This window comes from Haemaphysalis longicornis, unplaced genomic scaffold, assembly GCF_048455015.1.
Source record: "Haemaphysalis longicornis isolate Haplotype H1 unplaced genomic scaffold, Haemaphysalis longicornis Haplotype H1 scaffold_7, whole genome shotgun sequence".
Taxonomy (NCBI): Eukaryota; Metazoa; Arthropoda; class Arachnida; order Ixodida; family Ixodidae; genus Haemaphysalis; species Haemaphysalis longicornis.
In genome coordinates this window covers 42,924,671-43,026,773 of record NW_027526422.1, presented here as the reverse complement: position 1 = coordinate 43,026,773, position 102,103 = coordinate 42,924,671, and the positions used below count along the sequence as shown (strand labels likewise).

General features: G+C 48.2%; 2 protein-coding genes across 3 annotated transcripts in view; both read left to right on the top strand.

The window, feature by feature from the left end:
• The first annotated feature begins 9,088 nt into the window (after nt 1-9,088).
• Nucleotides 9,089-76,935, top strand: LOC144145381 (monocarboxylate transporter 3-like). Of its 2 annotated transcripts, XM_077676966.1 has the most exons (6): nt 9,089-9,226; nt 12,664-12,790; nt 64,430-64,692; nt 70,939-71,082; nt 73,808-74,773; nt 76,358-76,935. In XM_077676966.1, the coding sequence occupies exons 2-6, from the start codon at nt 12,666-12,668 to the stop codon at nt 76,519-76,521; spliced, it is 1,662 nt and encodes a 553-aa protein (XP_077533092.1). In that variant the 5' UTR covers nt 9,089-9,226; nt 12,664-12,665; the 3' UTR covers nt 76,522-76,935. The 2 variants fall into 2 exon arrangements, with proteins under 2 accessions (XP_077533092.1, XP_077533093.1); XM_077676967.1 differs by lacking the exons at nt 9,089-9,226; nt 12,664-12,790 and adding an exon at nt 12,457-12,641.
• A 17,920-nt stretch (nt 76,936-94,855) lies between these two features.
• The window catches only part of LOC144145377 (monocarboxylate transporter 7-like), a 21,503-nt gene continuing 14,255 nt past the window's right edge, over nt 94,856-102,103 (top strand). Inside the window, exon 1 of the mRNA XM_077676964.1 lies at nt 94,856-95,098. The gene's annotated coding sequence lies outside the window, so the exon portion shown is untranslated. The remainder of the gene's footprint in view (nt 95,099-102,103) is intronic.

The following is a 102,103-nucleotide window of genomic DNA, read 5'->3' as shown; positions in this document are numbered from 1 at the left end:
CATTTGCCATCGCAACCCAGCAAAAACTAGCGTCTTTAAAATGAGACATGCACGTATTTTTTAAATAAATAAAACGCAGAAATATCACTTACGTATTGATTTTATGCCTCAGATATGCTTGATGTTTTGTTTTTGCTCAACAATGTTCACAAGGATGAACACACCCACCAGATATAGATTTCTGGAAATGGCTTTGGCTATATAAACATTGCATTCAGCAATTTCTTTGGCAACTCTGGTCGGGTCGCTGAATCGAGGGACAGACAGACAGTCCAAAATATCTGCGTTGAATTATCCCAAGAAAGACTATCGCCTATAAAAACTGGTATACAATGTTGATGATAAGGTACCCATGGGCATTAAGTCCTTTCCTGAGTTTACTGCAGCCCGGTGCATTGCAGGTACGTCAGCAGCTGGCTCTGGCCGCTCGTGGCTACCGTTTAGTTCTTCCCCAGGGATGTGACTATAGGGACCTCCAGTTGCGTAGTCTAAAGGTCCTGCTGTGTAACGCGCTTGGGGCGTGGCATGTTTGATAGTACACGACAATTAGGAGATATTCACTCGCCTCCAATGTCGCGTCTCAGGTTGGTTCATGTGCACCTAGAAGTGTCAAAAGTGACAGAGACGGGCATATAACAAAGTAGCCACCTATCCCAGTTGGCAAGAACTGAAACATCCTTTAAGGTAGACAGAATTCATATTTCTGGCACATGTAGGTCATGCGCGATGGAAGCCGATAAAACATTTTCGTTACCAGTTTCTCCATAGCTGTTCTAAGCCGCAAAAAGTATATGCGGCCTAGCGCGTAGAGCTTGTACGTGCTGAAACAGTAATGTCGAGACAAAAGTTATATTTCGGGAAAGATGCTCGGAACTGAAGTGCCGACCTGTGGCGCTATCCCACTCTTGTCCTGCCTCGATGTGCTGAAGGTGATGGCAACCCGCAGGGCTGAAGTTCTGTAGGCATGAATATTATGGCTGAGTCTGAGTGCTGCGAAATGAAGGTGAGAGGTGACAGAGGAACCTCCCACCCGACTGTAAATGATGTCGATGGCGCAGACTCATCTCAGTTCTGATGAGTGGACTATATGTTTGTGACCGAATAATTGAAGGGCGAAATATTTTAGCGCTTACGCTGTAACATAATCATCGCACGTAATGTCTTGAACAGAATCCCGAGTGCAATTTTGAATCTTCTGTCTCTAGGAAACCGGGATGGGTCGTCAGTTTCTAACGAACGTCAACGTCCGTTTTGAACGAAATGAGGAGCAGTAGCATCTTTATCTCGCTCCGAAGTTCATGAGAGACAGCAGATCCGCAAACAATTCAGGAGCACTTCATTGTTTCTCTTGTGGAGCACTAGCATCATCACCATCATTACCAGCCTATCTACGCCCACTGCGGGGCAAAGGCCTCTCCCATCAATCTCCAATTATCCCGGTCCTGTGGTAACTGATACCAAACTTCTTGATCTCTGAACTGCTATCAGTCCTGTACTAACTGCTACCAAACTTCTTGATCTCGTCTGCCCATCTAACTTTCTGCCGCCCCCTGCCACACTTGCCTTCTCTAGGGATCCACTCTGTTACCCTAGCGCGATCGCTCTAATCATGAGGGACAGTGATGAGTGATCGTGCGAAGCCATGCTGTTGCTCAAGAGGGACATATACCCTTGAGTTGAAGGCACAGCGGATTCGGGAGGAATGTGTGGTTATGGATACACCCATATTTCCTCATTATATTTTGTTATTACAAATTATTACGTCAAATGTGGAATCTTGAATTAAGTTGTTTACAGAATCAAAATTACGAGGACACCCGTGCACTCCTTATCACGTAGTGAATGGCAAGACATAACGTCCAATTTCCGAATTCTTTTCCCGTTCCGTCCTTTTATTTTCTCGCGTTCGCGCTGCTTGCGCGGCATCTATTGGAACAGTGCCGTACCCGTACGAGCGCAGGTTTAAGTGGATGCCGCATGATGACGCCACCGTACTACGCCATGAAAAAAGCAAACGGACTTATTGCTAAAACTTTATTTGTTGCCCGTTTTATTAGGTTTCCTGGTGATCGAACAACGTTAGTTCAGAGCAGCAAAAACAAAGAACGAAAAGAAACAAAGCCAGCCACCAGAGAAATTTTCTGGAAAGACGTGAGTGCAGGAAATAACAGATAGTGCGTTAAACGAATTTTTTTTTTTCGGCGGCTCATTTCTGCACTTCAAACGGCGTATATGCGTTTCCTAGTCAGCACAGTCAAGCGACGCATGGCGCCATCTGGGGGCGTGTTTGAAGCTATGTCCACGTGCATGTTGCCCCCAATTTAATCGCTCAGGACCACTTAGTCTCGTAGTGTATTAGTTACACTCCTGCGAAGCGAACATCCTAACTCGGGTTCAAATACCGTTACCGCTTTTTTTTTCATGTTTCATTTTTTTCAAAAGGGTTTGTCATATTTGAATATTAAAATTTGTTACCACGGAAATAATCTACTTATCACATCTTTATGCATTATAAATGGGATTTGGGGTATTTTAGTTGCCTTTTGGTCAGCTTCAGCTACTGCTTCTTGTACGTTATTGCGGGTTTTCCCCTTTTAGGTCGGTTTCGGCTATTTCTGTTGAATATTTTTCTACACCGTGGTTTTCAACCATTGCAGGTCCGTTTTGGCTGTTATTTATTTCAGCTCGGGTGGTTTTGTATGCTTTATGTACGTTTATGCTGTGCTATAACCCCCATAGGAAAGCTCAGGCGGCGGCTGGCTGTAGTGAGTAGGAAATGCATATACGCTTTTTTTGGACCACCTGTCTTCTGAATCTCGCAACGCGAGAGCTTGCCAAATAGATAATTGTAGCTTTCGCCTTGAAGTTAAGTGTATTTTCTCGAGATAAACCTTTTAAGGTGTCGAAATGAACGCAGTCGGTGAGCGAATGATGGGGCTTCCTAAGGGGGTTACCATACGGCGTGTAAAAAAAATGTGTTGTCCCGCATAACGCGACTCTTCCTCGCGGACAGGGCTCTGCTAGTTGCCGCCAGGATGGGGCCTGCAGCCATCTTGCCCCATAACCCTGTTGCGGCAAATAGAGTCTCTCTCTCTCTCTCTCTCTCTCTCTCTCTCTCTCTCTCTCTCTCTCTCTCTCTCTCTCTCTCTCTCTCTCTCTCTCTCTCTCTCTCTCTCTCTTTCTCTCTCTCTCTCTCTCTCTCTCTCTCTAACCACAAAAAGCGCTAGTTTGCAGACAGGTAGGTGAACAGTAAAAAGCTGCTTCGAATATTTCACGAATTGCCTCTGCTCCTCAAATAAATGCGATGCGTGTTTACAACAGTAGAAATATATGTCGTTTATTGCGCGTGAATATTTCATCATTACTAATGCTGAGTACAGAAAAGTGGCTTTTCCGCAAGGCGCCTCGAATATTTTAGAACTTTACAGCATAACCCGTGTTTTTTTTTTTTTAATTTAGCTTTTTTGCACCAGTGCGCACAGGGCTAATACGTGTAAACCTCGCTCTAAACAGGTAGAGGCTAGCCGTGGCGTTATCGCTGCTGAAGAGGCGCTGCCTGTGTGCAGAATATACGACGAAAAAAGAACTATTTCTATTGGCAGTGACACGAGTTAGTAACAAAGCATTAACTTTTTTCTCGCCATTTTCGGAGGAAGATATCCGGTCATACCTATGAAGCCCCGGGGAACGGCTAGATGGTAATTCACGATGTGTACAGTGCTTGCTTCTTGTCTTTTTCTCAGTTCTTGTCTTTTTTTGCGCTATACGCATGGATCATGCCAGCAACTAACCTTCCCAGTAACATTATTTCTGGGGACTTGAGGAACTGCGACCAATCTAGAATACCCGCTATTTCCGAAACGTGTTACGAAACTCCTGTTCCTTCATTATAATATCGGAAAAGTCCTTAACCGTATCCCACAGAACCCACAGACAGACCCTACCCACACACAGGGAATGCATTTTTAGACATTGATGCAAAATCAGCGAAGACATCCCGATGCTTGGTTCAGTTCATAGTCAGTTTGCGTGATTAATAGTTTCCTCTGAGACAAACTTGAAATCCCTATATATCTGCTTCTAAACGATGACATCTACGTCCGACAATGCAATTCCAAGGTTCCCGTTACACTCCTTAAACAAAATATCCCCTTTGTACAAAGGCAGCTTAACGTTGGTACAAGCAAAAGCCAAAACCACAAAGCATTCACGTCTAACGACTTGCCTTCACGTTTATCCTGTTGATCTAACAATCATAAATAAAAATATACACCAAAAAAGAAGTAATATCTGAAAGGGGATTTCGAGCTTCCGTTAATGCCTTCGAGAAGGAACTCCAAGTATCGGCGACGAAACCAGTAGGCCGTTGGGCACAGGATTAAATGAAAAGAGTAAATTTATATAGCTACTACGCAATAGCCTGGGAGTCGTGACTGCGTTGTCGAAACTGGGAATTTGGAGCGTTTTATGCCGCTAGTCTTGACTCGTTATTTGAACGCCAGCAAAGACAGGTCAATGCTCTAGGTATACCCATAGAACTGTTCATGCTTAAGTCAGTGTTCGGTCTCCAACTGCACTTTGTGGCTGCAACGGAGTCGAAACGTCCTCACCGTGTACTTCAATATGCTACAACTGCAAAACCTTTTATTTGCTTAAACATTTCTATATGAACTACCCGAGCTCAACAATTTTTAGAATCTGTTTTCCGTGCGTTTATATGATATGCTATAAACTTCTGTTCCTAGTCTGCTATGTCAACCGTAAGGGGCAAACGCATCGTCAAGCTGCGGCTTTGCAGCTTTTCCTGTTTGTCGTTGCATGTCTATGTATGAAATTCTCAATAAAAAGAAGTTGAAGGCGATAGTCAAAGTTAAAGCCCATCTGTAACGCTTGGCGTGGCTCACATTCGCCTCATACGAAAATGATGTTATTAAAGGTGCCAGCCTTCATACTTGATATACTTTCATGCATGTGCTAGGGATATAGCGCATCTAATTCACACATGGCCCATGGGGTCTTATGCAACTATTTTCTTAAAGGCCCGAAAGCCTCTGTATTTTGGTATCAGACAGCTATGACGACTGAAAAGGTGCCTGTATAGCAATGCTTGCGGTTATAATGGTGGAGCCACCTTTAAGAGCTCGGTGTTTAAGAGCGGTTTAATTCAACAATTTCCTTTCGGGACTTCGTGCAATCCCTTCCTCAGTGTTTTAGTTTTATAATGCCTGCTGTAATAAACGTTTTTTTTTTTTTTTTTTTGCTTAGAGAGTTCATTTCTGAATTTCGTTTGGGATGCACATTGTTTTAGAGTGTTTTTTTTTTTTTTTTGCTCCTTCCCTGCCTCTTCCTCGTCCTCTTCGTCCGCCTGCGCGCACAACTAGTGTGTAACCATGCCATAGCTTTTAAAACGTTCGCAGTGGTTCCGTAAAGAGTGCTTCGTTGCGGACAAATGTCACTCCGGGCCTAGATTTTTAGTTGCATTGGTAAAACGACCTCTCCCCACTGAAAATGTTCGTGCATTGAATAAAAGCCTCTAGGGGCGTCTTGCTCTGTGTGCCAATTTCGTTTACACGCAACTTTAAACAGCCTTCTCAGTAACTTCCGGATGTGTCATTTTTATGAATTGAATGGAACTTATCGTTACGCAGCGTAGATACAGCATGTTTAGGAAACCGGCGTAAGAAAAGCTGAACGCCAGCTTGACTGGTCCTGGTTTCCCGGCGCGACAGGCGACGCTATACAAGAAAGGCAGGAACATCAGCCGAGAAGTACACGTGACCTCTGTAATGTACGCTCTGAGAAGTCCCCTTGGGGCGTCCTCACCACAATGCTCCAGAATGACCAATCGGAGTGACCTAGTGTGCAAATTCGCGAATGACGTGGTGAAGCATGCAATTTTGAGTAGCAAATGGCCTTTCCGCTGGGACATTGCGCGCAATGCAGGACGCATTGCACGCCTGGCGTGTTGTCCTAGCGTACACGCATTTCTTGAAGACGGTAGTGTTTTTCGAGCCACATGAACCCAAAAAGTTGGACTGTATACAGGGTGGTGCGGCAATAATTGGAACACTTGAAAAAATTTCTTGAGGGAACCGCCTCCCGGTTCGCGCTCAAACTTCACACGAAGGTCGCATTTTGTGGTCTATTTTGTTTGAGACCGGGAACAATGAGGATACTTACTTATTTATTCTGAAAATCTGAAAAAAAAAATCTATTTTCGGCTATGGGAAAACGGCGGCCGATTATTACCGGTGAGCCCATTACCTTCATGGGCGAGCTAGCGCAAGTTGATCCTGGAACGGCGGCGTCACCTGGGGTATGCAGAGCGAAACGCACGTTTGGGATTCACAGTAGGAAGGAGCCAAATGGGGTAACAGACGATCAGAAAATCTCTTTCGTCCCTAGTTTACGATTACCACAAATACTTTCATAACAGCTGATACCGATCATAATAAAATATTCCCACGGTTCATCTTGGCAATAAACGTTGGATTTGTTTCCTCACCTGCTTTCAGGTTTTATGATCATCTGCTGGCTCGTTTGGGTCCTTCCTGTCGTGAATCCCAAATGTGCGTTTCGTCTGCGTACCCCAGGTGGCGCCGTCGTTCCAAGGTCAACTTGCACTGGCTCGCCCATGGAGGAAATGGGCTCGCCGTCAAAATCGGCCGCCGTTCTGCCATAGGCGGAGATAGTTTTTTTTTTAATTTTGAGAATGAACAGGTAAGTACCGTCGTTGTTCCCGGTGTCAAACAAAATAGATCACAAAATGCGACATACGTGTGAAGTTAGAGCACGAACAGAGCGACGGTTCGTTTAGGAAAACTTTTAAAGGGTTCCAATTTTCGTCGCACCAGCCTGTATCTGTCTGTCTCTCGATCCAGTCTTCCGGCCAAAAGATAAAAGAATACTGGAACGAGGGGTTCATATAGGAAAACTTCTCTGAGACAATAAACCCGGAAACATACTTCTCTCTTGTCAACATTGTTGGGCAAAAAGAAAATACTAGACATCTGTGAGGCAAAACATCGATACATTACTGGTATTCGCTGTGTTCTTTTAATTGAAAAGACATGTGTATTTGATATTTGCCACAGCAAATACAAAATACGCGTTGAAAACGATATTTTGCGCCTTCAAACACAAAAAGAGCTCGTGAGACTCGTGGCGGTGTTTCAACTTCGAGAGTAAGGAAAGGTTCCTGTAGATCGCTCAAGCCTTGGAACGCGGGAAAATCGAATTGACTTTAGCAAAACTCCCTGTGATTATCGTGAGAGGAGCGAAACGGAAGGGTACGAACTTGAGAGGTGGACGGGGTAGAGAAGAGGTACATTTACGGGGCAGGGGCGCCGCAGAAGACTATCGTCTTTCGGCGACGTTTGCAGGGAAGTGAGCTAATACACGGCCAATTTTGTTGGTTAAATCATACGATGGGTTTTTCATTTTACAAATTGGCACGCTAAGCCACTTCATTGGTCACTCTGGCGCTTTGTGATCAAGATGCCTTACGGGGAGTTCTTAGAGTGCCTGCAATAACACTGCAGTACCAAAACAGGAAGAAGCAATAAATACATTTCGCTAGACAAAACATCAAAGAACACAAACAAGAAAAAAGGATAAGACTTTCCGTATGAAATAACTGCTTGTATGCTCTTAAAGATGGTAGCATTTATTGTAAATCATTTAATTAATTCGGCCCTCCAAATCGCAACACTTGCCCTCTCTGCAGAGCGTCCGGATTTTTTTTAATTGCGAAGCATCTCATGCTCGGGCCTGTGTCCCTCCCTCCCTCGTCGTTGTCGTTGTCCGCCATCCGCACTCTACTGCGTATGCGCGTCTCTTCAGCCCCGTCAACGTTTGGGCTGACGTCAGCGCAGTCCACTATAAAAAGAAATAGTTAGGCGGCGCCCGGTTTCGATCCCACGACTCTCTGGCCGCAACAGGAGGTACGTGGCGCTCTTCCCAAGACGGGATCATGTGCTACGAACGCTTTTTTTTTCTTTATTGCACATGTGCTACGAACGCGCCTTACGTCCTTCACTCATTCAAACTACGCCAAGAAGCTACTGATACAACGAAGGCACGCGAAGTTGAACGTCAACGGAAACAACGAACTGAAAACGAATGGGAACTTCAGTCGACCCCATGGCTGCTTCGCATACTACTCAGGGTTCCCCTACGGGAAGATGGTGTAATTTTTTTTTTTAAATTTTCAGGATTACGCGCAGAATAAGCTACAGGAGAAATTTCACAGCAGCTGAATCACTGAAGGAACTGTATTTTAAGGCGAAAGCCTTTTATCCCCATGCTTCGCGCACGTGCGTTGTGAGGTACAGAAAATCAATGGTACAAAAAAGTTGATCTTGTAATCACTGAGAGCGTGAGCCGAGAGCTCGAAGCGTGGGATCACGCCGCGGGGAAGGGGAAAAAACAGCAGTGCGGGAGGAGGGCCGCAGAGTGCACTCTGGGAAAGGGCGAAACAGTGCGCGCCAAGAAAGGGAAACCGCACCGTCAAAGAAGAGCAGGCCGCTTCCGCACGGGCGTAGTGCAATACGAGCCGCCTTGAGAGTCGAGGGTACCGAAAAGTACCTTCCGAAGGGTTCGCGTACCAAAGGGTACCGAAGGGTACGGTACCGAAGTTGCCGAAGGCGAACGAACAAAACGAGCTTGGCAGAGCCATCTGTTCAGTGGGCTGCGAAAATAATGACGGGTGCGGCCGGAAAGTTCAGCACAAAGTTCAGCAGATCAACAGAAAGTAGAACTAGGCTTTCGCCTATGTATTCTGAGTTGGTTCCAAGCCCGCTCGTAATTTTTATCACTCCTTGTTTAACACAGCGGGAAAGTTTATTTCTGAAGATAGAATCCAAGATATATGACGTTATGTTTTCTTTTAAGTTCTCGTGTCTGAAGAGGATACGCCTCCTGATTGACAAGGCCCACTTTCTGCGTGCATAACGAAGTGCGCACTTGTTTGTCACCCGTTTTTAATCGCAGGGGCCTTGGTACTTATCGGCCGCCACGGCCAAAGGCGCCTATCTGAACTGCTGACCTCCCCCTGCTCTGTAGGTGTGACGTTTTTTACTTCGGGTTGTTTCGAGCGCCGCGCCGTATCTACCGGAGCAGTGAGCTTTGGAGCCAGCTAGCACGCTCTTCCCGGTGCGTTCTTCTCACATCGCGTGGTCCCGCCGCATTGGATAAACGGCCAGCGGTACAGGAGACGCCAAATCAGGTATTGTGCACAGACGCTCGGAAGACATATGAGGATCTTCAGGCGATTTTGAACTTTTCTAGAATCAGAATGTGCATTCGTGTTCTGGACGAGGTTTACAACTATACAGCCAAGCTGTATAGCCATCCTCTGGCGCTGGTCGATGTCTGTCCGTCGACGCGTCAGCGACGCGAAAAAAAAAAAAAAGTCTCGTGTTTTTCGAGAATGCTTTGTAGCTCTTGACCTAATGCAGGTATCTAGACAACAAAAATGTACTGAAATTGGCCGCTAATTCTACTCTATCATTAGGCCAATCTTCATTTACTTGTCCTAGATAATTAGTCCAAAGTAAAGTTGTAAACGTTACAGAATGCCCTCGCGCCTGCTGTCGCTACATGGTCATCTACTGATGGCTTTAGATTACAAAAAAAAAAAAGAAAATGGCTGTAACTGTTGTTGTATCGAAATTATCCAGAAACCAATTACGCGAGAATTAGCCGACTCTCAGAGTACGCGAGACGACTCTCACAGTACGCCGGGTTTCATGCACTTTTTTCTAATTACGTAGCTCGCAGTCCAGCTGTAAATATCGTGGAATTCCCGTTTGCTTTCTAGTAGCTACACATGGGCTTCTAGGGGAGGGAAAAGGACAGCCTCATCATGTTTGTCCCCTAGAATAAAACTCTAGTCCTTCCAAGTTTGCTTCATCTAATTAACTAGGAAGTAGGCCGAATCGCAACTTACAAACGAACGTGTTTTGTTTCGTGTTCTTCAAAGAGCGGAAGGGCTGATGATTTTTTTTTCACGAGTGATGCCCCTGATGACAACGGATTCAACGGACTACACAAGGAGACGCCGATGCACTCACTTTTTGTTGGTGTTATACTGCTAGATCGGGTCGTACGTTAGTGCGTCGTCGCAGTGAGTGGTAAATTTCGGGAAAAAAAAGCGATACGCCATGGAGAGAGAAAACAAGTTTTGTTCATTAGAAAGACTGTTTTGTCCTGGTAACAAGGGTTTATTCCAAATTTAGAACAAGCAGAGATATTTAAATAAAGAACGCGCTTAAAACAGTTGTGACTTCCCAGCTACTTTCCGGCGATTTGTCTATGACGTCACAGAATATTGTTTGTGCGAGTGGCGGCCGCCGGCCAAAGCCACCCCCGCAGACATGACTGAACGGTTGTAGTCGGGCTCCTAGTTCCGTTTGATCGCATGAACGTTTTAAAGACCAGATTCTTTCAGGGGCTAGTTAAAGCCGAAAATTTGGTCTGTCTGTCTGTCTGTCTGTCTGTCTGTCTGTCTGTCTGTCTGTCTGTCTGCCTGCCTGTCTGCGTCTTTGTCTGTCTGTCTGTCTGTCTGTCTCTATCTTTGTCTGTCTGTCTGTCTCTGTCTTTCTCTGTCTGTCTGCCTGTCTGTCTGTCTGTCTGTCTGTCTGTCTTTGTCTGTCTCTGTCTTTGTCTGTCTGTCTGTATGTCTGTCTGTCTGTCTCTGTCTTTGTCTGTCTGTCTGTCTGTCTGTCTGTCTGCCTGCCTGCTTGTCGTTCCTCGATTTAGCATTTCGGTTAAAAGTTAAAAGCGTACTTGAACGAGAGGTTTATATCGGCAAAAGTTTTCCAGACTACTGAATCTGGAAAGATACCAAACACTTGTCAACATTGTTCACGAAAAAGAAAACTAAGGCTCATTTAGAGCAAAAAAATCTATACACAAGTGGTATTTGCAGTGTTCTTTTATTAGAAAGAAATGTCCGCTTAATTTTCGCGATAGGAAATTAAAAAGTATGCGTCGAAAATAAAGTTCCGACCCGAAATGCAAGAAGCGCTTGCGTCCATGGCTCGTGCCCCGTGTCACGTGGCGGCATTTCAAGAAGTCCCACTGTAACGAAATGTTCCAGTAGATGCCGCCAGCCGTGGTACGCGGGAAAATTGGATGTAGTGCAGCGAACCTCCTCCGTTTTTATCGTGGGAGGCGCTGTCGGCAGAAGACTATCGTCTTTCGACGTCATTTTAGGCGAAATGAGCATACACGCGGCCATTTGTTACTGCTGGCCCATAATAGTTCACTCTTACCCCTATTACGCTAATGGGGCGGGAAATTAAAAAAAAATTAAACTGTTCTTTTGTATTTGCGGTTAAAGATCGCTCTTTCGGGATGCTGGAATGGAGCGTAGTGAGTTACATAAGACTAGTTTTTTTTCTTTTTTTTTTCAGGTTGAACAAAATTGTATTTTCTCGTCATCGCCCCTTGAATGGTGTGACTCCAACCGAGATTACCTGCACCATTGGGGATAAGCAGAGCATTTTTTTTGCCGCAATTATACCTTCTATTACACATCTCAGTTTTCGCATCATTTCATTTATGAGCAGTGGGGTGAATTCCAATGCAAGGGTGCACTCAATAATGGACGCAGAAATGTTTGCCCGCAACGATAAACAGGGTGCTGCTTTGTTTTATTGACAAAACTTCATATTTCCGTATGTTGTTTCTCGAGCGGCGTATGCAAAGGTCTGATATAATTCGGTTTGTTCCCCAATGTTTGCCATGCATAGGAATGTACAGGGGAACTATACAGGGGAATACGCGGAATTGCCGCTCAAAAAGACCTGCAACTTGCGGTGTTTTTTAAAGAAATCTTGGGAGCAAAATTATGTCTCGTTAAAGAAAACCCCTCGTAAATGCAATGTTTCTCTGGTTTCTTCATGCTTTTCTTAGGCAGTTTTTTTTTCATATAGGAACTCAGAATAGTACTGTTGCGACGACCAAATCTATCTCGTCAAAGAAAAATGTGCTGTCCGTAAAACAAAGTAGACAGGGAACGTTGACATAGACTAGGAGAGCCATGGCAAGCGATCATACCGCTAATAAACAGTTAATGGCAGAAATAACTCGGCAATTCATCGATGAGAATGGTAATGCACTGCGATTTGTTGCAGCTGAGACCATGAAGAAGAAAAATGTTTTCTACGTTAAGATACTGTGGGACCAATAGGAAATAAATGAAATGAAATGCTGTTTCAGCAAAAAGGGCAGCATGGATACTAAACGCCGGGGAAAGAATGTCTACTCTAAAGCACTAACACGCCCAAGAGGGATGCGCTGGCACAGATCCTGCATGCATTTACTCCACGTGGTAAACCTCGAAGTTTTTCCGTTCAAAGCACTTTTAAAACTTGGCGAGGTGCCCTGTAATCGGCTCCTGAAGAACCGGTTCCCCTCATTGATGCTCCAGCCGCTACTGCGGCTGCTGCCTTTGCGACCTTTAGTCGCTACTGGCGTCTGTTACATTCAATACTGCTCTACCGAACCTCTTCAGTTTTCGTTTGCCCTGCATCGTGCCAAACAACTCTCGCGCGACCCGGGGGAGTTGTCATTGAAACGGTGTACGCGGTTCTAACCAACGGGGCTGGCGCTCTTGCTCTGCAGCGAATGAGACGGTACGTACCTTTCTTTTCCCAGGCATGGCTGCTACAGCGCCTCGCTACAAGTGGACACTGTTAAAACCGGTGTTCGACGAAAGCGATGCTGATCAGGGTCATCCCTGCACGCCGGATCCGGCGGCGGGAAAGTGGCGCTCCCTTACCAGGTACTTGTCTTGGAACGCGTGCATGGCTCCCTTAAAAATTTGTGTGTATGTACCGGCAATATTGTTCTGATGGCAATGGGGACAGTCATCATCATCATCAGCCTATCTGCGCCCACTGCGGGGCAAAGGCTACTCCCATCGATCTCCAATTATCCCGATAATGTGTTAACTGCGACCAGTTTATTCCCGCAAACTTCTTGATCTCAACTGCCCATCTAACTTCCTGCCACCCCCTGCCACGCTTGCCTTCTCTAGGGAACGGTTATCTTGTCTTCGCATTGCATGCCCTGTCCACGCCCATTTATTCTTCTTAATTTCTACTAATATGTCCTTAACACGCATTTGTTCTCTGACCCCCTCCGCTCTCTTCCTGTCCCTTAATGTTACACCTTTAGAATTGTAAAGGCTAATGTTACAGCTATAGAGTTCTAAAGGACACAGTACAGAATTCCAAAGGCTAATGGAGACCTCTTTCTGGATATCCTTCCCCTTTACGTGACGTGGGCAATTCTACAGGAGGGGAAATGTGGGGAAACATTTAATGATAACGAGAAGTCACAGCGACCTTAGCTTGCTACTCCGTATATACATGAGACGGACGAAATTGAGCGAAAAATTTGAAGGAACAAAAATGCTTACACACACTAACAAACGCGGATAATCATGCAAAATCTCAGAGCCGCAGGAACACGCACAGAGCACACACACGACTAAAGTCAAGGTAAACGCTCACAGAATTCTTTGTTCAGGCCAGAGTCACGGAGAAAAGACGCCAACGCCCTTGTAGGCCCTGTCACCACGGTAGTATAAGTACGATGAACGGATGACGACGCTAAGTTTCGGGCGTGCCCAAACCAAGCAGTCCCAAACTTCCCTTCATAGTACGTTAGCCGTGGATATATAGAGAAGCAACGTCTGCAACATTATTGAGAACAGAAGGCCCTTTATTAGGAAAAAAATAAAACAGTTTTGCCGCCGTGTACAATACTTGGTGATGATTGATTGTATAAGGTTTAATGCGCCGACGCAACGGAGGTTGCGTCGGGGCATTAGTGTGCATTAGGCACGCCGTAGTGGAGGTCTCCATATTAATTTTGACCACCTAGGGATCTTTAACGTGCGGCGAAATCTCGGGCACACGGGCGCTTCTGCTTTTCGCCTCCATCAGAAAAGTGGCCGCCACAGCCACGAATCGAACCAGTGTCCTCCTTCTCGGCAGCACAACGTTGACAGTACTCTACCTCCGTCTGCGTTGAGTGCCGTCAAAGTAAAAAAAGGAACAGGAAACCAGAAAAACAAATAATTAGGGCCTGATCGTGGCGAACGGTGAAGGATGGCCATAAGACCTTTTTTTAAAAGCGGGTAACAGAATTTGCAAATTCTGAATATGTAATTCCGAAGTTACGAATTCAGAATTAACAAATTCTGTACAAATACTCGTCCGGAATTACGCTACTATCACATAGATAATAGAACGTATAAGAACTCGGCACAGCTTAGGTGGTCAAGTCCATGGTCCAGAATAACCTTTGCTCCAAGCACTCGAAGTCCCGAGAAAATGGTGATATCAGAGTCATGTAGGCCGCACATTGGAATAAAATGCGTTCCACTGTTCCTACAGAATAACTATTGTCTCAGTCGGGTTTTTTGTGAGTCCGAAGAGGCACGAGCTGGGAAAAGTGCATCCCCCGTGCGCGAGCTACTCTATGCATGAACTATCAGAAACCTTGCAATAAAGGCTATAAGACCTTTTCGTCTTACCGTCTGCTAAAAATCAGGTTTACAGTTCGGTTCATTTTAGCGGTCAACTTGACCACGTTTGGGCCGTAAGCCGCTCTTTGAGCTCACCCGGCTGTCTAAGTGAGTCTCTTCATGAAGAAAAAATCAAGGCCATTTCGCCCTGCGACGGTAGATGACCAGCGGAACTGTCTAGCACCTGAAGAGAGAGAGGATGCAACACGCATCCGTTTATCGTACAGAGCCGCGGCACAGCATCACGCAATAAATAATTCCTCACGTCCTGCACACATTGAATGTCACCATGCCTGTCTTTTCAGGAAAGGTACTCAGCCCATTTGGCGTTCACGTTTCGCGACATCTCGAACGTTACCAATCGCCATTAAATTGCACTCCAGTCTGTAGCACACCGCACAACTGAATCCGACATGTCTGTCCAGAAACTCCTCCTGAAATTTCGGGTACGCGCCCCTGTGCTCGGCAAGCTTGCTGGCGTAGTACCTGCGTCGCTTCGCCACAACCCCTGCTTCGAAGCACAGCTCTTCAATGAATGCAGTTGCGAAACTTCGTTTCAAAAAATAGCCCACACCTGAACCCCCCCCCCCCCCCCATTCTTTGAATCGTGCGAACGGGGGCGTCACCGCGGCCGCGCGCACTATCTAAAAAGCAGTAATTATTCAAACTTACAATTTTACGTTTAACTTTATATTTACGGTGCGTAATTTTTTATTATTGCACTTTTCTAAGTTATTCATTGCTTCCTTAAGTGCGGTATTTTGCAGTGGTAGTTTCTGCGTCTGCGCAACTGCCTCCACCGATTGGAGCTTTTGCGGGCACTCTGGCACAACAAACGTCCTACCTGAAGTACTAAATTTGCAGTTATCGCTCGGCCTACATCCCACTATCTGCCAAAATTAATCCAGTACTTTATGAGCTTGGTCAGTTACAGAAGGATGGCTGTTACAGAGAGATAAAATTTCATTATGTATAGTAAGGCTACCATAGTTTGTCCCGGGTCTATGTCCAAAAAAGTAGTTCGCACGTAAATTATATACAGAAATCCCTCGTTAACTCGAAGTACTAAAATCCGCTAAAAATCGTCAAATATACGGAGTTTCGAGTTAAAGGGGGCTAATAGATGCTGCTTATGGGAGGAACGGCGAAAAATGTTTCGACTTAACCGATATTTCGAGTTATCCGAGGTACTTCCTCCCGTCAAAGAAGAGTGCAAAGTTAGAGAGCGCAAATGAGAGCGCGTAGTAATTCTAATTTGGATATAAAAGAATTGCTAAAAAGAAACTATAAACCTCAGCACAGGGTACTGTTTTAGAACCTGACAGGTGGAGTTTTATGTTTGAGATATCAGGCATAGAAATCGTAAACTTCCAAGATACTGGAGTGGATATGAGCCAGCTTTATTACCTAATACCATCACTAAATGGCAATACACACGGTGTGAATTAATTATTGAAAAATTCAATACTGACAATATTCAATTCATAGCTTTCCCCTTGCTACGCCAGGAGTAGCCCAGGCCCGTAGCCAGAGGCCCCCCCCCCCCCACCGCCCCCTGAAATTTTAATGAGGAGAGGGGGGTGTTGTTCAGCAGCAGGGCTTTCGGCACCCCTCTGCTGCAAGAAATTTGTCTACAGCAGATGAGCATGTGCAAAACTGAGCATATCTTTCCGTGCCCGTGTCCTACGCCGCGTAAACAACCCGGGGCATCCGAAAAGAGCACAGGAAGCCGCACGCGACAGTCGGCGCCCGATAAACACAGTAGGGCGGCTGCGCTACCGACTTTGCCGCCACTGCGGCTGTTCCGCCCGGACCACCCACACCATTAATTTCACCCCCAAACATGCCCTGTCTGGGGCGCCCTCGACGAACACTTCACTCTCTGTGCGAGGGTGCAGCAGACCCCTTCCCTCCCAACCATCTGGCAACAGGCGCTGCGCGACCCGGAGGTTTGATGACCGGAGGCATCAAGCCAGGTCTAGGTGATGCCGTGAAAGCCGTCTTCGCCGTCCTGGGGTCGACCACCCAAGCCTGCTGTCGACCGAGTGCCCCCTCCCCTCACCCGCCTCATGGACGAGGAACATCCCGTCGTCTACACAATGACGCGTCGATGACCCGTGCCGCTGCTGCTGGACATAATCCGCTTTCGGCGGCACTCTCGGCCACCCAAGCGCCCCGGAAACGTTCCGAAGAGGTGGTGACGAAGGCTTCACGAGGCGCCCCAGGGTCATTTCAGATAAGATTGAACAAAGCATGGCTGGTCGACCTCTTCAATTCGCTTGAAATTTTTTTACCTCATTCCCGCATGTATGTAATGTGCGGATTCACAAATATTTTCGGCGGAAAAAATTTTGGCCGACTGAAAAAAAATTTGGAACCCACCCGCGTGGACCCCGGCCGCTACCTGCCCATGCGCCGCGGCCACATTTAGCGACGTCTAGCAAAAAATATACTAATTTGGCGGGAATGGTAATTTTTATGCTTAATCGACGCCTGGTGTACATTTCGCGCCCAAAATATCGTTGGCTAGAAGAACATATATTTTTTGTAATAAATTTCCAAATCTTGTTCAGAGCGCATTTTGTTGTGTACTTTGCGGGCCAGTATTATCGTAAGTAATGGAGCTGGAGCGTTAAAATTTGAGTTATGGCGGCTCCTGGCAAGCACAAATGAAGGCCCTAAATATCATGTCTGTGCACACTACGGTTAAAAAGTAAATGGCGCAGAATTGTGAAAAAAAAAACTAAAACACTCCGAGTTCAGAGGCTTATTAAAAAAAAAACACTTCTTCGATTTTGCTGAAATTCTCCCCAGATGTTAACCTGTGAATGTACTTCAATGATCATTAAAAACATGTTGCATCATTTTGTTCCTGACGCGCCTACAGCGCGAGAAAAAAGCCTGGTCGGCCAGGTCTTCACAAGATCCTGAGACACGAAACAGCGAGAGCAACTTCCAGTGAATGTGCAGACGTTTGATAATTTTTTTGTACCAAAGGCAAACTGTTACTTCTTGATAGTATTACAGAGAATTCAGAAGCAAAACTGAAAATTTTATGTGAATTTTGGAACGAAAAAAAAAAACAATCTGCGCACCGCTAAACGTGTACTCTTCGAAGAAAAAACAGAGGAACTCCAGATTCACGCGCATTTAAAAAAAAAACCTTCTTCGAGTTTTATGAAGCTTTCCACGGATATTTTCCTCCTACTTTAATTGCGTGAGCCATCAAAAAAACTCGCATCATTTTGATCACTGAAAAGCAAAAGAGCCTTGTCAAGCATGCTCGTCACAAGGAGCTGAGACATAAAACGACGATTGTGACTTTCTGCAGATTTCCCTTATTTATTTTGTAGAAAGGGCAGAATATCTTCTGAGATAAGGAGAATAGAATAGCCAAGAAACATTAACGAAGCCAACGCTTGAAATGACAGCGTTCCATCGGCACCCCATTAATACCGTGCAGCTACTAGCTGTTTATTTACACGTTGCTTGCTGCATCAATGTTCACAGTTTCCTCAGAGGGGCACAAACAGTCCGCGCTGCACATAGTTTGCATATATCTGCTTCTGATGACTTCCTTAAACGCCACACGTGCCAGGACTGTATGCCGGGAAAGGCACGCACTGTTCGCCATACTTCCTTTTTTGTTTCGCGATGGCTGGAAACTTCGTTCCCCTCGAGGTATATGAAGTGAACGGCCTTGATCTTCTCAGACAACACAGTTACCATGTCTTTTGCCGTCTGAATCGCATTTCTTAGTGGTTCTCTTAGGTTGTAAAGTGTCGCCTGGTGTTTGACGATTCCCCCAACTCCGTCGCAGGCATTCTTTACGTGCCCTGTTGCGGAGAATATCCATTGCGTTTCATGAAGCTGGTGAAACGCAATGAAACTCATGAAGCTGGTACCTGTTTTTAAAGGGACTGGCAGCTCCGTCACTCACATAAGTCACCTTGGAGTACAGTGGCAGATTGTCGTCTACCCACAGCTTGATTTTTGCTAAAGCCAAGCAGGCATGCGCAGAGTCATGGCAGACGTCATCGCTTGCAACCACAAAACTATGACAAAAGAGACTGAGTAACAAGCTAAATATATACACAAAGAATAATAAAATCAGAATACTTAAAAGGAATAATAAAAAGTGATGAAATGAAGATTAAAATGCGACCGTAGTCAAATAGTGGGGAGGTAGCGCAAGGCACTCTGCCAATGTGACAGAACTGAAAACTTGTAACCGTTCGGACGCATGCAGCCCCTTTTCTTCCAGTCCCCTCTTTCGCTCTTTCTGTCAGCCAAGTCCCCACCGCCGCATACGGTTTAAAAAGCCCAAAAAACACTCGACTCAAACAAAAAAATGAAGATCCCACATGTGTCGTCCCGGACCCCACCGGGCTCAAGGGCGTTTGCCTTCCTGTTTGGTCGCTAATTCGGTAATTGAACCAGTGTGTCCGGAGGAGGACCGAAGAGGGGCGTGCTACCTGGAGACGTTACCCGCGCCGGGGTCGTGTGTGGCCGATGTCCGTTTTTAATACTTGCCATGTGTGCTGCCGACCGGACGGGCTTCCGTTGAACCTTTGATTTCACGCGAACGAAAGTTACGACCAGGCGAGTTAAAAAACAAGACTGCGTGCACCTTGTCAAATAGGTGATCTTATGAACCAAATACAGCGCATCACGGCAGCAGTGCGCACAAAAAAAGAGCGTTGATAATGTAAGACAAAGAGTGACCGCGGTTGGGGAAATCTAGAGGAAGCTATAAAAATAGACCCGAAAACCTTCAAATTGCGCGTTTTACCACCATACATTGCAGCGGTTTCGCCACCGCACGACTGTATCCGCGCTGTGCTTAAAATGACGCACGATATTTCTAGGGCTCACACAAGTACGTTTAGAGGGGAATATCTGTGGAATGCTTCATAAAACTCGAAGAAGCGTTTTTTTTTTTAAATAAGCGTGAATCTGGAGTTCCTCCGTTTTTTCTTCGAAGAGTACACGTTTCACCAGCTTCATTAAACGCAATGGATATTCTCCGCAACAGGGCACGTAAAGAATGCCTGCGACGGAGTTGGGGGAATCGTCAAACACCAGGCGACACTTTACAACCTAAGAGAACCACTAAGAAATGCGATTCAGACGGCAAAAGACATGGTAACTGTGTTGTCTGAGAAGATCAAGGCCGTTCACTTCATATACCTCGAGGGGAACGAAGTTCCCAGCCATCGCGAAACAAAAAAGGAAGTATGGCGAACAGTGCGTGCCTTTCCCGGCATACAGTCCTGGCACGTGTGGCGTTTAAGGAAGTCATCAGAAGCAGATATATGCAAACTATGTGCAGCGCGGACTGTTTGTGCCCCTCTGAGGAAACTGTGAACATTGATGCAGCAAGCAACGTGTAAATAAACACCTAGTAGCTGCACGGTATTAATGGGGTGCCGATGGAACGCTGTCATTTCAAGCGTTGACTTCGTTAATGTTTCTTGGCTATTCTATTCTCCTTATCTAAGAAGATATTCTGCCCTTTCTACAAAATAAATAAGGGAAATCTGCAGAAAGTCACAATCGTCGTTTTATGTCTCAGCTCCTTGTGACGAGCATGCTTGACAAGGCTCTTTTGCTTTTCAGTGATCAAAATGATGCGAGTTTTTTTAATGGCTCACGCAATTAAAGTAGGAGGAAAATATCCGTGGAAAGCTTCATAAAACTGGAAGAAGGGTTTTTTTTAAATGCGCGTGAATCTGGAGTTCCTCCGTTTTTTCTTCGAAGAGTACACGTTTAGCGGTGCGCAGATTGTTTTTTTTTCGTTCCAAAATTCACATAAAATTTTCAGTTTTGCTTCTGAATTCTCTGTAATACTATCAATAAGTAACAGTTTGCCTTTGGTACAAAAAAAATATCAAACGTCTGCACATTCACTGGAAGTTGCTCTCACTGTTTCGTGTCTCAGGATCTTGTGAAGACCTGGCCGACCAGGCTTTTTTCTCGCACTGTAGGCGCGTCAGGAACAAAATGATGCAACATGTTTTAATGATCATTGAAGTACATTCACAGGTTAACATCTGGGGAGAATTTCAGCAAAATCGAAGAAGTGTTTTTTTTTTTAATAAGCCTCCGAGGAGTGTTTTAGTTTTTTCTTCACAATTGTGCGCCATTTACTTTTTAACCGTAGTGTGCACAGACAAGATATTTACGGCCCTTATTTGTGCTTGCCAGGAGCAGCCCTCACTCAAATTTTAACGCTCTAGCTCCATTAGTTACGATAATACTGGCCCGCAAAGTACACAACAAAACGCGCTCTGAGCAAGATTTGGAAATTTATTACAAAAAATATATGTTCTTCTAGCCAACGATATTTTGGGCGCGAAATGTACACCAGGCGTCGATTAAGCATAAAAATTACCATTCCCGCCAAATTAGTATATTTTTTGCTAGACGTCGCTAAATGTGGCCGCGGCGCATGGGCAGGTAGCGGCCGGGGTCCACGCGGGTGGGTTCCAAATTTTTTTTCAGTCGGCCAAAATTTTTTCCGCCTAAAATATTTGTGAATCCGCACATTACATACATGCGGGAATGAGGTAAAAAAATTTCAAGCGAATTGAAGAGGTCGACCAGCCATGCTTTGTTCGATCTTATCTGAAATGACCCCCCGACTTTTGGCGGCAGGCTTGACGTTCCTGTCTGCTTCTTTGGGGCCGTGCCGCGCATCGTTCTCCTGCACTTTGCGGTGTGGCTGATGACTCTGGAAAGGCCGTTGTTCAACGAGCTGCCAACGCCAGAATACCAGAAGGGATCCCAGATGTCCTCCCGACGCTTCAACATCGGTGGTCCGAAGGGCTTCGACCTTAGACAGATTGCCTCACCGGAGTCAACCCGACCTTCACATGTGCGAGAGGGAAACGTGCCCTCTCTGTGTGAGAGTGTGGGCAAGAGTATGAGCGCCATGGATTTTTGTGATGGGTGCGTTCTTGATAACAACAGGAGAAAGTGGGCGAAACTACGGCACTGCCTGTTCACGCTGGTGAAGAATGTAAATGCTTTTACATAAAGTTTTCTTTCTCCCTCAACTTGGTCCTCATGAGTGCTCCGGCACGACACCAACCGCGGTCCACTTCGTCCATGCTACCCCGGTTCGCAACAGTGACCACCCAGGCCCTGACAATCGTGGCGGCCTTCTGGCCCGCCCTCCCCCTTCCCCTGATCCCTGAGCTTAAACTCTCTCTCTCTCTCTCTCTCTCTCTCTCTCTCTCTCTCTCTCTCTCTCTCTCTCTCTCTCTCTCTCTCTCTATCTCTATCTCTCTCTCTCTCTCTCTATCTCTCTCTCTCTCTCTCTATCTCTCTCTCTCTCTCTCACTCTCTCTCTCTCTCTCTCTCTCTCTCTCTCTCTGCCCCCCCACCAAGCAAAATAGGTGACACGGTGCGACACAGGGCGCCACCGGCTCAAATTCAGTGGCGAGGTCTTTTGCAGTGGAGGCCAAGACGCACCGCCGTTCAGCCCGTGTTTGGGCCGGAATATACCGCGTGTTTGCCCTCTTGTGTGTGGTGTTCTCTGCGTTCGTCATTATGAGCACAAAAAAGAAGTGGCAAGGTTCAACACTGATGAAGAAGAAGAAAAAAAAGAACGGAAAGGCCGGGAGGTCAACCAGGTGTAGAGCCCGGTTTGCTACCCTGCACTGGGGGAATGGGGTTCAGGGAATAAAAAGGGGGGGAGAAGAGGAAGAGATAGGAGTGGGAAAGCGCGCCCTCTAGTCCCGTTTCGGGCACTGTAGTCTTTCAAGCAAGTTCGTTTCACTCAGGAAACGTAAAAGGGCTTTCGTCGCCTTCTGCGAGGTCGATGGTGAAGACCGATGACTTAAAATAGTTTCCACCGTAAATGGTCGATTGTCCAATCGGCTCAGCGCGGTGGCAAGCACGCTCCTCTCCGACGAGTATTCGGGGCAGCGACACAGCACATGTTCTATAGTCTCTTCCGCCCCGCAGGCGTCACAGTGTGCGCTGCTGGCCATCCCGATGAGGAAGGAGTCTACTTCCGCTTTCAAGAACCGATGCCGCCAGGACGCTTCGCTCCCTTGCACGCAAGATTACCATGCAGCAATGGAATACACCGGACTTTTCGAATCCCCGACTGTATATTCAGGATCCCCTTCTTCGGTGCCGTATTCCGTATGGGCTGTCTCGACCCAGGGCGATGTTCAAGAGTCTTCAACTCGTGCTACCGAATTACACCGCCGAGAGCAGCTTTGAGTCGTTACAACGGGCAGTAGAATTCTACATGGCGGACATGGAACCGAAAAATATCAGAGTGATCAAGGCCGAGTGGGAGATATGGAAGCAGAAGTGGCAAGCAACACCTCCAGAAGAGCTGCCAAGGTATGCGACCGAGGCCATGAAGCAGTGCAACACCAGCCTGTTTCCAAATATCAGCACTCTCCTCAGGATACGTGCTACACTTCCTGTCAAAGCTTTTCGACGTTGAAGCGCCTTAAAACCTACCTTCGCAACAGCTCTGTTGAGGGACGGTTGAATGGGTTGGCTTTGATGTCGCTCTACAGGGAGTCCGTTGACGTGAGCAATGTAATTGCAACGTTTACGATGAAGGCACGGAGACATGTTTTAGGCTCGCGATCTGAAGGCGCCAGTGTGGAGGATCACCCCATAGCGTTCAAAGCCAGACGTCGGGTGAAGCTCTTGAGCGTGCTTCAATAAAAGGAAATCTATCGCCGTCCGTCCAGTACACTCCGGAGTGTAGAGGCGGTACATCTTTGTCGACCCCAGACTTATTAACGACTCTTACCAGCACTGTTGCACCTCATTAACTCGCGATGATACATGACCCCACCATGCCCATCATGCCCTGCAAGAGGCGTGTCACCCGTTTCCTTAAATTAGGGTGCACTGTCAGAAGATATGAGGAGTCGACTCAAAAGAGCCAACAAACGCCACGGAATCCACAGGGCACAGGTGACGAAGGGGGTGGCCATCTGGTGTGCGGCTTTCACCGACCAGAGCGGCAAGAATGAGCAAGAGCCCTGAACGAAAAACAGCACAAAGACTTATATTTAGACAGGCAAGTTACAAACACAAGCACGAGGTAACGGATCGATAACGACAGACAATTTAGATGGAATTCAAATACAAGAAACAGTCCAAAATTAGACAAAATGATACAAACAGGAGCGTTAACAAATGAATATTACGAAGCGGAGCAGTTAACTAAAAAGAAACGAACAGTTTGATGCTTATGAGAGACAGAGTCCCAGCATATTCACCGATCGGGCCGGACGATGCACCGCTGTCGGAAGCGATTCGGCTACCTGGGAAGCGTGGCTTCGTTGTAGGCCAGGTCGTCCGAGACGATCACGGTGATTCGAGGCCCGGGAGTACGTTGGAGTCCTCCAGGGCGCGGGTCGCCGATGGTGTGATGTACAAACTAGCAGGTGCCGTTGTCAATCACGACGTCCAAACGTAGCTGGTTTGCTTAGGCGCGGCTTCTCTTTTAAATGCAGAGCATTTATTTAACTCACATGTAGCGTCTGCCGTCCGCCCGCAACAGCTCAGCGCACAGGTGCGCCCTCTCCCCCACTCCTCCTCTCCCGCATCACGCTACCCTCCTCGCTCTCAACAACAGGTCCGCACCCCTCCCCCTACACTATATAAAAAAATAATACTTATCGGCGTCTGGTTTCGATCCCACGACCCTGCGGGCGGAACGCGAGGTACAGGGTGCTCTGCCCACTGCGCCACAAAACCGACACAGAATCAAAGGCTATGAGCGCGCCTTATATCGTTGACTCATTCAAACTACGTCAAGAAGCTGCTGATACAACGCATTCACTACCACCAACTCCCCAAACACTAAACGTTAACGCAATACACCCACCCCCTATGCGACGCATTTACTCGAGTCCCCCTCGCGGGGAGATGGGCCCAATTTTTTTATAACCGTGCCGGCGCGGAGAGAGTGAGCACAACACACAACGCGCCCGCTGCCGTCAGCAAATAACTTCCCTCTTCTCCCTTCTAGAATCGTCATCGCGCTTTAGCACTGGCAAGGCCACGCGCACCTCCTCGAAAGTACTGGAAGCTTCGACGAAACCGGAGCGGCGGAGGTTTTATTTTTGTTGTTTTCTTGCCGGAGAGCCGGCGAGTGATCATGTTACCGCCTCTTCGTTCGAGAAAGCTCCACATTGTTTAGGGCAAATGGAACCAAACTGAATGAATCGAACGACTGCAAGAAGAATTAGGCGCTGTACAATAAAATGAAAAATTTATAAGGTACTTTTAGACGTCGTACGCTTGAGTTTGTGACACAGCCCCCCAGTTTCAGATTTATTTTATGCAATAATATTCCCAAAACTCACGAAGTCGTGCGTACGCGTCGTTCACACTTAGTGACAAAAGAGGCTGTTCCTAGCTCGGCAAAACTTGATGCCACTCACTCACACTCACTCAAAAAATATATTTATACTAAAGCACTCACTCGCACTCACGCTCGCCACTCCGCCATCACCACTCGCTCTCACTCACACTCACGCTCACCACTCCGCTCTCACTACTCGCACTCACTCGCGCTCACGCTCACCACTCGTCCCCACCACTCACTCACACTCACGCTCGCCACTCCGCCCTCACCACTCGCACTGTCGCGCTCACACCTGCCGCTCGTCCCCACCACTCACGCTCACTCGCGTTCACGCTCACCAGTCCGCCCTCACCACTCGCACTCACTCGCGCTCACGCTCACCACTCTTCGTCACCACTCGCACTCACTCGCGCTCACGCTCACCGTTCGTCGTCACCACTCGTACTCACTCACGCTCATGCTCACCACTCCGCCCTCACCCCTCGCACTCACTCGCGCTCACGCTCACCACTCTTCGTCACCACTCGCACTCATTCGCGCTCACGCTCACCATTCGTCGTCACCACTCGTACTCACTCGCGCACACGTTCAACACTCCGCCCTCACCACACACTCACTCACGCTCACGCTCACCACTCGTTGTCACCACTCCGCCCTCACCACTCGCACTCCCTCGCGTTCACGCTTACCATTCGGTGTCGCCACTCGCACTCACTAACGCTCACGCTCACGACTCGCATTTCCTATTTACACTCCCTCGCACCCTCGAACTCACCCCTCGCCATGGCCACTCACATTCACTCGTGCTCACCACTCGCTTCCTCCACTCACACGCACTCGCCACTCCAATCCCACGCTTACGCTCACTCACAACCGCCACTAATTCGCATTACAACTCGCTTTGTTCCTTTGCAGAATGGGAATTTAATTTTAACTTCGCTTTGTTTGTAAACCACAGGAATCGTTCCATTTTGTGGAGACCTTAAATGTGGCCATATTGACACCGACACCACAGTGATGTCGTTACGTGAAGCGAAAAGCGAAAATTCGGTGAAGCGAAAATTCGGTGTTTTAAGAGCTTCACATTGGCCCCACAACAATCGCTAACTCCGAAAAACTTGATTCAACTGACAAAAAAATCATACCGTTCTCTTAAGAGAATTAAAACTCGAAGCTTCCTCCCGTGCAAACTGAGCCAAAGCCTCAGTTTAAAATCCAAACGGATTCAACAGTGTCGAAATTGCGCAATCGGATAGACGTCGGCTTCATATCGCGGGGGACCCAAGCTCGATTCGCACCATGGAAATGTTTTTTTTTCTTGAGGCGCTTGATGTGCCTTCGCTTATCATCATCATTGCTTTGGGAAACCCACTATAAAGATCGCTTTCCTGCGGTGCTTTTTACTCAGACGCCGACGCCACCAGTGAGGAATAGAAAGCTTCATTTCAAAAATGGCGAAGCTTGCATTAGGTCGTGCAAGGCTTGAACCACATCGAGCTGGATGATTTCTTTCTATGAAAGCATTGATTGGCCCACTAACACGCATTGCATTAGGTTCGAAATTATTTATTTACACGTTGCCAGAATGTAATCCGGGAGTTGTTTTCGAGATGTGCGATTTACGACTCTTCGGAGCAGCCAAAGGTAGTCGTGCGTACTAAGTTCAAGATCAAGTTCAACTTCAAGTTTTAATATTTCCAAAAATAAGTTGTTACAAAATCTAGGATATACAGACGAGGGTCCCAGAGCCAAAGACTTTAGTGGGACCCTCGGTTCGTCGATACAAAATGACAGTAAAATTTATACAAAGCAACTGAAAATTCTTACAAAATACGGACATGAAAATACACTTTTACCTCAGAAATCAAGCCAAAAACACGCAACATGGTATAAAAGGAATCGAAGAACAAACAAGTCAAACAGGTAAACGATCACAAGTATGGTTAGTCGAGAAAATGTTTTTTGACAGACTTTTTGAACAAAGGAAATGAAGTGTAACACTTAATACTGGAACGTAACGCATTCCAAAAGGATATCGCACTGAAAGCGGAAGTTTTTTCCCCATAATTAATATGAGCGGGGGGTGACAGGAAATTTTTATTAGCCGCAAACCTGGTCACATTATTATTCTGCAAAAGATCAGATGCAATAAATGGGGACGCCAGTTGATTATGAAGCAATTTGTGGAATAAGGTCACGAGATTCAACCGGAACAAAACATTTACGGGCAAGATATTGTAAGAGCGTAGTAATGTGTAGGCGTTCGATTGCAAAGAACTAGAAGTGACAATGCGTATTGACTGATTTTGAATGTGCTGCATTGATTATAAGTGACAAGCATAAGTGCTGCCCCATGAGACTATACCGTAAGTAATATGACTATGAATAAACGCAAAATACAGCGCCAGTAGAGTTTCACGGGAAAAGAAAGGGCGAGCTTTGATTAATGCGCGGATACCAAACGCCGTCTTCTGCTTAAGATGGTTAAAGTGACTGCAAAAGGTAAGGCATGGGTCAAGATGTATGCCAAGAAAGACGACATCAGATTGAGCAGAAATGGAATGAATACCAAGTTGTATTACGGGAATAGTAGATAATGACCTCTGAGCACTTTTAAACACCATGAATTTAGTTTTTGTGGGGTTGATAACTAAATGATTACTGCGGCACCAATTCATAAGGGCACTTAATGCAAGATTTAACTTTGAGGTAAGAGCACCAATGTTTTTATCAAATGAAGATATCGTTGTGTCATCTGCGTATAAAACACAGTGACCACAGTCAAAAGAGCTAAGAACATCAGGAAGATCATTCATATATAAAATAAATAGCAAAGGACCCAATACTGAGCCCTGCGGTACTCCTTGGTTAACATATTTTATTGCAGAGAAGGTATTTGCGGCGTGCACTGTGTACTGTCGGTAAAGTAGGTAATTTTTTTAAGAATGTAAGCGCAAGGCCAGTTATGCCATAGGACTGAAGTTTATGCAATAAGACTTGGTTATTTACTGTGTCAAAGGCTTTTGTGAGATCTAAAAAGACCGAACCCACTAAATTTCCCGAATCGATACTTTTCTTTATGTAATCAGTTAGAGACAGCACAGCTAGATTTGTTGACCTATAGGGACGAAAACCAAATTGGCTGTCTTTAAGCAACTTGATTTTAAATAAATAGCCATTCAGACGTTTAACAAACAATTTTTCGACTAGTTTGCTAAGGCAGGAAGGAATTTAAATAAGACGGTAGTTCGTAACTGTTTGTTTATCGCCTTTTTTAAAAACTGGAATTACTTTAGCTTTTTTGAAGAATTAAGGAAATAAACCCTGTTTAAACATAAGGTTGATAATATGACAGAGCTTTTCGGAAACTAAATGTGCAACCAGTTTTAAATGCCTTACAGAAATGTCATCTAACCCAGACCCTGTATTTTTAAGATTAGCAATGGTGGAAAAGACTTCCTGTGGTGTTGTTGGGAAAAGAAAGAATGGCTGCGTGGTACGTCCCAGAGAAGTATACGACTGCGCATGGGGGCGGTGGTTAGTATAGACGGAAAAGTATTCCGAGAAAGCATTGGCAATTTCCTTGGGCTCGGAGAGGGTGGATCCATTGTAGTCGATTTTGGTTAGAGGGACATTAGCAGATGACTTGTTAAGGAAGGAGTTGAGCAGCTGCCACTGCCTTTTGGGGTTAGTCCTATTCTTGTCGAATTCATTTTCGTAGTACCTTTTTTTCGCTTGCTTGAGCAAGGTATTTAATAGATTGCAGTAGGACTTGTATCGTTAAGCCAGGCACATATTAAAGGGCTGATGCTTCCTTTTTTATACATGTTTTCTTTCTTCCTTAAACTTATTAGAAGACCATTTGTCATCCATGGGTTGTGCGGATACTTGTATTTCTTTTTACATTGGACCGTACGCGTGTTAGTCGACACGGCGAGTAAAAATGACGAGCAAAATGCTCGCAAGGCTGCATCTGGGTCACACATAGACATAACAGGCACCCAATCAGTTGTACTGATAGCCTCAACAAAGGAATCGGAACTAAATACAGATGTAGAATAGCTAATATTACGTTTGTGGGTTATGTTTTTGAATGTGAGGAAAATAGGAAAATGATCGGTGATATCAGTGTCAACAACCCCCACGCAGGGTGGTGACGCCATGTTGGATAACACGTGATCAATGAGTGTACCGGTACCGTGAGGTGCCACTCTAGTTGGACAATCAACAAGCGATTCGAAACCTAATCCAGAGAAACAATCAGTGTAATTTGCATAAGAAGTACTGTACGTGTCAAGCAAGTTAATATTAACATCCCCTACAATTACTACGTTCTTATTTTCAAAAGTTAGCTCAGATGAAACTTTACTGAGATGGCGCAAAAAATCACAAAGGGAAGACGATGGTGAGCGATAAATGCAACCTAGAATTAGGTTCTTTTCATTATTAAGGAATGAGCGGTCAACCTCTACCCACACTGACTTGCAATGATTCACATTTAATTCAAGGTCACATCTCCGCGTGTAAGCGACATCTTGGGAAAGAAAAATCGTGGCACCCTCATAACTATCATTTTAGCGATGGCAATATTCAGCTTGATAAGACAGAAAACCGGTCATGCCGTTGTCTGTGTCACAAAGCCAAGTCTCTGATATGCAGATGAACGTGAAGGCTTGCTGAACTGCGGAAATGAAGTTAGTAATTGCATCTATATTCTTACGAAGGCTACGTGCATTGAAGTGAATGAGGGAACGACTCATTTTGGAAATTTGACGCTGCACAGACTCCGGAAAATGCAAGGCCATGAAACGAGAGAGTGAAATATACCTTCCTTAGGGTATAAGCGAAAGGAAGTTTTACAATGCATCACGTGAAGATTAGAAGATCGGACTCAGTGGAAATGCGATACACTCTGCTGTCGTCTGCTTTCCGGGCTTTTATCTGGCAGTTATCAGTCCACAAGCGCTTCCACTTGTGTTCCTTTTTCAGTGCCAGTGCCACCAGCGAAGCCGATATTGTCAGTGCGCAGTCTGGCTCTGCGAGCCTTCCTAATGAACTCATTTTTTTATCACGCGAGCAGAAGCGAGCAATAATGCTCTTTTCGGTGGTCTTAGAGCTAACACGGTGAACCGTGTCGATATCGGCGGGTGAGACGGGGCACTCGACAGCATCGCCGATTCGTCTCACAATGGCTACGCAATCCTCACCCTGTGATGAAGGCACACCCTTGATCTCAACATTATTCATCCTCGAATACTGCTCGAGATCAGCCACTCTTTCTTCGAGTGCTTCGTTTCGTGACAAGAGCACTTTGTTCGAGGCCAGCAGATCTTCCTGTCTCAGCTTCATTTCGTCAAATTCTTGGCTAATAAAACGAACACTTTCACAAAGCGAAGCATGCTCACCCAGATCAAGATCTTTCAACTTGATGTTAACTTTAGAGACCAAATCATCAATCAGTGAGTCCAACTTCTCATTCAAAAGTTCTTCGAGAGATTCAATTTTTTTGGCTAGTTGCGCTAGAGTAGGCATAGCGATACTAAAAAACAAGGGTTTGGGCAGCAGTCGCGGACAGCATAAATTTCAAATAGGTGCACAAAGTAACCAACCAACCTGTTGGCAGAAGAAATGCGTCTTAGAAAGCGGACATGCCGCGGCAACTGCTGCTTCCAGGTGAAGTCCGGGCCAACGGGCGCGTGCTTATATGGTCCTCGTTGATGGTGGTGTGCAGTACGCGCAGGCGCAGCAGGCAGCACAGGGGTCAAGCACCTCGACGCCCTGCGATGGGTGCGTGCGCTCGTGGGCGATAATCCACGGTGGCGACTGACGACGCGGGAAACCAAGCACGAGTAGGCCCTGTTAGCAGAAGAAATGCGTCTTAGAAAGGGGACATGCCGCCGCAACTGCTGCTGCCAAGTCAAAAAAAAAGATTAGATTAGGTCTGAAGCCGGTTAGCGATGGATGAAACCAACCTGTGCGCTCGAGATGGAACTGAAGTCGGTTGTTAATTAATCGCTCGATGACCTTGCACATGATCGGATTTAGCTCAATAGGTCGCAGTTTTCGGGTGATCGTGGGCGTCTTTACCAGGCTTCGTGATGGGATTAATGATGGTCGTCTTCAAGTGCTCGTGGACTTGTCCCGTTTGTTGACAACACTCGTTGACAACACTCAGAAGGACTTCATGGCCGTGCTTTGGCAGATTGCGGAGATCTTGCAAAGTGATTTTATCATGGCTCGGAGCGGATCTAGATTTGCCTTGAGCGAGCGCAACGTGAAGTTCTCCCAGGGTAAAAGGAGTGTTGAGTTCGTCTAGAGGGTGTGGTATGTCGATGTCGGGAAGAGATTTTAGTGCCATTTTATCCTTCGTGGCGTGCGGAAAGAGAGACTTGATAATAGTTTCTTCTACGTTCGCTTCCCCATGTGGACTCTTGAGGGTGCTATTTCTTGATTATACCAGATGTAGTTATCGTGCACAGGTCCGGTGTGGCGTCCCGCTGAGAAGTGTGAAGCCCAACTCTGGTCGGTACAAATGGTTCATTTCTTAGCTAGAGGGAGCTGAGTCCGAGGGCTTGTTCTAAGAGTTTTTCCCGTAGATCGGAGTGAGAGTATCCCCATAGGCTACTTTTTGCATTAAAGTCTCCTCCAATAATTATTGAACCAGAAAACTTCAGCGAAAAGAGGTGACTTATCCAGTCGTGGGTGTCTGTAGTCTTAGAATCGCATTGTGGCCTGTAGTAAACGGAGACGACAAGCATGGGTTTGCCTCCCGGAGGTTGGATTGGAACGACGATAACCTCCCTATTACAGTTGCTAGCGGCATCGCACCTATGTTGAAAGGCCTGGAAAGACTTATGAACCAGTACCGCAGCTTGTCCAATGGCGGTTTTTGGTTTTGCCGGATCTTTGGAAGCATGAGCAATTTTCGGGTCCATAAGGGTAGTGTAGTCAGGAATTTTATACGGTCCCCTAGTTTCTTGTAAAAGCAAAGCAAGAGGCTGCGTCGTATATATCTGATACCTAAGCAGAGGTCCATTTTGCGTGATGCTGCGGCAATTTCATTGTATGATCAAACAATTGGCAACGGGAAGCGACGAAAGCGTCATTTGACGGGTCTGCTTCCTCTTGCATTAACAACCTCCGGGTCGACCATTTGGAGCAATTGGCACATTTGTTCGGCTACCTGTTGCAAGTCGTTTCTCAGACAGTTAAACTGTACCTGTAATTCGCTCATGCCATTAAAAGCTTTATGTCATTCTTTTGAATTCTCGAATTTGGTTTTGGCATCACGTTGGACGAGCATCTATTCCGTTATTAGTAGTGATGAAGACTGCGGTTGAGAAGCCTTGTTCTTTTAGGGGCGAAGCTCCTTAAGTCATGGGTCTGTCCATCCCTTGTGTCTCGTGGTACGTGACCGCCACATGCTTTCGGAGATGTCGCAAAGTGGGCCGCGTTGCACGCGCAAGAACCGGCTGCAACCGGCAGCGCAAACTCGGCACCGGGAGCGCGAGCTTGTCTGTGTTCGCCAACGGAGGCGCAAGCGCACGTGCACTGCGAGGGGGAGATCACGCAAGAGATCACGCCACGAACGCAGGCAGTCGTTCTTGGAGATCGAACGAGACGCAAGGACCTTTGCTCGTTTCCTCTCGTCTTGTTCGGGCACAAGTTCGCCCTAAATAAAAGTTCTTTCTTTACCGTTGTGTCCCATCCTATGTGACAAATTGTGGTGGAGGTGCGGGGTAGTCCTCGATGGCGCGGGGTCTTTCACCAGGTCTGGGCATGGGAGCATTGACTCCGAAAATAAAAGTTGATTTGTACAATGTACGCACACAGTCTTACGTCTTTCTTAATGATGTAATGGGCGAACTTTCACGGGAGAGTTACGGTTACCGATGATCTCCCCCTCTCGAGCTTCGCCCCACTTATCATCATTCATTCCGTGGATATGGCGTGATTTTTTTGTGCGTGACCTGCTCCGTCGTTGAGACTCCTGGTGAGAGACTGGCGAGACTGACCGTTTCGTATCGTTGGATTTGCGGATTTTTCCCCCGCTGACTCTTCTTTAGATTTTCCTACTGGCGTACCAGTCAGCGAAGCGTCGCATGTGCGCTTGTACAGCGCTTGTGTGGAGCGACCTTGACTTGGAGCTAGATACAGTGTACAAACTAACAAAGTGAAGAAAGGCACATTCTTCCATTCACAAACGTGTCGCGTCTTCATTTCAACTGAGCGAACGAATTCGCTGCTGAGCGCGGGGTCGCGGGTCGCGAGGCCGCGGTGGCCGCTTTTCTGACGGAGGCGAAAAGCAAGCAAGCAAGCGAAAAGCATGCAAGCAAGCAAGGAGGCGAAAAGCAAGTGTACGAGATTTCGGCGCACATTAAAGATCTCCTGGTGGTCAAAATTAATCCGGAGACCTCCACTACGGCGCGCCTCATCGCCTGCGTTGCATCGGCGCGTTAAACCCTACAATCAATCAATGAATGAGCGAACGAATTGTGACGACCCGTCGGCGGACGACGGACTAAACGCTGGTTCGACTGACTCTGCAGGAAGGTCGGCAAGCCGTGCACTAGCTCACTCAATCCAAGTCATCTCCTCCTGCCGGCACACGAAAACGCCACAGAAAACGGGCGAGGATACAGAAAGGAGGACAGCATTTTCGAGTTGATTTTTCTACTAAATAAATTCGCGTAAACGCACTCGGAGTGGTGGAAACATAACCTGTGGACTCCGGACTACAATTTGCGCTAGTAATCCCGCAATGTTTATAAATCACTTCAGTGTCCGTTTAAAGATCCCCAGGTGGTCGAAAGTAATCCGGAGCCCTCCACTACGGCGCTCCTCATCGGCTGCGTTGCGTCGGCGAGTTCAACCCTACAGTAAATCAACCAACCAATTAATCAATCAGGGGTAGGGATGGGGGTTGTGACGGCGTGCAGGGGACCGAATAATCCTGCCCCGCGGGCTGCAGATTGTCGACGAGCAGGTTGCCGACAAGATAACGAGCACATTCAGCATGCAAATATCTGGGCCGCGCACATTGTATACGGATATTTTATGTTATGAGAATATTTCCACTTCTTGCATGCCCGCAGAAGTACGTCAGGCTTGGATGACTAGAAAAAGTGGCAACAAGAAGTATCCTCATCATTCGCGGCTGCTAGTTCACCTCGTCGAGTTTTGAACTCCGAAATGGCGACCGGCCGTGCAACATTTCGTCCGTGTCGGCGGAATGCAACGATGGCGCCGCATTTTTGTATTACCGTATTTGCACGAATCAACACGCCCCCTATTGCAACGCGCGCGTAAGTTTATGTAAGAATATTCGAAAAAAAAATAATTTAACGCCGATTGGAAAAGACATGACACCACGTACCTGGATGAATACATTTTATTTGACGCACGCAGCTGTACCACCAAAATTCCTTGTGCTTCATAACTGATTATCCAGCTCCTGCTGGAATTAAAGGGACACTGAAGTGATTTGTAAACAATGCGGGATTACGAGCGCAAATTGTAGTCCGGAGTCCCTAGGCCCTGTTTCGACCACTCTGAGCGCGTTTACGCGAATTTATTTAGTAGAAAAATCAATTCGCAAATGCTGTCCTCCTCTCTTTACGCTCGCCCATTTTCTGTGGCGTTTTCGTGTGACGTCAGCAGGAGAGGAGCTGGCAATTGGCTGCGCTACTGCACGGCTCGCCGACCTTCCGCGACCGAGCCCAGCGTTTAGTCCGCCGGCCGCCGACGGGTCGTCGCAATTCGCTCGATCAGTTGAAAAAGCCACAACACGTTTGGGAATGGAAGAATGTGCCTTTCTTTACTTCGTTAGTTTGTACACTGTATCTAGTTCCAAGTCAAGGTCGCTTCACACAAGCGCTGCACAAGCGCACATGCGACGCTTCGCTGACTCTTACGCCAGTAGGAAAATATAAGGCCTCTTGAAGGGGGAGAAGAGTCAGCGAAGTCAATATAGGTACTAAGGACATAAAATCAACTGATATTTTTATCGTACAGCGTAAAACTAGGGTGCGGGAAGCACTTTTTTGCGCTGGGCGAACAAGCACAGCGGTCAGCCGCACGACTACGCATCTGCGAACGCTTTTCCGTCTACGAAATGCAATTGCTATACGTGAACTAATGTGGAAACTCGGGGGACGCTTACTGCACGAGCGCAATACAACAAATAGTCGCCTAAGCTGCTTGAAATACTAAAAAAAAATAGAAGTGTAAACTGGTTATACATTATATAGCTTATATTTCCTTCATCGGCATCGTCCGCCCGTTGCCTAGATATCACACACTAACTAGGCTACGGGTGGACGATGCCGATGAGATTTGTTTTGTTGTTGTGTATTATGTTTGTAACAGCGGTGTTTGTCTGAAAAAAAAAAAAAAAAAGCCCGTAGCCTAGTTATCTGGAGCGCTAGGTATCTCACCCGAATTGTTTCGCCAGTCACAAGTTCGAATCCCCGCGGGTACATGCTTTTGTTTTTTTTTTTCAAGTTCACTTTTTCGTATTTCGCCGATGTTTTCTATACTGGGTTCACCTTTTTTTGGGCCGCAACGTTCATTGCTCCACGAACTAGTCCACAGAACTCGATCAGGCTGGCACTGGCGCGCTTGCGAGTTCTCGTTGGCGTGCTGTTGCCATATGCACCGACTGCATGCAGGCAGTGGGCCCAGGCCAGAATCAACAGACCCTTGGACTGGTGCGAACACGCTTTTTACGATACAGGCATGAGTGAGGCAAGCTGCAAATATTGGGGAAAAGCGCATGCATTTGAGCGCCTGCGGGGACGCGGAGGGCGTTCATGCACTGCGTAGGGCTCAGCTAATGAATGCTACGATTCCAAGCCGTCCTGGGAGGCTTATCTTATGCATTTTACAGTCGACAACATGGCAGAAGCGCGGTACTACGATTACTGTGATATTGAGAATGCCCATCCAACGATGCCATCGGATGTCAAACATGTTGTTTTACAGAACCGAAACCGAAACCGAAACTTGTTTGATTGCTACCGTGGGCATCGTCCAATCACGGTGCCCCCTCCTCCCAACGTCACAGCTTAGTTGGTGCGGCCGCCGCAAACCGCGCATGGTAGTTTTTCTTCTTTCGCGTTTTGTAAAATAATTACCGATTTGTCAACCGGATAAACGATGAAAAGTGTGCTAATTTGAGCCAGTCTACGCACTGCAAGCAAAAACGGGAGCTTGACAAATTCACTTCAGTGTCCCTTTAAAGCTGTAGCCGTGAACATTCAAAGCAAGTTAAATTTCAAGTGCCTTGACATTAATTTTTGACGTGACGGGCCGTTGGTTCGTTTGTTGCTAATTTATGAATTCCACCTTGAAGTCTTCAAGGTCTCAAAAACGTTCGTGCTCAGGGACGGCGAAGCCTTTACATTTAATATAGTCCTAAGTAGGAATGACACAGAACGCGCCAACCGATGATGAAGTTCCCTTCCTGGACAAGTCATATGTATGAGTGTTTGTGTGAAGTAACCTTTGGGGGCCGTCTGGTCGTAGTTTTGGTTTTTGATCTCACTATTTTGCTTGAATAAGGTGTTTTCCTAATAAACCTTCAGTTATTAAACAGTGCTTGTGTCTTTCCTACTCTTCATGTCCTGTTTTCGGTCGGTGCCTCTGACCATCATGAGAGTGCAGCTTGTTTATTTTCTCCGCAATGAATTTCAAGAACATTGTTTCCAGTGTGTCATGTTGGCGGACGTAAGGCGTACGCGAGCCGCTGGGCGCAGGCGCGTGTATGTTTGTGGCAGCGCGATATATGAAAGCGTTTTGTATTTCCGATCGACGGCTAGAAAGGAGTGTGGGAGTGGTCGCACAGAAAGCCGAGGAGGAAGCTTTGGCTAACATTTAGAGCATGAGCGAGCTCTCGCATGCGCCGTTGTGGTTCTCTAGCCGCCAACAGGCGCTAGCGAGGAGGTCACCCCGACCTTTTCACCTGCACAGAAGACAGGCGACTGGCGCGGTTACCAAGTGTCACAGCCAGCACGGGTAAACAAGTGTGGGGAAAGCTCCTCGTGAGGCTTCGAAAATTATTTCTTATTAGCGACTGCTTATGCGACCGAGAGCAATTCTTACTAGTCGGGGCGAGTTTCGCTGGTGCCACGATGCCTTCGCTGATTTTGCACAAGCTGTATAGAACAGGGCGAACGCGGGTTTTCTTCGGCGGCACACGTCGCGTTGGCGATCGCGGAGGCGGCGATGCGGCGGCGGCGGTAGTGACCTCCACTTTCTCGTTTCTGCCGCGCAACAGATTGCCGCGCCATCCGGGCACCTGGGGCCGAATTCTCTAAAAAAACGGGCGTCGTTTTGAAACGACGGGGTATAGCGCCATGCAAATGCGTGTGTTCTGGGGTTGGGGCCGTCGCTCTGGGGTTCTCTGCAGGTGGGTGAGCCTCAGAAAAGCGCTGTGGCAAGGGCGCGAAGCGACAAGTGAAACGACGGGGGGGCAGTGGTTGTCGCTTCGCGCCCTTGCCACAGCGCTTTTCTGAGGCTCACCCACCTGCAGAGAACCCCAGAGCGACGGCCCCAACCCCAGAACACACGCATTTGCATGGCGCTATACCCCGTCGTTTCAAAACGACGCCTAGTTGTTTTAGAGAATTCGGCCCCTGGTTGTAGCTTACGAGGGCTCTCCTACTTAGGTTGGCTTCGGAACAAATGCCGCCAAGCCAACACCTCCTAAGTTATTCTCTTTCTCGTTGTGTATAGGCCTCCTGCGCGGGAGTTTTGGCGACATGCAGCGCCCCTAGCGGCCAACTCCTCTGTGTAGCACAAAAGCAGACGACCCTCGCCGCCCTCCATGTGTTTCAATTACAAGCCAGAGTGAAAGTTGGTTGTGGCGCTTTGTGGCGTGTTTAAATAACTGCATACTGTATGAAATAGCCTTTAAAGTAGTTGCAGAGGGTAAACAAAATAATATCCGCTAAAAGAAGCCGATTTATCGGCTTTCTTTTGAGCGAGCTGTCGCGGTGGTCGCGGCGTGGGGCAGTATCGCCAGGTCGGGTGGTTTAACTGTTTGACGACAGTTACAGTTTTTTCTTCTTGCGTGCGGTCGACAAAGGAAAGTTCACGAGTAGCATAAACACGGAACGCTGCTCATCCTATATCCTGAGGTAACTGCAAAAGGTTGCTTCAGTGGGAGCATGCAAGCGAACGCAAGAATTGCGCAGCCGACTCAGCTGACACTGCTGGCCTGGCACCGCCTTTGAAACGAGTGGAAATTTTGTTTTGTATTTTCGCAAACTAAATGATTCTTGCGTAACGTTTTACGCCACACGATTTACGAACGACAGGGTACATATACTAGCGACTAGGTGGGGCAATCGCGCCAAATAAACAAATTAAGCGCTATTAAAGGACGCGAAACATGCACCAAATCACACGCCCGCTGCCTGCAGAGATGTGTACTTCTATAACATCACATAACACAGCATAACATAACACAGCCGCATACACGGCGCGGGGCCCCGAATATTTACATACGACCATCACTGTCTGTGTTGGTTTTCTAGTGCAGGGGTCGTCGAATCTAAACGCCGACACGCCAGTTTTGACTTCAAATGGAGTTAGACAGCGAGACAAGAACAAAGGATTGGCGTCCTCAGTTGAATTGCCCCCCCCCCCCCCCCATCTTCACACTTCGCCAAATTATTGTCAAATATTATTACAAATTCGATGAATTTTTTCTCTTTGCATTCAAAGCCCCCCTCCCCCTCCCACCCGATTTGCCGTCCAGCCCAACGTTACTAGATAGGTCCAGCCCTCCTCCGTGTCGGCTGCATGGAACTCGGCCGTTGCTGACCCTCATTCTAGGCTATTAAGTGCGAACTGGGAATGAATGCTGCAAGAGAGTAATTAAGTAAAGTGAGAGCAAACAAGGAAAGCGAGCGGCCTCTTAGTTCGCCCGACCACTTTGTTGTACGGCCACTAATTTCGGAATCACAAAACAGATTTCACGCTTCTGACGGTCGCGGCATTTTGTCGTTGAGACACGCAACAAAACGGCAAGCTAACGCTGCACCGTGTATTCGTAACGGCAACGCAAACGAGCACTGTTTAATGAAAGTGCACGCATAGTGTGCAGGTACGCAAAAGAGCGGCGCACCGCAGCAGGCGAGCCTGCGGTCCGCCGGACTCGCTGGCTTTTTAAAGCGCGATCATCGCCGATTGCGTCACTCTTCTTTTTTGATCGGCTGTTTTTGAGAAGTCTGTCGCCTAGAGTATTAGTTTAAACTAGAAATTGCACTTAAAATTAGACTTCGTACGACCATCGATCGGTGAACCGGCGAGTAGCAGACGCCGTCACGTCGTCGGCACTTTCGTCGGCGCTGTAAACGTGTTTAGCGCTGCAAAGCTTTTTCCCCTAATGCCAAGTTGATCGCTGAAATAGATCGGACGCGTCGGGGATGAGCTGGTGACCACGTCGCAAAATAATCGGGAGCGTCGAGCTCATTTTGCTTTGTCAACACGGGATCCTATGGGACCCGCGCAGCTTTGTACTACCCGGAAGTACTGCCCGGAAGCCGCTTGAGCAGCGCCCCCTGGGCAGCGCAGGAGGCCTATGGAGGGGGGTGGGGGCGCACAGTTTATCGTCTACGACTGCGCGCTGGGCTGACCTGCAGACCTTCGGCGACCGTCGACAAAGTCCCGGGCAAAGGCGTCCGTGTGTCTAGACAGGGGGACAGCATTGCAGAGTAGTTTAGGGGGGGGGGGGGAGGGGGAGGGGGGAGGGGGGGGGGAGGCGAGGATATAAGGCGCGCCAGCCAGCCGGTATGCGCGAACGAGCGCTATTTCGAATATGCGTCGGTATCGCCCACTGATCTCCACTCTAGTGGAGATCAGTGGTATCGCCGATGGTGAGAAAAGGGAAACAAAAAAAGCAAAGGGTGGGGAGAAAGCAGGCGCCGGCTTGTAGGCGCCGCCGAGGTAAAAAAAAAAAAGAAAACTTCATAGAGCGAAAGAGGTGGTGGGATTCCCCACGACAGATACCAACGGCAGAGGAGCGCGGTTACGCGAAGAATGGACCCAAACTTCGGACATAATTGCAGTACGCGCGTTGCTCAGAAATGTACCGTGCTTTTAATTAGTTGAGCCATGTTAAAAATACTGCTTTACTGTTAAATTGGAGGCTGTGAAAGAATTATAGTACAGCGTGACGTCGCTATAACAAAAGTGTGTATGAAGCTGCCAGGTAATTCTAAGCGTGCAGCTGTGGCAAAACCGCAAAACAAGAAAATGTTAGTTGAACTTGCACAGTGCTTGCGATATATTAAACATTTAAAATTCTAATATTTGTACAGTAGAAAGATCTAAACAAAATAAATGACAACTGTGCGGCCGCTGCAAATATTTTACTTTCTCAAGATTTCTTTTTTATGCTGGTCGTTTCTTTGCCGATTTCAACAACTTATTTTTTACCTCTTAAGCAACCATTTCTTTACCCCCTGGTATTCTTTAAGAAAACGTGTAGTGAAAAGTTGTAGTTTTATCTTTGCCATAACTGAACTTGCTTCTGTAGTATCTTTTTTCTTTTTTCGTCCATACTGTACGTGTTTGAAATTAAACGGTTTAGTTCATATTTTGCTTTATACTGTCATTTTACTAAAAAATATTATTGCATTAACAATACAATTTGCCAATAGGTTTTACATTTATTTGCATTTTTAAAAACAAATCCTTTCGTTTTTAAGCGAAGCTTTCTTTGCCTGGCTGATGGAGACCGTTTGCGAAAACGCAATGCAGGAAATCCAACTTTTTGAACCCCAGTTCGAACCCCAGCGATCAAAATGCACGCCTCAAAAGCATCGTGTTTCAACCTTCTCGTCGTTAGACAAATGGCATTTGAGTTTTACAACAGCGAATGCTGTTTAAGCTGGTGGTTGGGCTGGCGAACGTACGCAGAAAAACCTCGCCGAGCGAGGACGTCATCATGCGCGCCGACACCACTCGACCTTGTAGAACACTCTGCCCGAGCCTGCCAGTCATGGAGAACTTTCAGCGGCAAGTTCGGAAATCCATGTGAGATGCAAAAGTCTGGTCTGTAATGAAGGGAGAGATGGTGCAATAGAAGAAGGGCGCCACTCCCAAAGACGAGCAAGCGCGGCGCGAAAGCCGCTACGCCGCTACTCGAGAACGGAGGAGGCGACTTTGGTACAATAGGCCTCCTGAGCTGGAGTTTTGGCGACATGCAGCGCCCCTGGCGGCCAACTCCTCTGGGTAGTACAAAAGCAGACGACCCTCGCCGCCCTCCATGTGTTTCAATTACGAGCCAGAGTGAAAGTTGGTTGTGGTGCTTTGTGGCGTGTTTAAATGACTGCATACTGTGTGAAATAGCCCTTAAAGTAGTTGCAGAGGGTAAACAAAATAATATCCGCTAAAAGAAGCCTATTTATCGGCTTTATTTTGAGCGAGCTGTCGCGGTGGTCGCGGCGTGGGGCAGTATCGCCAGGTCGGGTGGTTTAACTGTTTGACGACAGTTACAGTTTTTTTTTTCTTGCGTGCGGCCGACAAAGGAAAGTTCACGAGTAGCATAAACACGGAACGCTGCTCATCCTATACCCTGAGGTAACTGCAAAAAGTTGCTTCAGCGGAAGCATGCAAGCGAACGCAAGAATTGCGCAGCCGACTCAGCTGACACTGCTGGCCTGGCACCGCCTTTATAACGAGCGGAAATTTTGTTTTGTATTTTCGCAAACTAAATGATTCTTGCGTAACATTTTACGCCACACGATTTACGAACGGCAGGGTACATGTATACTAGCGAGTAGGTGGGGCAATCGCGCATAATAAACAAATTAAGCGCTACTAAAGGACCATACCACACGCCCACATGCACCATATCACACGCCCGCTGCCTGCAGAGATGTGTACTTCTATAACATCCCATAACACAGCATAACATAACACAGTCGCGTACACGGCGCGGGGCCCTGAATATTTGCATACGATCATCACTGTCTGTGTTGAAATGATTTTCTAGTGCAGGAGTCGTCGAATCTAAACGCCGACACGCCAGTTTTGACTTCAAATGGAGTTAGACAGCGAGACAAGAACAGAGAATTGGCGTCCTCAGTTGAATTGCCCCCCCTCCCATCTTCACACTTCGCCAAATTATCGTCAAATATTATTAGAAATTCGCTGAATTTTTTCTTTTTGCATTCAAAGCCCCCCTCTCCCTCCCACCCGATTTGCCGTCCAGCCCTCCGCCGTGTCGGCTGCATGGAACTCGGCCGTTGCTAACCCTCATTCTAGGCTATTAAGTGCGAACTGGGAATGAATGCTGCAAGAGCGTAATTAAGTAAAGCGAGAGCAAACAAGGAAAGCGAGCGGCCTCTTAGTTCGCCCGACCACTTTGTTGTACGGCCACTAATTTCGGAATCGCAAAACAGATTTCATGCTTCTGACGGTCGCGGCATTTTGTCACTGAGACACGCAACAAAACGGCAATCTAACGCTGCACCATGTATTTGTAACGGCGACGCAAACGAGCACTGTTTAATTAAAGTGCACGCATAGTGTGCAAGTGCGCAAAAGAGCGGCGCACCGCAGCAGGCGAGCCTGCGGTCCGCCGGACTCGGTGGCTTTTTAAAGCGCGATCATCGCCGATTGCGTCACTCTTCTTTTTTGATCGGCTGTTTTTGAGAAGTCTTTGTCACCTAGAGTATTAGTTTAAACTAGAAATTTCACTTAAAATTTCACTTCGTACGACCATCGATCGGTGAACCGGCGAGTAGCAGACGCCGTCACGTCGTCGGCACTTTCGTCGGCGCTGTAAACGTGTTTAGCGCTGCAAAGCTTTTTCCCCTAATGCCAAGTTGATCGCTGAAATAGATCGGACGCGTCGGGGATGAGCTGGTGACCACGTCGCAAAATAATCGGGAGCATCGAGCTAATTTTGCTTCTGTCAACACGGGATCCTATGGGACCCGCGCATTGTACTACCCGGAAGTACTGCCCGGAAGCCGCTTGCGCAGCGCCCCCTGGGCAGCGCAGGAGGCCTATCCCGAATATCGCGCCGGTGAAGCAGCAGCGTAATGTCCGATCCGGAGTTACGAGCTCACATGCATTGTACATACATAATGACCGAGTGTTCATTGCTCTTTTGGGGCTAGCCACGACACCACGCAGAGAGCTTGACCGTGTCTCGAAGCATAATCAAGCAAAAAACTTGGCCGAGCCTCTAACCGTAATGGTGCATAAACTTAACCGAACCGAAAATAAGCCGGGTGGGGCCGCCAGTTTCGCTGTTTGTCCACTCTTCGCGCAACTACAGTGCGAAGCTGCTCCATTTTTTGTTAATATTCTGCAGTAGGCTGTTAGCGTACTTGAGCGGGTTTTCGCATGTGGCCACCGTTGTGTAAAAATACCCTTTCACGAGGAAATTTATTGAATTGTAAAACAATAAAGAAGTAAATATAAGTCGCGGGTTTTGTGAGCAATAACTATGCGTTCCTGATTACTTTGTGTGTAATCCCTCGTTATAACGGAGTCAGCGGGACGGCGAAAAATTTCGTTATAAGCGGTATTTTGATATAAGCGACCACTCGAAAAAAACTAAACTCGTTGAGCTTTATTTGCGCCACAACTGCGAGGAATCAAAGCACAATGTATTCAGTGAAGCACAACTTTATTCGGGTGCAAGAAAGGCAGTGAGCTTTGGCTGTTTCATGTTCTTGCCGGGCGCGAGCAACCCCGCTCCAATTTGACCAAGCAGTGACTGGCGTCCGCACGCCTCGCAGACTGCAGAGCGAAGGAAGAGGAGAAGGCTGTGGCCGCTTTTACAGGGGGGTGGGGGCGCCAAGGAACGCTACGAGAGTTTCGCTGGAAAGCGCCGCAAATTCCATAGCTGGAATCTTAGGTTGTGTTTGTTGAGCTCAAAAAACGATTACCCGCTCATTGTGAGTACGCAGCAGAATCAAGAAAACTGACCGGTTTTAGGGGCTCTGCATTTTTACTGGGAAATGTTTTCCCGAGGTGTGCAGCCGTGAAGTTTTCAAAAGGAGTTTTTGGGCGCCCCGCTCTCGACAACACTTCTAATACTACGCTTCGAGTGTCAGTGTTCGCGCACCGTCGCGTCCTCGTCATGGACCAATGTCTAGGAAGAAAATTCAATCACCCTAACACGCATTTCGACCATTTGTCTTAAATCGGATGGCGCAAACCGAGTATGACCGGCTCGAGAAAATCGCCGGGGAAACCCAGCTTGTCAACTCGCCATATACACCGCCTGACTCGCCGCTGGGTCGTCGCTGCTCGGCGACGCCTCTGCTCGCCACTTCACTCTAAGCGGGTCCAGCTCTTCGTGCGCTTCGAGTAATGCGGCCTAAAACACATGCGTTTGGTTTGGGACCAGAAGAAATTTCAAATAAAGCGATATTTTGAGTAAAGTGATTTCTTAATAACGAGGGATTACAGTATATGTGCGCGCGTTTATGTTTTGTACGCATGGTTTTACCTCTTTCCTGTGGAATTCCTCTGAACAATCAGAGTAGTGGTCAAAGATAAAGATGTTAATTACATTCATAGAGGGCTAAGACAGCCTTAATTTACGTGGCCGTTGTAGCAGCTCACATGGTTTGTGTAGATATTCCGTCAATAAAAGCTGCCTCTTCGGTCCCGTCCTATCTCGCGTGGTGAGCATTAGGCCTTTATTTTATTTTTCTTATTTTGATTGTGTCGACGTCCCAGTAGGGTTCCCCGATTTTCACAAGTATCAATGCACTGATTTTGTCATGAGCGGCATTCGCCATTTTGGCTGTCTACGGAACGAGTTTTCTGGGCATAGAATGCGTACTTATTTGAGCCAAAATTTAACTTTATCATTAATGGGGTCTCACGTTTTCTTAAATATCTATTCGGTTAATATATCCACCTGTCTTAATACGCCACTTTGAACGAGGTAAACTTCGCTTTTGGCAAATGAAAAAAAAAAGTTCTCGCAAATTTGTAGCAATCCGTGAATCAAAGCTTTTCAGGACTTATGCAACCTAGTTCGTTCATATATAAAAGAGAAGAAACACTGCAAATTCTGACAGTGGTAGCAAACATAAAAAAAATGATCCAGTTCGGAATGAAAGCTCAGTAAAGCTGCTGCCATCTTTCAGAGCACTGGCTAGCGTGTGCGATTAATCTATTAGCGCGCTCTCCGCGGCACTAAATTTTCCCAATCAATTCGTTCCAGACAGCCCTCCAAACAGTTTATTCCAAACAGCAATCCAAGCTGAAACAGGGCTCACAGCGGGGATGTCCAGTAAAACTGGTAAAACACCGCCATGAAAGGATAGAAAGATGGGAGCAAGGCGTAGCAATGCGGGCTTGGCCTTGAGCGCCGTTGGTTGAGCGCTAAGCAGAAGAGGCGGAGGAGGCAGGCGGCGCCGTGGTGTCGCGGCGGCGTCATGATGGCGACGAGCTGCCGGGCAGCGCCACCCTCCAGGGTTGCCACTGGTGGCGACTTTTCGCCAAATTGGCGACTTTGAGAGGCCCGTGGCGACCGAAAATCACAAATGGCGACATGGCGATTTTATGGCGAATTTCGGCTTGGGACTCTCGCTCCCCCACTTCTCTTTCTCCGTCCGTCCCGACGGCTCTGCCCAACGCCACCTAGAGGAAATTATTTCCAGTCTAGGTGGCATTGCTCTGCCTAGTCGGTGTTGCGTTGACACGGCCGCAATACCTCTGCGCGTGATGCGGTCATGCGGTGTTCGAAAGTTTCAGTCGTCTCTGTTCAGTGTCTTATTTCACCCGAGGCGTGGGCATGTCAAGGCGGCGGCGTGGGGGTTGTCATCGGGGGTCAGAAAGCGGGATCGTAATGTCGATCGTAATTCTGGACTTCCGAAGAAAATCGCGGCCCAAAATCGCGGGGACACTCTGGCTTGGCAGGCGGATAAAACGACATCGACTCCTCCGCCCGTACCATCGAACTGTCAACCTTGCGGCGCCGCCGGCACGCGCAACACCGCTGGCAAGGCTGAACGCAGCTCGGCATTCCCTGAGGCGAACAGAACGCTGTTGCAAGACGTACAACATTTCGTCTCCGAACAAAGCGCAAGCTCTCGTGTCCAATAAAGCCGGGATTCTCGGCCCGCAATGACGACACTGATGAACGAATCAGGCCCTCCGACGTGGTAACCCGGGCGGCCTAGGGAGGGGCCAGAATTACTTCGGCCGAACGGGCTTTCCCGCTCGGCCGGCACCTGCGTTTCCCAACTGCGCCGGCGGCTGGGAGCAGTTGCGCTTCATGTGGCCCTCTTTTCTGCAACGAAAACAGCGCAGCCCACCACGGGTTTTCCCGCGATTGGCATCCCTTGGAGTGTCTCCGCCTGCCACCGGACCTGGGAGTTCAGGGCGGTTGTTGCAGGCTTTTTCCTGGCATTGGCCGTGTGGCGTCCGTAAGTGTATGGGTCCAAAGCTCGTTCGCTAATTTCCAACAGACCTTTGTCTTCCGCTCCGACTGCGTGGGCGGCGTCCGGCGGGTGGCGAGAAAAAGAGGAAGCTCCCTTCCACGCGCAGCGGAGCTCAAGAGACTCGCTTGCCGGAGGAAGAGGGCGATACGCTAGGGAAGCGAGTATGTGGCCCTGTATCCGCTTCGGCTCAGCGGCTCGCTCCTCCAGGTCGCGGAACCGAGCGCCGCGCAGGTACGCCGCAAAAGTGGGTTGCGCCTGCCTGATAACCCTCTCGACGTGTTCATCGTTCAGGGCTGTCGGTTCGGCGATTTGATATAGCTTCTCCATACTCCGCACAAACACTAGGAGGGATTCCTAGGGAGCTTGTATGCGCAGCTCCAGTTCACGCCGCGTCCTCCGATGGCAGTCCACTGGAAGAAATTAGCGACGGATTGCCGCCTTGAGTTCAGTGAACGTGGCGGATCGGTGACCGGCAAGCACTGCGCTGCTCGCTTCGTAAGCACGACTGGCACGACACGAGCGAGCATATCGCTGTCCATATAGTGAAGTCGGTCACGCTGATGGTATCCTCGTAACCGCGGTAAACTGGTATTTCCAGCCTCACCAGTGGCCTTGACAGCTTCGGTGCCTCCAGGGAAACCTTTAGAGCGCCTGAAAGGGACTCGATCAATCTACTGGCTTGCTGCAACAACGAGGTTGCATCTCGGGGAGCATCTCCGTTAGGAACGACTGCGTGCGCGGCGAGGGGTCCGCGGCGGGGCGAGAAAACTCTCGCTGATCGTTCGGTGGCTCGGCGGCCGGATTGTCCGGATATTTCGTGCGCCCAGCCCGCTGGTGTTGGCGAGTGGTGCTTACCGAGCCTCCGCTGCCCCCCCGTAGGCTACGACAGCGTACATGGTCTACTGCCGCGTTGCTCCCGAAAACGGGTGTCGTGTGCGACAAGAAAGCCTCTCTAGTGCGACCCAGGCCTTCAGCGGCGACGTAGCCGGTCTGAAACGGCGCGGGGCCACCGCGCGCCCCGATAGTGGCGAGTACGGAGCGCACAAGAGTACGGAGAGCTTCCGCTCGAGCCTCGAAGAGCAGCGCGCTCCCCAAGCTGTGGTTGTGCTGGTTGTGTCACAGTCTCACAGAACAGGGAGGATTGCTGCACCGCGGCCGCGGCCGCCTGCGCGCAAACCGCCGCCAAAGTGGGCTTTTCCCTTTTCCCGCCAAAGTGATGATGATGATGATCAAAGGCCTCCCCTTTGAATCGACGTAACGGCATGCGCCATCTAGCCTATCTTAGTAACGTAAATTTAGTTAACCCTCAACTCAGATTTCTTTTTAATTCTGCCCTGCCGCTACCCCTGCTTGGGATGACACTTTATCCATAGAGACTTTATCGACTTCTCTGCTTTTTTTCCACCAATACTACAGCCGCTGCTTACTTCAGAGTGGGCTTTTCCTGCGGCGCCGGCTAACGGCTAGTCGAAGAACCAGGCATTATGAAGCGTACCATACGACTGGCATTGAAAAACATGAACGTTGCTGATTTTTATGGGGTTATACAAAATTGGGAGCTTTTATTTTTAGGCGTTGCCGTAGATATTAGTGTGGCGACACTGTTGGCGAATTCTAAAGCAAAAATGGCGACATTCGGCGACTTTTTGCTGGCCGTCTGGCGATATTGACCCAAAACTCAGTGGCAACCCTGCCACCCTCCCCCTTCAGCCCACATTTTCCCACCCGCATGCGGCGCCAGCCTTCCGCACAGGAAGCACAGCGTGATCCTAAACTACGCCGTCACGTGTTCATGTGAAAGTTCCCGCGAAATAAGGGGAAGGACGGGAGGGAGGATCGGAACTGAAATTGCAAATATACGCTGAAACACCAACGTAGCGAAAATTATGAATCCCGCTAATGCGTATTCGCCCTTGCTGAGGCTACAAAAATGGCGTGTCTTCTGTGGGTGGTCGCGAAAAAAAAAAACGGCATGTAATGCGGGGTTACAACTTCGATGACATTGCGAAATGCGGCAGTTTTGTTATGAATGATATGGTCCTGCCTAACAATGAGCCCATTAATAAAATTAACAAGTGGGGTATACTAAACTTGTCGCAGCAGTGCACTGACAAGCGACGCTACTAAGTCCCGTACTGTGCAAATTCAAAAAAATCCCGGGCCATTTCCACTAACGTGAAACCTGGTGAAGGGCGAAGCATGCAGTGCATAAGTATTCCTAGCGCCTTGGCATTTTTGCCAACGGAGATAAAACCTCTGGGGTGGTACAGGTATGCAGCTTTGCTGTAAACGTCTTTTGTCTTTGAAGCGCGAAGCACTCTAGCGCGAGGCGTAAACGAGTGCCCCAGTGTTTTTTTTTTTTTTTCTGTACGCGTTACGTTCCAGCGCGAGGCGTAAATGAGGTTTACGGTGTTTTAGTACCGTGACTACATGACACGAACGACGATTACGACGACGACAGGAGAAGCCAACACCCGCCCCTGAAACTTTTCCACTGCAAAAGCGGGACCATTGAGTATTTAACTATTACCGAGCCGTGACCAGCTTCGATTTCAAACCTCTCAATACAAACCAACACGAGAGCTAACGGACGCAAGCACGCAACTTCTCGTTGCTTTGGAAACGCCGATAATGACGATAATGTGGCACCTCACAGTTACTCAGCACCAACGCGTGAACACGTTTCCCAGGTCAAACGAACAAAAATCTCCCTCGCTCTCCCTCACTCGCTCACAACAATCTATACGCCTCGAGCTTCGCGATCGCTACGCCGCCTGCCGCCGCTTCTCCGCGGCGTTGACGGGATTTGCGCTGCGTGGCTGATAGGGGCTCGTGCAGTGTTTTGGTTCTGTTTCGCTTCTTTTCGCCTTTCCGCGCCCTAAAAAAACTTGTATGGTGACGTCTAGAGGCAAAGAATACGTTTAGGTCACTTAAAAAGCAGCTGCGTCTTCGTAGAGTACGCGATCGCCTGCAAGAGCTACCCGGGGACGCGGTTCTGCGCGCTTCGTCGCCGCTCTTCCGGGCGTCGGCGACGACAGCAGCATATCACCCATGTCACCTCCAAAACATCAGGCACAAATGAATTCTGCTGTCGCCTCGTTTAGACCTGGTACTGGCACAATGAGAGGTTGGCTTCATTTCGCAGCGTGGACAACGAACGCGGCTTCATTTCGAATACCTACGTCGCAGAAAAATGTGTTTCGGGGATGGGATTACCCAATCCCGGACAATAACTAATGCCTGTTATAAGAATATAAACCATGCAAAAATGTTAAGTAAATTCCAAGCCTGTGCGTCGTTAAATATGTGCCCACACACGACATATAGCAAGAACCAAGGCAAGTTAATCAAACCACGGAAAAAAATGCTGTGCAAGTGCGGAATTAAGAAACATAATAAAATGAAAAAAAAACAACAGTGCAGCTTCTAACATGCTAAAGACGTTCGTCGAAACTTAACCCAGGTAGGGTTCACTAGACCAACAATACGAGAAATGCGCTGCTTTTTCGCGAGACATCGGTGGGGGGGAGGGGAGGGGGACGCTGTGTACAAATGCGGAGCGGAATCAAGCAATGAACGGTTTAGTAATCCCACACACAAATGTCGCGTTCACTTTCCTTTTGTTTTTCTACTTCAACGAAGAGCTGATCGTACGGCGGACGCATTTTTGGAAGTATACAGGGTAGGCTGCTCAACAATTAAGCGATGAAAGGTGTCGTTGGAAGAGTGTGGTATGTGATAAGGCCCTCTGATTTCAGTTTCTGCTTTATTCTGCAGGCTCCCTGTGCCATTTGACGACATTTCGAAGAAGCATTTAGTCGCGGATGCGGATTGTATTCTAAGCCCGTCTCCGCGCTGCTCGCAGAGGATATATGTAGCAGATGAATGTTTGCGGGCGCTCACCTCACGACAAGACGACTCTGTGGTGTGCTGATCCCCGAGTATAATTATGCATTGTCCATCGTACTTTTGTTGAATATTCCCGAAATTAACACAGACTGGCTTGTAAATGGTGGTGATCAATATCTGAGGTATGATATTGGCAAATGTCTCTGGCGTGCTGTCAGGTATGAGTGCTCCGCTGATTATGTAAGCGCACAAAACCGATTTAAATCGTAGTGTATAGTCGTAACATGAACATCTGAGGAACCGGTGATTACGGAGACACGGCTAGTAAATTCAGGTCAGTGTAACTACAATCGGCTCCATCATACGCCGGTTCCGCGACCCTGGCCTGTGGCACACACCTGGCGCTTATACAGACCGAATATACCACACTAAAATCGCGTCAGAAACATTCACACTCTCGTAAACACACCCCATTTGCGAACAGAGTGACTGCTCCACAGAAACGTGGATTTCAAACGCCCGCAAACGGTAAATCTCAGTCGTGAACGTGCCGCAAAAGCCGCGGCGCACTGGGGAGCGGGGCGCGGACTCCCGCGGCTGCTTTCAAAACGGGCCGCTAGGGGGATTTCAGTGGCGCCCCTATAGGCCGCGCTCGAGACGTATTGGACATAGGCCTCCTGCGCTGCCCAGGGGGCGCTGCGAAAGCGGCTTCCGGGCAGTACTTCCGGGTAGTACAAAGCTGCGCGGGTCCCATAGGATCCCGTGTTGACAGAAGCAAAATGAGCTCAACGCTCCCGATTATTTTGCGACGTGGTCACCAGTTCATCCCCGACGCGTCCGATCTATTTCAGCGATCAACTTGGCTTTAGGGGAAAAAGCTTTGCAGCGCTTAACCCTTTTACAGAGCCGACGAAAGTGCCGGCACCGTGACGGCGTCTGCTACTCGCAGGTTCACCGATCGATGGTCGTACGAAGTGAAATTTTAAGTGAAATTTCTAGTTTAAACTTATACTCCAGGTGACAGAGACTTCTCAAAAACGGCCAAGAAGAGTGACGCAATCGGTGATGATCGCGCTTTAAAATGCCAGCGAGTACGGCGGACCGCAGGCTCGCCTGCTGCGGTGCGCCGCTCTTTTGCGTACCTGCACAATATGCGTGCACTTTCATTAAACAGTGCTCGTTTCCGTCGCCGTTACGAATACACGGTGCAGCGTTAGCTTGCCGTTTTGTTGCGTGTCTCAGTGACAAATTGCCGCGACCGTCAGAAGCGTGAAATCTATTTTGCGATTCCGAAATTGGTGGCCGTAAAACAAAGTGGTCGGGCGAACTAAGAGGCCGCTCGCTTTCCTTGTTTGCTCTCGCTTTACTTAATTACGCTCTTGCAGTATACATTCCCAGTTCGCACTTAATAGCCTAGAATGAGGTTAGCAACGGCCGAGTTCCATGCAGCCGACACGGCGGTGGGCTGGACGGCAAATCGGAATGGGGGGGGGGCAGAGGAGGAGGGGGGGCTTTGAATGCAAAGAGAAAAAATTCCGCCAATTTCTAATAATATTTGACAATAATCTGGCGAAGTGTGAAGATGGGGGTGCAATTCAACTGGAGGACGCCAATTCTCTGTTCTTGCCTCGCTGTCTATAACTCCATTTGAAGTCAAAACTGGCGTGCCGGCGTTCAGATTCGACGACCCCTGCACTAGAAAACCAACAGTCAGTGATGATCGTATGTAAATATTCGGGGCCCCGCGCCGTGTATGCGGCTGTGTTATGTTATGCTGTGTTATGTGGTGTTATAAGCCTCGAGCTTCGCGATCGCTGCGCCGCCTGCCGCCGCTTCTCCGCGGCGTTGACGGGATTCGCGTTGCGTGGCTGATAGGGTCTCGTGCAGTGTTTTGGTTCTGTTTCGCTTCTTTTCGCCTTTCCGCGCCCTAAAAAAAAACTTGTTATGGTGACGTCTATAGGCAAAGAGTACGTGTAGGTCACTTAAAAAGCAGCGGCGTCTTCGTAGAGTACGCGATCGCCTGCAAGAGCTATCCGGGAGGCGGTTCTGCGTGCTTCGTCGCCGCTCTTCCGGGCGTCGGCTACGGCAGCAACATATCACCCATGTCACCTCCAAAACATCAAGCACAAATGAATTCTACTGTCGCCTCGTTTAGACCTGATACTGGCACAATTAGAGGTTGGCTTCATTTTGCAGCGTGGACAACGAACGCGGCTTCGATTTGAATATATACGTCGCAGAAAAATGTGTTTCGAGGATGTGATAACCCAATCCCGGACAATAATGCTTGTTATAAGAATATAAACCATGCGAAAATGTTAAGTAAATTTCAAGCCTGTGCGTCGTTAAATATGTGCCCACACACTCCATATAGCAAGGACCAATGAATCCTCGGGGGAAAAAATCCTGTGCAACAATAGCTCCAACAGAAATGAAAAAAAAAAAAAAAAGAACAGTGCAGCTTCTGACATGCTAAACACGTTCGTCGAAACTTAAGCCAGGTAGGGTTAGTTCACTAGACCAACTATAAGCGAAATGCACTGCTTTTTCGCAAGACATCGGTGGGGGGGAGGGAAGGGGGACGCTGTGCACAAATGCGGAGCGGAATCAAGCAATGAACGGTTTAGTAATCCCACACACAAATCTCGCGTTCACTTTCCTTTTGTTTTTCTACTTCAACGAAGAGCTGGTCGTACGGCGGACGCATTTTTGGAAGTATACAGGGTAGGCTGTTCAACAACTAAGCGATGAAAGGTGTCGTTGGAAGAGTGTGGTATGTGATAAGGCCCTCTGATTTCAGTTTCTGCTTTATTCTGCAGGCTCCGTGTGGCATATGACGATATGTCGAAGAAGCATTTAGTCGCGGACGGGGATTATATTCTAAGCCCGTCTCCGCGCTGCGCGCAGAGGAAATATGATGCAGATGAATGTTTGCGGGCGCTCACCTCACTACAAGACAACTTTGTCGTGTGCTGATCCCCGAGTATAATTATGCATTGTCCATCGTATAATTATGCATTGTCCATCGAATATTTGTAGAATATTCCCGAAATTAACACAGACTGGCTTGTAAATGGGGGTGATCATAGGCGTGCGCACAGGGGGGGCAGGGGGGGCGGCCGCCCCCCCTAATCATCTGAAGGGGGCGCCAAATTTGCCCCATGCCTTGCCGATGTAACACATGAAAGAAAAATTTCTGCTCAGAAATATTTTGTGTGCGTTGCAATTCCATCACATTGAAATAAAAATTTTATAACCATCCCTCTTTGCACTGCGTTCGCACCGCAAGGCCTTCAGTGAGAAGAGGTCGGGAGTTGCTCTGGGGGGGGGGGGGGGGGGGGGTCGCAGCCGTAAGACTTTGCCCCACCAAATTGAGAACTCTGCGCACGCCTATGGGGGTGATCAATATCTGAGGTATAATATTGGCAAACGTAACTGGCGTGCTGTCAGGTATGAGTGCTCCGCTGATTATGTAAGCGCACAAAACCTATTTAAATCGCAGTGTATAGCCTTAGCATGAACATCTGAGGAACCGGTGGTTACGGAGACACGGCTTGTAAATTCAGGTCAGTGTAACTACAATCGGCTCTATCATTCGCCGGTTCCGCGACGCTGGCCTGTGACATACACCTGGCGCGTATACAGACAGAATATACCCTAAGGTCGCGTCAGAAACATTTGCACTCTCGTAAACGCACCCCATTTGCGAACACAGTGACTGCTCCACATAAACATGGATTTCAAACGCCCGCAAATGGTAAATCTCAGTCGTTAAGGTGCCGCAAAAGCAGCGGCGGCACTGGGGAGCGGGGCGCGGACTCCCGCGGCTGCTTTCGAAACGGGCCGCTAGGGGGATTTCAGTGGCGCCCCTACAGGCCGCGCTCGAGGCGTATAGAAGTACACATCTCTGCAGGCAGTGGGCGTGTGATTTGGTGCATGTTTTGCGTCCTTTAATAGCGCTTAATTTGTTTATTTGGCGCTGTTGCCCCACATAATCGCTAGTATACATGTACCCTCCCGTTCGTAAATCGTGCGGCGTAAAACGTTACGCAAGAATAATTTAGTTTGCGAAAATACGAAATAAAATTTCCACTCGTTTCAAAGGCGGTGCCAGGCCAGCAGTGTCAGCTGAGTCGGCTGCGCAATTCTTGCGTTCGCTTGCATGCTGCCGCTGAAGCAACCTTTTGCAGTTACATCAGGATATACGATGAGCAGCGTTCCGTGTTTATGGTACTCGTGAACTTTCCTTTGTCGACCGCACGCAAGAAGAAAAAAACTGTAACTGTCGTGAAACAGTTAAACCACCCGACCTGGCGATACTGTCCCACGCCGCGACCATCGCGAAAGCTCGCTAAAAGAAAGTCGACAAATCGGCCTATTTTAGCGGATATTATTTTGTTTAGCCTCTGCAACTACTTTAAGGGCTATTTCATACAATATGCAGTCATTTAAACTCGCCACAAAGCGCCACAACCAACTTTCACTCTGGCTTGTAATTGAAAACACATGGAGGGGGGCGAGGGTCGTCTGCTTTTGTACTACCCAGAGGCGTTGGCCGCTAAGGGCGCTGCCTGTCGCCAAAACTCCAGCGCAGAAGGCCTATAAAAAGTGAGGAGCACTATATGGGAAGCCCTTTTCAGCGATCAAGCGCAGCGAACACGGCGGAAGCTAGTGTTCATGCTAACCACAATGCAAAATACGAAACAAAACATCGCAAGCAATTTCGCCTTCATAACTAGCTGGTTGACGACCGTGCACAGAAAGTGAAAAAGCAAAAGGCGGGAGCCCGGGTCTAAATTTCAAATAAGGCACGCAATTTCACAGCCGCAATGGAAAATGACCGTCGATGACAACATACCAGCAAGGGCAGCGCGCATTTCACCTTTATGTAATATATATTTCAGAAACTGCACGCAACAGTAGCGATTCGTACTTCCCGATTCGAGCAGGCAAATGAAGAGTCAGACATAACGCACGATTCTTGTCAAACCGCACGAACGCATACGCCAACTTTAGCGGCAGCCAGACAACAAAACGAATCCAATCCACGCTGTGAAGGCGGTTGAAAAGCAAAGCTTTACGCGACACCCACAATTATTGAACATGTGGCGTCACTTGAATTCCCACACGTAGCTCTAGAAAGAGTGAAACCAGAAGAGTGAAACCAGCCGTTACCTGAGATTCGCGCCAAAGAGCGCCCTCCAATCCCCTCCCCAGCCGTTACCCGGGATTCGCGTGGATGGCGTCCCCAACGAACATGCGTCGGCGGAAACAAAATGGAGAGGGCCTTCTTTCGAAGGGTGAGCAGGAGGGCGGCACGCGCGCTAATGCGTCTTCTTTCACACCCTCCAGTCACTCTTGTTATAAGTGTTGCCTTCAAGGCGCCCTCTCCCTCTCCAGGCGCTGAATGAAAACCAGGCCCAAAGCAACCGTCGCTAGAGCAGACGACAAATTCGTCACGCCGGTGGGCCCGCCGTTGTGAGCAAGCACCTGCGCAGGGAACGCTGGGTAACCATTCGCGGCGCCATCTGCACTGTGCTCCGTTAGTGAACCCCCCCCCCCCCCTCCCCTCCGCTGCCGCCGTGGTGGTGGGAGTTTTTTGTCCCGCACGCCACAAAAGAACCGTTGGCTGGTAGAGCTAGAAAGCAAAGCTTTCTAGCTCTAACAATAGACGCAGTCGACGAGTAGATAATAAATACACGCAGTCGACGAGTCATGATGACAGATAGTTGTGTCAGATCCTTGGGAAAGCGAGCTTATTCGTCCGCTGCACGTTGCGATAGGTACGCGCATTGGCATACAGGAATCAATGCAACATACATACAACATGACGCAATGCAAAAACGCAGTGCATTTTGCAATAAAATACGCGCGGTAAAGCTTTCAGGTGTGCCAAACAAGCAGCAGCAAATCGACGCTTCAAGTAAAGCACCGTAATTACCGTAGAGGGATGGATGACGCCAGGTCCGCGTAAAAGTGAAGTAGCATAAAAAACCGCCGCGGTAACAAGTAATGACAAATACTGATACCTTTGAGACGCCAATGCCTCGCAAACGGGCCACGTCTTCCACAATACGCCTTTCGCCCATCCGATCCGTGCCGCCATTTTGATTCGCGAATTCGTGAAAATCCCTGACGCCTTTTCCAACGAGTACGGGCGCTCACAATTTGCGCTGTAGAACATCCTATATACCGATAGCTGTAGCAAGCAAGCCAGTGATGTAACACCAGCAACCATGATACCATACTGCGGTGCTTCCTCGTGCTTCTATTTCAGCGCGCAGCGATAGTTAAATGCATCCTCTTTGTTGAAACAACGTTACCAACACCAATTCTGACACAAAACGCTCCGAGCCCTAAAGAGCCCTCGTCGCGCGAGTGTGCACAGCATGCCCTCCATGAGGCATGACACGGAAACGTATCAGTGCATTACAGCATCAGAAGTCCATCCAAACCCTATTCCTAAATCAACACGTCACCGAAACGTCAATTCCATGGTTCCCCATAGCAGGAGTGCAGGGACGGCATTGCTAAATGCAGAAAGAAACTGAGCATACGAGTGGATAGCTCCAGCGGCCACCACCACAGCGAGCGGCTCCTGCAAAGAATAGCCAACACGAGTAGAAGCTCAAGGGTCGGCGCTCACAGCGGTAAGCACCGCACATTGCGCGAGTGCACCCGCCACTCGCGAGTGGCGAGCGGGGCTCACTACTTGCGAGTAGTGAGTGCACTATCACTCGTAAGTGGTGAGAGCACTCGCACTCGTGAGTGGTGAGTAGGGCTCACCGCGAGTGGAACTCGCACTCGCGAGTGGTGAGTGGGGCTCGCCGCGAGTGGACTCGCACTCGCGAGGGGCGAGTGGGGCTCACCGCGAGTGGCACTCGCACTCGCGAGTGGTGAGTGGGGCTCGCCGCGAGTGGCACTCGCACTCGCGAGTGGCACTCGCACTCGCGAGTGGCGAGTGGGGTTCGCCGCGAGTGGCACTCGCACTCGTGAGTGGTGAGCGGGGCTCGCCGCGATTGGCCCTCGCACTCACTCGCACTCGCACTCACCCGCCCACAACGATGGCGAGGCTCACTCACCACTCACTCATGAGTGGTGGATGGGGGGGGCGAGTGCACTCATGAGTGAGTTTGCCGACCTATGGTAACACAAAATCGAGTAGAGCCCAATGTTCTTCATAAGAATAATGACAGGTACAGAATTCACGCAGAGAACAGTGGTTTGGCGCAGATTTCTCAACAAATACACATCCTAGGGACAACTCATAAGTTTAAGAACAATAAAGTTCTAGCATTCGAATTAAGCCAGTGCCCATAATAAATGTCTGGCCAGTATACTCATTACAAGTGCGAAACTCATGAAAATACAGCGTGCGCTCCAGTGCGAAGGTCTCGTAGGCTCAAATACAATGAGTGTACGTCAGTACTCAGAAATACATACAATGCACTGGTACAATGAAACTCATAAGAACCGTAACTAATATGCTGTTCACAAACAATAACATGCAACCGCAAAGCTCACGAATGCCACAACTAGTGAACGCCTATAATACACAGCAAATGTACTGTATGATAGGTAATACGCATAATTACAAACTTCACGTTTGGTACAATGTAGAAGTCGCGAATGTAAACGTCAGGCACCACCTTGTGAATATACAACCTAAAAATTCTACTCGCGGTACACAATTACAGGTATACCTGGGTTTACACTCTGCTTAGGTAGTCTGCTCTCACATTATCGCTCCCTTTAATATGTTCCACTGTGAACTGGTATTCCTGTAAAAGCAGACTCCAGCGGAGGACTCTGCTGTTCAGCTGTTTAGCTTGCTGAATGTAACGGAGCGGCTGGTGGTCGGTTTGCACGATAAACGGCCGACCGTACAAGTACGCGTTGAACTTCTGGACTCCCCAAACCAGGGCAAGACATTCTCTTTTAATAGTGCTATAAGAGACCTACCGAGGCACGAGTTTCCTGCTGGCGTATGCTATAGGGTGAAGCGTACCCTCGTAGCGTTGCATGAGCACGGCGCCGAGGCTGGTTTGAGAGGCGTCAGTGCGGAGCACGAATGTCTTAGTGAAGTCTGGGAGTCTAAGTATAGGAGGGCTAGAGATGCGCCGTTTGAGCTCTTGGAAGGCTTCTTCTTGAGCGGTACTCCACTTGACGATGTTGTTTTCCCCTTTTTTGGTGAGTTCGGTTAGCGGTGCGCTGATCTCGGCATAGTTTGGAATAAATTCGCGATAATAGCCTGTTAGGCCGAGGAATGCGCGAACTTGCCGTTTTGTTTTCGGAGCCGGCGCTGTCTGGATCTTTTCCAGGTTCCTTTCCAGCGGTGCTAGTTAGCCTTTCCCAATTCGATGCCCGAGGAAGTCGATCTCTGTTGCCCCGAACTCACACTTGCTTGCGCGTACGGTCAGTCCAGCCGCTTCAATTCTGCTGAAAAGCTCTCGGAGTGATGCAACGTGCTCTTCTCACTTCCGGAGTTCGGCCCCTGACAGGCCCCGCTGGCAGCCCAACGCTACAATTTTCTCTAAATCCATGATTGCAAATGTATCGCAATCTAGCCACAATACTCTAGCCTGGAGCTAGGTATATCTAGTACAGCATGTTGTTGGGATAGTTGGTGCAGCATCATGAAGGTAGAAAAACTGCGCGTAAAAGACAGGACCGTGACAAGTAGACAGGACAAGTAGACAGATTTGTGACGCGGACACAAAAAATGTGTAAACCCTATAGCCGTACACAGCTCCTCTGTAATATCAGCGATGTTAGTATTACAGGCGCACCGCCGCGGTGGATCTGTGGCCAAATCTCCGTGCAATACTAAGCGTAGGATTAATGGTCCAATACAGGCCCTAGCGGCTATTTTTCTAATGGAAGCAACAAAGCGCCCATCTATGGAGATCTTGGCGGTCGATAAAAACACACAAGCAGGCGTAAACTAATCCCCAGCCCTCCATTCCGATACGCTTCGTAGGGCACATGGTGTTAGTGAGAAGCACAAAACTCCAATCTGTGCTTTTTTCCTGTGAGAAATTTGTTGCCTCTCTCTACCGAATTGTTTGCGTCGTGTACAAGTGCGATTTGAAGTGAAAACTCGGTGGTGGTGTTTTTCCTCCTATGAATACCGAGATGGTGCAGGTAGCGGTAGGGGTTGATTACAACTAAGCGCTCTTCCAAAAACGCACTGATATTCTTATCCGCATCTTCCAAAAATATTCCACACAAAGGAAGCCCAATGCGACAATCACGTTTACTAAAAACGATTATCCTAAAGCCCATCTCTCACGAAAGCCAGAACCACGCTGAAATGCCGGAAACCTGATTGCCAGTGGCAGCACACTCGGAGCATTCATGAACCCCGGTTGCTTTATGCGGTGCACTTCTCCCAAGCGCAGAGCATAAAAAGAATGCATAGACAGTAGACTTTGTAGTGGGATAAGTGAAGGCGACGACGCTCGGCTGCTCTTGCTTATACCTTCTGATACGAGCACCTTCGTGCGTCTTGCCTCGTATGCCAAAAACTTGACGGAACGTTTGAGGTTATCTCTTATCAGGGTACTCAAAACATTCACCTAATCCGCTCCCAGCTATCATGGCCCCTTCCGTGTTCCTGTTCGAAAGGCTGGCCGACGCCGACCGTCGACAACATAGCTCTTGCCACAGGATAGCTTCGGCAGACGCGTAAACATGTTTATCGTGACCACCTTGACCCTTCGGCAATTACAAAAATGATAGGTTACATCTCTAGCGACGCTTCTAATCGTCGCTTGCTGTCTCCGCTTGTACCTAACTTGAAAAGCTTGCCAACTTAACCACCACCGATTTGACAACAGGGCCGTTGCACACAGCTACGGCCGCCACTCGAGTGGTCGAACTTTGGGTGTGCTGTTGGTCGTTGTCCACCACAGCGTTCGTCGGTATTCTCCTAAACTCTAGCTGTTACAGATGGCGCCCGGTAGGAAGGCCGGAAGCCAGCGTGGCGCTCGACGTATGTGCCAATGCCTCGTTACCGAGTCGGCGTTAGCGGAAGGCGACTGACCCTTTTCGCACCTGAAGACATATAATGTGACTAAGGGTCCTTTGCACTGTAACGTTAAAACGAATTCCCTGTTGATTCAGGTACAACCGCAGAAAGCGCCTCCTAGCACCAAAATGACCCTCAGGCTCAGCCCAGGTCAAGACAGTGCCTCGTGCGGTTGCGTGGAGTGAAATCGTCTTATCGCTCGATCGTTCCAACCTGAAGGGTGCGGAGAGAGAGATGAGAAGAAAGAGGACGCGTCCCTACAGAAAGTGACACAAATAGGCACTGCTACACTCACGTTCACTGCGCGTTGGCGCCTATACAGGCGACGACGCTGAGCAGCGTTTGTAGTTAGCATTGCGGTGCAATCTCATGCGCGCTCACTGCTCGCTGTCGGCGTGAAAACTGAGCATCGCTCCACAAGGTTTAACCAGACTAAGCCACTGGAAATCTCTCTATTAAATCGGCCTGCAGTACACACTATGGCTTCGATAAACAGGGGACAATTTCTAGGCACGTTGTCGGCCGGTGTCTGATTCGGACTAGTCAGTGCTTCGCACCCTTCCCCCCCCCCCCCCCCGCCCCTTCCCGTTCCACCTAAAGTGACACTTCATTAGAAAAACTAAAAAAAAAAAACATTGCGAATGGTGCAACGGTATTTAACTTCCTGTACTTAAAAATTGCTTGTTTGCATACAAAATCCACCTCTGATGACTTGGTATCTTCGCCGCTTAAAGTGCCCCTGAAAGACGTTTTGAGCACACTAAATGAACTAGCGCAATCGTTAGATTGGGTCGTCAAAGTCATCTGTGCCAAGTATTACTCTTTTTTCGCGCAGCGGAAAGCTCACACTTTTGTTGCAAAGTTTGTCGCTTCTTCCTCACCCTTCCCTTCTTGTTTTTGGACGCCGCCATCTTTACATGTCTACGTCATCGATTCCCAGATGTTCGTCATGAGCTAGACATCCTGCTATTGGGCGGCTTTTTCACGCACTTCCGGTAAAGAGATGAGTCGTCTGCTTAGCGTCGGCTCGCCGGCTGATCTGCCAGCGGAGCGCCGGAGTGCTTGAACATTTTACGACAAATGAAACAAGTGTAAACAAACGCTTAACCGTTTGTAGTGAATGCAACACGGCCATAACACGACATGGATATTCTCTTACCTGAGAACGTTCCACAAAGAAAAATTACGCCCACCTCCCTTCGCGGAAACCCTGTGTAGATGCGACGCATCGTGGGTTTCCCTCGGCGTTTCCGTTGGGTTGATTCTCCCATCGCGTGAAACGTGCCATGAACGCGTACGATGCATTTCCGTCTACTTCGGGGTTCCCGCATCCCGTGCACGTCGCTTTGCAGCCTCAACGTCGGTGGTGCTAGCAGTTCTGTTATTGGGCTGGCCGGTGCTTGTTGCGGTTGCGCCGGTCATTACGATAGCAGGCTTGTTAGTCTCCATTCAAAGAAGCGTTGGACATCGGAGCACCGGCGCTGGAACGACGGAGCGGAGCGGCGCAGGTACCGCGTTGTATACCGCCGCATAACGGTGAGGGGAATGAGAGAGAGCAGCGCATGCGCATGCGTTAACCGAGCGCTAGCGCGCGCCGACGCGCAGCTGGCATTGCGAGGAGCGAGCGCTAACCCGCAGATAACGCTGCGGTGAGAGCGGCGGAGAGCGCATGCGCAGCTGGCGCGGACAACGACGACGCCGGATGGATGGAGGGATGCATGCATGCATGGACAAGGCGGGTGAATGAGATGCGTCGCATCTAAAAGCGTTGAAGCCCCGTGGCACTTCTTTCGTGCAATCGCAGAGAACGCCCTGAGCCGAATGCCCGGGTTTGACGCATACATTTTATTCAACTTCAAAATAATTCAGAGATGCGTTTCGAACGAACACAACGTCACAACATGCGTTGCAAGTCTGAACCGCGACTGACAGACGATGGGTTGCCCTCTCCTGCCCGTCGTAAATTCGGCACTCACCTCGCGCGCGGTTTGCGGGGACGAACAGCAAGTCAATTAACTCTGGCGCACAAACCGAGATGGCTTTTAGCCACGCACACTGCACGTACCCCAAGCGAGGTTGAGTCGTACGTCACTCGAGAAAGATAATCCAGACCATGGGAAGCCCTATCGACCCGGAGAAGCACAACGTCGCCTTTCATCGCGAAACAAAGGCGTCCACAACACACACACCATCACCTCCTGTAATGTCAAACGCATCTCGCACTTCCCAATGAGAGTGAGTGGTACGCCTGCAGTGCCCACATATCGCGAGGTGGGGCCCCGAGCTGAACCGGGATGACGCAACCGTAACTGACTTCTAGAGCAGTTTGTGCCTGGTTGCCAAGGCAACCGGTGTTTGAGATTGTCAAAGAAATGGCGCTCGCTCCAGCGCTAGAAAGCTCAGAGCCGCGGCGGAGCATGTTTTGCAAACGTTGCCCAAGCTGAACTGGTCCCATGATTGAAGCGTTTTGTGCACGGGTTCTGTATCGGTTTAAAATGTCTTTTTCACATGTCGTCGGCAGGAATTACCACCGCCGCAAAATAAGCCCCGGCACCAGCGGGGCCACATCTGATACGGCGCTTTTTGGATAAACAGTCCGCGGTGCATCAAAGGGAATGAGCGCACGATCCTCCCCGTGCGGCTGCGAGTTCGCCGCCGATAAAAAGTCATGTTCCACCGATAGGAACTGCAGCAACGTACACCGTGAAAGGGCAAGGACAGGCCGCCGCACACATGCGGCCAGATTTATCATTCGCTTTTCCAGCCTTGAGCGGAATGCGGGATTCATGGTGTCAACAAAGTTTGCCCGTAGCAGACGGCAGTCTGAAGACCGCAATAGCGGAAGTACGTCACCGCTGAGGAGCGCAGCATCATGGGAGGGAAGGCTCGCGCGCCGTCAACAGCGAAGAATAAGTTGAAAGGAGGAGGAAACGCGGCGCGACGATAATGCGCGGTTTTTCATTTACGTTTTCTCAGCTAATACTCATCGCTTTAACATACTTCTTGCGGGAAGAGATTGCTAATACATTGCTTTATTTTGTTACACGTACATCCATGCATCAGCGGAAGGTATTTCAGGATCCCTTTAAGCAAACCGCTTTTTTCTCCCAAATTTTCTTATCCCTCCGTAACCCTGCCTTCTTTCACTGTGGGTCAGTTGGATGACGCGAAATGAAAGTGGCTGTTAGTAACACAAACAGGGCGATGACTCTAGTTGACTGAAATGTATCAGTAGGGGCAGCGATGAGCACGCGGTCTTTCCCGCACACACAAAATAATGACGCCTCGGGCCACCATTATTTGTAAAATGGTGCGCTGCTACACTTCAATCACCACCGCAACGTGTCTGAGGATTACATCCAAGTACGGGGTTCAGAATGTTCTTTGGAGTGGTGAAAACTGAAGACAAGAAAGTAAAGTGAAGGAAGAATCGCACACACGATGCTGGACAAACCCGACGACCTGACGTTAGGCGTTGAGAACTGACGTTGTCGAGCGGTACCCGCAACTTCTCGTACAGTAAGTTTGACGGTGCTTGAATACCAGCCGCGCCGGCTTAGTGGCTAAGGCGTTGCGCTGCTGAGCGCAAGGATGCGGGGTCGATGCCGGCCGTGGCGGGCCCTTTGCGGGTGGAGGATAAAAATAACAACGCCCATGTGCCGAGATTCCAGAGCACGTTAGAGATCTCCAGGTTGTCGAAATTAATCGGGAGCTCTCCACTACGGCGCGCCTGACAGCCCAAGTGTAGCTCCGGGGCGTTAAGCGCATAAAATTTTGAATTTGGCGCTGCTTGGCAAATCGTTATCCTCAACATTAACGTAACCTAACATTGAGATTGGACATAGGCCGAACAACAACCACTCAATGGGATTGGCAAATTACAAAGACAGCCACCGTCGGAAGCTCACAGACCGTTCATAAATTCCAATTTGTCAGCAACATTAAATACCTCCTCGACAATTCTCGCATGCAAACTCACGGGCTTGTCCAGAGACGATGACATTTGGCGCCAGAGGCCCAAGGTTACTTCCCCGATTTACATTGCTATCATGCTTTTTTATTCAGATCACTTTAGTAGAATTAAGTGCTTTAAGGAATTGTATTAATATTAGTATTACAATTACCGTGATGTGACATTGCGTATGTATGATCATACGGAGTATTGTTGACTTGCCGCCCCAGGTGTACATCCTATTCGATTATTGAGCCGTTTGGGGTTTTTTCAGAAACGGGCGCATCAGCTCCGATACCCCACACCATAAAAACATGGCTCGAAGCGGGGCATCCCTGCGAGACGACCCTTCCTTCGGCGTTGACTCGACTTGGAGCTGGGTGACGGTGGCGTTCCTCAGCTGGCTGCTGTGCATGGCCATGCTCGGCCATCAAGCCCTGGGCGTTCTCTTCTACGGCATCGTCGACACCTTCCGAGTCAACAGGCAACTAGCCGCGTGGCCATTGGTCGTCAGCGGAAGCCTCACCAACCTGGCAGGTAACAATGCCCAAGGGCACCTAAGCACTTCCTATGAGTTTTGAATGCGACCTCATGATTGTCCAGTTGAACACCTGAGCCGCCTTGCTCCCCCTTCGCATTGTTCAAAGGCTATAAATTCTTGCCGCTTGATACGCTCTGATCTCCAATCCGCCTTAACGCTTTCTAACGGCTCCAATCTGTTTCCTACGCGTTGCACCCCGGCTCGTTCCTCCCGCCGGGTAATCGAAGAGTTGACGGCGATGGCGAATTTCGCTGCGTGTCTATTCGCCCGCTTGGCTGGCCCCGCTTGAGTCATCTGCGCTGTACTGGCGTCCACGGTCGCGTCTCGCTACTGCTCGCACTATGGGACACCTTGTGCTGTGGAACGCTTTCCAATTACCCGCTTTTAGGTGCGGAGTACCTTAGGACCGCACAATGCCCGTCCGCGTCCGTGCGCATAGCATTTACAATCGCAAAAAATCACACAGCTACGCACCGGCAGGATTCGAGCGTGTGTCAGGTAGACCAGACAGAGTTAGTGCCGGTCGTATTACCCGTTGGGCTACGACCATGAGTTAGTACCCGTGAGTCAAACGGCTTACTACCTTGCCTGTCACGGTGCGGGGTACTAATTAGGACCTCCCAATGTCCGTCCGCGTCCATCCGTGCACACACCACCATGAAGCGAAAATCAAGCGAAATTCGATTTGAGCCTTGAGTTCCAGCTTCATTTAGGGAATAATCATGGTTCAACTCACGGCTTGAATAGAATGACGGTCGGGGCGCAAATCGGACGTCACTCTGGGCGCAACTTGGATGTCATTTTGAGTCCTTGTACTCCGCACCCTCGCCGTGATCCACGATGTGGAGATACTGCCATTTTTATTCAAGTATGAACCAACTCGCTCACTAGCAAGTTTTGTTAAGCTGTAGCTGGCGCTCGGTGCACCGGTTCACCTCGAAAACGACGTTTTCATAGGCACGCTCAAAAACGTTTCCAAACGTTTCAAACAACCAATTTTTTGAAATAATGGAAAAATTAATAAAATGAGAGTCTATAATGAGTTTTTCCCGAAATATTAACATTGTTGCTAACTGCCAGCTTGGCCTGCAGAATAGTAGCCACAACCGTTCCGGCAAAAATACGCTTCCTTTTTTCTTAGCTTTAAAACAGCGTGTTTTATTTTCAACTTTTATATACTTTTATCATAACACACCATTATTCTCTTACGGGAGCCTGACTTTTTTGCTCAATAGGCCATCGATTGCATTCGCAATTAAAATCTGCCATAAAAAAACAACAACAACAAAAAAAAAAAACTGGCGCAGCTTGCAGTACTAGTGGAAGGCCTCAGAAATAGCGGAGCTGGCGGCCCCTCTCTCTTCGTCGGAGACCCGGCTGTTGCACCTCACGAGGATTTGGGAACTTCCCGCTGAAAGTTTTTCATGACTGACGCGCCCGGATCGTTTTGTTCTTAGGCTTTCACATCCCTCCCAAAGTGCACTGCGTTAGCCCGCGCGAGCGGCAACGGGCTTCGCGAAGTCGGCGTCTGTGCTCTCCACTTCAGGCGCGAACGCACGTGAACTGGTGAGGAGAACAGCGCGCGAGAGATGGCGCCACAAATGCTGGGCAGAGTTTTCTCATAGGTCGACCTGACCGACGCTCGGCGCTCCCGACCAGGCGCACGCTCACGCGCACTCAGTATTTTTTCTAAAGCTTAAAGGGGCCCTGAAAGGCATTTTGAGCACACTAAATGAACTAGAGCAATCGCTAGATTGGGTCGCCAACGTCACCTGTGCCAAGTATTACTCTTTTACGCGCAGCGGAAAGCTCACACTTTTGTTGCAAAGTTTGTCGCTTTTTTCTCACCCTTTCCTTCGTGTTTTTGGACGCCGCCATCTTCACATGTCTACATCATCGATTCCCAGATGTTCGTCATGAGCTAGACATCCTGCTATTGGGCGGCTTTTTCACGCACTTCCGGCAAAGAGATGAGTCGTCTGCTCAGCGTCGGCTCGCCGGCTGATCTGCCAGCGGAGTGCCGGAGTGCTTTGACATTTTACGACAAACGAAACAAGTGTAAACAAACGCTTAACCGTTTGTATTGAATGCAACACGGCCATAACACGACGTGGATTTTATCTTACGTGAGTACGTACCATAAAGAAAGTCCCGTGGCACTTCTTTGGTGCAATCGCAGAGAACGCCCTGAGCCGAATGCCCGGGTTTGACGCGTACATTTTATTCAACTTCAAAACAATCCAGAGATGCGTTTCGAACGAACGCAACGTCACAACATGCGTTGCAAGTCTGAACCGCGATTGACAGACGATGAGTTGCCTCCTCCTGCCCGTCGTAAATTCGGCACTCACCTCACACCCGGTTTGCGGGGACGAGCAGCAAGTCAACTCTGGCGCGCAAGCGAGAAGGCTTTTAGCCAGGCACACTGCACATACCCCATGCGAGGTTGAGTGGTACGTCGTTCGAGAAAGATAATCCAGACCATGGGAAGCACTATCCACCCGCAGAAGTACAATGTCGCATTTCATCGCGAAACGAACGCGTCCACAACACACAGGAGGCGATGCACACACACACACACACACACACAGCTTCGGTCGCTGCATTGGCTTAGCTGCAAGCTTCGTTCGGACAATCAGCGATGCTACGACGATACAGAGCTGCGTGAGGACGACGTGCTAACCACTTCACGTATTTAAAAACACAGGGGCAAAGAACTACGTTAATCGGAAGCAAAAAATCTTTCCTCCATTATAGTGCCTGAAATATACTGGCTAGTGTGCCGAGGGCGGGCTCCAGGCGGGCGCCGGGAGCGATGTACGCGGCCGTCTGCCGCTTGGGGCGCTGCCGTGCGGGAGTGTGCGGTGCGCGTTCATCGGCCCGAGCAGATCGCGCGGTTACCTCCGAGCTGCGTAGCAGACGGCAGCGGCAGAACTTTCCATTCCCGCTTGCGACGAAAGCGAGCGAAAGCGACGGGAATTCTGTCGCGCAACCAAAATTTGTCTCGACCATTCGACAAAAACGATCGTCGCGCGACAAATCGACGGAATTCCTGCCGCTCTCACTCGCTTTCGTCGCAAGTGCGAAGGGGCCTTTATGCGCAATCTCCGCCCCACATAAAACAAGCTCTTGTTTGTCGCCTGAGCATACGGTTGATATCTAACTACGTTACACTGTGCTTGCCAGTGTATTTAAACGATGTCACTAGGTTTGAAACGTACGCGCTCGGCGTGCAGCTTTGTAAACGCAAGCGGTTTCACATACGCACGCTATTTTGCTGCTAATAGAGTTTTAGTACAGCGTTTGTGGCCTTTGCATACGCTAAACGCTAAATTTTTGCGTCCCGCTACGTGACACCGCGATGGGAGTTTTAGTAGAGCGTCTCATCAGTTTTGCGTAGCGACACACTAATGCATACGGCGCCATCTGTCAAATGTTTTCCGAAATGTCTCGCCGGCTGATCTGCTAGCGGAGTGCCGGAGTGTTTGGACATTTTACGACTATCCAAACAAGTGCAAACAAACGCTTTCCCGTGAGTGTTGAATGCAACACACGGGTGCAGCTTGTCAGAACACGGGTTCTCGCTGATCGAGTGCAGCGTTGGTTTGCTCTTCGCCTTCACGTTCATCGCCGCTGATAAAGCGATCCGATCCGGCGCGTTTTGTGCACGGGTTCTGTGTCGGTTGAAAATGTCTTTTTTCACATGCCGCCGGTAGTAGGAATTACAACCACCGCAAAATAACACCCGTCACCAGCGGGGCCACATCTGAGACCGAGCTTTTTGGATAAACAGTGCGCGGTGCACCAAAGGGAACGAGCGCACGATTCTCCCCACGCGGCTGCGAGTTCGCCGCCGATACCAACTGCACCTACGTACACCGCGAAAGGGCAAGGCCAGGCCGCACACATGCGGCCAGGTCATTCGTTCGCTTTTCCAGCCTGTTTCCATGGTGTCTACAGAGATGAAAAAGCCGAAAGAGCTGGCCCGTAGCAGACGGCAGTCTGGGAGCGCAATAGCGGAAGTACGTCACCGCTGAGGAGCGGAGCATCATGGGAGGGGAGGCCAACAGCGAAGAAACAGTTGAAAGGAGGAGGAAATACGGCGCGACGATAATTCGCGGTTTTTGATTTACGATTTCTCAGCTAATACTCATCGCTTTAACAAAATTCTTGCGGGAGGAGATTGCTAATACATTGCTTTATTTGGTTATATGTACATCCATGCATCGGCGGAAGGCATTTCAGGACCCCTTTAAAGGAGCCATGAAGACAAAATACAACTTCGTTTAATTTGAAAGAACTAGGATTCAGTATCTCACTCAGCTCCATTACAGCCACAAAAGATGTTTTTTTAACGAAAAAAAAAGCAAGAAGTATTTGAAAACTTTCAAATTTCGCGCCACAGTGACGTGTTATGAGCAAGAATGACGTCACACGGGCAAACAATAAAACATAATTTTCAGTGCGTTAACTGCACGTTAGCATTCGAGTGATGCGGTCAAATGGAACTAGAGGCCCCATTACAGACGTCCAGTCATGTGTCGTCGCGACAGGTGAGTTAGGCGGCCGCCAATCACACAAACAAGGTTCCGTGACGTCATAGAAAAGTTGCGGGAAATTGGCTAGGGGGTCGCGACTGCTTCACACGTTTTCTTTAATATCTCTGTTATTTGTTCGAAGATTGCGATGATATTGGTATCATTGTTATCGGGACTAAGCAGTCGTTCTAAAAAACCCGACTTGTATTTTGTCTTCATGGCTCCTTTAAACAGCTCGGTTGTTAAAATGGGGCAACCCTAACATACCCTTGAGTGCAAGCGTTTTCAAAACTTCGTGCCCTTGAGTACAAGCAGAGCATTGTGCCTTACTCGTCGCGAACGTGTGTGAATAAGTAATGCGCACCAGGTTTATGTTCGGGCTCCTTGTGGGTAGTCGAGCCGTGATTTATCCTTTTCCACGTTGCCGTGGTTAAATTTGGAATGGCCAGAATCGAAGCCGTTTGGAACGCAGTTAAGACCACCGCCACTAACGTTCGTACGGTTCAAACATAAGTCTCGCTGTTTTAACAGCGAATTCGATCGAATTCGCTCGAAAATGACATGAAACATTTCTGTGGTTTGTCGTATTTTCGCGTATCGTACTGCCGTCTTATCGTGTTCTTGTCGTGTCGTGATTCTGATGTTCTGTCTTGTGTCGTATTTCTGTCTTAATTTCGACGTTCCATCGTGCCGAATTCTGGTCTTCTCGCGATCCGGATGTTCCATCAGTAGTTTAACATAGTACGAATGTTATTGCCCATTGTGAAGAGTAGCGTAAATGGCAGTTCTGTTGTGACTACAGGAATGTTTGTCGTTGAGAAAATTGACTTTGTCTTTGCGACAGAAATGAGTGTCGTAACAACAGATGGCTTTGTCGTAAGAACAGGCATTCTGCTGTCACAACAGTTCTTTTTTTTTTTTTTTGTCGTACGAGAGGAATTCTTGTTAGGTTATTGCGGTATTCCTTCTGTGATTTTTGACTAAGAAGCTGTTTTGCGTGTTGCGTGTCCACAGTCAAAAATGCAAATAAAGTGCCTAGCGCACGTGAGCGCGTGCCTTGAGGCGACCGCCCGGCGTCGCGGGCGCATGTTTGTCAAGCTATGCATGCCCATTTATGGAGATTGGCCAAGAGTGACACTTAAGAGTGACACGTAACAGCGCGGGCGCGGGCAACCCACCAAAGGCGTGGAATATGCCCGGCGACTCGCCGGACACCCTAGATAAACGCACTGACGCAAATGAAGGCACGCGGGAATCGACACGGTGGATGCCGTGACCCACGGTAGTGGGAAAAAAACGGCCTGTGCAAGAAACAGCCAAAAGTGGCCGAAAGGCATTTACGTACCGTGCGATCGCTGCGCGTCCCAAGGGCGGTCTCACCGGGAGTCTCCTGCGCACGTCCCCCGTCGCCTCGTAGGGAGAGGAGGGAGGCGCGTGTGGATCGCCCTCGTCTCACCAAGGAGGAGGACGTCGCGAGCGCCTCCTCGCCCCGATTAAAGAAGCTTGCCCCCCCCCCCCCCCCCTTCCCCTATACGTCAAAGGATTCCTCGACCGGAACTGAGGCTCGTGGAACTAATAGACTCGCTGTATTTCAAACGAAAGATTGCTTACGGGGAATATATTTGCGTCACTGAGCAAATATATGCTTCGCATTGTTTTTCAGCAAATCTGTAAAGTATCCCCTCTGGTTTCGTTTCGTTCCAGGTCCTGTAATGGGATATATGTGCCGGCGTTTCTCCTGCAGGTCGGTGTTGATCGTCTCAACCTTTGTCACCGGCGTATCGACCTGCATCTGCTGGTTTGCGAACGGCATCCTTTTTCTCACCGTCTCCTATGGCGTCTTTCACGGTAAGATGAAGCTGTGTTGCAACGTCTTTTGCCATAACCTCGAATGGAAGTGAAAAAAAAATGGCTCCAATCCACGCTGTGAAGGTGGTCGGAAAGCAAAGCTTTACCCGACACCCACAATTATTGCTTATGCGGCGTCAGTTGCATTCATACACGTGGCTCTACAAAGAGTGAAACGAGGGATTCTGCCAGCCGTTACCTGCGATTAGCGCCAAAGAGCGCCCTCCCCCTTCCCTCTCCAGCTGTTACCTGGGATACGCGTGGGCGGCGTCCCGAACCAACGTGAGTCGGCGGAAACAAAACGGAGAGGAACGTCTTTCGAAGGGTGAGCCGCAGGACGGCACGCTCGCTAATGCGTCTCTCTCTCACTGCCTGCCGTCACTCTTGTTTCATGTGTCGCCTTCAAAGCGCCTTCCCCCTCCCCAGGCGCTGAATTAAAACCAGGCCCAAAGCAACCGTCGCTAAAGCAGACGCCAAATTCGTCACGCCGGCGCGCCCCCCGCTGTGAGCAAGCACCTGCCCGGGGAATGCTGGGTAACCATTCGCGGCGCCATCTACGCTGTGCTCCGTGAGTGATTCCCCCCCCCCTACCTCCACCGCCACCGCCGCCGTGGTGGGAGTTACTTGTCCCGCACGCCACCAAAAAACCGTTGGCTGGTAGAGCTAGAAAGCTGTGCTTTAAAACACTTGATTTTTGCAAAACATTTTACGAATAAAAGACGGCCTTGCAGTGCGCTGTAAATCAAACAGCACGGCGGTAATGCCCATGCCATCATAACAAATGCCGATTAAGTTAACCACTACCCGCAATGTCACGTAACCAAAATAAAGATTCCATGACCTTTAGTTTGTGCAGCTTCCAGGCAACTATGATATCCTCTGCAGACCTCCTATCATTTTCCAGCAATTGTTTGCACAATGTTTTTTTTTTCGGCAACAGCGGGAAATAGGGAAAAAACTGCATTCCCGTAAACTTTCATTTTTTGTCCCCTGGTTTTCGAGTAGTCGTCGTCTTTCGCGTGCAGTTGAAGAATTGACATTTCGCATACGTTTTTTTAACAAACGACCACAGCGAACGTAGTAGTTGGACTGACGCGTGAAAGGTATCATCCCAAAGCAACCCATGTTAATTAACTACCGAAAAAACTTGTCGTGGCACTTTAAGCCATAATATATACAATCAAAGCAAACATTTCGCATTTTGAAAATGTCTCAGCTATTACCATTACTTAATTGTCGTTTCTTTTTCCGGGCATGCGATCTTGCACCCAGCGGAATTTTATCTAAATGCTTAAGAATTTCCATAAGGACTCACCGAGGACAACCGCCTGTCGGTTTGTAGCGCTTGATTGGGCCAACTTTTAATGAATACGAAAACGCTACTGATAAGAGAAGTTAGGCCTATCATGCTGTGATATGAAACTAAAGAAAATGTTTTTTTGGAATCAATTTATGCACAGTACTGAATCCACTTTAAAGGGTATGAGTGTTTATGGTCCGTTAGGGATAGATGCGGTCCTATGGAGGCATTTAATAATAGGCCCAACAGCCTTTATACTTTGATATGTCTCCCTGTATGGCCAGTAAGGATGTGTCTCCAGCAATGCTTTTGCGTATTACAGTGTAGCCGACTCTAAAGAGGCTAGCCTTCATATTTTGGTTCAAGGAGCTATATCGCCCATGAAAACAATCCCCCCCCCCCCCCGAAACACTATTTACAGTAGCGAGACAATTTTAAACGGGCTTGATTTGCAGCGTTTAATAGGGGTACATTGGTTCATATCGAATCACACAGTAAAAGCCTTACAACCTTACGACTTGAGCATCACAGGGCTAACGTAGCACCCAAAAAAACATCACTTCTAAGCATTGCTTGTGTACGTATTAGTTAATCCGACTTTAAAAAGGCTGGGTGAACAGCAGTACGACTCAAGAATACATTCGACAACTCCCGCTTTGAAATTCCGTTTGTTTTTATTCGAAGTGGATTTCCATTTGGGCGAGTGTTACATGTTAAGTGTCATCCGTTAAACGGATTGATATCTGTGTTTTGCTTCTAGCTTCTCAGTTATGCTGTTTCGTAATTCTGCGGCAATCAGAGCGCATGCGTTGTTCATGGTCATTGTGAAAATCTGGCTGCAGCTTAGCTCAGCTAACTTCAGATATGCAAAGAAAAAGCTTGGCTTAGCCTGGTTGAGTCTTGGCTTTGCTTGGTTAACCTTTGATGTAGCTGTGTTACCGACCACGGCTCAAAGCCGTTCGGTCCCGAGCAACGCTCACAGAAGGAGGCCGTGCCTCGCTTTCATTCACGGCGAGCGCGGCGTTCCCCTTCGCCGGGCGCAAGACGAGTCACGTAGCCCGAGACGACCCAGGGGCGCATGCGTGGGAGGCTGTGGGGTTGGTCGGCTGCCTATCAGCTGACCGGCCGCACCCGCCGCGGCCGCCGCCGCTCAGTTGAGCAGAACATGAAAACGGGGCCTTGTGGGCAGCGAGTCAGGGGATGCGCTGCAAGAGGTGTGTCGTAGTGGGTGTGTTTGCGGTCAAATGAAGGTGAACTTGCGCATCAGCGGTGAAACCACCGGACGAGAATAGTACAGCTTTGCTTTAAAAAGAAAGTGTGGTGCGTTTGCAGAAGTGTATGGACAAATTTCCAGGAGGCAACAACAGGTCAACCCGCTGCTCAGTTACGAGCCACTCACTGGTACTTTATGCTCTATTGCCGCAGGACTGGCCATATCAGGCGTCTACGTCGCTGTGAACGTCCTTGCATCACAACACTTCGAGAGACGACGGACCACTGCGTGCAGTGTTATCTTTACCGTCTGCGGACTAGGCGCCATATTTGTGCCTCCTCTCGGCGAGTTCTTCCGCGTCACCTACGGCATACGCGGCACATTTCTTCTGCTCGGGGCGCTCATACTGAATGCGTGTCCTGCGGTCATCGTCCTTAGAAGTCCACCCTGGATGCAGCAGTCACCAAACCTCAGTCACACCAAGAACCCTGAACACACCCAGAAAACGGAAGACATTCCACCTGAGCCCATAAGCGTCAAAGGAGAAGTTACTTCTGGAGAAACAAAAATAGACCTTGGAGGGCCTTGTAACAGAGGAGCCCCAAAAACGACTTTAATTGAAGGTTTGAAACAAAACTTGCCCTTTTGCAGGAAGTCTTCCTCACCCCCTAAGGAGGCTGAAAAGGAAGTAACTAGTCATTCAAGTTCCACGTCCGTGGCAAGGCAGTTTTTTACGATTGCGTTCGCCGTGGACGCCGTATCATTTTCGGTTATAATACTCGGATTGACAATATTTATGCTGGTGTCTGTTGACATTGCTACAGACAGAGGGGTCTCCCCCTCCCTAGCTGTGTTCCTTCTGAACGCTTTCGCAGCGTGCAATATCATATTCCGACCAGTGAGTGGCATGGTCATCGACTCAGGACTCGTGACCCTAGAAACTGTGATGCTAGCGGGCTACCTTATTCAAGGAATTGCCTTCGAGCTTTTTGTTTGGACGAGCAGTTTTCCTATGATGCTTCTGGGATCGGCGCTTGTGGGCCTAACAAGTGGATCCAGGGTCTTTCTGCAGGCGCCGCTGCTAGTGCGAGACTTCGGAATACACTCACTACCCCTTACCATGGGCGGAGCATCCTTCTTCGTGGGCCTCGTGGGCTTCATAAGACCAGTCTTGGTTGGTAGGTGTACTTATTAACAATACCTGCTTATTTTGTTGCAAGTTCTATTTATAATAAATTATATTAAGTAGCATTGTTATTTATTGTGAGGCACTGAGGTCAGAACGATTTCTTAAATAGCGTTTTACTTTTTGTTGGAAGCATACGGGAAACCTAAGAAGTACGATAGTTCCACAGAAAGATGATCAGAACGGAGAAAGTGACAATTTTTCTCGATAATTTCGTTCCTTCCACTGCAACAAATTTTCACAAGCACAAAAATAGAACTATCGGAAGATATGTTCCCGATGGTTGTTGATAGGTGACGATACTTAACTCAATTGAATTGCGTAAAGATCAAGACACCTCAAGCATTTTTACTTTGATCCGCTGCAAATAACGGTAGACGGTGTTTTATGAAGTGTATTGTTGCATTGATTTTCGCAAGCCTAGCTAACGCTATCGTGTCCGATTAAAATACCATTGGGAGAATGACAGTGTTCACTAGAAGAGAAAATAGCGATTGGAATCTGCTACAAAGGGCAGTCTTAAGGTAAAAGCTCAGTGAAATTATACATGCTCGTGGAAGATTTTGTCCTGAGGCCCCTACCGAGATCTGTTGTTGACTGCGCCAACACTACCGTTTCTATTAATAATAGCTGCAATGCCCTCAAATAACACAACGCGATTCTATCTAAAACTGCACGCTTAGTTCCAACAGTTCTTACGCATTTACAGGTACGCAGCCTTCCCCTCATCACTTCTATGAAGTTTCTCAGCGTAGTTACGTGCTTGTTGCGGAAGCCATGTATCTGCTGTTTTCCCCTTTAATTCTTTAAGCAGAAAGTTACTGAAGAGTTGGAGTGAATATACACAGATGACAACGGTGCGGATTGTAACTAAATTCAAGAATAAAAATAGTTCTATTCGTTCATTTACGCTCAAGTGGGGAGAGAGAGAGAGAATAAACATCTTTAATTTGGAGCTTAATGGTGCAGGATGGTGAGAGCACCGGTGGGGTACGTCCGCTAGTGCGGGATGCTCTGGTCCTTGTTGGCTGCTCGTGCCTTCTCTATCAGCATGCGCTGGGTCGAGAGGTCCGAGCTGGACAGCCGGTCCACCCACTGCTCGTACGTGGGACGGGGATTGGTTGAGGGATGGGTATTGTTGGAATTCCCAGACAAGATGGTACAGAGTGCCTGGATGGGGGCGAAAATGGCAGATACTATAATATTGGGTGGTGTAGATATGGTGGAGGAGGGTGCGTTGGGGGTAGGAGTTAGTCTGTAGCCGGCGGAGTGTGGTCGCTTCGGCTTTGGAAAGGTGGGAGTTGGGTGGGGAGAACCGTTGACGCTCGTGCCTGAAGTGATAGAGAATGTCCGCCTAGCAATTCAGTGTGTGGGGGGCCTTCTCGGTGTCTTGGCTCTCTTCAGAAATAGCCCGGAGGGTGGCAAGTGGGGATATGGGATTTATTGGTGTCTTTCCGCAGAAAGATATTTTCTCGCGCAAGTTGGAACTGTATTCAGAGCTTTTTATTCTAGCCTCGGGCTAACACACCAGCTCTGGACATTGAGAGTTTCCGTGCCTATTATTAATTATTTCCAGGTCACTACCGGGATCACCATGGGTCCTACGACGGCCTTCTTCACATCTTGGCGGCAATAAACGGAATACTCGTCGTGACTTGGGCGGTGAGGCTTGCTCTGAGGAAGGGGAAACAGCCACCATGCAAAGTTCAACGGGAAGAAGTAAAGCCAGCTTCCTCGTAAATTTACTCCGTAGTTACGGTGGGGACTGAAGGAGACAGCGTGAGAACTCATCGAATCTGCTTTGAAGCACTGCGGAGGCTCGGAGGAAATCAGCAAAACACCTTGCCAGAGCTGAGGCTCCGAGTTTCTGAGCTACTCAGTTGATGCAGCGATAGTGACCACAAAATGCTTAACCGGCTGGCACTAACGTCTGCTTTCCTGCATCACGTTTTTTAAACGCAACCTCTGCTGCAAGGTGGATGTATCATCCTAGCATGGTTCCCTGCATGCCGCAAGCATTGAGGTTTTCGTTTTTTAGACCTTGTGGATGGAGTTGCGACTCCAATAGTACTGCGCATTGTGATTATATGGCGTCAGGCTGACTTGTGAAAAAAGGTCCATGGCTATGCCGCCAAATAAATAACGCAACCCAAATGAGGGCTTTCGTTCTTTATGCTTTTGTGCGAACCAACATACATGCATACATGCATACATACATACATACATACATACATACATACATACATACATACATACATACATACATACATACAAACATACATACATACATACATACATACATACATACATACATACATACATGCATACATACATACATACATACATACATACATACATACATACATACATACATACATATACATACATACATTTGCATACATACATTGCAACACGGCAGATCATTGAACATTATCCTGTTTTTGTTTGTATAACAAAGTTACTCGCATCTATGGCTCTGCTCTGACGTATTAAAAACTTTTTACCAACTTGCCTGACAAACTATTCACAACTACAGATCAAGCTCATCGTTACTGCTTTTTCCTAGGGTTTTAGAACGGATAATCAAGAACATAATTTATAATTGTTTACTCGTCGAGGGTCAATTTGGACGCAGCAGTTCACCTTTTGTCCGGAAATCTGTCGAAAAGTTTTATTACGCATTAAAGGATCTATGAAATAGCGTTTCATTGAAGAAGCGTTTTCGGGCAAATCTTATAGAATCGGGACTTTTCTTACTTCCACAAAAGGTTAGATATAAAAAATATATAATTGTGCTAAAAGAACTAGAAACTTACGGCCGTGCGAGCTAATACAGGATTACGTTGAAGTAAGAAAACGAGCCACACAACTTCAAGAAGTTCAACCAGATAAAGGTAGTATAAAGCATTGTGCAGCGCAGGAATTCACTCTCGGAGTATTACTTTTTATTTTATGCGGATATGATGTAAATTCTGAAGTTAATACATGGAGACATGATACAAATGTCTTCTTTACGAGTTGATATCTGGTGTTAATCCGACAGCGAGGAAATTCCTCTTTGCTCCTTCAATTAAAGTTACGCTTGAATTAATGAAATTAGTTTAAGCATGACAACGATAGTAATTTTTCGCCCCTGAAATAAACAGCATAGAGCTTCTACTGAATGCTTCTCCAATAACGCTTACTAATTCGAGTCGATTTTGGGCCGCTTAATCCTGAGTTTGGTTAGACCAGTCATGTGAATGGTTTGCAGTCAAGGCGCATAATTTTCATACACCCCACAAATTTACACGTGCGACCAAAAAACGCAAAAATGCGGCTGTATTTTTCTTTAACCTATTGACATTTTTAATACTGTCATTTCGTCGCCCATCTAGTAAAACAAACTCAGACACGTTGTTTGCTTAAAAAAAGAAGTATTAAATTCGGAGTATTTTTCTACAGCAGCAATCCGTGAAACACTCTGTAAGTACGTTAAACAAACTCCAACAAATTATTTGCTTGAAAAAAGAAGCATTAAATTCGATCTATTTTTTGAGTCAACAGACAGCAGAAACGCGCGAAAGACTTTACAAGTACGGCCTTCTCAAAAGGTGATTTGATGCCGGTATACTACACGAAGACTATAAATGCGACTATTAACATTTAACCAACCAATAATTGAGCAGGCAAGTACTGTACGATTTGGTAATAATCCGTGAGTAAAAACATATAATCGCTACATAGTAGCACACTGCAACGAATGCTCTTCTCTGGTCAAATAAGCTGTATATAGACGAAGTATAAAGCAGAAAGTTTTACTGGTACATTATGATACTCCCTAATTGTATTTCAACGCGAAATTTTAACGAGAGATCACTGCACGTCGAAAGACAACAAAACATCGCTCATGTGTGCGATTATGGGGAGACCAGTAACTTGACTTTGCGTTAGTGTTCTTCTGTATTGCCCTATACGTAATAAATCCGTGACTGTTTGTGTGGATATTGTCTTTGTAGTTGCCATATACCTTTGTTAGCATTGCCTGGTGTGTTTCTATGGTATAAAAGAATTTGTTGTCGGACGTATTTACTGGAACGATGGCGCAGTCAGAAAACAAATGTTTTCCTTTTGCCGCGTGCTTTTTGTATCTTTATGTCCAAAGAACAGTATTAACTAAAACAGAAATGAATGATTGAATTGTTTGGCTACTCATCAGACGTATTTTCCTTGGTTTAGTTTTGCACAACATCCCATCTCACAATTGTTTACGTCATTTACATGTTATATGATTGTGGCATTCATGCAATATTCCCCGATGAGATGAAGCTATGTGTAAATAAATAAGTGAAGAAATAAATACATTATTAAACAAAGAAATGCAGTCTACCTTTCACGGAGGAAGTGTTCGCACACAGGACACGTAAGAACGTTCGTCTTGAACGAGCAAGCAAGCATGCTGAAAACTAAGTGACTTCTGCATAAATGCTGAGCTGCTTTCCGCTACCGTCCTGGCCCTTGACTTTTGCGCTGTTTTATTCGTACTCAAGCAAGCACGCCGGCTGAACAAAATCCACACTGTGGAAAATCTGAAGCGTACTCTACGGTTGTGGCGTCGTTACACCCGAGACCACAGGGGCCACATCGATCACCCGCTCCAGCGGACTGTGCATGGCGGCGTCCCAAGATACGTGTCCGGACCTCTCTCTTGTGAAAGGTCTTCAAAGGTTATCGTGAAAAACCCGGAAGAAACTTTAAGAAGCGACCACTACATAATAGCAACGTGTGCATCTGCTGCCAAAACACGACAAAAGCAAGGCAAAGCGCTCCTCACAATTGGGAGATGTTTAGAACCCGTACAAAGACACAAATACACCGCAAAACTTTCAAGACTGGGTGACGTTACTCCACGCTGATGTAAAGGCTGAAACCTATGAACTCACTCTCACTTCAGGCGCCCCCGCTGTAGACAAGCACTTACTACCCATTCGGGAAACTCGAGAGGGACTCATGAAACGATGGAAGTGTCAAACCCACAATTGAAACTTCAAACTGGGCATTGTAAATATGACAGAATAAACCAGGAAATACGGAGGAACACCAATCATGCAGAATTGGCTGCACATTTGTCATCAACTAAATAGGCGCACTCGGTGTATCCCGCACATGGTCCCTATTTAGGCCCCTTGTTGTACCCCCCGGCAAACAAATAGCAAGGCGCACAAGCAATCAGGAAACATATGCACCAGTATCCTGGTACTGACGACCAACTGCTTCAGGATCCGAAGGCAAAGCCAAAGGGCAGCACCAACATTGCGGTGCCACAAAAAAGATACACGGGCGCTACGAAAGCACAGCTTGATGCACCTGCTTCCCTACAGGAAGGGAAGCAGGCTCTCTTCTTCCTAACCAGAAACACCTCACCGGGTAGGGACAAAATCCCAAAGATTTTGCGTAATCTCGACGAGAAATCGATCGATCGGTTCACGGAGTACTTCAATGCTGTATGGTACAATAGCTTCACCCGAATTGAAGAACGCAGATGTCAAGATGATACCTAAGCCAAATAAACCAATCGGTTAGACCCACTCAGACCATCTCTCAGACATCTCGCATCAAAAAACTTTTTGAACATGTAGTGCTACATTGCCTCCAACCGTACACTGAGGACCACGGATTACTTCCGCATTCCCTCTTCGGATATTGAGCACGTCCTTCCACACAGGATGTTCTCCTTCAGCTTAACGAAGAAGTGATCCTGAGTGCATCGCGCAAACAAGCAAGAGTGGTTCTTGCCCTCGACCTCAAAGGTGCGTTAGCCACCAAAACATACTAGGCAACTTCAGCTCGACCAACTACGGTGTTAAGGCCTACAACTACGTCTACTCATTTTTCATGGACCGGACAGCCACGATTGTCCTCGGGCCTCTCGCAACTAACAAGATCCACTTACCGAACAAAGGAACACCCACAGAGGGTGGTTCTCTCCCCTTTACTTTTAAATATAGCAATGATGGGGCTTGTTGCGAACTGTATAGGAAGAAGATGAGGCTCCTGGAACATACCGCACCAGTATCATCATCATTGTACAATCAGTCTGTCATCGCCATTAAAGCCTTTTATGAGGGTGTCTGGCGGCTCCGTTTCCTGGCGGCTCAATTGCAACGCGGTGGTCGCGCCGTAGCATATGGTGCCGAAACCCAAAAGAAAACGAGCGGCTCCCAACGACGTGGACAACTGGAAACGGTTTGTCGAAGCGACTTCGTCCTCCTCGGAACCGCGCCCAGGGAGACACCGCGCGGACCTGACTGCCTGCCGAGCGAGTAAGCCGGAGATTTTCACGCCACGATGGACCGCTGAAAGCAAAACGCCCTGCCAGGCGAGCCCAAGCGTCAAAGATATTGAACGAGGCGACAGCGCTCATCGAGAGCGGCTGCTCTGACCGAATAGCCCTCAGAGAGGTGATGGACAAACTCATGGCCAGCCGCGAGGAGTTTCTCAAGATCGACGCCCAGGTCTTGGACTCGATTTCTGTCGAGGAGCTGGAAAGGGAGTACGAGTCGGTGGCGCACTACAACGACCAGATGCTCGAGGCTCTGAGTCGCCTTACCTGCCGGCTCGAGGACCTCAGTGTCAGCAGCACGGCGCACCCTCGGCTGAGATGACTACGTCACTTATCCCAACGACAGCTACTTCATATATCTACGGACCTGGTCTCCCAATGCTTACCATCAAACGTTTTCATGATGACGTGTGTCAATGGACGTCATTCTGGAAGCAATTCAATGGCGCAGTCCACACCAACCAGGCTATAACCACCACCGACAAGTTTCACTACCTCCGAAACTACCTGGAAGGGGAAGCAGCAGCTGCCATTGCCGGACTGCCAACAAAAGAGGCGTGCTGTGAAAGTGTCATCCAGCTGCTCAAGGACAGGTTCGTCGACAAAAGCCGGATCGTACATAGGCATTTCCGCATGCTCCGTGAGCTGCGCAACGGGACATCTCCATTGGATACGGAAGAGCTGCGCAGACTTTACGACTGCGTCCAGCTGAATGTCCGCTACCTCAACGTTTTGGACGTTCCAACGAGCAGCGTCGCCGCCATGCTATACGACATTTTGCTCGAGGTCTTGCCGGATGGCATCGTGGTTGCATTTCATCGGCAGATTCGGCACGTCCGCCTCAAGGAGAAAGCACAGTGCACGGCATCATCTTCTGGGGAAGAAAACGTAACGGCTTGCCGGCAACTGGAGCGACTTTTGAGGTACACGCAGATCGAGCTCGAGGAAAGAGGGCAATGTTGTCCAGTAGGGATTTCTACCGAATCGAGTGACCTCCTCGAACGTAACGGCCATTCCACCTCGGTACTGCACGCCTCGCATGCTTCCATGCCTAAACGCAACGGGTGCTTCCTTTGCAAATCGGCAAAGCCCAACACCCAGGCATGCAAGGTTTCGTTGAGCATCGAAGACAAAAAGAAGCTGCTTGCAAAGCAGAACTGATGTTATATATGCACGATGGTGGGCCATCGATCAAAGGAGTGCCGAACACACATAATATGTTTGGCATGAAAGGGAAGGCACGCAACCGTCATGTGCGACCCAGGCTACAAGGTAGTCCACAGTGAAACCACCTCCAATTTCGCGGTGCAGACGCAGGCCACCAAGTTGGCATCTCCTGGCCTCGCTAGCTGCCAGCAGGACGAAGGAGTGCACCTCCAGACATTCAGGTCATGGTTCATCGGTCCCAACAACGCAAGTTACGTACGAGGCATTTTAGACGTTGGCAGCCAGTGAACAAGACCTCGCGGCAAAATTGGGACAAAAAGTCGCGGGAGAGACGAGCCTAGCTGTACATTCATTTGCGTCAGACATCCCTCCAGAAGTACGACGATATCGAATAGTTGGACAGCGACCACGTAGCCATGCAGTTTGGCGACGCAGAGCATGGTCTCCAGGCAATTTCTGTACCAACGATTTGTCCGAATGTCCCAAATACACAAACGAACACTGATTTTATGAAACATCTGCGGACGTTTGGCTACAGAATTGCTGATCTTTGTTTCTTTTGATATGCTCCGCCCCAGTGTTTTAAATTCACGCATTTTTTTTCAATAAACTCAATTGGAAGTTAGTGCTTGTGCCCGTCGCCTCCCTGTGTTTTCTGTCGTTTTTTTTTGGCGCTACACGAAGTCATGTCTTGTATAGACACCAGGCCATAATGGCTTAGGCGGAAACCAGCAAGTACATTCTGTTGCTAGAGCGTTTACCCACCGAGCGCCGCATCAGTCAGACCAAGTCCTACAACCCATCCCCCCCACAGTACCACGTAATTTTACAGCACTAAAGTCTCTCACGCCAGAAGCTCCAACCACCACACAAAAAAATCTCAGTCTACAACAAGCCACTACCTCGCGACGTCTGTAGACTAACACGTACACGCCCATAAACATATTACACGCCATCTACCCGGACCAGTTCCCCTCAAACAAATGCCCTGACAGCCCCGACGAATACGGACCTCTCTACCCCTTCACATGGGCCTGCCAAAACACCCAATCTGTCCTTGCAATTCCCAATCCGTTACCCTGAGCAATGGGACGTTGCACTGACCAGCTCAGACCGGAACGACCAGTTTATGCTGACCACCAGGGCTCGAGCAACGGCGCAACACTGTGGAGCCTTGGATTAAGGGCGCCACCACCTCAGGAAGCAAATAAACATTGGCTCTATAACATTAAAAGCTATTCCTCCTCTTCCTCCCCTTTTTCGCAGCTTATATGGTCGCTTTTCAAAACAGTTTTCTTTTGAAACAGTTGCGTGACAAATACAGTTGCGTGACAAATACATGCGGCATGTAGGCACAATTTTCAAAGCTTTGTTCGTTTTCGCGCCGAGGGAGTGGTAGAGGAGCAGAGAACGAAAGAGTGGAGATAGCGTGCAGGAAAAGGGGGAGACCGAGGGAGAGAGACAGTTTAAAATTTATTTATGCCACGGGTATTAGGAAGAGGGGTGGCGAAAGCCCATAGGGCCGCCGCGATGCCCAGTGCCCGCGACGTCACCAATCCTTGATCGGCGCTGCCTGGGCTCCCCGGGACCTGTTCCCACAGGGTGGAGGGGAGAGGGGGTATCGAGAAGCTGTACGCTCACTAAGGGAATGGTAGTGACTGTCCAGAGCCGCATATGCAGAACAATTAGGAGAGTTCTCGGAATAATGGCCAAGTAACCATGGAGACAACAATCTAGAAGCGAGCAGTGCCAGCTGCTTCTGCCTCGATGGGTCTTGCGATTCCTGCGACCACTCGTACGCGTTTAAAGGGACACGGAAGTGATTTGTAAACATTGCGGGATTACTAGCGCAAATTGTAGTCCGGAGTCTATAGGCCATGTTTTGACAACTCTGAGCGCGTTTACGCGAACTTATTTAGTAGAAAAATCAATTCGAAAATGCTGTCCTCCTTTCTGCCCCCTCGCCCATTTTCTGTGGCGTTTTCATGTGTCGTCAGGAGGAGATGAGTTGGCAATTGGCTGCGATACTGCACGGCTCGCCGACCTTCCGACAGAGTCAGTCGGCCCAGCATTTAGTCCGCCGGCCGCCGTCGGGTCGTCGCAATTCGCTCGCGCAGTTGAAACTAAGCCACAACACGCTTGTGAATGGGAGAATGTGCCTTTCTTTACTTTGTTAGTTTGAACACTGTATCAAGCTTCGAGTCCGGGTCGCTCCACACAAGCGCTGCACAAGTGCACATGCGACGCTTCGCTGACTTGTACGCTCTACAGTAGAAAAATTTAAGGCCACTTGAAGGCGGGAGAAAAGTCATCGAATTCAATATAGGTACTAAGGAAATAAAATCAACAGAAACGTTTACCGTACAGCGCAAAACTAGAGAGCAGGAAGCACTTTTTTATGCTGGGTGAACAAGCACAGCGGTCAGCAGCAGCACCACAGATCTGTGAACGCTTTTCCGTCTAAGAAATGAAATTGCCAGACGTGATATATTCTGGAAGTTTGGGGGACGCTTACTGCACGAGCGCTATACAACAAATAGTCACCTAAAGTACTTGAAATGCTAAAACCAAATTAGTGTAAACTGATTGTCCATTATATACCTTATATATCCAACCTCGGCAGCGCTGGCTCGTGGCCGAGTGGTCGGAAGCTCTAGAATTGTTGTTTTCGAAGTCGCAAGTTCGATTCCCCGAGGGTGCATGCTTCTTTTTTGTAAATTGATTTTTTATTTTGCGGCCGAGGTTTTCTAAATTGAGTTCACCATTTTTGAGCCGTTACGTTCACTGCTCCACGAGCGAGATCGCAGAACGTGCGCATACTGACAATGACGCGCTAGCAAGTTCTCGTTGGCGTGCTGTTGCCACAAGCACCGACTACTTGCGGGCAGTGGGCACAGACCATAATCAGCAGATCCTTGGCCTGGTGCGAACACGTTTTTTACGATACAGGTATGAGTGAGGCAAGCTCCGAATATGCGGGAAAAGCGCATGGTATTTGAGCGACTGCGGTGACGCGGAGGGCGTTCATCCACTGAGTAAGCCTCGGCTGTGCCTGAGGCATTTTACAGCTGACAACCCGGCAGAAGCGCGGTACGACGATTACTGAGTTATCGAGAATGCTCATCCAACGATGCCGCCGGATGTCAAGCATGTTGTTTTACAAAACCAAACCCGAAACTTGTCTGAATGCTTAGACCTTAGACATCTAAGGTCTTAGACATCGTCCAATCAAGGTGCATCTCCTCCTGTCGTCACATCCTTTAGCTGGTGCAGCCGCCGCAGACCGCACATGGTAGTTTTTTCTTTTTCCCGCTTGATAAAATAATTACCGACTTATCAACCGGATAAACGATGAAAAGTGTGGTAATTTGAGCGATTCTACGCAGTGCAAGCAAAACCTGGGAGCTTGACAAATTCACTTCAGTGTCCCTTTAAGATCAAATTTGCAGACGGTGCGGGCGGTAGAAGGGTAGGAATGGAAATGACGGTGACGAAAGGCCGATACCGGTGAGCAACAACAAAAGGAGCGACAGGAAGCCGATGCCGCTGCTACGGCTAGCAAACGGGATTTACTGAAACACTGATTAAATAGCTAAGCATGGTTTGCACGCTTTGCGTAGGGCGTGCGAGAAACGTCGCGTTGCGTTTTTCTGAAGCCAGATGAAGGCATGCGTTCAGGTCGAGCCTCAAGTTCGCTAGGGAGAGGGACTAGACGCTCACGCATTCCGAACAATTCACCATTGAGATTTCGATTAATTTTTGTGTTAATTTCTCGCAACAAATTTGGTGTGTTTTAATTAGGAAAAATGTACCCTCGGTTATGCATTTTTGTTTTTCTGTCAAGGCGCCGAAAGTTTGTTTTGCTTCAGACAATGTTAGCATGCATCAACCATGCCACCATGCAGTGTTAGTAGTTGGGAAAGCTTGCATATATATACTTCGCCTCCTTACGCGATGTTAGGGCAAAACTATACTTTAACGTACAGTCGCCGTGTGTACAGACCCCATAAGCTAAAATCGGCTTCAACAAAGCGAGGTCGAAGATGGACGCAGGAAACGTGCAGGCGTTCGTCAATGTATGTTGGGTATAGAAACACTAATAGCTGTGTGGTAAGCCACAAAGCACAGCAATGGGAATCAACGACGGCTACACCTGATGTTTGTTGTGGAAGAGCGTGTTAAAATCGGTGCAAGCCGGTAAGATGCGCAAGCCGTCTGCATCTCGGCCGGGCCGTTGATCCCCATTAAGTGCTGCTTGTTGAGAGTGGCTCATGAGTCAGGCGCTGGCCCTTACATCTGTGTGCAGAGTGGTGTCATTAGAGAGCAGCACCCCCCCCCCCCTCTTAAGGAGATGCTTATATGATTGATAGAGGGCGCTAGCGGATTAGAACGGCCATATTTCGGTGGGCCTTGGAGGCCATTCTCATTGAGTGGCTTTGTCGCTCCCTTACATTTCACGTATGAGGAGAAGGGGAGTGCATTCTTTGTGACCGCCTGTCTGTAGTTTCTGCGTCGCATCGTCACTACCGGTTTCTGGGTGCTTTGCTTCGCGTAAGGCGGCGGCTGTGTGCCGAAGGCGATTGAGGACAGACCTTGTCGGGTTACTTAATTTGAGTAACCATACTTGACTCTCCTGCGAGTGAGTGAGTGAGTGAGTGAGTGAGTGAGTGAGTGAGTGAGTGAGTGAGTGAGTGAGTGAGTGAGTGAGTGAGTGAGTGAGTGATTGTTGTTGGCAAGCACATGGATCTAGACTTGCAATGTGTGCCAGCAGTTGCTCCGCCACCCAATCAACACCTTTCGAAAACTATTCATTACACATCACCAAGTGTCACCAAAGTTTGCGTCCTTAATAAATTGGAAGCCTAGACCCAATATGTCGCGCTTAGAGATGCAGTGCCCGTTGAGGTGTATGATGTCCTCGAAAAAAGCGTCTGGGGCGGCTCTCCCTGGGAGTTTTTCAAACAAAGCTGCTGCTCCATAATTAAATCTGGGCAGGCAGATAAGGTGTGTGATTCCACTCGGTACACACGTAATATAACACAGTGGCTATCAGGCAAGTTTCAGCTCATAAAGCCACAAAGGCGTTTGTGCTGAATTCGTCTATAAGCGGAACAGCAAAGAGGCCTCAGCCCTTTTGTTTCATTTGGTTACACCAGTTTAGTAATGCGCACGCCACAGGGGCCTAGAATTTATAATACTACCCTGATTTTCAATGGGCCGACCACGTTAAAGAAGCAAACAGGTGAATGCGCTTCTTAGGCCAACTTGCCGGCGGCTTCCTTTCCTGGCACTCTTTCGTGTGAAGGAAGCCGCTGAAAGTGCACATTTAGTCCGTACTCATCGAGCCGCTGGGTTAGACGTAAACTTGCATTGACATGTACCCTTTGCGGCAGCTCCATTCTGTAAAGCACATTGCAATGACAGCACGCTCCCTAATAACCGCCGCGCCCTACGATATGGTCGTACTCCTGATCAGAACCGGTATCTTTAACCCAGCTTTCAACTCTGTACTGGACGCCCTTGGCCAGGACATTTGGCAACGGTACATTAAAGTGCAGGACAGCCTTTTCATTAAAAATCCCATCACGTGTCCATAGGCACGAATAAAAAAAACAGCCGGAAACAAAACCGTTTCATGTTGAAAGCTTAGATATAGGGCGATTTGAAAGATTATGTAATCTTTTCCCAGAATGTTGCCGCAACGTCTCCCTGAGGCAGTATGACCACGGAGTGAGTTCACGACATTTACGACACTTCGGTACTAAGCGCTTGGTAAGGAGCCAGATTTGCGAAAGCAACGTGCATGGCTAAACTCTTGAGCCATAAGGAACAAGAAAGGAAAACCTCCTCACCTTTTCGCCGAGCTTCTCCAGAGAATTCTGGGGGCATGCTCCTAGCTTGGGTATCTGCCGCAATAATGGCATTCGTGCGCTTCGCTGACAGCGGCCCCTAATCGCATGAAGTCACCTGTATTGACTGTCCACCGCAGAGGGAACTCGTGGCATACGTACCGTAAAGGATTGTTGACAGGTGCGGCCCAGTGCTGCCGTAAAGCGCACTCGGACTTCCCTGTTCGCTTCCTTGTAGCGCTGATGGAACTCACTGCCAACCATCTGAAATGATCGACACTGAAAACCAAATATAGCCCCCACGTCTCTTCCACACGTACCAGCAATCATAACCAAATCTCTAAACGGCGTGTACAGCTAACCCCAGAGAAAGCAGAGCGCAAAGGCCGCCGCAGACTTTCAACAGACTTCTATTCGATGTAAGCTTAGCCCAAAAAAGTGTAAGTCGTCAGTATGCACGCAACATACAGTGGTCGTCCAAGTGCCCACAGACAGGAAGTATATGATAAGAAATTTAGCTACCTATGATACTGCGGCCACTGCTGTCTGCTGAGCTAAAGCGTGCACATGAAGCAATGTCAACTATTTAGAAATGTCCTGCACTGGTACAATTACTACCGGTGACCGTTTTGTTTCACAAGCAACACCCCAACCTTACGCACTCCCGGTGGTATGTTGCGGGTCCAAAATCTTATATCAATTTCTACTTGTGAGCACACAGAAAAAACATTCTCCCGCTTCCAAGCTATGTTTCTACGCAATTGTTAAGACGCTACGCGTAACATAAGTAGAAAATAATGACATTACTGGTCACTTCGACCAAGAAGGGTGTTTCAACCCATTCACTGACAGGATAACGATCTTGAGTGAGAAGCCGTATTGAACACTGCTGTCACTCCATTGCAGCGCGAACAGGAAGCTCTCCTGAGATACATACGCGACCCTATTACTAGTTGTTTTCGAGTCCACAGTTCTCTATAAGGAAGACTAAACTTGTATTGGTATTTGACCGACCGGGTGATGGGTGAAATTAGCGGGTAAATCACAATTGGAGCGGCTATCACCAGAACGTCGTTCGAGGCAGAAATATCAATTACTCTTACATGATCCCGACCGTACATCCCACCGAAAGTCCTCGACATATAAAATCCGAGGTCATATATCTTAATGACCTTTGGGTATGCTATGTAGAAAGAGCGCGGCGTGCGCGCATGCGGGGGTGGGGGGGGGGACGTGAAGTTAATGTGACAAGGAGAGACGCGACCGTGAGGAAGTTGGATTTTCATACGCAGCAGTCTTTGCAGGGTACCCGCACAGCCAGGACCATGTAACGCCCTGCATTTCAACAAAAGTTCAGATTTGGCGAAATTTCCACCCTTAGTCGCTACAATAGCGTACCGTAAAAACCCGCGTATAATACAGGTTTTTTTCCACATTTTACTAAGTAAAATTTGTGCCTCGTATTATATGTGGATCGCAAAGTTTTTAGCCGAAAATTTGCACTTTCGGTTTCGGTTTCAGCGGAGGGTGGGACATCTTGCGGTGGCGTTAGCTGGCTGCTGCTATAGTGCCTAGAAATCTAGGCACTATACTGCTGCTTCTCTCAGCCGGCGCCATTTTGATTGTTTTGACCACGCGAAGTATCGGCACGTTCACCGCAAGTCTATCACGATGTCGGGTGCACGAAGGCAGTATTCAGCGGCAATTAAAAGAAAAGTTATTTTATGTACCGAGACCATCAGGAGTTGCCCCGCAGGACGGCAGTTCGCCGTCACCGAAGGCAGCATTCGCGGGTGGAGAAAGCAACTGGTGCTTGACTGGATAAAGTCTGTGTGGTGTCGGCGGCCTGGAGCACTGTTGGGGGTTCCCGTCAGGGCTCGTGCTGGACTCCTGTCGCTGCCACCTGGCCGATTCCGTGAAGAAGTTGTTGCGCGAACCCCGCATTTAACTCATTGTCATTCCAGGAGGAATGACATCCCAGCTGCAACCGCTAGACGTTTGCATCAACAAGCCTTTCAAAGACTGCATCAGGTCCTGCTACCAAGAGGGGATGAGGTCAGGAGACCCGTAAGTGACAGCTACCGAATGGCTGACGCGGGCTTCTCCAGCGGTGCTTTGTGGCTGGATCGCGGATGCGTGGGCCAGCATCCCAGAGGAGCTCGTCAGTCGCTCTTTTAAGAAATGCGGCATCTCGAACGCCCTTGATGGCACTGAGGACCACTTTCTGTGGGAAGACATTTCCAACAAGGCGACTTCAGGAGACAGCGGCAGCGAACCTGACGATGACTGAACGCACGTCGGGAGACAGTACCAGTGAAAACTGACAATGACTTAAGGGTAACTGCTGTGCAAATAAATGTTTTCTGTGCTCTTTACCTCGTATTATATCGGATGAAAACTTTTTTTCTGATTTTGCTCTCCCCGAATTACACCTCGTATTATACGCGGGTTTTTACGGTAAGTATGATAATCTTGAGAAACCAAAAAATAAATAAAAAAAAATGTATAGAAATACGTAAACTGGCGAACCGTGTAACGCCCTGCATTTCTATAAAAATGCAGGTTTCACGGAAGTTCTGGCTTCAATCGTTATAGTAGAGTCAATGGAGATAATTGGCTGAACAGAATTTTGAAAAAAAAAAAAAAAACAGAAGAATAAAAGTACCAAAAATAGCGAAAATGGCGAATCGTGTAACGCCCTTCATTTACGCAAAAATGCCGATTTGGGGGAAGTTACACCTGTAGTCGTTATAATAGCGGGAATGCAGATACTTGGTCGGAGAGACTTCATAAAAACAAAAAAATTTGGCGCTAAAGAACTCACACTCTACACAAGCGGCATAAGAATGTGCAATTCAGAGAATTAGTCGACAATTATCTGAATCGCTGCAGTTTTTTTTAAGAAATAGCTCCTTGCATTAAAGGAGAAGTTAATCCCGTTTTACGCGACCACGAAAATCGGCCTTGTGTTCACTTCATCGCCTGTCCTGACCTGTTAGGCGCGAGCTGGAAAGAGAGCTGGGCTCCGGGGTGGTGATAAGGATATTTCGTTTTCGAATAGGGCGGGAAAGGCAGCACCAAAGAATATTTTTAACAGCGAAGCTGCTGAGAAAATCGTTTGTGTATGGTGTCCGCAGTTAAAAATACCAAGAAAATGCCGAGTGCTCCCGCGCGCGCGCCTCAAGCGCACGTTCGTCAAGATAAGCCTACCCACTTAAGGAGATTAGCCAATATTGGCCGAGAGATAGAGACAGAGGGGAATCTGCAGTGTTCGCCGCGCTCCTCGACTGCAGGTTTGTCAATCCAAGCACACCAAGTCTTAGGGAGAGCCACCACTACAATGTTCGTAGTATAATGTAGTACAATGTACGAACTGGCCCTTCAGCAAACCCTTCTGTACTTGGCCAACATTGGCCGACATTGGGCCAACATTGGCCAACATTGGCCAAAGATTGGCCAACATTGGGCACAAAAAAACTCCAGCGTTCGCCTTATCATGGTAAAACTTCCTCAGAACGACAAAGAGACGTCATAGCGTACGCCCCTCGTGCGTTCGAACTCGTGTCGTCGTGCGTATGCGCTCTGTAGCGTAGAAGAGCCGCGATTTGAATGTCGAAGCTGCTGTAGGTGATCATTCACTCCACATGGCCCAGTCGCGACAATTCGCTTGGCCGAGAAAGAGTCCGCGCTTCGAGAGGCTCGGCGTGCAAAGCATCCGCTAGAGACGATAAGTCGCGCTTGCTGAGTGGCGTATACGAAAACGTCGACGAAGACGACGAGCTCACTCTGACCTTGCTCAACATTAGGTCATTGAACTGGCATGCCGCCCACTTCAACCACGACACCCAAACTATTCTAAAACTCAACTTTCTGCCCGTCAGTGATCACCTACAACATCTTCGCTATTCAAGTCTTGCTGGTGAGTACAAGCTTCCCTGAAGTTTTTTGAATACCTCACTAGCCGACCTGTTTGTCCATCGTTCCTGGCTTGCGAAACTATGAATAGATGCACAACACCTGAGCAGGTGCTGCTAGCCGTCCGCAATTCGCTCATCTGCAATTAACTCAGATTATAGGCGCCTATGGTGCCGGCGGCAAACGTCCGTAATATACATGCTTCTATGTTTACGTCCCATTCGGTGCAAACCAATTTTAACGATTACCTCTCGCAGCGCGTCACGATGCTTGGAAAGCGATAAAACTAATAAACAAGATGATGCGTAGCCGTTGCGCCAGCACGTGCAGTGCTGTCACAACCGCCACGCAAAAACATTTTTCCGAAATAAGGAAGTCTGGTGTCGAGACTAAACGCCCTCTGTACAGACAACCAATCAAGTAGTTAGCTCATCAGCTGCAACAACGTGTGCACACAAGTATCTTTCCGTACACATCCCACGCACGTGAAGGTCTCATTTGCAACAAAGCGCGAAAACATTGCGTTTTCAGCAATGAATTACTCTGGAAATTCGGCCAAATGGCTTTCTGGCTCTCTGCGCATTCCTGAGGACAGCTTTGTAAGCATTATGTGGTTTGGTTTCTGGAAATCAAATTATACGAGTCATACTATGCACGCACGTTACAAGAAAGCAATAACACAAAACACATCAACTAGTCTGACAGCAACGTTCGAGTCGGAACAACGAGAAAATGCATGTGCATTTGATCACATCTTTAATGTTGACGCTCCTTAACCATTATACCCATTTCTATACGCTCAAAACATGCTTTGAGTCCTCATGCTCCATGATGTTAGCAGCGACGATCGGTTGCATGTTTCGGGGCTAATTCGGAAATATTTTACACGTTTTAAACGCGCAGGTTTGCTTTGCTGCAAAAGTCTTGTGTCTTTGAAGCACGAAGCGTTCTAGCGCGAGGCGTAGGAAAACGAGTGTCCCGGTGTGTGTTTTTTTGTGCGCGTTATGTTCTAGAGCGTGGCGTTGGAAAACAAGTGACCCCAAGTTTTTAGTACCGTGAGTACATAAAAGGACGATGACGACATGAGGCGCTGACAACAAACCAAACAAACCAAACCAAACCAAAACGGCGCTTTTGATACTTCAATCCCATAAAGATGTACAGTTCTCGGATCACATCTGCTGATTTTCAACCTTCCTTTTCCTGTCAAGGCGTGCCTGAACACGTTTGGATGATTAATGGTAGTGCAAATTACCTCTAATTGTAGTGCCAGTTTCCATTCTGTTGTCGAGGGATAGTTTAGTTTCCGCTTGTACCTGGGGCAACGCATTCATATTTTCCTTTGCTGTGGGTAATTGTGTTGGCCTTGAGACGACCACATGCGTACTTGGGGGTCATCATGGTGTTGACCGGCTGACCTTCCATTCCGGTAGGTGTGGCGTCTTTCATCTTGAGTGGCCCTAGCCGCCTCGCCCCATCTGCCAAGACACCAAGATTGGGTGCCAGGCACCGGCATCTCGCTGTCGTAATAAGGAGCGGCTCTTCTAGAAGATCCGTTGTTCGGTGCAAGGATAAACGATTTTCAGGACAAGGAACGTAGAATCTAGTAGCGGAGAGATATTCAAAGCGTGTGCCATTGTTGATCAGTAACGCTGACCTTGAAGGACCCGGAGTGCTGCTTCGCGAACTTATAGCGTGATACAAGGCACCGCAAACGTTTACATCGTTCGAGAAGGCGTAAAAGGACTCTTCGTACTCGGCTGTAACTGTCTGCGCAAAAAAAGAAATGCTTGGGCTGGTGTAGCTCTGATGCGAGGGATGAACAACGCGACTCGCACCAAAACAGCTTTCGCTGCTGCAGAGTATGCACAGTACAGTGGCCGACATGTGTGCTTTTTTTTTTTTAATTCTATTCACATATATGGTGTAACGGTTAAGTTTTGTATTTATTTCACTAATAAACAGACAAGTTCCCTAATTTTACTAATTTCGATGATTTCACTAATAAACAGTCGCCCCTCCCCTTCCTTTTGTTTCTCTGCCGGCCTGCTATCAAACAGTGTACACTGGTGTGTTTATGCTGGCTGCTATGTAATGGAACGGTTCCGTGGCCTTCGTCAAGATGATTCACAGCTTTTAGTCAGGGAACCGTCCAGAATTCATTCTGGAAATAAAAAGATTTGATTTGATTTGGTTTGATTTGACTTCGTGACCACACGCAGCGTGCACGCCTCGTATGTGCCCCGAATGTTTTTCGGAACGGGTTTCTTCTTTCTTGTTGTTTAGTTAAAGGAGTTGTCTTTAAAATTAAACTATATTTTCCCCCAACGCGTTCGGAAACATTGTGTTAGACCATTTATATCTTCCACAAAAGTTGATATCAGTAACAGTGTATATGAGCCCCAAACACAGCAATTAAAGATCCCAAAATGTTCTACAAAGCACAAAAAAAGATACACAAAGTAGACGTAAATTGAGAGCGATCCCCAACCGATACACAAGCCATAGGTAGCCACTTGATTGGTATAAATAGAAATACTGGCTGAAAGTAAGTAATTAATTCATCGATTCTACGAAAACCCGATAGCAATGGCTTCATTGAAGCTCAGATCTTCCGATACACAGGCGGTGCTTTCGGTGAAGCCCTCGGAGGCAAACCCTGACGCAGACTCAGCCCGTATAGGAGACGCCTAGTTTGGGCCGCTAATATCCTCATCTCAGAAGATACGGGAGAGGAGTGCTCGGTCGCCCACCCCACATATGGCCCGAGATGGGTCACCCTCGAAGTGCGGTCGTTCGAACCGCCTGCATTGCCGTGGCGAATTACCCTCTCATCTCAGTTGCGGAAGAACCGGTTACCCTCGTCGCTTCACCTGTCGCGGCCGTCGCGGCCCTTGCGATATTCAGTGGCACGCGCGTCTGCTATATTGGCTCGGTTCTCGTCGGTTCGCGCAAGAATTGGATCCTCCTAAACGCTGTTCCCGGACATCGGGACACTCATCCACGCGACGATTTTGGATTTTACTCACGTCTTTGGCGCTTGCGCTTCGTTTTCTGTAACTCGGTAAGTTCTTTCTTATGTGTGTGTGTGTGTGTGTGTGTGTCTGTGTGTGTGTGTGTGTGTGTGTGTGTGTGAGGCATGCCGGCAACTGATACGCGCTGGAAGCGGTCACAGCTGCTATCGGAGCGCGACGAACGCGATGTGGCGCCGTTAAAGATCCCCAGGGGGTCAAATTTAATCCGGAGCCCTCCAATACGGCGCGCCTAATAGCTCAAGTGCAGCTTTTGCACGTTAAACCCAGTAATTTCGAATTTTGAATTTTTACGATGTGGCACCGGTCTTCCTGCACGTGACATTCCCGTCACCCTACACATTGCGCTTCCTGGTTGAATATCATATAAATCTTAATCGGCACAGTCTCCAATGCAGTAAAAAACACTTTTTAAACAAACAAAACTCTCGCCCTTTCCCTGCACTGTCACCGCAAAAGAAAAGGTATTACTGTACGTCTCAGGTATTTCTTTTGGTTTTCGCGTTTTCTGGGTTTTATAACTCCGTTACGACGGGGGTAAAAATCTGGAGCAGCTATGAACACTGGTAGTGGGCGGGGATTTGACTTCTTAATGGAGCCTTTCGAAAATTGTGGTTGGGGTTGTGGATGACGGAAGTATTTTTTCGCAGCTATAATGCCTTTCAGGACGCAGGAGACAGACTTGATAGCAGTTAAGTAACGAAAGGACTGCAAAATGCGTGACAGCGAGGATTTAAAGGTCACACAACCTCTGAATGTTGCTTAGACACTTCGTCTTCTTTGTAATTTCGCGACCACGTTCATTCCTTTCTCCGTGGTGGTGCTGAAGAACCTCCTGTCCTTGCATTGAGAATAACGACAGTGGGCCGGTCCTATAGGCTGCGGAAAAGGAGCCGCCAAATTGCCGCTAACGACTTCTTTAGTGTTCTGAAATTGTCTTCAGTACGCAAAGGCGGGACTAACTTCCAGGCAGGACATGGCAAGCCGTCCCAGAACTAAAAATACCTTTGTTGTTGTGAACGATGCACTACGGTGAATGGTCCTTAATACGAAATACTTCAAACCTTAATCACTTTATTCAGTCTGGGAAATTTCACCTCGTCGTTCATTCCACGCAACAGCTTGTTTTGTGACCAGAAATGTTAAGGTTGGTGGCAGATCTGCGGGTGGAATACGAGTGTAAAACAATTGCTAAAAAGGGTGCCCGGAGGTGGGTATCGGAGAGTATCGGGTGAAAAAAGGACTGCCAATATCTGCTGTTCATAGCTCGGCAATTCAAAAAAAAAAAAAAAAAAACTCACAATCACCCAGGCCAAAACAAATAATGCAAAAAAAAAAATCATTCCTCCACATCTGGAATCGGGACTGCAGAAACTGGATGACGTGCAACTTCCGTAAAACTCGATAACTCGGTAATTTATGAACTTAGGGCCGGAAACGTGCCGGCAGCGCCGGTAAGTAACCTACGCCTGGCACTTTGCCAGGAATTCATTTTGACCGTCTCTTTACTCCAGTCTTCTTTGGAGCTGAAGTGAAAAAATTTCCTCGGCGCTCCTTTATTACCGTTTGTACCGTAAGTCTCCTTCGAGCGGGCATAGTCGGCTGATAACCATCGACAACGTTTTTAAGGGCATGAAAAGTTATCCGAAGGGCGTCTGCACGTCCGCTTGGCAGTCTGTGTGTTCAAGGCAGTGAAGAAGTTTTCCAAAACGAAATTTTGTAGATTTCAACGTTTTCACCTGATTTCAACCTGACTCGGCGCGGGGAAATGTTCTCACTAACTAAACTGCCCTTGCATTTCCTACAAACGTACGAGTTGCAATCCCATGACAGCGGCCTTCTGCTTTGCACGCTTGCTATGGCTTGCAGCGTTGTCAGACGAATTAAAGCACCTGCACGGTTACGAAATGTTAGAAGACGTAAATAAACCCGCCGCGGTGGCTCAGTGCTATGACGTTGTGCTGCTGAGCACAAGGACGCGGATTAGTTTCGCGGCCGCGGCGGCCACTTTTCTGATGATGCGAAAAGCCAAAACGCCCGTGTATTCGAGGTTTCGACGCACGTTAAAGATTCCCAGGTAGTAAAAATTATTCCGGAGCCCTTCCCTATATATAAGGAGCAGCTCATCGCCTGTGAAGCGTCGGCGCGTTAAACTCTACAACCTATCAAATATTTTTTTCATACAGTATACACTACAACAGGGTTCCTAATATGAATGTTAATTCGCAAAAAAGATACAAGATCATCTCAAACATCGATGTTTTACGAGCTACGGAGTGGCCTGTGAACGCTACCATTTTATTAATCCCGTCGCATTCACGATTCAAAATTTGCCTTCCGCGTAAGAAAACCCTGATTATGTGAGAAATTGTTTATTTTGAGATCAGCCTACCGAAAATTTCTTTGAAACGCGTTTACTAGTGCATTCCAATAATGATCGCCAAAATACCCTTCTGACGTTATGCTTAATTTCGAATTCATGAGGGCCTCCGTCGCAGCACAGCGGTGGTGAAGGCTGGCTTAATTAAAACGCATGCATGGACTATGGCGGTTGAAATCCTCGTTTTCACGCTGGTACCGGATGTCCTGTGCACATTTCCTTTCACTGAAGTTTCTTTCCTTAAACATGAGGTAGCAGTGCTGTTGATTACGACTCATTCTGAGTACTCAACCGTAGAACCGGAAATTTTAAAATACGAAAAACCCAATTTCTCCGCGTTCACATCAACGAAATCGTACATGATTTTTACCCCTAAACTGGAAAATCAGTCCTCTTTTTTTCAAAGCGGAGCTTCATGCTTCACTGGTGGCGGCGTCGACCCAAAAGCGCGCGGCAGGAAAGCCAACTTTTTTTGACGATGATGATGGTCATGGGTAAAGTGAAAGATGTTTGAAACGCGAAGCCTTCCCTAAAATCTTCAAAGTCCAAAGTCAGACTCCAAAATCCGGAGCGTTACGCCCAAAACGCACTGAAGGAAAGCAAACTTACAAATGGGTTTACAGAAAGGCGGCAAATCAAGAGTTTCAAGAAAAATTAAAGCAGTTCCACTCACCGTGCTGCATCCTGCCGGTACTCACCTTCGGAGCAGAAACTTGGAGGTTCACTAAGAGGGTTCAACTTAAATTGAGAACGACTCAGCGGGCAATGGAGCGGAATATGATAGGTGTATACCGTTAAGGCACGAGAAGAGAGCGGAGTGGGTCAGGAAACAAACGCGTGTGAAGCACATATATTAGTAGAAGTTAAGAAGAAGAAATGGACGTGGGCAGGGCATGTAATGCGAAGGCAAGATAACCGCTCGTCATTAAGGGTAACAGAGTGGATCCCTATAGAAGGCAAGCGTGGCAGGGGGCGGCAGAAAGTTAGATGGGCGGATGAGATCAAGAAGTATGCAGGAATAAATTGGTCGCAGTTGGCACAGGACCGGGGTAATTGGAGAATAATGGGAGAGGCATTTGCCCTGCAGTGGGCGGAGATAGGCTGGTGATGATGATTATGATGATGATGATGATGATGATGACTCACCGTGAAAGCTGTCAAGTGCGGAGCAGTGACTGGAGCTTGTCTTTTCTCCACAGATTCGATAAACGGGCTGTGGCGACCTCTTTTGACTAGTCTCAGTATCATCCCGGCATTGATACCAAAAGTCGTGAAGATAGGGCAAGGCAGCCCCTAAAACGCCTAAAAAGAGGCACTGGATTGAGTTTTCAATAATTTCGGGCAATTAATGCGTTAATACGAAATTTCCCCCTAATTTTATATCAATGTGCGCTGAATTGCGGCTTAGTAACGGCAGCCTCCGTAATAACGGCGCAGCGCGAAGATGGCCCCTAAACGTTTTCATGCAAAACGTACGCCTTTGTAGCGGATTGACTTATATTGACTTATATTACTTATATTACCTGATTGACTTATATTGGCTTCGTAACGTGAGGAGCCCCGGTTCGATCCCGACCGGAGGAAGCTGTGATCGTTTCGAAGACTCTGTTTGGGTACCACGTAACAGACGTGGCTAGATACCGTGACTCTTATCGAGCCACGACGACAAGCCGGGTACCTAAAGTGCTCCGCACTTTAAAAAATCGATTCCTGTGGTTGGAATCGAACTTGGGTCCCTCGCGTTGTGAGGCCGACGTCTATCCATTCCAACATCGCAGGCAGCACAGGACTGTTCGGCCTAGCTCAGGCCTAGCTCAAGTCGAATGATTTTCTATCCGGCATTTTCCCGGCATACGTGTTCGGCCCGAGTCCAAGTGTCGGCCTTTTGGCCGTATACGGCCGTATTCCCATAGCTATCCAACGGCCAGTCTCCGCCGACCAGTCGACGGGCTTGCGCTCTTACGGCCAGGCTCCAGCCGTAGGGCTCCGGCCATTCGACAGCCACCAGTGTGCGGCCGAAGTACGGCCACCGGAGGTCAGCCGTTACGTTACACCGCCGCTGCACAGTACGTTAACTGTACTGACGCCGGTGGACGACCACTGCATGCAGCCTAACAAGATAACTCGGTTGCACTGTGCAGCAATACAAACTCATCATTTTGGGTCCACTGCACCCACATCAATGTGCGCCCGCACGACACCACCAGCCATCCAGCTTTCACTACAGCCCTGCTTATTGATAAGCCTCAGTTGACAGCAAAATTCATTTATTTATTGATTCATTTATTGATGTATTCATTTATTGATCTGGTGTCTTACCCTGAGGTCAGCCCGGATATCCCTCTGACATCATGTGAGCGGGGACGCCAGAATGGGCGCTCCGCAATTCCTGTAAATACAGGAAGCCCAATGCCGGGCATGGGATTTTGCTTTTCGCAAGCGCTACGCGCTATCGGCTATGCCGAGTGACGTTCCTTTTACGATCCACCACTTGGGTTCATTCTCGTTTGCAGGTACTCTGCACCGTCGGTTACGCCGATAGTTGTAACGAGTTGCCCCAGTTTTCGCATATATTGTAAATTTTGTTTGTAAATAAGTTATGCCTATAAACTTCGAGTTCTACCGTACCCAAGCCTTCGTCTCATTGATGCCGGAGGCCATCAACCATCGAACCCATCGACTCCTCGACGGCGGCTCAACAGATCTACCGCAACACCTGCTGGCCTCTCGTCTAAACCTCATTGGCAGACGGCGGTACCAGCGGATCTACCTTGAGGGAGGAGCGCGAAACGCAAACTTTAAGTTTACTAGGTGTTAGACTGCCGCATTAGAAATGTGCCAATGTGGTCGCTGGGAGCATTTGAACGGCTATGAATAGGCTTCTTGGATCTATGTTTAGAGATTCTCACACGCGCTGCTGCCGTGCCAAGTACAGCGTGTTTGCCTATGTTTACCCCGCGACTTGTTGCCGTGCTCAGCGCTAGCGACCTTTTGCGACATATTTTCCCCGCTCATACCTGTCTCTTTCGCACTACATCTGCCAGCCTGTTTCGCTTGCTGGTTTCGACTATTGGGCCGCGTTTCATTTGGAAGCATCCGCAGCCATTGAAGCTCCGTGGAACACTTCAACCCTCCCTCATTGTTTTCTAATGGGGTCCGGGCAGTGCATAACTTGTTCCGCCGCCGCTAAATCAGCAAAGCGCCCTGCGCTGCACTTAGGGCTTGGTTCAGGCACAAAGCTCCGTTGTTACAGTGCGGGAACAAGGCTATGCTTTTATGGCAGCTGCGACGTCGTCAGCAATGAAACGAACGCTTCGGGCACGACCCGTTTGCTGCCTTCACCTTCCGCCACTTTGGTAATGTCGCCAGTGTAGCCAGGAATTGGAATCCTTTCTCTTGGTACGATAGCTCATTCTGGTGACTTGAGGACAGGCTAGTTGGTAAGGCCCAAGGCGGTTTAGTGTGCACGATGTAGCGAAGTCTGACAAATAGAGATATGTTAACTCTTTTAAGGGGCTACTTTATACGAAAGCTCCTGAATTTCAAAAATTACACCTTTTACTACTCCGTTTAGTGAACAAATATTTAAAACTGTTGCTTCAGTGTATGCCTACCTTGAAACAAAAACTTGTCCGCATGCGTAGCTACGTACCGTGCGAGGATTAATAGTCTTTGTTATCATAACGAAAGTGCTACATGCTATTGAGGAAATCCAACCATGGTGGCCATAACCCCGAGAACTGGCGTCCTCTTCGTCGTTGTGTGTTCGGGTTTGATGGAGAGGTGAGGTGGGTTTAACAATAAAACAGTGACCCCTGTATGCGAGAAAAAAGGTGTTTACAACGACACCTTAATTCTTCCGGTATGAATGGGCAGAAAAGGGTTTGCGTTAGGTTGACTACGTAAGTACACCCTTCGTCAAAATTTTGTCGGCAAATCCTAAGCATTCTCGACTACAAATAATTCAAAGAATCGGGATTACCTTCAAGTGTGACAAAAAATATTTTGAGGTAGTAAGAAAGAAAGGTGTTTTCTCTAGCTTTCCGGCATAAAAAGTTTCAGCCTCGCTCGGGACGTAAGCTTGCACATAGAATTTTCTGCAGCCTGCACATTTCCGGCTTGGCCCACAAAATTTTGACAAAGACTGTACATAGACGTATGCATGGGGATGTATAAGTTTGAACTGCTATAAGTACACCCATCACTCCTCCTCACGCTTTACGAATTTTCTAGAAAAACGCATTAACCGTGAATGTTTTGTTATAAAATATGTATGTACAGGTGCCGTCATAATTCGAGCACGGGAGCTGTGGCCGAACCGCATAGGAGCGCCGTGTAGCTGCACCGGCGGAAAACGAAAGGACGAGAACACGCATGCGTGCCTGACGACGGCGATAGCCCACCTATACATCCCAAACCACTTCTTTTAACCTGGCGTCGAGCATTCTTCTCAGCATACTGTTCTCGGCGATGGCGCTGATAGCAAAGACACGTCTGACAACGTCTTTGGCACATTTCCAGCGCACGCACGCTACCGGTAGTAGCAGCGCTCTCGCAGGGATCTGCAGTGACAGTTTTTTTTTCTTCAAATATTTTTAGGCGTGTATGCTATCAGCGCCATCGCCGAGACCAGTATGCTGCGAAGAATTCTCGTAGC

Coding starts and splice junctions, on each gene's coding strand:
- LOC144145381 (XM_077676966.1), top strand. CDS start 12,666: ATGGCTGCTACAGCGCCTCGCTACAAGTGGACACTGTTAAAACCGGTG. Junction 12,791..64,429: donor AAGTGGCGCTCCCTTACCAG/GTACTTGTCTTG, acceptor GGGTTTTTTCAG/AAACGGGCGCATCAGCTCCG. Junction 64,693..70,938: donor AAGCCTCACCAACCTGGCAG/GTAACAATGCCC, acceptor GTTTCGTTCCAG/GTCCTGTAATGGGATATATG.